The 141,649-nt window shown below is 50.4% G+C and overlaps 1 protein-coding gene across 1 annotated transcript; it reads left to right on the top strand.

Annotated features, from left to right (window-relative positions):
* Nucleotides 1–27,169: 27,169 nt before the first annotated feature.
* IGSF9B (immunoglobulin superfamily member 9B) lies at nt 27,170–130,254 on the top strand. The gene is made up of 20 exons (XM_073320740.2): nt 27,170–27,439; nt 53,145–53,342; nt 56,861–57,007; nt 65,696–65,847; nt 69,265–69,382; nt 73,491–73,632; nt 73,983–74,128; nt 79,203–79,345; nt 84,324–84,464; nt 85,887–86,003; nt 88,911–89,061; nt 90,527–90,638; nt 101,008–101,183; nt 102,134–102,360; nt 102,695–102,779; nt 104,480–104,641; nt 105,978–106,023; nt 108,202–109,839; nt 120,144–120,265; nt 121,099–130,254. The coding sequence occupies exons 1-20, from the start codon at nt 27,361–27,363 to the stop codon at nt 121,320–121,322; spliced, it is 4,326 nt and encodes a 1,441-aa protein (XP_073176841.1). The 5' UTR covers nt 27,170–27,360; the 3' UTR covers nt 121,323–130,254.
* Nucleotides 130,255–141,649: the final 11,395 nt, after the last annotated feature.

The following is a 141,649-nucleotide window of genomic DNA, read 5'->3' as shown; positions in this document are numbered from 1 at the left end:
GGGCTGTGCAGAGGGATTAAGAAAAGATGGAAAGGGGGAGGAGGATCAAGGGCCAAATTCTTACTTGGAGTAAAGGGGGCTGATTGACACCAGGGGAGACCCTGGGAAATGCAACAACTAAATGTATTTTTTTAAAATGTTTTTCCCTGTTGTAGCATGTGCAATGAGCAGGTCTCAAAGCACTTCAGAAACATCTGTGACCTACATCTCCCCCATCTCCCTCCCTCTCTATGTAGAGAACTGGCATTTGCAAGAGATGGGGAAACCGAGGCAGTGAGCTGGGACGTTATTTGCCCAAAGTCACCCAGTGATTCAGCAGCAGGGCTGAGAATAGAACCCTGGAATCCTACTGCCCAGTTCTGCACCTTGATCACATCCTTCCTCCCCCAACCAATGCCATCTTTCTACCCCCTCCTTACACCCTAAACCCCCCCCCCCCAAGAAGTGTACATATTGCCAAATAAAACCACTATTGAAATGACAGCAAAATCCCAGAATTCCAGTGGCACTTAACTCTTGGCAGCATGGGGGGGGGGGAGAACTTTCATTGAAGCACTAAAATAAAGTGAAAGAAACCAACCTGTGTGTTTAAAATCCCATTTCCCCTGCCCTCCCCACAACTGCCTGACAAGTTCCTCCCACGCAGCGAAAGGCAGCTGATTTCCAGAGCTCTGACTTGATAGGTGCTCCGATGAAAAGGCCTTTCTAATGCTCCCCAGCAAGAATTACAGACCATCTGGAATTTGAAAGAGCAGGGAGGCAGACCAGTTAATTGTAAGCTCCTTCTTCTCAATATAAGGAACCCTTCTACCCAAGGGAGAGCTCCTCTTGGGGGGTTGGGGAGGGACACTAGTGAGTGTGGTGGTTGGGCTTGGGGGGTTGGTGGAGAGGGGGGCTCTGGAGCTGTGTGTGTAGGGGAGGAAGAGGGAGTACGTGAGCTCGGCGAAAGGTCATGGAGGCTATAAATGGGATTCGGGGAAGGAAATGTCATTGTGAAGCATGAGTAACATAATGCCTGGGATAGGGAGGGAGAGGAGGCGGCCCACTGGGATGTGCGGGGAGAATCGAGGGGGGTTTATGGGCCAAAACCGGTGTTGATGCACACCAAGGTCGGGGGAGGCACATCTCTTGCTTTAGGGCATAGGCTGATAGCCACAGCCCCCAGGCAGGTGTCTTCACTCCCCCCCAGCCAGCCCGGGATGGACAGAGCTGCAGAACCGGCCCTGGCTGCCTTCCCTCAGAGCATCTGCATCTGGCCAGGCCGGGAGGCTGGATACCAGAGCCAAAAGCCCAGTGGTCTGATCCACTGTGTTGCATGAAACCAGGGACGGAGGGTCCTGGGGGGATCCAGGCTGTAGCCCCTTGTCAGGACCGATGACTCCTCTGACCTTCCTCAGCAAAGGAAGGTGAGGGAAGGGGAACAAAGATGGAGAGGTGGGAGGGGAGAGAAGTCGGGGGATGACTGTCTTTCTAGGAGAGCTAATAAAGACAGATGAGTACCATTCTTGATTAAAGACAAGTATTCAGTCTGCTGTTGCATGATGAGTGCGGTGGACAAGCTGGTCGGGTAATGAATTAATTGACTGGGCATGTGGCTGTCCTATTGCTTGTGGTGTGAAAGGTACCCATAAAGCCAAGTGGGGCAGAAATCTGGTGGCTCTGCCATTGTCCATCACAACCCACCCCAGGCTTCCTTTCCAGAAGGGTGAGAGGGGAGCCTGCTGAGATCTGAAGGGGAAGGGCCAGCTAGAACACAGGTTTCTGCCCAAGGATTTTGCACCCCAGCTAGCGGGGATCTAGCCAGTGTAGCAAGGTGGGAAGTGCTGAGTGTCACCTGCTTGTGATCCCAGAGTTGAGAGCCTGGGATTAGAGCCATGTGCAGGCTGGAGACAAATGGAGCAGCAGACAGGACATTTTTGAACTTTTGCCAAGCACTGGGCTGGACTTACTGCTCTGGTCACAGTATTGCAGTTCTGGGGTACACCCACTCTCCCACCTTGTTCAGTCAGACCGGTGGCAACTTTCCCAAGCAGGAATGTCAGCACGGGACTTGTCCTGGACCTAGGGCTTCAGAATATTGAAGCTAGAATCAGGTCTACAGGAGTTTCCCTGCAGCAGGCTTTCCAAGTCTGGCTCTCCAAGACAAGGGAGTGAGCAGAGGAAATGCTGACAAAATGCTACTGGCTTCAAATTGACATTAAAGGATGGGGTTTGCTGCTTATTTGGTTTGGGCTAGCTCCTAAGGACACCAGCCAAGGCTAAGGGGCCCCATTGTGCAGCCGAAGTAAAAACAGACACATTCTTGTCTTGGTTAGATCAGGAGGTGGGGACCATGCCCTTTGACATGGTCCTATTTCAGTCTGTGCTGAGCGGCATTACTGAAGGGGTGTTGGGTGGCTTCGGGCCAGTCACTTCGGCTTTCTATGCCTCAGGTGTTCAGCTGCAAATGGGGTGATACTCTCTTCCTCCCACGCTTTGGCTGTCTTGTTGATTTAGATGGTTATTGCTTCGGGACAGGGCCTGTCCCTCACTCTGTAGCTACAGCACTGAATATAACAAGGCCTTGATCTTGGCTGGGGCTTGTGTGTGCTATCAAAATACAGAATAGTGAACGGTGCTTGAGAGCAGAACCTGGTGCTCTCGGACGCCGGTGCACACCCGGGGCTTTAGTGGGATGATTCTGGATTGGCACTTCTGTGAGTGAGAGGAGACCGATGGGCTAGAGTTCCCAACCATGTGGGATGTCACAGAAACCTGGGCTTCCTGAACTCAAAGCCTTAGGGCTTGGCCAGCCCTGCTCCATGTAAGGAGAAGGCATATAGGAGGGGGTATGGTGCAATTGTCACTCATGTTGGCAGCGTCAGCAGAGACCAAGGGCTGTGCGGGGGACAATAGAGATGGATCTACCCTCTCTGCCCTAGGGGGTCCCTCTAGCTCAGGGGTTGGTTACGTTGGCAGGGCAACATATCTCCTTTATGGCTAGAGGGCTTCAGACTCCAGGATTCTCAGTACAGCACTAAAATGTACAATGGGGAGGATGACAGGTTTCAGAGTAACAGCCGTGTTAGTCTGTATTCGCAAAAAGAAAAGGAGGACTTGTGGCACCTTAGAGACTCTCTAAGTCTCTAAGGTGCCACAAGTCCTCCTTTTCTTAATGGGGAGGATGGTGGCCTATGATGGGGTGTCTACCCCACTGGACTAGAAGGGGTTAAGGTGGCCAGGTAGGCAGATTAACTCCATAGGCTGCACCTGGAGGTAGAGCCAGGGAGTTGATTGCAAGCAGGCTCAGCTATGCAAGAACAGGTGGGGCCTATAAAGCCAGGAAGATGGCAACAGACAGGGCTTCTAGGAAAGGGCAGTCCCTTTCTGGGAGGAGGGTTGGAGCTGGTACACCTGTGGGGTGGGACAGAGTGGTGAGAAGCAGTCCAGGGAAGGAACAGTGAGGGCTGGGAGAGGAAAGCCCAGAACTAGGGTCCCTGGACTGGAACCCAGAGTAGAGAGTGGGCCCAGATACCCCTACTGGCCACTGAGGGAGTGGAACCATGGGGCAAAGAGTGGGAAGACTGCCTCGGGCTGCTGAAGGAAAGACTTTGATGTGCCCCAGAAGGGGGGGAATGCTGAGTGACCTGGCCAAAGGGCTGGGTCATGAAGAGGATGCTGCTGTTCCTGGAGTGAGAGGGGGCTGCAGACCAAGGGGGGAGAGGATGTGACCATTGGAAGGGGAGTTGACCTCACGAGCTAATCCCCGGAGCGGCCAGGAGGAGACATCAGACTAGCCGTGAGTGGTCACAGCTGCCCTGGGGCGGTGGGGGAGGGCTTCTCCTGGGGGCTGAGGGAGGATAAATAACCCTGTGGGGGGAGGATGGTGCTTTGGAGGAGCTGCCCTTTGGACGGCAGGGCCCCTTCATTTCCCCACTGTACAGACCCTCAAAGTGTTCAGTGGTGGTTCTGTCCGGGGAGTTTCCTGATGCGTTGTCACCCCAGATGGAAGGCCCCTCGCTCTCCTGTACAGCACCTCAGGCTGACTGCACATGGGTGCAATCGCTCCCTGTTTCAGTCCCAGAACCGGCAGGCTGGCTGCCTAAAACCGCCTGCCAGATACCTGAATCCGAGGTTGATTAATGCCCGGGCGGGGGAACTGTATGCTGGGCCGAATCCAGCTATGGTGTAAGCAAGTGAAGTCAGTGCCATTGCCTTTCCATTTACACAGGGCACCCGATTGGTCACTGGGTTATTCCAGTGTGATCCTGCTGTAACTTGAGTGGTTTCCATGGCCTCACTTGGGAAGAATGCACTGGTCACATGGGGCTGGGTTTGGGCCGATATCTCCCGAAAGGGAGGGATCACCCATAGGATGTGTGTGGCAGGAGATGGTCTTGGATAGATGAAAACACTGCCAAGCAGTAGTCTTCTCCCCCTGCCACACCTCTGCAGGCTGGCAGCCCCGTTTCCCAGGCTGTTAAAAACCAGCCCGTGGAGAACAGTCCTGGGCTGCTGGAAGGACCAACAGGTGTCTGCCATGGCTCATTCAGACGGTCCAGACTTGGGGGGTCAGGTGCAGTAACACCGGTGAAACCCCGGCTTGGTGTCTCAGTGCTGCGTCGTGACTCGGCCTCACCGTCATGCATTCGCGTCGCAGTCCCGCCCGGCGCACAAACCTGCAGGGGGAACAAACCCCTTGCTTCATCCTAGCAACCCAAGGAATAGGCCGGGTGGGCTAGTAGGCCTGCGTGTGACTGGGCCACGGCGGGTCACCCCGTGAGAGGAGGGTGCCAGGAGCCGTGCAGCAGGCGCTGGTGATGTGTGCCCAGGGACTGCTGGCTCCATGGTTTGGTGAGGGGTTTGCAGGTCGAGAGCTACCTAGAGCCCTCCTCTCTGGTTAGGGGCTTGAGCGATGCTCCTGGAAACTCAGGCGGCGGGTGTCACGCTTTATGTAATGTCACTCCCTAGGTGTTCTCTCTCTCATGGCTGACGCAGGAGCGACCCGTGCTGCCCCTCAAGGTGACCCTGTTACTTTGGGAGAAGCAGGTCGTGGAGTCTTTTTCCCCTGTGCTGTTTGGGGTCTAACTGCCAGCCACTACCTGTGTACATACAGCTTGTGGGTTTGGCCCCTGGCTGACTTAAACAGCTCTTGGAAGCTTAAACTAATACATTCTCAGCAGCTTCTTGATCTGTCACAGCGTCTCCCAGTGCCAAGTGAATGGTCCCACGGCAGTGTTGCTGGCTGACCTGGGGGGGAAAGGATGAGACCGTGAAGGGCCAAGCTGCGCTCTGAGTTGGCCAGGCTCTGCAGCTTGCTTGCTTGTATTTCTGTGGCACCTGGTTTCTAGGTCACACAAGCCTGTGGGGGGGAAGATGGAAAGAGGCAAATGACAGAGCTGCTCCTAGGGCACGTCGGAGAATTTCTCTGGCGCTCAGCAGCTAGGTGGCAAATCGGGCAGGCCAAAGCCTGAGCACCAGGTCCTGAGCACTCTTCTGGGGCTGTGGTGTGGGTGCAACAGCTCCATGCACAGGAACAGAAGGAAGACTGCAACCTGCAGCCTGCCTGAGAAACGGCGCGGCCCATGGCAATGAGCTGGGAAAGGCTGGCAGGCGTTCTCTGGACCAGTGGACAGGCTGCTAGAATGGGGAGCCCTGCGTCTATTCCTGGCTCAGCCACTGGCCTGCTGTGATCTCGTGCACCTCACGTTACCCCTCTGTTCCTCTGTTTCTCCCCTTCCCCCACACACTTCGTCTCCTTAGATTGAAAGGTCTTGGAGATAGAGACCGCTTCTCACTGTGGGTGTGTACAACACCCAGCACAACAGGGAGCTGTGCAAACACACAGCTCTTGGTGCCACTGACAAACACAACAATTTGTCCATGCAGGATTGGCCGTTATATTATATGAATATTTATTATGCTCTCCTACAACACCATTTACCCGAGGGTCTCAAAGCACTTTGAAAACAATAATTCTTTCAGCTTTGCAGTCCCATGAAGGGGGTGTCATTAGCCTCCATTTACAGATAGTGAAATTGAGGCATAAAGAGAGAGCTTGCCCTTGATTGCACAGCGGGCCAGTGGCAGATCCTGGACCAGAACCCTTCTCTAACTACTAATGTATGCTGCCTTCCCAGCACTTTGGGCTGGACATGCTTTGGGATTGAAGGACCAATCCAACAGGATGCTGAGTGCCCTCGGTTCCTGGTGAACTCAGTGGGAATGGGGGCACTCAGAAATGCTAAGGAGGTGCTCAGCACTTGGCAGGATTGAAAGCTGCTGTATTTGTTAAGCGATAGCTAGGATCTGGAGTGGGTTCAGCCCTCGGCTGGGCCGTGCTTACAAGGAGGCTGGACTCTGGGCCGGCATGTGTCCTGTACGCGGTGGCAGATGAGAACAGAACCGCTGCAGAGCCCGGAATGGATAGATCCAAAACCCGGGGGTACCATTCTCCTTGGGAGAGGGGCAGGCAGCAGTTCCAGGTGGCAAGGAAGAAGGAACCCACCTCCTGGCTCAGCAGCTTGCATGGCTGAGTGGGCAGGAGCTGGCCTAACCTGGCCTCCTGTGGAAGTGGCTCTGGGCAGATCTCTTTTGGGGGATTATATGCTGTAGAGGCGGGGCCCTAGTTGATGCACTGTGAACTGTCCGTGGTCCTGCTGCTCCCAGGGCAAGGAGTGGAGCGGGTGGCTTGGGCTGGCCAGGATCAGGTAGTGGAAAAGGTATAAATAATACACTTGGGCATGGCTGTGTGGTGAGGAGGGGTGGATCAACTACTTTTTCCTAAATCCCTCCTCCACCTGCCTTGTAAAGGGTCCTTTCCCCAGGCTCTCCAGAGAAGGGTCTGGACCTCAGTGTCTGTCTGAAGAGGATTAGAGGCATGCAGAGAGTCCTGATTGCTCACTGGGGTAGAGCGTCACCAGGTTCAGGTTTGAGAAGGAGATTTTTTTTTTCCCCATGTGGGCAGGGACTGGGGGGCTTAAGGCACCTTCTGGAGCACTGAATGCGGATTGGCCAGGTGGGGATATCCCACAGGCTCAATACTAATCCATCCCATTTTCCACTTGTCTGACGCGCACAAATCCAGCTCTGCAAGGAAAAAACTGCAGCTATTGCAATGTTCTTCCTCCTTCCCCCATGCCAAAATGTACAACCACCCTCCCTTCCTGGTATCTTTCCTTTTGTGGGCTGGAGGGGAACCACAGAACGGATGAGTAGGGTGTCTCCCTCCAGGTTCTGGCCGCCTTCTGCAGCCGCTGCCCTGAGCTAGAGATGCAGCCACAGCCTGGAGTGCCTCAGCACAACAGCCCACTCAGTCCTTGGCCTCTTCTGTCCTAGTGAATGTCTGGGATCTGGCCACCTGTGCTGAGATCTACCCAACTCCTCTAACACCCCCCCCCCCGAGCCAGGTCCTTTTCCTGGTGAATGTCGCCCGAACGGTCTGTTGCTTGGCGGCATTTGCAGGGTGACTTTGCCAACCTTTATTTCTCTTTATATTAAGAGCATCAGATCCCACCAGCTGAACAAGCCCAAGGAGGGTGTGAGGGGGTGTGTGTGTGTGTGGGGGGGGGTTAGGGCACGGCACAGAGTGGGGGACGGCCAGGAAAAGCTAGAGACTGGAAAGTGAAAGAAAACAAATCTTTGGGCAGTGAGACAGCTGGCTCTACCTTCATTTCCTGCCCTCCCCCATTCACGTGTCTTGCAGCATCTGGCAGGCGATGGATAAGCAAAGGCTCGTTCAGCTGTGCACATCTAGATCCGGGGAACGGTGCTCTGAGAGTGGCTATTTCCCTCTTGAAAGGGGCAGCCCCCCGGGTCATCCTTTCTCTGTTTGTTTTTCATTTGACTTTCTTCCTGAGTCACTGAGCCCTTTGGCTCTGAAGTCAAGGCCACGCCCCATACGGGGGGGGGGGGGAGGAGGGGACGGGACTCTCCTGCGGGCCAGACAAAACCACCCCCATCCCTGACATGGACTAGCTGGGCCAGCAGGAGTGTCAAGACCGAACAGCTCCCCGCAGCCCTCCCTGCAATATAGAACAGTGGCGCTCAACCTTTCCAGACAACGGTACCCCTTTCAGGAGTCTGATTTGTCTTGTGTACCCCCAAGTTTCACCTTACTTAAAAACCACTTGCTTATGAAATCAGACCTAAGAATACAAAAGTGTGTCAACACGCTATTACTGAACAATTGCTGACTGTCATCTTTACCCCATAATTACAAAATAAATCAATTTGAATATCAATATGGTACTTACGTTTCAGTGTATAGTATACCGTGCAGTATAAAAGTCATTCATTCAGTATGCAATTTTAGTTTGTACTAACTTTGCTAGAGCTTTTTATGTAGCCTGTTGTAAAATTAGGCCAATATCTAGAGGAGTTGATGTACCCCCTGGAAGACGTCTGCATACCCCAGGGTACACATACCCAGTGGTGCTGGAGCAGTTTTCAGATTGGGGGTGCTGAGCTGTGCCCCCCTTACCCTTGTCTGTGCCCCTCACTGACCCCTAGAGCTGGGTCCAGGAGCAGGGCCGTGGCTCCGGAAGGGAGGAACACGGACAGGTGGCTGAGCCCGGGTGCGGAGCCCCTAGGCACGGGGGCTGGCAGCTGGGATTAGGGCTGGCAGTGGAGTCCCTGGGCATGGCGCTGGTAGCCAGAACCCTGCACAAAACCTGGCGGTGCTGCAACACCCCACACACCCGTAGTTTCTGTACCTATGCACATACCCCTGGCTGAGAACCACTGACACAGAAGAGTGAATGTCTGTGCCAGGGGCCAGGTCCTGTCTGGTTTCCCATCCAGAGGGAAAGGCGAGATGCGCACTCCCAGACAGAAGCAGTCTGGCTCTGTGCTCTTTGTCCCAGTATCACCTTCCTTTTGTCCAAGCTGGGATGTCTCTGTGCAGACGCTAAGCTGAGGGAGATCTACAGGGGTCACGTCTCTCTGTCTGCCCTGCAGAGCCATCTCTGTCCTTGGACTCCAGGGCTTTTCATCTCCCCACGCAAACACAGGCTTGTCCTGCTGTGGAGACCTGCAGAGGGAACAAACCCCTTGTTTAGTCCTACCAACCCAAGGGCCTAGAGTAGGCCTGCCCCATCCCTTTCCCGGTCACTCCATCTGCAGAAGCCAGCCTGGCTGAATCTATCCAGAACCTCTTGCTTCAGTCCCCTTCCCCACTAGCTGCATTGCTTCTGGCATGAGGGGTTTCTGCTTCAGTTCACTCCCTCCTGGATCCTCTTTGCCAAGGGTCCCAGCCTGCCCGTAGTCCTTGTGTCTCAGAAATGCATCCTGGCTGAGTGATGGTGGGTGCACGGCCCGGCTGCTTGAGAAATGCGACCACGGGACGATCCTGAAGTGGGAGGGGTGGATAAAAGCCAGCGCCACAGAATCCCTGTGCATGATTTATGGATTTGTTTTTCTCATTATTGCAGCTATTAGCTAGATATGATTCCCGCTGGCGCCACCTGCTGGCCACTGACCTTTGGTGCTGGCAAAGTGCAACACGAGTCCCTGGTGAAAACAAGTGGAAGTCATAGACTACACAGCCAGGGTGACTTTGGGCCAAGATGCTGGGTAAAAATTTGGCATTAAGAAAACCAAGATCTTGAAAGAACATTGAGCACCTGTTGAGTCCCTTACCAGTATACCAATCCTGGAAGATTAGGCTGTGTCTAATCTTCCATCTAGACCCCCTACACACACCCACCCACACACACACAGAGTCTACACTCTTTCTATCTGCACATTTTGATGTAGACTATAATTTTTTAAAAAAATTGTTTCTGAAGAAAATGACTCAGCTAATTAGAGATGCGGCATCTTCTGGAGATGCCGCATGGCAGGTACATTTGGGGGTTGGAAGATAAACATGTAGCCAATGACACTTTAAAACATGGATTTTAGAGAGACTAACGTGATTTCAGTGGCTGGTGCATATAACTGCTGCTGGGAGTTCTATTTCCCACTCTGCCACAGGTTCGCTGGGGAATACCTCACTCTGTGTGCCTCAGTGTCCCCATCTGTGAAATGGGGATAAGCATATGGTTAGGATTCAGTGTTTGCAAAGAACTTTGAAGATGATCAGGGCTGAGCATTATTTCATTTGTAGGGGGCAAGGTGAATATTGTCTAAAGGCTCCCCATTTTGAGAAGATTAGGAAAAACTGTTTTTCTTCCTTCCATGAGCAGATTTTTTCTCTCTTGGGAGCTCTGTTAGCTGTTGCAATTCAATTTTAGGTCTTGTACTGCCCCACATGTTGTGGCATCTGAGCATCTATGATCAAGAATAGACTGTCACTTGAGGTTTCCTCTCCATTCACCACCACCCCCAAAGAGGGAGATGTTTGTGTGTGTCTGGTTTTCCCCCGCTCTTTTTGGTGTAAGTCTATCTTATCTCTCTCTCATGGCTAATAGGCTGAGGCTCGGGTAGTGCAGACAGCTTGGGCATGCTGTGTACTCAGAATAATCCTGTTACAGGTGGATTTCCCGATAGTCAGACAATCATTTAAAAGGGGGAAGATATTGTAATGGAACGTTGCAGTGGGGAGCTGGTTGGCATGTCTCGGTATTGCATCTCTGAGGACGGGGTGGGGTGGAGCAGAAAAGGGACAGTGGGCAAGTGAGGGTCTTTGAAGAGCCCTTTTCTTTAAAAGAAAGAAATGGTGAGGTTGGGTGCATGATGCTGGTGAAAGGCCCTTAGAGACTGATGTACTGTTTGCCTACAGCCTAGGTTCAGTGCGGGGACGGGGCGCATGGCAAGCTGTCGCACCATGGGGCCTCAGCCCTGTCCTAGGTGATCAGTTCCAGCAGTAACAAGGGAGATCAGGCACGGCTTGGCTTCTCTACCACAGCGGCCACAGAGTTAGTGCCCATCGCACTGGAGATTTGTGAAACTTCATATCATGAGACTGAGACCCAGCAAACTCAGCCCACCCAGCCTCTCAGCAGCCGTGCTGGGGACCAGGCTGAGATCCAGCAAACTCAGCCCATACAGCAGCCACATTGGGCTGTTTTCCCATGCTGACCTGAGTGCAATCTGCAGGCACCGCCCAGAGGAGGAGGGCTATTCTACCATCCAGTGTGGATGGGGAGGGGCATGAATAGTGCCCCTGGGCCCTCATCAGTGGCTGTCCCTGAACACCTTAACAAAGGCTCCTCTGAGCTTCCCGAAGTCTCTTGGCCAGTTTCCAGAAGGCCCTTCTGTGCAGCAGCATGAGCCAGCACAGCCTCCCCGCTCAAGCAGAGCAAAGAACTGGTTTGTTGGTTTGGTAGCTGACCCCAACATCCCCCAGTAAAATCTGGGTCCCTTGGAACCAAAACACAGCTTTTGGGGAGTTGCTTACCAAAACGACACAAACCCAACCATGGTGTTTGGGTTGAAACGAACATCGATCCCAGCCCCTCCCTGGGGAATGTGTCTTGAACCATCCCTGTCCCCTGAGTAACCTTGGGTGCGGGCCAGGAAAGGGGGGGTGGGGGGGCTGTTCCCAGCCAGACCATCTCCCGCTCTGCTGGCTCCCTCCCCTCCTTCTGCTGCTACAGGCCGGCCTTCCTGCACCTCAGTGTCTTGCTCTCTGAAGTTCCCAGTCTGGGACCCCAGAAATCGCTTCATCATGGGCAGTGCCTGGCCCAGGCCTTGCGTGGCCATCTCTGGCCCAGGCCAAACGGGACACCTCGTTTGAGGGGCATTGGTACCAGCAGCCCTGAACAGCTTGTCCCTGCTTGCCTGCCCTGACTCTTCCTCTTGTCGGGGGAGGAAACTCTTTTCTCTCAGCTCCCCCATGAGCAGAGGGCACCTCGGGTTCCTAAACACCCTGGAATTTGCAGGGATGCTCAGTGCAAAGGCTTCGGGATGCAGCAGAGAGACGGTGGCACCCATTGCATAGCAGGGTGGGTGCAGGCTGGGCTGCCCAGTTGGCTAACTGTCAGGAGGGAACCAATGGGGAACATCTCCCCCCCTTCCAGCAGATTTATCATTAGCCCCATTTAACGGAGAGGGAGAGTGACCTGCAGGTTGGGAAGTTACTTGCCCAAGGTTCCAGAGCCAGGAGTAGGACCCAGGAGTCCTGGATCCCAGCCCCGTCCCCTGCACTAACCACTAGGCTGCACTTCCTTTGTATGTGCTTTATAGTCCCTGGAAATGCCTAACGGCGGCCAAAGGAAGGAAAGATGAAGGAAGAGTGAGGCAAAAATGTGGCTGCATTGATCCAGAGCCTGCTGTTTATCCCATTTCCCCCTCCATCCCTCAAACCAGGGTGATCCCATCTGTCTGTCTGGCATCCGTCCCCCTGGACTCGTCATCTGCCCCATTTCCTGCCCCCAGGGAGGTGCTCTGAGAGGCTGGGGAGCCCCTTGAATAACTATCAGCTTGGCTGCCTACTTGTCATTCAGGGACACCCTTGTGCTCCTTGTCTGCAGCATGGAGCTGGAGATGCCAAGCGGCGGGTGAACTGGAGGCCAAGCACGGGCCATAAATAACCCCTTCTGCAGCCAGCCCATCTCCAATAGCGGAGCCCTGGGCTTGTGCGTGGGCTCCTCCCAGCTCCATCACACTGTGAGGGGTCTGGATGGAAATGTATGCACGCTCTCCCTGCTTGCTTGTCTCCATTCCCTCACCTCGCTTCCCCTCCCTTCTCCTTGTCTCTCTTCCTCTGTTTCCCCATATCTTCTGCTGCTTCACACTTCCCCTGGGCTTCTCCTTCTCAGTCTTTCTCCCTTGTCTTTTTAGCTTTCCCTCCCCACCCCTTTCTCTTCACTCCATTCACCTGCTCCAACTCATGTGTCTTGTTCCTTTAAACCTTTAGATGGCTTCCTCCTGATGTCATTGGGAATGCAAGAGACAGAGAGTAGGGAGGGTTAGATACACCAGCTCTCACTTCCCCACGGGAATGCCTGGGACACCAGCCCCACTAGAAGGGCTCTTTGAGCAATGCTCTGCTTCTCTCCTCCCTGCAGCTGGGGCATGTGGGCATCAGCTGGAGAGCACATGAGGTCCTCAGGCTGTTTCCCTGCAGTCAGTCTGTCGGCCTCAGAGTGACACAGCAGTGGGAGCTGTGCCTCCTTCCTCTGAGCTGAACTCTCTCTTTAATGAAGCTGCGTGGTGTTGGATCTGGGAGAGACAGCTGTCAAGGGGATCTGCTTCAGGTGCCGTCCGTTCCTCCAGCCCATGCGTCATGAAGGCCAGGGAGGGAAGCAGCTGTGTTTAAAGCTCAGCTGGGCTTCTTTGGTCAGCAAAGGAGAGAGATGATTGCAGAGTGAATCCTAGCTTGTCTTCCCTGAGTCTGATGTGGAGGGGAGAAGAGAACCAGCCAAGGAGATATCAAGGAGCCAGCCTCCAGGAAAATGGGCATGAATGAAAGGAAGAGAAGTTGGCTCGTGGCCTTTCGCTCCCCTGGATTTATCAGCTCAAGATGCAGGTGAAAGCTCCATCCTGCATTTGAGTGCCCATGAGTGGGATTATGGCTCAGTCTATTTGACTCCAGTTCACGGGGCTCGGGCTGCTGGGTTAAAAATTGCCATGCAGACCTTTGGGTTTGGGCTGGGGCTTGGTCTCTGAGACCTACCTCCCACACAGGGTGTCAGAGCCCGAATGTCTACACTGAAATATTTAGCCCCACAGCCGGAGCCCAGGTCAGCCAACCTGGGCCAGCTTTAGCTGTGATGCAGGTCTTTCATTGCAGTGTAGATGTTCCATAAAGGCCCCACTCACGCTTGGGATGATGCTTGCCGCTCCCTAGGCTTGATATGCCTGCTTTCTCTTGAGAAGCATGGTGACTTGCAAAGAGTCAGAATTCTGCGTCTGGGCCCACTTGTCTCACGCTGCCATGCCTGGGCTGCCCTTACACGGGGATGGGGGAGAATTGCCTGCGGGCGTGGAGAGGGTTAATTGAGTCCCTCCCCTGTCTCTTGTTAGATGGAATAAATGGGCTCAGAGTCAAAGGTGTTACAGGATCCACCTGACCCAGCATTAAATAGTTTTAAACAAGGTTCTGGATAGTATACAGAGACCTGAGCTTGCTCTGTCCCATGGCAAACACACCACTAACAATCCTTTTAACCTTTTATTAAAGATACCAGAAAGAAAAGTAGTTAAAGCATCTGAAATGTAAAGCATTAAAGAAGCCTTTCTTTTTAACCATTTCCCTTTAGCTGGAGAGAGTTTTTTAGAAGGGAAACCCCCCTTGTTTCTTAGATGGTGGTAACTGTCTGTTTTGGGGACGGTGAAATTGTGACTTGAAATGGGCTGGAGCTGCTATTGCCACTGTTCAAGTCTGATCTCGTTTCCTAGCAGGCAAAGCCAAACAAACGCATGCAAAAGCGGGAGAGAAACAAACCGAGAAAATGAAGGTTCTGTCTTCGAGGTTGCCTTTGACTTGTAACCTCACCGCTGGAAAACACAGGCCCAGCACGTGGTCTTGTCAGCCGCGCTTCAGACCTGGCACACTTGTACTAGCATCGGGCTGTTTGGGGCACTGCATTTAGCTGCCTTTTTCTGGTCACAGGCTTACAGCAGCGTTGAGAAATATACGCTCTTGGCCAGCTAAGCTAGACTCATTAGACAGAAGGCAAAAGGAGAGAGGTAAGAAATAGAAGGAAAAGGACACAGGGCAGGTGTGTGTGGGGAAGTCTCGCATCCCCGCTGATGGTTGGGATGAGCTGGAGCCAGAAGAGGTGGCGAGGTCATCTGGCTCCCTCCCTCTGGTCTGGTCAAGACCTCTCTGGATTAGGATGAAGGAGGTTTAGGGTCCCAGGAGGCAGTGGGAGTGGCAGCTGTGATGTTGAAGCTAGTTCTTTCCACTTCCTCTCGTCAGCCAGTGTAGCAGTAGCCGCTGTCTGGTGATCCATATTTTCCTCCCAAATCTTATTTTTAACAAACCCAAAAGGGAGTGATGGGAAGAAGAGGCCCCTCCTCTTGTTGTTTTTGTCTACCAATTAGGCCTAATTTCCAAGGCAGCAATTTTGGTTCATTGATTTTCAGTCTCACTGTTTACCAGGCATGATCTTAGCACAGTCCTTGAATCAGTTGGCCTTTTTGTTTGGACTAATTCAGTCTTTGTCTCTCTCTTGCTCATTTTCCCACCAACAGGTTATTGTGATGTCTTACCTTGATTGTGAGCACGAGTGTAAGTTGCTATATCTGTAGGTCCAATTATCATAAGACTCCTCAGCTGGACCTCACTGCTCCCAGCTTTGTCCACAGTGACCATAGAGTTCACACCCACAGAGATCAGCTCTGCTCAGCCCATGGCTTTCATTTTCTGCCAAAGGGGAGGGGAGGTGCACTTGCAACCTCACTGGGTGCTCACGTCTTCAGCTGGCTTTTTCCTTGTTCAGATGCCAGAGAAGAGCTAGCTAGGTAATCAGTCAGAACTAATCTATATAGGAGCAGGTCTCGCTCACTTTTCTCTGCATTGGGGATTGAACCCAGACTCCCTGGTTACTGTCCGGGTCTTCTGCTAACGGGGACTGAACCCACGGCCCTAGTTATTCTCCAGATGTTCTGCCAGCTGGAGATTGAACCTTCAGGAGCTGTTGGCCATGGTGCAGGAATGTGTTGTTTTCCAGGTGTTTCTTGGTCTCTCCCACTCTAGCAGCTGGAATTACAGAGCCCACATGAGTTGGGGAGCAAGACTCCCCATTTGTGTATCCTGCACATCACTGTAGCTCAGGCCCAGAGCCCAGCAGCTCCAAAAGGCAACAGGGGTTCCTCCCTCTGGGTTCATCTGTTAGAAGCATGTCTCAGCTGGAAGCCTGCCACTCACAGTGGGGCTGGTCTCTTCACCTGCGGGGTTTGTGCATGCCTGTGAGGATGGGCTGTGCAGGGAGCAGTCAAAGGGCGGAGGACTCTTGGTGCTAGAGATCCAGGTCTCGTGATTCAGGAACAGCAGTAGTTTGTGTTGTGGTTGATATTTTCTGTGTTAAGGGATCAGGAAAGGAAGCAGGGTCTAGAGATGAGAATGGGGAACTGGGCATCTGGCTCTGAGGCCTACTCCCCGTTCAGCCACTGACTCCCTGGATGACTTGGACAAGTCACTTGCTCTCTCTGGACAAGATTTTCTAAAATACGCAGGGCCAGGTTTTCAAGTGCTCAGCACCCAAAATTGGGGCCAGATTCTCCCAACAGCTCAGCTCCCACTATGCTCAGCACTATGGGAAATGTGGCCATTTTATTTTGGTGCCTAAATGGGATCTGAGGACTTTTGAAAATCTGGACCTTTGTGCCTCAGTTCCCCCAGGTGAGAAAAAAAACGGGAATAATGCTACTTACCTGACAGCCACGGCTGTTGTGAGGCATGATTCGTATGTCTTTTAAAATGTCTTTGAGATCCTCCAATGAGAAGTGCTGGAGATGCGCGAAGTATTATTGTCATCGTCCCAATGAATGAAGTCAACCCAGTCTCAGGGCGGTCTCTAAGCTGTCTAAGAGCACTGTACTCACCCTGTGGCTCCCGTGTCTGATTACATACCGTCCCAGCGAGTAATTACGTAGGTGGCAAATGTAGCTGTGCTGGGGTTGCTGTATGAGCCCATGATCTAGATGATATTACACCACAGTTATGTCTGAGATGAAAGCAGCTACAGTGCAATTAATGTCAGCGAACAGAACACACTTCAGCTCCACCCCTCTGGTTTCAATGGAGCCCCTGGGTTTACTCATCCAATCAGAGATGCTGTACGCGTGGGTTAGCAACTTTCCCGGTACGAGAGTGCTGTGCTGTTGCAAGCTGTAGAGGAAAGGGAGTAGCTGTGCGACCAGATCCTCAGCTGCTGTAGGTGTAACCACATTGTGCCCGATTCTCCACGGCCCTCATCCTTGTGTAGTCCCTCTACACCAGTGCGAGTTGGCATGGTAGAGCATGGCACTGGTGCGGACAGCCACCCAAGTTGGAGGGTAATGGAGAAAGTGGCCCACCGACTTCAGCAGAGCAATGCCAATTTACACCCACAGGCTGTGCCGAGAATGTAGGACCCACGTGCGCTCCAGGATCTCTCACCTCCCCATTTCCTTCTGCTCCGAGGTTGAGCTCTGTGCTGCTTTTACGAAAGGGACATAGGGTGGAGACAAATCAGGGCACCTGATTCTCCACGCTGTGAGCCCAGGGCCAATGAGTCACTTCCGTGAAGAAAGGTGAGCTAGAGCAGTGCAAACCGCTCTAAGTGACAGGAGAGTCAGGCTCTGTATGGGATATCTTGTTCAGCATGTTGCTGCTGATACCCCCACGGGGCAAATTCTGGTTGCCCCGAATGTATACGCTGTGTGGGCCAGGGGGAGAGCCATACAAAGGCACTCACGTCCTAGTGTATTTGTGCATAATGCAGCTGATGGCATGGGCTGAACGCAAGTGCGGCGGCTGCTGCATGGATCAGTGCTGCACCCCCGAAGAGTGTCCTGAGGGCATCCGCTAGTGGTGGGATTGTACAGCTGTGGGAAGGGCATGTTCCCTCTTGGCTACTAGTTCAGCACGTGTCAGCACTTTGTGTGCTGTCCCTGCTGCCCTGTGCAGACATGCTCCCCCTCTGCCACTGCTGCCGTGCTCCCCCGGCTCAGTCTGCCCCTGCCCCTGATGTCTGAGAGTTGTGACTCAGCCCTAAGTTATTAACATGGCAAAGATATTAAAGCTGAATTCCCTTTCCCCGGAGACGCTGTTTGTCGTCTTTCCAGCCCTTCTCTTAGCTCAGTTAGGGAGCAGTTCATTCCTGGCCTGCACAGGGGTGAATCTCAGCCCAGTGATGCTAAACCAGTCTGCTTCACTTCCTGGCAAGGCTGTTGGGTTTGAGCTTCCTTCCCAGAGGAAGGAAGGTTAATGACTCTTTTTTTGATTTTTAAGTTTATTTTTGTGTTTTTTTTTACAGATTGAGGGGGAAAAAACCAGCAAAAAGGAACCGAGATTACAAGTTTTTTTTTTTTTTAAAAAAACCCTTTGAGTAAAGGACCCGAGGCTGTATTCTAACTGTGGCTGAAACCAAACAAAGCGCTTAAGCGTGGTTACCTGCGTCAAGGAATGTTAAGCATGTGTGTCAAGTCAAACACATGCTCAAGTGCTTTGCTTGATCAGGGCCAGTCTCCTAGGCCCCAATCCTGCATTTGGGCCCTTGTCGCAGCGTTAACCCCACAGATGTCAATGGGTCTCTGGGTGGGTCCTGCAGTCCACTTGCGTGGGGGCAGTGAAGGCAAGTCCGGGATTAGACCTGGGGAAGGATCTGACCTACAGTGATTTACTTATTTTCTCTGACGATGAGACGTTTGGATGACATCTAAAGAAATAAAACTGTAAGGTCTGACCCTCCCAGTTGTCTCCATTGGTAATGCAGCCTGTGACCCAAGTGCCGGCAGAGTTGGAAAATTTATGGCCTGATCTTGCATCTTCAGTTTCTTTTGAAGTCGGTGGAGCTGAGCATACTCAGCACCCCATAATCAGAGCTCAGCACCCAGCAGGAACAAACCCATTTTTGTATGACTTCAATGGGCTTTGGATCAGGCCTGTGATATTTTATGTACAATGGGCCGGATCCTGCACCCACTGCAGTTAATGGACGTTTTGCTATTGACTTCAGCGCAGCAAGATCAGGTTAAATGAGTCCAAGCTTACACCCTTTACTCACCCGAGGAGAAGTCCCACTGAAGTGAATGTGAGAAGGGCAGTAAGGATTTATCCTAATGGGACTTTTTGCATCAGTGTATATTACACACGTGAACAAAGCTTGCAGGATCGGGCCCAATGACTGCTTGAATCTTGCTTTTCCTTCTTCCTGAAGTGTTAGGAATTTGCTTCCACTGGAACGCATTCTCTCCACTTCTCTTGGGCCAGGTGGAAATGCAGAGGAGAGGGGAGACTAAGAGAGAGTTTTGTTACAAAATTGACAAGAGAAGACTGCGGGTTTATATTACCAAAGCTGAATCCTTAGATAAGGTTAAGACATGACACACGATTCCTACAGCCTGATACGGTGACTGTTGTACAAGTCAGTCTGCTGGTGGGATTGATGACTAACACCATACGCTGGAAACTGGCTGATGAGAGGGAGAGTTGCAAATCTGATTCAATTGACCCTCCCTGCATGAATTACCACGTCTCTCTTTAAATACCACAGGTGGATTGTTCTGAGACTTGGTGCCAGAGGAGGAGCGGAACGTCAGAAGAGTTGCTTATGTGAGCCAGCTGCTACTATGAGCCAGGAACGAACAGCTGATCACCCAGGGAAAGCGAAAGGAGAAATGCACTTAATAGAAAAGACCCAGCGGAAGCCACATGCAAACTTGAGCCTGTTTGACCATTTGTCCTTCAAAAGCTCAGTCAAGGGGCTGTTTTGTTTTTCAGATCGCAGCTTTGCTATATTCACAGCGACACTTAGGGCTGGCTCAGCATCTCCATTTTAAGTTCTCATTTTCAGGGGGTTTGTGTGTGCTGGGGAAAAGAAAACGCACTCTGCCCTGACCCAATCACTCTCAAGGTTGCAGCATGGACAAGGAGGCTCCCTGCTCCGAGAACTGGGTGTGGGGGGACAGCTGTGAGATAATCAGATCTGATGCATGGGATAGGGAACCCCCTGAAATATGGGATGCTATGGGACCTCCCCCAAACATGGGACACAGATTCCTGACATGTGGGATGCAGATTTCCCTGTGGATCAAGCCTTAAGAGATTCACGTCCTGATCTTGCATACACTTACACGTGTGAGTAATTTTATGCAAGTACAGTGAAATCTCCCCGTTGGCATAGGGCCAGCACATTAAGCCCCCGTTGAAGGCTTAAGTGACACTGACCTCACGCAGGCCCTCCGTGTGGGAGTGGATTTCACCCACTGAGCTGTCCCACTATTTCTGTGCCTAAGTGTTTGCAGGATCAGGGCCTCAGCTTGTTCTTTTGTGATGGAGGCCTGGGGTCCTGCCAGTCCACCATTACCGGGGGATTGGCCCTTTGGCACATGCAAGGCTCAGCGTGCCTCTTCCAGAGTCCCATGAAAGCAGGTGATTTGGGGGACTCCAGATGGAACACATGAATGAATGGGATCACATGACTGCCTCTGCGGATTGCATGAGGCAGAGTTCTGAGCGCCCTCTGGAAGAAGTCCAGTGTGGTGGGGGTTTTAGATAGACAGGCCCCAGGAGCAGGCTTGTGTTGAGTGGAACTTTGTCTGTTAATAAAAACAAACCCCAGAAGGGAAAATATAATTTGGAAGCCCAACGTAGGTACTGTTTGACTTACAGAAAGGAAACAGAGGCCTGGCCAGACCAATGATGGGGAAGGGAGTAAGCTGACTCTGTGGCATCTCTCTCAGCATGTGAGAGGTCGGAATCTGTGCCCAGGTGTTGTCCAAGGATCCTGGCCAGTCATCCTCTACTCTGTAATGCAGAGGAGCATCTCATGAGCTAGCGTAATCAGTGCAGCTCGATTGGTGCACATCCAGCTACGTGTGCTTGCACCAGCTGAGTTGGCTGCTGAATCTATTCTAAGGGTTTTGGTTGTAATCTTTATATTAAAAAAAAAGTGAGGATTTTTTTCTCATTTAAAGATGGTTTAAATTTAACAGTGGCCAGTTGTCAACTGAGTCATCCATAATTAGCATGACATGGTTGTGGTGTATTTTTGGCTGTGGGATAGAAGCAGCAGAGAGAGGCCAAGTTATTGAAGTTTCAATCCTGGTGTTTAGTAACTTTTTCTTTTCTCCCAATGATTTGGAAAATATGGGTTTTACGGCTCCTCAGAGGCAGCCGTCACAACAGATGAGCGGGTAGCAGTTCCAGAGGAGATGGGCTCCACAGGTCAGCGAGGGGAAAAGGAGAGGGATATATATGAGGGCTGGGGATGTCCTCATTTTGCTGCTGAAAGTTCAGTTCTTTAAAAATGGCCTCGATGGAGATTTACACCTGAGTTGCCCCAGCTCGCTGGGCAGGGACATCTCTAGCTTCAGGAATGAGTGCATCTCCCCCCCCCATCAAAGCCATGATACCTTTGTCTGTTCCAACTGGTCATCTGTCCCCAGAGGGGATGGGGGTCGAAGGTTCTATCTTGTGGGACCAGCTGATGGGGCTACCTTGTGGGGGTGGAGTGAAAGCACGTGGCAGGCGTGGGGTTTGGCAGTCTTGGCACGGTGGCTGCTGTGGCGTGAGGTTTGTGGGGGTGGCTGGGTCACAGGGCTAGCATCCTAGACTACTTGCTCCTGTGATGGGAGGGAGACAGACACACACAGTGCCATATGTCAGCTTTGATCAAAGTTAAGGGCTTAGCTAAGCACCAAAGCCCCTCAGCTGGCTCTAGTGATGCTATCACAGGCTTCAGTAGTAATGGCGTCGGGTCTGTGACCCAACCTGCCATGTGCCTGGAAATTCAGAGTTAAGCCTGAAACTCCATTTGCAATGGGTGGGTTTCAACCCTATGCTGACGATCCGCACAAGGCACCATTGTATGGTCTTTGGCAAAAAGAGCATTTTGGTGTGTGTTTGTACAATGCCTAGCATGATGGGGGGCCTGGTCCGTGGGCTACGGTAATATAAATAATGTATGCACCACTGAAGCCCTAGGTAATAGAAAAAGGGTCTCTTAATTCCTAGTTTGAGCACCATGGGATGTAATGAGTGCAAAAGCTACATGTTGGCCTTCTGGACAGGCGAGAACGCCCCTAGCCCCAGTGAAGTAGGTTTGTGCCATCCTGGGGTGGTGAACACTTGCGTCTCCCATTGACTTCAGTGACAGCTGCAAGCGCTCCTCAGCTGGTCTCTGGAATGTGCGTGTGAATTACTTCCAGTCCAGTTAACCATTGGACTGGCTCTTCGACCTAGACCTGGGGCTCATGGCAGTCATGCCCTTCTCGTATGGCTAAATGGGAGGGATCTCCTGGCTTGATCCCAGCAGGTTGTGCAGGAGCTCTGAGGTGTCCTGGTATAGTCCAGATTGAGAACCACTTGCCTAAAACAACTTTCCCTATTGTCCTCATTTGATCCTAGCTTGGTCCCAAAATGAGACGCACAGTGAAGGGACTCTCCCCTCTCTATTGAAATAAATACAGCTACAAATAGAAATGAAGTGTGAAAACAGCAGGGAAAGAATCTCATATAATTAACAAATTAGACTGGAAAAACAAGGGTGTGAACCGACCCCCGTTCTCCAAACTGACGAACATATTTTCCGTCTCTCGATGAATGATGATGGCTCCTTCTTTCTGCTGTTCGGCTCTGAAAGCCACGTACCAGGAGCAAGGTTGATCTGGCTCCATCTATCACAGGCTAATGATACTTCTGATGCCTCCCAGGGCTAGCTTCATTAGTATATGTGTAATTGGGGTGTGTGTGTGTGTGTGTTTCTTAGAAGGGGGGCAAAAACCCAGCTGAAAACACCAGGAGTAGGTGTGTCTGGGCAGGAAGAATATTTTCATTGCTTAAATCTGGAACCTACTATATTGACTCTCTAAAAACATAAGAACGGCCATACTGGGTCAGACCAAAGGTCCATCCAGCCCAGTATCCTGTCTTCCGACAGTGGCCAATGCCAGGTGCCCCAGAGGGAGTGAACCTAACACAGGTAATGATCAAGTGATCTCTCTCCTGCCATCCATCTCCACCCTCTGATAAACAGCGGCTAGGGACACCATTCCTTACCCATCCTGGCTAACGGCCATTAATGGACATAACCTCCATGAATTTATCTAGTTCTCTTTTAAACCCTGTTATAGTCCTAACCTTCACAACCTCCTCAGGCAAGGAGTTCCACAGGTTGACTGTGCGCTGTGTGAAGAACAATGTGTGTAAGTACAAATAAAGCACCTAAACTCCTTTTCTCCCTTCCTGCTCTTTGCTGTTGGTTTTCCATTTTGGAAGTGTATCTTTTAACTCTGTAGCAGGACTGGCTACAAGTTGGTACGAAAGATGCTTGATAAGATAGTTATGTCCAATTTGCTGTTGTAATGTGTGATCCTGTCCAGTGTTCTGTGTGCGTAACTGAAAACCTATGTGCATTCTGGACTCTGCTATGGTGTCTAGAGGGATCACGGGGTCTGTAGGTCTTCTGCCTTAGGAAAAGGAGGCTCTTGGCTTACAAAGTGCAGAGCATTCACGTTGCTGAGTGCCCATCACTTGCACTTCTTGAAAATCAGGCCCATGGTTACTGGGTGCACTGTGCCCACCAAGGGCAGTTACCGCTCCTGTAAAGCAGCGGTTCCAGCCAGTCCTGCCCCCACAGCCGCTGAGCTGACATTAACAGAGGTGGGAGTTAGAAAAAGACAAGAAATCTGGTTGAGGGAGAGTCATGTGAGGCCTGATCCGAGGCCTGATCCAAAGCCTGTTGAAGTCCATGCGAAGAGTTCTATTTCTCACTAGGTTTTGGATCAGTCCCTTGATACCAGAGGCGTGTGTATTGCAAGCTTTCACTTCCTACCTCAGGATGAAGAGCTGAGTCAGACTTTTATAAGGGCTCGGGTTTTGCTGGCAAAGCAAACTGCTTCCAACTTGGGCTACGGTTGGTGGGAACCTCTGCAAGGTCTCTGCTGGCCTCGGTGTCCCTCTCCATCAGGCCCTCTAAAAGCCTGATGCTTAATGAGCATAATTAAGGAAGCTACTGAAATGGTGTGGTGTGGTTTTTTTTTTAATATTCCCCAGTCTTGCACTATCCCCCGTGGCTCTCAAACTGCAGTAACAATCTGCTTCAAGGAACTTTTCTGTCTATTTCCAGGGACCACAAGAGGGAGGAAAATTTAAGCTGAAAGGAAGAACATAAGTAATGCAAAACCACATGTCCAGTAACACACAACCAGCATGGCTATTAAAAACACAGCTTGGGTGGGAAGCCAGGTCTCTGGTTCAGTTTGTAGATGTATTCACAAAGTCACATGCTTCTCCCAATTCATGCCTGGGCTCTCCACTCCCAGCCATGGCCCAGATCCTCTGTCTCCTTACAGCACTCTACTTCCAGGACCCCCAAAGTGCCTCCTAGCTGGGGTTGTCTTCTCGCCAGGAAGCTGGGTGGCCTGTTTAACCCTGTGATGTGTTTTGGGACAGGTGAGTGAAACTCTTCAGGAGAGGGCAGGGGACAAGTGTATCTTCCCCTGTGGGGCATCTTCAGGGACAAAGGGGGAGGGGGGGGAGTGTCTTTCCTCACTGTCTCAAAAAGTCCCTCCCATCTACCCATTAAGATCCCCTCCTCCACCCACGACCTCCTCTGCTGCTCCCTTTACGTCCAGTGAGTGATTTCCTGGTGTTATGGTAGTGCTTGGAGGGCCTCCCGTGCTAGGTGCTGTGCATGTCAATAGTGAGAGACAGTTGCTGCCTGGCAGATCCTACAATCTAAATAGAGAGGGCAGATGAAGGGAAGGAGAAAGAAAGGATGGCTGTCTCCCTTTTCTAGGTAGGTTTGTGTGGGGGGAGACGGGTCAGATTTTCCAAAGGTCTCAGCTCCCTTCTATGAGTCAAAGTTAGTGGCCAGCTGTTCCCAAGAGCTCAGCACCCTGGGAGCTGCTGTGCGGTAAGCACTCTTTTAAACCTGGCTGTGATGCACCCAAGGTCAAGCAGGAAGTCTGTGGCAGAGACAGAAACTGAAGCCCTGGGTCTCAGTCCAGTACCTTAGGTACAAGAACTTCCTCCCTCTTGAATCGGACTGCCCTCTCCTCCCGTAGCCCGGCCTTAGTCCTCTTCTCCAGAGGTATTTCCACCTCCTCTTTAGCTACCCCTGAAGTGGCAGAAATACCCCCATCGTGTCCCTACGGCACTGGCTCACCTCAGTTACTACAGCCCACATATTAAGAGCAGGGAGGTCTTTAATAGCAGATAGCTCTCTCTAGACCTGGCTGCTCTAGAAGGCCCACTATAACTGGAACCTGCCAGCAAGGGAGGAGTTCTCTCAATATTTCCCTATGGATCTGAGAGGGCTGGGGGTGGGACGGGCCTCCCTTTCCTGCTCCCAAGAGAGCAGATGGGATGCAGGCTCCATGGTTACACCATAGGGGGTGTGTGTGTATCTGATTAAGTCAACCATGCCCCCCTCTTATCTGTAAGAGAACAGGAGAGGGGACCATCTCCGGATGACATGGAGGAAGCTGTGGGCTGATGAAGGGGGAGAGGGGGAACAGGGGGCTGAGGTACCGGGGGGGGGGGAGAAACAGGGCTGGGGTACCACAGTAGCACAGGGGGAGGGGGGTGACTCTGTGGTCAGGTTGTCTTCTCTGTTCTCCAGGCCTGGGCCTGATGTGGGGTGGGCAGCCAAGCTGAGATCCAACTGTCCCCTTGGTTGCTTGGGCAGGGCGGGTTTGTTATGGGGAGAAGCTTCCCTTGGGGAGTGATTGGGTCCCTGGGAAAAGGTTTTTAGTGAGAGCACAGATTCCCGGAGGAAGAGATTAACTCAAGGGTGGGGGTGTGGACTGGGGGACAGAGGGGTTTCCCCTTGGTGGGAAGAGCAAGGAGAGGGGGTGGCCACATGCACCTCTTTGGAGGCAGATAAGGAGAGGGAGTGGCAAAGGAGGGGACACCAAGTGGTGATGCACAAAACAAAGAGTGCAGAGGACAGGGCACCACCTCTTCACGCAGAGTGGGGGAGGCAGATGGTGAGGGGTGCAGAGAGAGAGGAGTGTAGGGCTGGGGGTGGCACAGGGGATGGGGCTGGAGGGCAGCAGGTGGCATGCAGGATCCAGGGGAAAGAGTGGCACAGGGGGACAGGCTACTGGGGTGGGGGTGGCACAGGGTGATGAGGTACTGGGGATGGAGAGTGGGAACAGGGGGTGACTGGGGGCGCAGGGGAGGGGGGAAATGGGGCTGGGGTACCAGGGTGGGGGTGACAGTGGGGGTGCAGGGGAGGGGGGAAATGGGGCTGGGGTACCAGGGTGGGGGTGACAGTGGGGGTGCAGGGGAGAGAGGGAAACGGGGGGCTGGGGTGACAGTGTGGGGGTGCAGGGGGGAAACGGGGGGCTGGGTACCGGGGTGGGGGTGACAGTGGGGGTGCAGGGGAGAGGGGGAAATGGGGGGCTGGGGTGACAGAGTGGGGTGACAGTGGGGGTGCAGGGGGGAAACGGGGGCCTGGGGTACCAGGGTGGCACAGGGGGAGGGGGGTGACAGTGGGGCTGCAGAGGAGAGGGTGGCACAGGGGGACAGGCTACTGGGGTGGGGGGTGCAGGGGGATGAGGTACCGGAGATGGAGGGTGGGAACAGGGGCTGACAGTGGGGGTGCAGGGGAGAGGGGGGAACGGGGCTGGGGTACTGGGGTGACAGTGGGGGTGCAGGGGAGAGGGGGAAACGGGGGGCTGGGGTGACAGTGTGGGGTGACAGTGGGGGTGCAGGGGGAAAACGGGGGGCTGGGGTACCAGGGTGGCACAGGGGGAGGGGGGTGACAGTGGAGAGGGTGGCACAGGGGGACAGGCTACTGGGGTGGGGGGTGCAGGGGAGAGGGTGGTACAGGGGGATGAGGTACCAGGGATGGGAACAGGGGCTGACAGTGGGGGTGCAGGGGAGAGGGGGGAAACGGGGGGCTGGGGTACCAGGGTGGCACAGGGGGAGGGGGGTGACAGTGGGGCTGCAGAGGAGAGGGTGGCACAGGGGGACAGGCTACTGGGGTGGGGGGTGCAGGGGAGAGGGTGGTACAGGGGGATGAGGTACCAGGGATGGGAACAGGGGCTGACAGTGGGGGTGCAGGGGAGAGGGGGGAAACGGGGGGCTGGGTGACTGGGGGTGCAGGGGAGAGGGGGGAAACGGGGGCCTGGGGTACCGGGGTGGCACGGGGGGTGCAGGGGAGAGGGTGGCCCCAGGAGGAGCGGTGCAGGCTGGGGGTGGCCCTTCCCCGCCCAGGAGCACCAGCAGGCGAGGGAGAAGCGGGCGAAGTTGCCGGGTCAGTGAGAGGCCCTGCCCGCCCCTCTGCGGGTCTGCGCGGGTGGCAGCCCGGGAGCCCCCCCTGCCCTGCCGGCCCCGGCCATGCAGTGTGAGCAGGCGGGGGGGGGGGGGGGATCCCGACGCCTTCTCCCTGGCAATGCGCATGATTCTGCGGCTCTGTGCACTGCGCGCTCCAACCCACCTTGAAACGGGGCCTGCCTCCCTCCCTCTGCCCACCGCCCCGGCACTGGCAGCGCCCCAAGCCAATCAACGCCCACTCGCTTTCCCTCCGGCCAATAGACGCCAGGCGGGGGCGGACCAGAGCAGCTAAAGAGCCCAGGCTAGGCTACGCCCTGAGACTTCGGCTGAGCTGCGCCCTAGCGCCTAGCGCCGGTGCCTGGTGCGTGTCAGGAGCGAGGGAGCCGGGGGCTGCGCCAGGGAAGGAGGGATGGGGCGCGTGGAGGGGAGGCAGCCGGGTCCAGGGACGAGGGCATGAAAAGGGGCAGCTGGAGGATCCTTTGCACCGGCCAGGGGCTCTGCAATGAATGGGCTCCAGCAAGAAGGGCACTTTTGAGATAGGATGATGCTCCTTATTGATGGTCGGTAGTACTATGATTTGGTATGTGGCCACTTTGATAGCAAGTGTAATCACCACCAGAGGACTTGCAGCTCAAGGTGAGTTGAAGTGCAGCATCTCGCTGCTGTTTCTCCCCCCCCCCTCCATCCCCGTCTCCCAGTCCTCGAGCAAATAGCTTCTCAATCTGCCTTTTCCCCAGCCTCTTTATTTTATTTTTATTTTTTGCCCCCCCCCCCCTGAGTTGCGAGCATCTGAGCCTTTTTGTTGTTGTTGCAAGTTTCACTCCGGGAAGGAGGAACTGCCAGGGGGATTGTGTAAACTTGCAAATCTAAAGCAGCTGATTTGGGTGCCGGGAAGGTAGTTGTGTGAGTATTTCAAGAGGCTGCCTGCAGGGAACCCTTTTGCTCTGACTAGTAGAAGATGCTTAGAAGAGAGAGCAGGCGAGAGAGAAATTTTTCTTTCTCAGACTTTTTTCTGAAGCATCAGAAGAAGCATGAGTTGGTATTTTATTTGTCGCTTGTCGTACCCTTTGCTACAAGAGCATCTTTGAGCTTTTCAGAGCCGTGGTTTCTTTCTTTCTTTTTCTTTTCTTTCTCGTTTTTAAGGTGTGGGGAAAGCTTTCAGAGACCGGAGAGAAATTCCAGGTGGACAAATGTAGAGTTGGCCAATAAATTTTCTTTTATTAAAACGTCATTGTATTAGCCAACAATTTTTTTTAAAGTGAACACTCAATGTTGCTATTTTAATAATGCTACTAGGGAGCCCTTGAGGAGCTTTTAACTTTTTTTAACTTTTTTTTTCATCCTGACGAAAAATATCAAAAAAGGAGGGGGACCCAGTTTAGCAGAGAAGGAATTTTTCTGCTAGTTAACCGTTAACAGCTCACCTTTCGTCTTGGGCAAGAGGTGACTTGAGAGACCTCTTTTGAAGCCCTAAAATTAATAGGGGAAAAAATCCGAAGTCCTTTTTCATGTATTTTTTTTAACTAAAAGCTGAGCAAACTTAATTATATGGCAAATGCCAGGTAGGAAACATTTTTTCCAATCTGTCGTGAACTTGTAGGTGCTTGTGATCAGGTGCAATGACAGGTGCAAACTTCTGATAGGAGGTGTTGAAATCGATTCAGTGGGCTTGTTTGGGAGGTGGTGAAGAGGTGTGGGGAATGTGAAATCTTCTTCAGAGATGTGACTTCAGAGCAAATGTCCTTGCCTTTAGCAACACGCTTGTAAAATGGGCTGGCTGTTCTGCTATATGGCTACCAGTTACAGCATGAGATGCGACTCGTTTAATGTGCATTGCTTATGTATGATGGTTAAGTACTTGAAATGATTCCTAATAGTGCCTGGCAAAACAGGGTTTTTTATTCCTTTTAAGGAAATTTGCAGAAAAAGAGCTAGAAGCGCCCCGAGCATCTTATGAAAATGCTAATCATTTTAAAATGACCTCCCTGAGGGCAGTCAACCAAAACGCATGAAGTTTATGAAACATTAGCTTGCACACAGCACTGTGCATTGTGTTCTCGGGATTGGAGTCATTTGAATGCTGCAAAAATACTCTCGGGGGGGGGGGTTTGGAATTTTCTCTTTCAAGAAGTGAACCACATGAGCCGTGTCTGGGAAGGCAAGGAGGCTATGAGTGACTGATCCCTGTGTGAGGGAAGGAGGGGAAACCAGGATATCTCTTGCCCACTCCAACAGGAGGCACGCTTCCTATAGGTTTTTCTTCAGCTGCTTTTCACTGGGCCAGAGTGGTCCTCACCAGACCTGCCACTCAAGATGGATGGAGCAGAATGAAGTTTCTCCCGATTAAAAGCCCTGCCCTGCTTTAGTGAAGGTGCAAAAGGATGTGGTCAATGCAAAGTGTGTCCTGTATGTATGTATGTAAGCATATCTCATCCCCTCTTTTTCTCCAGGCATAGGGGCTTTGGATCAATGTCAGCCCTGCCCTGTTGGTCGTTAATGGCATTTCTCCAGTGGCTTTCATGCTTGGATCTCCAGGAGCATTATACTTACTAAATAAGCCTCACATGCTGCCTTTGTGAGGTGGGTGGTATCCTCTCCATTTTACAGATCAGTAAACTGAGATGGAGATTTGATCAAGGTCACTAAGGCAGAGCTGAGAATAGAATCCAGGAGTCCTGATTTCCCATCTCCAGCTTCAGCCACTCCTTCCCATCAGCTGCATTGCCTCATTCATTTGGCTGTCACCTGCAAACCCCTTCAGGTTCAGTGTGAGTTACACTCTCTTAGCTCCAACAGCTGTGGATCCCGAGGTGTCTTTAGCCAGCTGACCCTATTACACCTTCTAGCCAGTGGCGACCAATAGGTCTCAAAGGTCACATAGAGCTGAAGGGTCAGATGACTAATTTGATTCCTGCAAATGCCTTAATCCAGGGAGCCCAATGGAAAACTAAATTCTTGACTTCTTGGTGAGCACTTCATGCTTGGAAGTGAGATTGGCATCTCCATGAACGAAGCATAGCAGACCAGTGGGCTACCCCAAGGACATCTATAGTAGCCCTTTGTCACCAGCCCTCCATATAATTTTCCAATTGCCAGTATGCTTACTGGATAGAAAGGGCATTTATCAAGAGTAGTAGCTGACCAGGTTTCCCCTCTCCACTGCCTGATCCCAAAGCTGTAGCCCTGCAGGTACACGGTGGTTACCATTACAAGTGACCCTTTCCTAACAGCCACCACTTTTATTTTCTCCCCTAAGTTTAGGGGAAAGCTAGCCTCTCAGTCCAGTGTTACTGTTTATTGTGGGTAGTGCCTAGGAGTCCCAGTCACAGACCATGGTGCTATGTGCTGCAGAAACACTGAACAAAAAGACCGGATCGTACCTGCCCCAAGGAGCTTACAATCTAAGACAAAACCAGGTGGAGACAGGCAGACAGAGGGGTGCACAAGGAAGAATGATAGCCTCTGTTAGGCCAATGTAGTCTGAGGCCAAATACTGTAATGGACCTCAGATACAACCGGTTGCTTGTCAGGGGGACTCTACTCTCCAAGTTCTCCATCGTTGCGGGGTCTGTTGCGCCCTAGCCTGACGGCAGGTGTTTGCTGAGTAGTGTGATGTCCTCTTCCATGGTTGCTCCCTGTACATTGGTGCTTATCCCTTGCTGGTGGTGGGCTGCGCTTGGCATCTGTAGCTGGTTCTAAGAGTTGGCCAAGCCCTTTCCACCAGCTGAAATGCTGGGGTCTGCTGAGCAGGAGGATAATTTGCAGGGGTGAGTCCAGAATGGCCCTCTGTCTCATGAAGAGGGGAAGTTCTTGTTGCTTAGAAATACCATGAATAGAATCTCTTCTTTGCTGGAGGGTCAGGGTTGGGGGCGGGGCACTCTGCCCTCTTCCTGAGCGGAAAGGGATGCTTAACTCTGAGTGCCATAGGGAGACGGAGAGCTGGGGCAGCTCCTGCATGTTAGACATGGGGAAACAGGAATTCTGGGGCAGAGCATGTGCATTGATGGGGGTCAAGGGAATTGGTGTCTGTGTGTGTGTGTGTGTGCGGGTATGCGCACACGTGTGCTTTGGGGGTGCACGCGCGTGTGTGTGTGTGATCAGTGAGTAGAGTAGACGTGCTGAGTGAGTGTACTATGAATAATGCGTGGGAGCAGACTGTGAGTAGACTGCGTGGGGCGGGCGAGCTGTGTATAGTGAGTCTGCATGTCGATGAGGCTGGAGTGCCGTAATGTGTAGCATCAAGAAGTCTGTTGTGGATGGTAGGGGAGTGTGTGCATGTGCTTTATGTAGTGAGCCTGTGTGATATGAGTGTGCGTCCTGTGTGGTCAGTCGGCTTGTGTGCGTTCGTTCCGTCTACTGTCCCAGCTTTGCTCAGGTAGCTGACCCGTTAGACCTTGATATTACCACAAAGAGTTAAGGCAAGATACCTCGGCATTATAAACTAAACCCAAACTGGAATAAACAATTTACGTCCCACCTTACATGTTTTATAACATTTGTTTTGTCTTTTTTGTTTCTACTGGTTTGAACAACACATCCCTATTTATTTCCTTAAACCATCTTCTCTTGTATTAAATTAAAATGCATTTGTACCAGCTGAAATATATTTACATAAATATTTAGGGCCTAGTATGCTAGCAAGGGCTTTGCCAAGTTTGTGTACTGAACAGTGAACTTGTCAGCATTTGCTTTAATTCCAGGCCTAACTTTGGTTCTCGGCCCTCTGCTTCAGGCCTCAGATCTTGCATCAGTCCCAGTGCTCCAGGCTTTCTCTCTGCATCATGTACAGTGACGGCTATGGGGGTGTGCCCCCTGTCCACAATTGTCCTGTGTGCAAAGGGGGGCTGTAAGCGTGTGTATATGTGTCGTGCGTCATGAGTGAGCATGTGTCAGTGCATTGTGCTGAGTGTTGCCTATGCACAGCAAGGGCCCTGAGTATATGTGTACTATGCTGTGTGTGGAGGAGTAATGCGAGCACAGGAGGTCTGTAAGGATTTTCCCCTTGGGCTCTCGGGCAGGGCAGGCTAACGGGGAGGGCTGCTCTGTGTGATTCCTTAGAGCAGTGGTTTTCAACCTGTGATCCGCAGACCTCTGGGGGTCCAGAGACTATGTCTAAGATTTCTAAACAGGTCTAGGGGTCTGCAAATGAAAAATGGTTGAAAACCACTGTCTTAGAGGAATGACTAGCCTGGCCTCAGAGTCCTGGCTCTGGAGAGCTGTTCTGTATCCCCTTGGGATTCCTCCATATGCATCATCTCTGCTCGTGCAGCTCAGCAAGGTCTTACCCTTAACCTGTGGGTCTGAGGCAGGACAGAGCTGGGCAGCTTTCTGCATGAGCCTGACACGCAATCTTGCGTTTCTGCAGCTCTTCAGCAAATAAATGAATGGCGAGGAGTCTTCTAGTGCCATAGAATTTGGAAACCAGAAGTTGTCCCCACCAGGCTGGTGATGGGTGGGAGGAGACGGCCCAAGGTTCTCCTCTGTCCTTTCGCTGCAGCTACACGCACCCAAAAAACCTTCAGCGCACGAGACGAGCTGGCCAAAGCCAAGGCATTCGGAGCCAAGGCTCCAACTCCGCATGGCCTGCGAGTGACCATGGCAGTGGCAGCCTTGGCTCCCAATGACTTGGCTTTGCTAAGTTCGTGCTGAAATCTGCAGTGTTGGTTCTAGCCTCTGAATGCTCTGGGGGTGGCACTGCACCAGCGTGGGTGATCTGTCAGAATCCCCCCCCCCCCCGGGTGTTCTGCCACCGTGCTCTACAGCGCCCCTGCTGGGAGACGTGGGCGCGACAGCTGTGCGTGCTGGAAGAGTTCTTTCGCTGGTCCCTGTTGCAGTTCCAGCGTGGAGAGGCTGGTACTGCAGCGGCTGCGGGTCTGCTCGCAGCTAGCACCCCGTTCCCTGCAGCCCCTCCTGGCAGGGGAAGCTGGGATGGGAATAATGGTGAGCTGTTCCATCGCCACAACCTTGCCTCGCCCCCTGCCGTGCTGCTGGAACCATGGGCACGTGGGCGCGCTCCTTGTTGCTAAAGCTGCTGACGTCTCGTCACGGCATGCACCGGATACTGCTCTGGAGTCCCCTTCGCATCCCCTTTGATAAGTGTCCGTCCTAAGTCGCTGATTGGAGTTCTTAAGGGCAGCCCTGCGTCGCCTCGGCTGCTGTCTTTGCCTCTTCTCCGCCTGCTTCTGGCCGCCGCAGCCCTCCCCAGGGTCTTGAGGGGTGGCCAGCTGTCAATGAACTGATCCAGCGCAGTCTCAGCCTTCTGCTCACGCCTCCATACCCCGGCTGAGGAAACGGGCGCCGAGGAGTCACGTGGTGACAGCAGGATGCTGTGCTGTGACTACCTTGGCTCTGTGGTCCTGCCCTTGGCCCGGGCTCTGGTGAGCGCTAGCCGGGAGTCTTCACTTTGACTACTTGGGGCATCTGCCCTTCTCTGACCGTCTGTCTCGCTGCAGGGCGGAGGTGGGCGTGTGTGGAGTCTCCCTTGTGTTCTCTGTCGTCTCCTGCGCACAGGAAGAGGAGAGAATCGGCTACAGGAGACAGGGATGTTGGGCTGGGCTCTCCGAAGCCTAACGGCTAATAGCACTTTTGCTTGTTACAGTGCCCTCTGTCTGAGGCTCTCAAAGACCCAACTAGCATGCACGAGGGGAGAAAGCATTATCCCCTTGTTTCAGCTGGGGAAACTGAGGCATGGAGTGGGGACGTGCCTTTCATGAAGTCATGTCGTGAGCCAGTCGCAGAGCTGGGATCAGCACTGACTGACCCTGACTCCTGATCCTGTGCCTTAGTTAATTACAAGATTTGGTGATTATCCCTGTTCTGTAAGGTGACCCTCCCCTGCCTTCCCAGGGAATCCCATCCCTTATCCCCAGCTCAACAAGGAGTAGCGGAGGACCTGTGGCAGTGATGGCATGGCCCTGAGGCAGACTGTCACTTCATCCCTGTGGGACGCACTCAGGAGCTCCCTCTGGCTGGAGAAGTGGCCCCTTGCAGTGCAATCACTCAAGACCTGGGCTGGTAACGTTGGGTGATAAGACTCTGAGCTGCTCCCCTCCCAGTGCGGAGCCCCATGATGTGGCATAGCAGATCTCCACCCGAGAGCTCTCCATCCCTTGTCCTGGATCAGAAGCTCTGATTGCAGGGCTTAGCCAGCAGGGACTGGAAGGATCATTTAAGGCCTTCGCTAAAAGCTGTTGGTTCCTGCCTCCTTCCCTACTGAAAGTGGCTCCTAGTGTCACGCTGCTCCTTCCTTCCTACAACTTGGGGACTCCAGGGGAAGTGAGGGCAGCAAGGACCTCTCTGGCCTGGTGACCCCACCAACCCAGCCCAGCTTTTGGTGTGGGCCTCCTAGCCATTTCTGTTGCTTTAGTAACAGGGTGGACTCCCCAGAATAGGAGAAGGAATAATACAAGGAGTGGGGAGCTCTGTAGGCCTCTGATCTCTCACCAGTTTCACAGAGGTGAGATTCTACTGGGTTCAGTGGTGTTCCTGAAGCTGTCATTGGAATAAGGCCGTATATGTCAGGGACAGGCAAGCGGAGGGCATCTGTAAGGATAATGTTGGGGTGGTTTCTCCATCCTTGAGGATTTGGAGTGAAACACCGATGTTTCTCTAAACAGTCTGCGGGAGCTACTCTGGCTTTGTCCCTAGGTTGCTCCTCTTATGCTCCAGGGATCATCGCCGGTGGGACTGCTTAACTCAGCCGAAAGAGGCTGCAGAAGGTGATGCTGAACTCTGAGCCCAGGAGTCTCTGAAGGTCCCGGCTGCCCCTGCTGCAGCAGCGTCTCTTGCTTTGTCTTCAGTGAGTTAAAGTCCAGGGGGCTGGGAAATGGCATGCCAAGGACTCTGTGTTGTTCCATGCCTTGGATATCAACACCCTGCTGAGTGTTCATGGGAGCGTTGGGACTGGGACCCATCTGCCGGGATTGGGCATCTGGGCCCATGCACCTGGCAGCATGTTGAGTGGGAGGGCTTGGCAGTGGGATTTGCACGGAGTATAAATGGGGGAGTATGCTTTATGGACATGGCTTTCTCCCTTCCCCTAGTGTGTCCCCAGGATCTGAAGGCTCTGAAAGAGAGGGAGGCATGTGGGTGGCTGTCAGACTGGGAATAGGGCAGATTTGTGGTGGTGGTGATTTGGCTTAGATGCCTGTTGTAGGAAAAACCCATCCTGTGAGGTCTGGGTCCTGGGAAACCCCTGTTCCTCTTCTGTGCTGCAGCCATGAAGAGGAAACCTCTGGATGGAACGTGGGGTTTGGGGGAGCTGGAGCAGGTTAGGCTGTTTTCCCACCTATCTCTTAATCTTTGCTCTGGCTGAGACTTGGGGGATCTTTTCCTCCCTCCACCCTTCTGATGTCTAGCACAGGGACAGTGGGAACCAGTAATTCCCCAACCTTGAGGGGTGCGGGGGAGGGGAGCAAAGACTAATCTGATTTATCTTGATTACTTCTCAGCCTCTAATCAAAGAGCAAGTAATCGCCCAACCCCTGTGTCTCTGCTGGAGTCCCAGCCTGGTAGTATCTCCCTGATTGGGGAGGGGCAGCTTGTGCCTCTTGCTGGCTCTGTCATGCCCCTTGTGATCCTCTGTGAAAGAGCTATCACGGAAAGGAAGGCCCCATCTCCTTCCATGGCCCCAGCGCTCGGTTCTGCGCCTGGGGGAGTCCCTCCGGGGAGAGACCAGAGGAGGCAGGGCTCTGACAACTCCAGGGATTGAGGAGGCGGGTGCGTGACTGGGTACGCTGCTCGGCCTGGAGCACCCGTGCTGGCAGAGGTTGGGAGCTGAAGCGGGGGCCGCCAGCAGGTGTCTAAGCTGGCAGAATAGAAAGTGTTTGTGTCAGAGTTATTAGTTTTGGGGTTGTAAAATCACCGTGTCTGGAATGGCTGTAAACATGAGCTGGTTTCATATGTACTAGCAATGGAAGCCACCAGCATCTGGTTACCAGCGTTTGCAGGAGGCGGATGGGCTCTGGCTTGGCAATAGGTTTCATCACACCCCACTTGCACCTGCTATGCTAGGCCTGCTCGTGCCTGCTCCTCTGTTTCCTCAGGTACTGGGGGTTCATTTTCCTAGGATCCTTCTGTGCTGGACGCTAGGGCGACCCCCCTCTCCCTGTGGAGCTGTGGGATGGGGCCTGCTCCGAGTGGGGAGAAGGGTTTGTGTGGGTGCAGCATGCAGACAGCTGGATTCGCTGGGGATGGCTGGGTCTGAAGCAGTCTCTGACCTCGGGGGTTGTTTCCACTCGACTTTCCTGCCGCAGCTGATCAGTGCTGAGTTTAAGGGTGGGGGCAGCTGGTGAATGAGCACGTGCGAGCGACTCTAGGGGCAGCCACCTCGGCAAACGTGCGCGTGCTTCCTTTGTGTCCCACCGCTCTGGAGGCGAATCCCAAGGGATGCTTTTTCTGTACCTGCTTCTCTCTCGTGGGGGTCTCCTGCTCTGTGTGCATGCCAGGTTTGGTTGCCGGACTCCAGCAATCCCCTGGCACTCCTGATTGTAGGGCCGACCTGCGTGCACCCAACTAACTGCTTGGCAGTTGGCACCGTCTCACCAGCAGGGTGGAGCGCTGCCTCCCTTAAAGGCACCGTGCCCATATTCAGAGGGAAGAATGATCATCGCGTGCGTGCTGGAATGTCAGCGCTGCGAGAAGACTGGGACTGATGCTTCAGAGCAGGCAGCTTTGTGCCGTTGTGTTGTGTTGCGCTGTTGTAGCGGGTGGGAGTGTGCTGTGACTTGCGTCAGACAGGAGAGGTCCAGGGTGTGGGTAGCCTGTGGCAGAATAAGAATGCGCTTGTCTGCTGCCCTGGTGAGAGGCACCGGTATGTGGGGATGGACCTTTGCCATCTTGTGCATCTTGAACTAGGAGAGCGGCTGCCACGGGTTGTGGCTGGTGCCAAGTTAGGTCCTAAGGGGAGAGTTGCGTCTGGGACTAATGTATGAGATGGGGGCTGGCGTTCTGGGTTCTACTTCGGCTCTGCCGCTGATCTGCTTTGTGGCCTAGGGCAAGTCACCTCCCTTCTCCGTGCCTCAGTTTCCCCATCTGTGACGTGTGGATAATGCCAACCTCACCAGGTTGCTGTGGCTTAATTCCCAGCTGCAAAGCACTTGAGGACCCTAGCACAAACCAACCCTCAAAGCTAATCCATCTATATTAGCGCAGTGTCTTTGTGAGCATGCTCCCTTTCTGTGTGTTTGAAGGGGAAAGGAAGTCCCCCCTCACCCCCCCATGGAATAAGCAGAGCAGCCCCACAGTAAGCAGTGGGTCTCTGACCACATTCTCTGGGCCAGAAGGTGTGGGGCATGAATCCTGCAGCTGGGCTTGCTGAGGATGTGGAGTCTGTGTTTTGGAGGTATGATGGAGTGCCCACCCCTCACAGGACTGACAGGTGTTAAGGTGGTCAGGTAGGCCAATTAACTCTGCAGGCTGCACCTGGAGGAGGAGCCAGGGAGCTGATTGAAACCAGGCTCAGCTGTGCAGGAGAAGGTGGGGGACCATGAAGCCAGGTGACAGACAAGGGCTGCTGCTGGGAAAGGGCAGTTGCCCTCTGGGAGGAGGGTTTGGAGCTGGTTCACCCAGAGAGAGAGAAGGGGAACCAGAGTGGAGGGAAGGCGCTGTGAGGGCTGGGAGAGGAAAGCACGGAAATGCTGGGTTGAGAGTCCCTGGATTGGAACCCAGAGCAGAGGGAGTGAATGGGAAGACTGCCTAGGACTGCGGATGGAAAGACTTTGATATACCCCAGAAGGGGGGAACGCTGAGTGACCTGGCCGGAGGGCTGAGTCACAAAGATGATGCTGCGGTTCCTGGAGAGAGAGAGAGAGAGGCTGCAGACCAGGGAGAGAGATTTGGAGCAATGGCATGCAAACCACGGAAGGGGGCGTTGGCCTCGAGAGGTAATCCTCAAAGTGACCAGGAGGAGGTGCCAGCTCAGTGGTGAGTGGAGCATCCCATGGCAGGAGGGAAGCGGTTGGAGGCTTTGTCCTTCAGGTGCTAGGTAACCATGGTCTGTTCTTTGGAGGCTGCTCCAGGAAGAACCAAGATACCATGGCTGCTGCTTGAAATGAGGAAAGGAGATGAACCCCGGTGTCCTGGTGGGCACTGTGTCCAGTGGCTTCTGATCTCAAGGCTGTGTGTGTGAGCTATAGGTGAACACCTAAAAACTCCAGCATTTGGCCACGTGGTTTCCGGGGGAATTTTATTTTTAACAACTTCTACATTTAACTCAGCAGAGGCAGCATAGTCTAGTGGGCAGGGCACTACTGGGAGTCAGGAAACCTGGGGTCTGGCCCTGGCTCTGCCACTGACCAGCTGTGTAGCCTTGGTTAAGTCTCCTCTCGTTCCACCCTTTGTCTTGCCTACCTAGATTGCAAGTTTTTGCGGGCAGGGGCTCTTAGTTTGTGTATAATACACACCGCACCTAGTGCAAAGGTTTCCTGATTTCAACTGGCACTTCTGTCCTACTGCAATGATTCCCACTTCCCCAGAATTGATGGTTACAATCTCAACTACAGCTTACCCGAAGTTATTTCTCTAGGAATTGTCTTGATTTTATAGTCCCCTTCTCTCATTCATGTGGCCTGGAGGATGGTGGTGGAGACTCGTAAAACAGCATTTTGGAAAGAGGTGGTGGGTGGAGGATGAATGCTGTCTAGCGCACTGGATGGGAAGACCTAAGGACACTTCCATGATCTTGTAGTCTCTGATGGTGCTGGGGGAACTTAGATCATGTCTCCTCTATGGTTGCATGTATTTTACAGGACCACCAGTGAAAGCCAGGTCCCCTCTGCTGTATGGTTCTCGGCTTCTGAAGAAGGAAAGGGGGGTTGGAACCTGAAGCTTCAGGGAGCCTGGTTACTCTGAACCTGATGCATAGACCATTAATCTGTCACCTCTGGTTACTCCAGGTCTTCCCCTCCTTCCTTCTCCCTTTTCTGTTGTGTGACCTTGAGGCAAGTCACTTGACCTGTGTGTGTCTCAGCCAATCCATCTGGAAAATTGGGTTTAAAAAGCAGGAATCTTGCTGCAAACCCAGATGCTGCTGCTGGGCTGAGGTGGAGAAGTGAGGAGGGAGGGGGAAGGCCTTTGATTATGGGACTAGTGGGGCTGTTATCCAGCCAGAGGGGTGGGTCAGGGAGGCAGGTCCCCTCAGAGCGACACAGATACCCCACCAGCAGTGCAGACAGCCAGCGTTCTGCAGAGTCAGACCGGCTTCCTCAGTAGTTCTTTAGATGACTGAACAGCTAATTGCAGCTTTCTGTCATGTGCAGTTTCCAACGGGCTGAGCAAACCCCCACAGCTCAAGCCGAGCCACTTGCTCCTGTCATGTTCCGCTAGTGATGTGATCTGGGAGGAAGGCGGATGGACTCCAGCTCTCTGCCACCCTCCTAGTTAGCAAGGGTGGGGTCCTTGCCATCTTAGTTTCTCCCTAGAGCAGATCCTCCTGCTTCCCTCCCTGCATTCTCGTGCCTCCCCCTGATGAAATGCCAGTGGCTTGTGTTCCCTGATCCCTGCAATATTCCGCCTTCGATGCTGTGAATGGGATCTGTCAAAGCAGATTTCATCTCTGCACTGCAGATTCTCACACCGCTCTGCGGGGTGAGAAAAGGCCTCTTTGTTACTGGTCTCTGAAAGCTTTGGGTTGGGCTGATCCTGCCACCCCGGGGTGTGTCTCTGGTGGATACATCATCACTGCCTTGGGGATGGGTAGCGGGGCGCAGCTGTGGCTTATGCATCTTTCCTCTCTACTCTCCAGAAACTGGGCTATGATTGGTTGTGGGTGGAGGGGAGGGTCGGGTCCAAATGGGACAGCGGTACCTCTATGCTGATTGGTGGAGGTGCATGCAGGGTCAAGGCTTCCAGGCCTCTGATTGGTGGTGGAATGTGGTGGGGAGGGGGGGGATGACACATCTGTCACTGGTGTCTTGGCCCCTGATTGGCAGGGAGGCACATCTCTCAGGCTTGTTGTCCAAGTCCCAGCTGGCCCTGTGGAGTGGCAGAGTTGGTCATTGAGCTCGTTAATTACTTGTTGATGTCAGGGGGCCCTGAGCACATCACTCTCCGGCGGGATGGTGCTTTCGCGTCCTCTGAGCTTTCCCGTGACCTAAAGTGAACCTTGCGATTGTGCTGGCTGAGTGCGGAGAGATGGCTCCAGCGCACGGGGCGCCCCGGGAGCCTCCTGCTGCACGGCGTCCCGGGGCACCAGCGGGGCATTAAGGGCGCAGGCAGCTCTGCGGGCACTGGTCCCGGGGGATGGAGGGAAGGCTCACGTCGCCGTTCAGGCAGAACTGACTAGGGTCGGGTGTTTGTCTGCTGCCCCTCTCTGGCTTCCCTGGACTGGTGTCTCATCCATTATCTGCCATAGGGCGCTTTCAGGGAGAAAGCTTGGCTGCCCTGGGGCAGGGCCAGGGTTCATTTTACCTGATTGTGTGTCTGTGCCATGCTGGTCCGTAGGCAGCGTGCGTGATGAGTGTACCAGTTTCCTGGTATGGATGTGAAGAGTCCCCCAGCCAAGCCCCTCCAGCCGCTTGAGAATCCCTCAGCTTCGCCTTCTCCCTGGGAGGTTGGGGTTATCTGCATTTTCCTGAGGGACATTGAGCACAAGGAGGGGGCAGGTCAGGGATCTCTGCACTCAGAACCAGGAATGAGACTTGGGGATCTAGACTGTGACCCTGCCCTGCCCTGCTGGAGTCAGGCACAGAACCCAGGTGCCCTGACTCCCAGCCCGCCTGCACTAAATGCCGGACCCCGCTCTCCTGCCAACCTTGCACTCTTGAAGAGGCTCAGAAGGTGCATTCGTATGGAATTAGTAGTGAGAGGATGGCAGGGTTGAAAACAGCACCATGCCCAATGAGCTGCCCTTCCTTTTCTTTCCCCCCACAAGCGGGAGTCCCATGTGCTGCAGTCAGAATCTGGCACCCTAGAAAGATCTGGGGGTTGGAGAATCTGTTGGAAATGTCCATTGAACTCCTGCTGTTGCCCCTTGGTGAAGGGGGAGGGCGCCACGATGGCTCTGACCCATTGGGATAGCCCTGGGAGCGAGATGGCCAAGTGAAGCAGTGAAACCCAGCTCTGAATATCTGAAGCCTTCAGGCATCCAGATGAGCTGACCAGGCTATCTTCTACTTGTCATGAGCTGGGTGGCTCTGCTCGGAAAGGCGCAGCAGCTTGGAGTGCACATGCCTTGCCTTCTGTCAGCTGAAGGGAGTTTACGGGGAGGTGGAGGGACTGCAGGAGATTCCAATGCTCAACATGTCTCTACTGGATCAGGGTGATGGGAGATGTGCCCATATGCTAGGGAGCGTATGGAAATATGGCAGTGGGGCGTCTCCTCTCTGATCTCGCTGGTGAAGCCTTACTCACTGACTCCTATTTGTGAGGCAGGTGTTCTCTCCACTTTAGAGATCGGGGAAACTGAGGCACAGAAGTTGGGTGTGTTGGCCAAAGGAGCAGAATGAGCCTGTGGCAGAGCTAGAAATGGAAATAGTCCTGACTCCCAGTTCCCTCTAACCCATAACCACAAAACAATGTTTCCCCTCAGAGCTTGAAGTAGCCCCCAAGAATCCTGATGCCCAGGTTCTCCTGGAAGGAGCTTGCAGTAGAATCCAAGGGACTGACTACTTGGGCTGCTGTATGCTGCACGTGTTCTCTCTGGACTCAAAGACACTGCCACAACTGCGTGTGCATGGTTATATTGTGTTCTAAAGCTTGTTAGAAGGACTCGACGGAGCATGGGAGGGGCACTCCTCACACATGGACTGAAATAACCCCATGAAATGTTCAGAGACCCTAGTTCTGCCTTTCCCTGTCATCGCTGATTGATGGACCCAGCCACAAATGCAGTACCTGTCACCTTACATTTGCTCTGCTCCACTATTCCATCTGTCGTGTCCCAGCTCAGGGTTTGACACGCTGCAGTCCACAGCTATGGTTCTGTGTTGATCCAGACTGTTGGACATCCCCGCTGGCCACTCTGTGTCCTGGGGATGATCGTGGGGGGGTGTTTGGAGGGCTCATGACGGGACAGCAGAGCCATGAAGATGTGTCCACCAGGATGGTGGGGTCCAAGCTGTCAGAGCTGTAACAAACAAGAGGCCCTTTCTCGCCCTGCCATGCCCCACAGAAGTGAGAGAATCCACAATGCAGGGGTGAAATCAGCTAACCGAGCTATCAGAACGCCTCTGACACCTGAATGGATCCTACAACAGACAGTGTCCGCTTAGAAAGATCCTGCCTCATACGTGATGTGCTTGTCTCCTGCTGCTGGCTTCTATTTCAACCCAATGGGCTGATAGGCTTGCAGAATGGAAGCGAGATGCAGTGAAAGAGGTGGGGGGGAGGAGGGAGAATGGAATATGTCGGGGGGGTGGGGGAGAGAGAGAGGAGTAGAGTTACTTCTATTGCATATACACTGCCCTGCCCAGGAGCAGCCGGGCCTGTTTGTGCGTGGACGTTCCATCAGGGCCACATTTTGAAATGTGATTACCCATGCCCTGCATACGTGCCAGCCCTTCATTTCTCTGCCCCCCCCCCCCCCGTGCAAAGTGGCACTTGCAGAGTGGTACTTGTGCGTGCGATTCGTTGAGTTGCGTGGGGCTTTTTTGTACTGAGATCTCTTCTGTATCTCTCCATATGGCCAATCGTAAGCATTCAAAAATCACGTGTCAGACCACAGAAATTACGAAATGTTTTAAATAATACCTTTGGGATTCTTTTCATTTGCCCTCCTGCTTTTAAATCTTTAGGTCCCACATGGGTCATGCGCTCAAGCTTTTCTTCACAAACGCAAGGGCCGGAAACCTACTTTGTAAATGAAAGCTGAAATTCTCACCTGATCGCATGCCTTCAGGAGCTGGGGCTTTTAAGAAGAACACGCAATATTGCGAAACTTGTAAAACTCTGGGAGCTGGTGACGCTGATCTCTCCAGCACCAGTCACACTCGTATCTATAGTGCTGTGGTGTAAATGGTAAGTTTTTGGAGTGCACCATGGGTGTGCGTGCATATTTTGTAGACTCAACAGGTACCTATAAAATGTGACCCCACCCTGATCTGTCAGAGTTACTGAAGAACCCTCTGCGTTTGAGGATAGTGTCCCATTTCCATGATCTCTTTTGCCAGATCACAGATGCAGTTAAATGCCTGAAGGTATCCTAAATGTGTGTAACTGAATGGGACTGTCACCAAATATACCCCTTGGGTTGGAGGTGCAGTTAGCTTTCCCCTTGTCCCTCTTCCCTGCTGCATGGGTATGGGATGCAGGCATCTTTTGCGAGATTTTGAGCCCTGTGCTCCTCACCCTCCATCAGGGAGGGGAAGTTACTAGACTGGAAGGGTAATTCTGGGCCAAGGCCACTAGTGTGCAGGCAGAATGAAACTTGCTAGAGAGACAAGGGCATCTAGCCAGGTATGTGAACTGAGCAGGAGAGGGAATCCAGAGTGAAGAGCAGGGCTGGGGGGTGAGAGCAGGGATCCCCACAAGAACTGGGTGCTTGTAATTATAATGGATGGCAGACAGCTTTCCTCAGGTGGAGGTGAAGCCGAGCCATGCATGTAGTTACCCCACTGGCTTTTCGATTAGATATTGGCACTGCAAGCTGCCAGAAACTGACCTATTTTCCTTCACTTACATCTCAGCACTTCCATTCCAGAGGCTACTGCAAGACATATGCATGCTGCCCACTTCCTCTGTGCCAAGCCTCTTTAGGTGGTAGTGGGCATGAAGCACGTGGCAACCCGTGAGGGTAAAGTTGCAGGTGTGTGTAGTGGATCCTGCTGATCCATGGGCCCTGGAGGTGGGAGAGGACCCGGCCCATCAGGGTGTGCAGGCGGCTCTGACCTGCCTGGACTTTCCTTTCCAGTCTTGGAAAGAGGGAGAGGGATTTCAAACCGAGCTCGCGATTCATTCGGTTCCAATGCATCCCTGTTTGTTGCAGTCTTTAAGGGATGCATTCAGTTCCTTATCCAGGAAACGGCTTAGAGCTGGGCCCCTTGTCACTTGGTCCTGGCTCCGTTTGAAATGGAGATGTTTTTGAAACACCCGTGTGCACCCATGCACGTCTTTCTCTTGCTCAGGCTCCCTTGTGCATTCCTTTTCTTGTTCATTTGTTCTCTCTCCCCACACTCATCTGTTCCTTCCTTCTCTCTCTCTCTCCATTTGCCCTGTTGGTTCTCCCGTTCCTGTGTGTTCACTCATCCATTCTCAGCTTCGCACTTTGTGTTGCAGTTTCTCCGTTCACATACACACTCCCATTCCCCTCTTGTTAATGAGCTGCTTCTGGGAGCTGAAGTTAACCCCCTCTGCTGCCAGCGGGTGGGCTGTGAATCTTTGTCCAGCTGACATTGGCTTCTCCCTAGCGCTCTCCTGATTGGTCCCTCGCTTTGGCCATGCTGCCGGGAAAGGGCTTATTGCCAGGCCAGTTAGAAGGGAGGGAGGAAAATGGAGCATTTACCTCTGCATGGGAGAGTTCTTGTCTGTTCTGCTCATCTTTCCACACAGAAAAGGGGATGATGCAGTCTGTCCCTTCCAACTTAGCTGCTACCACCTCATGGAAGAATTGCAGGTCCCAGAGTCTTCTGCAGGGATTTGTTCCATCACTTCTTAGCTGTCCACCTGCCTTGTTATGTGGATGACTTTGATTATACCCCTTGGTCTTAGCCCCCTCATGGCCTCATTTCCTGAAAGCCTGAGCACCTGCAGCTCCTGGTGAAGCAGTGTTGCTTCTAGAACTTGGGAAATCAGGCTGAGTCTTTGCCTGGGGCTGAAGGAGGGGACGGTGATCTTCAGAGATGGATTGCCGCCGTGTGGAGGTGGCCGGCAGGGACTTCTGTTGAAGAGAACTCTTCAATCGCCTTAGCTTCTGGGCACAGGTCAATGGCTGATGCTCATGAATCACCTTTCCCCCCAGTGATCCCCCGAACACTTTCCAAATCCCATCGCTGATCAATACAGTGCCCTGGCTCTGCCTAGCCTGTCAGAGAGACCAACACACGTGTCCTGCCTCTGAGTTCGCAGGCTAAGGCAGTTTGAGATGATGATGGGCCAAGCAAGGGGGTTCAAGCAGTGCAGCGTAACATACGGCGCCTTACAGAGAGAGTGAAGCTGATTGAATGCTGGTGGTTTTGAGAAGGGACTGAGGCAAGAGGGGGAATCCAAGGGGTGGGATGGAGTGCTGGGGGAGGGCTTCGGAGGGGTTGCGTGAAGAAGACAGACCCTTCCAGGCGCAGGGAGGTGAGAATGGGAGGGAGGGAGTGAAGTGAGGAGCATTGGGGGCTGGTCTCAAACCCCTCAACTTCACTTGGGTCTCAGTGACAGGGAGCCAGTGGAGAGACTTGAGGAGCAAGGGTTGGGCGGGGACATGGTCAGAGCAGTGGAGGAGGAAGCCTACATTACCTGCTGGGTAGATGGGAGAGGGGAGGGTCCAGAGAGAAAGCTTGGAGATGCCATGCCATCTAGCCCCTGGCATCGGGCCATGAGACACTTGTTGGCTCTGGGGGGGGGGGTGAGCTAGGAAAGAAGGGGAGGATCCTGCCTGTGAGGGGTGAGGAAAGGGAGGGGTCCCAGACAGCTGTGAACCCAGGAGGATGGTGGCGGTGGCAGGGGAAGGGGTGAGGTGGGCAGAGGGGATCTGCGTTTGCTGTGCATGTTTTGAGGAAGCAGCGGGGCACCCCTGAGGAGACATTGGGGAGATGGCCGCAGGCTGGAGAGGGAACTGCAGAACTGCGAGCGTTGCCACCAACAGCCAGAGCATGGGAGGTCACTGGCACAAGTGTAGAGAGAAGGGGGGCGATGAGGGAAGCGTGCAAACAGCTGGGTCGCCAGTACCCTGGGTCTTCCCCAGAGGGCCAGGAGTCCCTTCCTGAGATGTGTACTATGTTCCCTTGCTTCCTTCTCCTCCCCTCCCCGCATGTGCTCAGAGGCCTCCATGCTGCGATGTGCTAGAGAGGATGGTGTTAAAGTGGTGAGGGCTATACATTAAATGGCTCGTTATTCTCCTGGCCATCCTCGGTGCAAAGAAGGGATGCCTGCAGGGCCGGGGGCTCAATGGCTTCCTTCCAGACGTCATTGGACCCTTTGTATCGGGCCTCAAAGATAACGCGCCCTGTACTATTTTTGTGTCTCTTCTGTAAAAGCCTCTTTGAAGCTGCCTCGGAGAATGGGCTGTCCTGTCCCAGCGATTCAGCAGGCCCTGAACGCAAAGATTTGACGCTTCAGGGCTGGCGTTATCCTGAACGCGAGGCTGTGCGTGCCAGTGCAGAGAGCTTCCTGCTCCTGCAGCCCCAAACTCACTCAGCAGGAGGCACTGTAAGGAATAGCGTTAAGGATCACCCAGCCCGTGGCCCCCGTCCTCTCTCGACCAATCCCCTAGGCAGGGCAGTGGGGAAAAGGTGGTACCGTGCTGTCGGGGATCCATCCTGTGGGTAGCTTTTGCCTGTTCTTTCCTCTCCCCCAGGCTGGGCAGGAGCTGCTGCTGCTGCTGCTATTTTTTTCCCCTTTTGTGCTGAGAAGCTTGAAGATTGAATTACCGACTTCCTGGGAGGAAGGGCCGTGAAATACAATCCAGTCGAGAGCAAATTAAAGTTGGTAATCGTGCCCAGAAACCCGGAGGCTGGCTGTGAATGGCCACGGTGGGGATCAATCCGCTGTCTGGCCTGACATGGCACTGGGGATCTGCTTCCAGTCGAGACTTGCTCATTCCCAGCTGGAGCCAGGTGGTGGGCTGGGAGCTCCTCTGCCTTTGGTCCCTTGCCATCAGAGCAGCGTGGGCTGTGCTCTCATCAGATCTCGGCGAAGCAGCATCAGGCCTGGATGGTAGTCAGATGGGAGCCCGCTGGCTGTGGCAGGAAGTAGCACAGGTCATCCTTTACGTGGTGGTCTTCCCTCGAGTCAGCACCGAACCCAGGATCCCAGCGTTAGGTGGGTGGCGGTGGGAGGGGGTTGTGCGCTGTGCTCTTGCTGGGGTGTAAATGGCTGACACAACGTGCTATGCTCTGCACTGACCACAAAGTGGGCTTTGTTGGCTAGCTCAGTTCTTCACAGCCACATTCAAACGTGATTGGCCTTTGAGAGAGTCCCTCCGGGTCTGGATGGGTGGAGCAGAGTGCCTCAGTGTGGAAGAAGCTTGAGCTGCTGCTGCCTGAAGGACGAGGACTTCAGCCGGCGGAGGGCCGTATCGGAAGGGGTCCGAGGGCATGTCAGCCGAGCAAAAGCTGCCTGTGGGCTTGCCTGTTTGAGCGAGCTTGAATCCAGCGAGAGCAGGTAACAATAGGGGTGAAGACAGTGCAGCGTGGGTCTCGGAGGGGGCTAGTATGCCAAGCACCTTCTCAGGGTCCATGCTGGGCTTGTATTCCCCATGCTGAAGCCTGCGCACGGTTGGCTGTGCGTACGTACCCTCGGCTGGGGAGGATGGGAGCGTGGGTCCTGCTGTAGCTTATGACTGAGGTTGCGGCTGTTCTTGGGATCCGCTAACGCTGTGGCAGTCCATGTGAGCTCTGTAGCTGGTGCCTTCCTTTCGCTCCCCTTGAGCGCTGTAGCCCTGTGGGGACCGCATCTGCTGGCGTGGGGTAAGGTACAGTTTGCAGCTGGCTGGTGTTGGTCCCTTCCCCCTGCAGCTGGCCAAAGGTGTGTGAGCTGGTTGGAATCTGGCTCTGAAACAGGTTCAGCAGCCACGGGGAGAGACTCGTTGTGAATGGGACCTGCGCACACACGCCCCGATCCCAAGAAGTGGGAGCAGAATCTTCAGACCTGGAGTGGAGCAGGCGACGCTGTGCTGGGCTACCAAGGGGCTTGCTCTACAGCCAAGCTGGGAGCATTGGCTCAGCAGGGCTCTCCTGGCCCGCACCCAGTGCCAGGCAGTCCCCTGGCCTGGTGATGCCAATGACCAAGCTCCCTAGGATGGGCACCGTCATTGGGTCTGCTTGGCCTTCGCTGAGGAAGGACTGGGCCCTGTGCTACTCTGCAAGGCTGCCTCTCTAACTGCATTGCTCTTCCTCCCCCACCACCATGCCTTTCCTGGTGTCCCTTCCAGGCCAGGCTGGGCCAGCCCAGCTCCTGCCTCTTGCTGGTGGGGTTCAAGGCACTTCCTAGTCTCGCAGCCTTCCCCCCATTGCTCTGTTTCCTCTTGCCATGGGAGCAGCCCTCCAGCATCCCCACGCTGGGTTGGGAGCAGGGGTCTGCTGTCGGCGGAGCCCCGCGAGCTGGGTTTCTCTTCCCCAGGCGTGAGCTACTGGAGGCAGGTGCTGAGAACCGTCACTGCTCCCAGCACACGGTGTCCCTGGCTGAGGGGGCTGTTTGCTTGGCAGCGTGTGTGGGGGCAGAAAACGAGCGTTATTGGACCAGACGGAGATTAAAATTCAGGGCGAGAAGCTGGAGCTGGCGGAGGAAACTGCTGTAATGGGGGGAGAAGGGAGCTGGTGCTGCGTCAGTACCAAGAGCCGCTACTGCTGGGTTTCTGGGGCCCTTGCTGTGCTTTCTCCCTCCAGTGAGGCAGCCTCTGGGTCTCCTGGCCCGATCCTGTGAGGTGCTGAGCACCATCCACTCCCACGGACTGCAGGGGGCTCTTGCACTGAGGCCATGTCTGAGGCGTGTAAGGCAAATATCGAAGCCCTCTTCGGTTGATCTTTCACTCACGCTGCCCAGACCCTTTGGGATGGTATGGCTGAGACCTGGCACGCTCATCCCACCAGCGCTCCTGGGTTGGAGGGCACAGGTGGCAGTACGGGACCAACTGGCGCTGCCAGTGCATATGGTGGTGTGTCGTTCCCTGTTCGCCAGCCAGCCCCTCCCCTTGCCCTTCCACTGCTCTTGCCGGCCGCGTGGAAATCTGAATGCTGCTCAGGTGAATGGAGGGCCTGGTGCTGACTGGAGAGAAGAGAGCTGGGGACTGTGCCAAGGTGCATTAAGTCCTACATGCACTGGCAGGGCTCCAGCTGTGTGTTAGGGAGACACTGCAGCTGCTGAGTACCGGCGAAGGCTTGGATGGGCTCCGAGCTTCTGCACTGCACAAGCTGCTAGTCGGGGAGCACTGGGCTGGCGAGGGCGTGGGAACCTGCTCGCTCCCTGTTGGGCGGGGGGCTGGATGGATGCAAGTCCTCGGTACCCTGAGACTTGGGGGCATGGTAAAGAGGTCTTGCAGATCTTCCTGTGGGGCAGAAGGGCTAACACCCTCTGTCTCCAGACTGGGGTGGCTGTGAAGTCACCCAAATGCTGCAGCCCTTGCTCAGCCAGTCATGCGCCCTCTTCCCTGACTCCCCCCACCCCATCCCCCCAGGAGTTAAAGGAGATTAGCAGGAGTGCGAGATTGGACCCTCATCCAGGAGCGCTGCTGTGACTAGCAGGGGAGCCTGCCCCTCCTTCCTTTGTCCCAACTCAGGCTCCCACAAGGCACCCTCACCAGCATCGGTTTGAATCTGGTGGCTGCGGTCACATTTTGATGGGGGGGGAGATGGTCCTACTGGGGAGCTAGGCAGGTGGTTGGGGGATCTCCGGGCAAACCCCATGATTTCTCCTGCTGGCTCGGACCAGGCTCCTGGGCAGTTTGATCTCAGATGCCGGCTGAGGCCTGAGGAACGGTTTGGCCTTCAAATGCCCTGTGCAGACCCCAGCCCCTCCCTCTCGCTGCTGCGGCGGCTGTGCTGTATCTCCGCTACGCTGTGCGGAGCCTGCTGCGGCATCTGAAAGCAGGAGTCACTCCAGAGCTACGGGGGTGCATCTGGAGCTGGCCTGTGGCTAGCAAGCCATGGCTTTGGTCCCCGTAGCATGGGGTGGTTGCATTGTGGGAGGAGAGGATAGTAGCACACAAGGAAATGGCCCCAGGGCACTGGAGTGGGAGAGGATGGATGCCAGTCCCTCAAAGCATTGCAGATTTCAGGGGTGGGGTGGCAGCTGAAGTCACCCCATCAGCTGACGAGGTGCGAAAGCCTTGGCCTCATTAGAAATGCAGCGATAACGAGGCCCAGCAAGGTGCAAACAAATCCTGTACAGGTGGTGTGAAGGCTGGGGGTGGGATGATGGTGGTGGAGAAGGCTGCAGCTCCTTGCTGCATGGCTCCCCTCTGCTTTTAGACGTGCCCCTGCTTCCTGGTGGGGTGTGCCTGCGTGCATGACCCGAGTGATCAGTTACACTCCCAGGCGAGAGAGAGAGCGCCCCTCCATGCCCACATGCCAGGTGCTCTGTCTACTCCTCTGCACATGCGACCACACCCAGCGTAAACCCTTCTATTGTCCCCAGGTCCCTCCTAATACACCTGCACCCCAACCACCCCTCTGCCACCCTTCTCCCTGTTACACGTCACCCCGGGCACACTCCTCCTCCGGCGACAGACACCATAGCCTTCGCCCATTCCCGTGCCTGGGCCGGGGTGCTCCGCTCCTGGCTGGTGGCCCTGCGCTATCAGGCTGGTGCATGTTTTTTCCCTGCACTGGCGCAGCTGGCAGAGGAGCGAGTCTCTGGCTGCTGCCTACGCGATCCCAGCAGGTGCCAGAGCCACCTGGCTCCTGCGTCCCCAAAGGGACTTTGGTTATCGGCCTGCCCGTGGGGGCCGTTTGCTGGCTTACGTTTGTGTCCGAGCCAAAAATAACCAGGGATCTTACTCTCCTGTTGTGGAAAAACAGTGATGTCACTATTGGCCAATCAAAGCTGGCCCTGAAGAGCAGAGCGAAGGATCTGGGAACATGCCTCCCTGAAGAACGAAGATTCTTCGCTGGTGGAGGTAGCGGCAGCCTGAGCAGCTTCCCGGCTGCGTGCGGAAAGGAGCCTTTTCACGCTATAAAAGCTCCGATACCCGAAGCCGCAGGCCCACGGAGCCGCTTCCCTGATTCCCCAGGCTCTGGCTTCTGCAGGATCCAGGCAGGAGCTGACTGAAAGGAGCTTTTAAAAACCGCTGCTCCCCTGCCCCTGGGAGAATGACGTGGGCTAAGGGGAGTGCACAGCACCTCCAGCCCCCAGCCTCTTCCAGCAGGCGTCTGTGCAGGGAGTGGGGCAGGACGCGGGTGGTGATGTGGCTGACGGCTTTTTAAGCCCCAGCCTTGCTTTGCCAACATCTTTTATAGGAGCGCTAGTTTTGGGGGAGCTCGCAGCATTTCCCTGTAATGGATGCTTTGGCTGCCGCAAGGCGCTCAGAGGAACAGCAAAGCTAGCCGCTCCCGGCAGGGGGTGCTGTGGGGCATGGTGTAGGAGCGGCAGGGGGCTGCTAACAGCTGCTCTGGCCCTGACTTGGTAAGATTGTGCAGAGGCTGGTGGGGTGAAGCTTGTGGGATTTCTGGTTTGCCAAGGGTTTTAACTCTCTCTCCTTGCCGTTGTCACGCTGAGCTGGGCTGGCTGGCAGCAGAGGCTGGCCCTGTGTGCCATGAGTATGGTACCCACAGGCCTTACGGCACAGCTCCTGCTGTGGAGAGACCCCTTGAATGGGCCTGTGCAGGGTGGGACTGCGTGGGCTCCCACCCACCTCCCAGCCCTTGTAGGAGAACAGCTGGTTCGCCTCTTCTCTGAAGCTGGCTCAAAGGATGGAGAAGGGGAGGAGTGGGTATGCCACAGCAAGCTGCTGTGAGCCCTGCACTTTTCTCGCAAATCCTGTACCGACTAATAGCTTGCCATATATACTCCAAGGGGAACCACAAACCACTGCATTACCCCTGAGATTGTGCAAAGCCCGGCGGAGCCATGTAGGGGAGGCAGTGTGTCCTAGTGGATAAAGCACTGGCCTTGGACTCTGGAGATGTGGCTTCTGTTTCGGGCTCTGCCACTGCCTGCTGGGTGACTGCGAGGAAGTCCCGGTGTCGTTCTGTGCCTCAGTTTCCCCATCTGGGAATTGGGGCGAAGGATGCTGATCTTTGTAACACACTGAGCTGTATGAATGAAGAGTGCCAGGGCTTGCTTTTACCTGGCCTTGAAACATAAGCTGCCCTGGGGTGAACATAGCTGTTCAACATTGAAATTGCAGAACCTCCGTGGCACAACGGGCCTTTGGTTGTAGGACTGATCTGAAAGGGTGCGTCGTCAGCAAACTAGCCCCCCCTAGGCTTTGGGGTCAGGGCTGACTCAAAGGAAAGAGCGCCACAGCACCGTTCTCTGCAGCCCGTGGGTCTTTTCTCTCCTGCAGTGACCTGACCTGACGCAACCCTGCTAAGCCTGGGGAGAGTCCTGTGTTCGCAAGGGGAAATGGGCTAGCCGCAGGCTCCCGGTAGCGTGTGGGGAAGGGGCTGGCAGCATGCTTGGGGGGGAGATGGAAGATGCCCGTTTGGACGGTGGGGGCTAGCTCTGGTCTTCGGGAGGGGGTGATACGGCTGGTGCAGGTTAGTGGGGTATGGACATGGGAGGGGGATGTGGAGCTATGGGACAGGTGTCCTGTTCTGGGGAGATGCCTGTGGCAGGCTGGGTGGCCAGAGGCTCGGGGTGAAGGGCAGGGCTGGCCCAGGGTCTGGGGCTGGATGTGTCAGGCATCCAGCTAATTGAGCAGCTGTTTTAATGACGCTGTCACCGCCTGCTGGGCTGAGCCTGGGTGGCGTCGGCTCTTTCCCCTTTCGAAAGGCCCGTTCCAGGGGTTCGTAGCGCCTTGCGATAACTGGCTGGCGGGGCGACTGGATGTCTCCCCTGCCGAAGGGAGGAGAGGCGTCCCTGAAGAGATTATTCAGCAATGCAGAGCGGATCGAAGAGCTGTGCATTTCCTGCCCGCACCTCCCCCTCCTCTTCCTCCAGAAAGGGGAGGCAGGGGCACCCGCATGTGGGAGCTTGAGAGGAACCTCACCTTGGAGGGAGTCTCCACGTGCTGAGGGGACCAGAGTTGTGTGTTGGTTGTGGTAGCTGCTGTTTCCTAGCAGGGTGGAGGAGCTAACTGGGAACATGTTGCCCTTTGGATGCTGTGACTCTCTAGGTTTGTATAGTGTTTCCCGTTCTCAAACTGCTGACGGAGATGCCAGCACGATCCATCCCCGGCGCCATGGCGAGCCGCAACAGAGGCCTGTGGAGTGGGATATCCTCCTTAGTCTGCTGGCTTTCCTCCACGTGGCCCTGCTGTCCTGGTCTGCTCCTAGTCTTTGGCTAACATCAGGGGGCACTGTGCTGCCGGCTTGCTGCCCTTCAGAGCCTGGCCGTGCGCCCTTCGTTAGCATGGCGCTGTGGGCGACTTGCTGCACGGTCGGGGCATGCTCCTTTGCTCAACACCCCAGCGTGGCGGTAGGGAGCTCAGCTGCTAGAGGGAGTGTCTCCATTTCCTAACCAGGCCCAACTGCTGGTACCCAAGCTCTAGTGTGCCCTGTGAAAGAGTCGGCATGTGTACCTGCAGGAGTGAGGAGAGGGGCTGCTTGCAATAAAAGCTACTGACTTTGCCCAGCTCGTTTTTTGTTTTGTTTTCTCCCAGCTGCCCACGGCTCAAGGGAGGAACCCGAGTTTGTGACCGCTCGTGCTGGCGAGAGCGTGATCCTGGGATGCGACGTGATCCATCCGCTGACCGGGCAGCCCCCTCCCTATGTGGTGGAGTGGTTCAAATTCGGAGTCCCCATTCCCATCTTCATCAAGTTTGGGTTTTACCCTCCCCATGTGGACCCAGAGTATGCAGGTGAGTCTCCGAGCCATGGGCTCCTGTGCTGAGAGGGGATGGGGCTTCTGTGGCCCTTCCGCTGGGCTTGGTGCTTCAGCATCTTCACCCGGAGCGACCGACCTGCCGTAGGCTGAGGCAGATGCATGCTGTGTCTTCCGGCCCTGAAGCACATCCTCCACCCCCCCGCCATCCGGGGAGGGCGGCATTCCTCTGCTCTGTTCCCCAGCATGCTGACTGTGTGTGAGGAGCGCAGTGAGAGCTGGCTGCTCAGCACAGGACTGTCTCCTGTCTGCCCCCTTCCAGGAAAGACACTCTCCCCCTCTCCCTTTCATTCCATTCTTTCCATGCGGCTGGCTTTAATTAAGCAGCAGCATCGGGAAGCCAGCTGGGCTGTGTGGGATGAAAGGAGCCAAGGCAGCAAAACTAAGGGCAGGCGTTGCTGCTCCCTGGGAACAGCGGAGAGCCTGGGCTGCTGTTTTTGGGGACAGGGGCCTTGCTTGGTGTCCTCACTGGAGGAAGCTGCTGCCACCCATTTCCTCTCTGCAGCAAGGGGAACTAGTCCTTCCACTGCGTCTTGCCCTGTCCCACTGGTGGTTTGGTTCCAGGGGACACCCCTCGGGGGGGTGGGGGGGGGAGAATGAGAATGAATTGGGTGAGTGGGGCGGGACTGAGTCAGGAGGTACTGGATCCAGAGGTCCCCAAGGTGTAAGGCCAGCGTCCAAGCTGTTGAGAGAGCCGGAGGTTCTCAGACACCAGGCCCCTGCTGCTGGTGTATCTGGGGGCTGGGGGAGCTCAGCACTTCTGTAAAGCGGGTGGGCGGGGGAGAACTGAGTAAGCAGGTTTCAGAGTAGCAGCCGTGTTAGTCTGTATTCGCAAAAAGAAAAGGAGGACTTGTAGAACCTTAGAGACTAACAAATTTAAGCAAGGAGACTGGCCTGACCCTGTGGAGTGACTTCATAGAATATCAGGGTTGGAAGGGACCTCAGGAGATCATCTAGTCCAACCCCCTGCTCCAAGCAGGACCAGTCCCCAATTTTTTTTGCCCCAGATCCCTAAATGGTCCCCTCAAGGATTAAACTCACAACCCTGGGTTTAGCAGGCCCATGCTGAAACCACTGAGCTATCTCCCCCCCCGCCCCCCCACGCCCAGACTTGCCTGAGGGGAAGGGGAAAGGGAGAGCAGGCAGTGAGGGGTCCCCGTGGGTGGTTCCATAGGCCTGCTTCCCATGGGGACCTCTGCCCTGTGCAGCCCCGTTTGCCCATCACTGGCTTCCTAGGGGCTTGTGCTGCATCCCTTCACCATCTCATAGTCCCCTGTAGCCTCCTATGGCTTCTGGGACCTAAGGAGGGTTGGGATCTCACAAGGCAGATCAGGACGGGGAAACGTGTTGGAGATGCAGCAGCAGCTGACTATCCTGGTGGGGGGAGGGGATGAGGCACAGAAGGGGTCGTCCCTGTGCTCTGGTGACTGTGGCAGGTGTGCAAAGCCCTGGGGTGAGAAGCTATTGCATCTCCTTAAATGCCCTACCAATCCCCTCTGGCCGCTGCCAATTGGCCCCTTGAAGCAGCAGGGAGCTGGAGGTGCAGTGTCTGTTTCTTGCATGTGGTGCACGGAGCTGCACGGTGGTGGTAGGGGAGGAGGGATCACTGGGGATGGAGAATAAATGCCGCGCAATCCATGTCCTGAAGTGTTGGATGGGGAGTGGGAGGAGGCAGGGAGCCTATTACCATGTGGGCTTTGATCCCAGGCCTGGGTGGACCCTAAACTAAAACCATGGAGATGCACAGCTGCCCCTGAATGATCCCCCAGTGAGATGGGGAGAGTAACAGGACGCGGGAGAGCAGTCCCTTGGCCAGGAGGCAGGGAGGCACCCTACAGCTGTATGGTTGGCTTGTGCGTGGGACTTGGCAGACAATAGAGGGGTTACTGCCAAGGAGGTATTGACCGGGGATGGGGGGAGGGAAGGGGGTGGCTTCCTCCTGCAGGTAGGTACATCAGTTCCCTGTGGTGCTCTCCAGGAAGGGGAGGAGGGATAAGGGGTGGGTGGGTGTGTGCGCACCCTAGGAGCAAGGGAGAGTCTCAAATACTCCAGCCCTGCCTCCGCTTCCAGCCAGTGCCATCACTCCCAGGTGGGAGTTGGCCAGGAGCCCTGATTCCCAGCAGGCAGTGTGGCTGGGGAGCTGGCAGTCCCTGGAGGGTGTCCAGCAGGGAAACGAGCTGGTGGCTTGCTGTATGCTTCTCTGGCCAGGAAGAAAATGATTCTCTCATGAGGGGCTGGGGTTTTCGTCCTCTCGCTCTGGCCTGCGATTGTGCCCTGGCCTGCCCTATTCCACCTCCCCACCAACCCTGCGCATCAGCCGCAGGTCGCCCCTGGTTTGCCCTTGGCTCTGCTGCGAGTCACTTCAACTTCGAGCCTCCTCGGCTCATGCCTCAAGGCTGCTTTGGATCGTTACCTTGAGTGGAGTTGGCTCTCTGTGCTCTAGCCCGTCCTTGGTCAGCAGGGGGGTGGGTTAGAGCCAGTGGGGCTGGTGGTTTCTGTGGTGGGAGCACTTAAGCACTGGAAGCTGGGTTGTGAGGCTCCCCTGGCATGCCGGCTGCCCCACAGCTGCATGGGGTAGCTCTGAGTCACTGCGAACATGGAAAAGACTGACCTAGAGGTGAAGGGTGCCTGTCTCGTGGTCTGTCCCCTGGATGCAGTGATGTGTGCTAGCCCAGAATGGGGGCATGTTGGAGCGTCCTCCTGCGGGAGGGCTGGGCTGCCTTTCAGAGGGAGCAATTCTGTGGCAGCAGTGGCCGGTGAAAGGGCTACAGGACACACATTGGCTTCAACACGGTGCTGGAGCCAATCTGACGTGTGTCCATGCAGGGCCCCTCTGCTGGCAGCAGAGCAGGTGCTCTTAATCCTAGGCACACTTCCTCGTTGCAGCAGGTCGTCTTCCTTTCTGAGACATGAGATGAAGCCCTGTGTCCCAGATGAGCTCCGAATCCACGAGGCCCTGACCTCCTGCTCTCTCATGGTCTGTTGGCCCTTCCTATGTCCCTGTGGCATAGATCTCAGATTTGCAGTGTGCGTCGCCTCCATCTTCTTTAGCATGGGGCTGATTGTCAGCAGGGATATCCTGGCTGACTGTATGGGCAAGTGAGAACTTTCTAAAGCAGCTTCTAATTCCGGGGGCCTCAGTTCTTGGGTGCCCAACCTGAGACCCCTGTGGGAGGTGAGCGTCCGCAGCTGTCTTTGAAGTCAGCAGGCCTTGCGCTGCCTGGAAAACTGGGCCTGCGATGCATTGTGTAGTGTTGGGCCCCCAAAAAGAGAGAAATCAGTGGCCCCTTTTGAAAAAGCCTAGCCTCAATGTCCAGTGGCGGAGAGCCAGCCTCGGCTGGGAGCAGGGTGGACTCTCCGCAGCCTCTGTAAGTGCCATTTGAGAGGCTGGGTGTCAAGTGGTGGGTTGAGGGGTGAGGCTGATGCTGCATTGCGGCTTCAGGGCCCCCTTTCCCTGCTGAGAGCTGAGTCCCTCTGACCCTGTGTCTCTTCCAGGCCGCGCCAGCCTTCATGACAAGGCGTCCCTGCGCATCGAGCAGATTCGCTCCGAGGACCAGGGCTGGTACGAGTGCAAAGTGCTTATGCTGGATCAGCAGTACGACACCTTCCACAACGGCAGCTGGGTGCACCTCACGGTCAATGGTGAGTCGGAGGTGGGGGGGCTTCCCTTCCGCATGCGTGTCTCTGGGCAAACCTGCTGCTAGCATGTGACTGACCAGAACCCCAAGACACCAAGTCCCAGAGCTCAGCTGCCCTCTTGTCTGGTCTGCGCTGTCCAGTAATGAAGCCCTGTCCCTTCACCCAGGCATCTCCCTTCTCCTTTGTATCTCTGTTGAAACTGCCAGCGAGGGCCTTCCATCATCTCTGGTTTCCCACATCCTGTGTTACGGGGAAAGCAGCCATCTGTCAGGAACGGGCCTCGAGGCCCCATCTGCTGCCATTTCTCAGACCGTGCTCGCAGCAGCCAATACGGTAGCGCCAGGGATCCGGGGATATCCTAGATGGAGATTTCAGGTTGGGGAGAGGAGTGGATGAGAGGGAGGAGGGGAGATAGTGGGAGAGAAGGGATGGAGGAGTAATACCAGGAGGGTCTCTAATCAATCAGCAAAGGGCTTGAAGCCTCACAAAGACACCTGTGGAATAGATGAAAGCTATAAAGTGAAAGAATCCCTATATGCAGCAATGAAATGCAGCCCCCTCTGGAGTGGAACATGGCAGCTGTTTAACAGTAATACTTATACAACTATTTGGGAAGCGAGGCAGTTTTATACCCCCGTCAAAACTGCAGTGGGTGTTGAGGTAATAGGATATAATTCTGTTGGGACACACATGCTAACATCCCTTCAGTTCCCCAAATTTACCAGAGCTCTTTAATGACCACAGCCGGTCAGGACCTAACTTCTATGTGGCCAGCAGTGCTGGCATCAATACGAGGGAATAGCCCCACTTAGTGTCAGCAGTTCCACTTCCCGTGTGTCCTTCCATGTAGCTATTCCTTGGAGGGCTCCCATCCAAGTTGTGGCCTAGCCCATCTCTGATCTGCTCGATACAGGTTGTTACCAGTCTGTCTTGCTGCCCCTCCTCTAGTTTCTGTGTCAGGGCTGTTCCTCCAGGTTTCCTTCGCAGCACTTTTCAGAGTGTCCCGTGCTCGTTGTGTGATGCCTGGGAATCTCTCTGGGAGGGAGAAGGGCCCAGAGCTGCCCTCCTTCTCCTCATGAGAGGCGACGGGGAGAGAGATGGACACGTAGTACTGTCTATTTATCGTGCTTACCTAGCCCCCACCACTGTGGTATCTGAGAACCAGTCTTCAATATCTTCACAACCCCCCTGTGAGGTAAGGGAGCACTACACTCCCACTTGACAGCTGGGGAATGGAGGCCCAGAGAGACTAAGTGACTTGACTATGATTACCTAGGATGTGTGTGATGCTGCAGGAATTGAACCCAGGCCTCCAACAACCCAGGCTTGTGCTCCATTCACTGGACCATCTCTCATGGGTTATTGTGAGGTAGAAGGCCGGTGAGGTGCACTGGGACAGAGGTAGGCAGCTGCTCAGACAGCAGCTAGAATAGGGTAAATCCAGGGAAATTTTAGATAGTGAGCAGTCAGGGACCAATCCGCCAAGTCTGGGAATAACCCAGCTGGGGGCAGGTCTAGCCTTCTGAGCAGGACCCCATGGGGCAGGACCCAGGATTCCGCATTAGCCTAAGGAATGTGGTTCAGGGCTCACTGTGCATTTGGTACACCTGAAAGGTGCAGAGCAGACTGGGATTGCAGGAGGCTCTGTGGGCGTGGGTGGGATGGGAGAGCGGGAGTGTAGCATATATATGCTCTGTATGAGCAAGAGGAAAACCAATGAAGGTAAGAAACACTGGCACATGGCAGCTCCCCTCTCTTCCTTTGTCACCTTTCTTTATAGCGTTCCCTTGGCTGAAACTGCCTGAAATGTGTCTTGGGTGGGTTTGCTTTGTCCTCACAGAGCAGCTGGGGGACCAGTGAGCTGGTCATCTGCGTTCTGCTAGCGAGTTATTTTTTTGTCACTGCTTTTTAACAAGTTGATCAGATGAGCAGGTGGTCATGTCTCGACGAGCCTGAATCCCATCCTGGATGCCTGGCTCCTGACCCTGCAAGCACTCCGCTGGCAGTATGCCTGTCAGGTTCTGTGGGAATATTGCTCGTGGAATATTGCAAGATTGAGCCCCAGGAGTTGGTCCAGGTGAAGGAGAGAGGAACTGCCTGCTGGGAGATTGCACTTGGACCTTGCCAACATGCAAGTGGTACCACTTGTGTTAAAATCAGTTGAGTTGCACCTGTGCCAACCTGTGTGTGGGTGCACGTAAAGCTGTTCACATTGGTTGATATTGGCATAGCTTACTTTGATCTGTTGCAAAGAGAGTTAAGTGTGTCCGCGCAGGAGTTGCACCCATGTAACTGAATTTAACTTAACTGATGATTTTTTTGTTTGTTTAACTGGACCCATTTTTGTAAAGTTGCTCCGAACCTGACAATGGACTACACTTAAATTTCGAGTTTGAAAAGCTTTCTCTTTGGGGTGCGTATGGGTGCTTGGTTTGTTTGCAGAGAACAGCATTGGCAGCCTACAAGTTTGAGCGCACGATACATATTCCATAGGTCCTCCCTTGGGCTTCACGCTTTCAACTGGAATAATAAGCCAACCATTGAGACTGAGAATCTGACTGAAAAGAAAAGAATTTGATAAGGAATGCGCTTCCATTCATTATTGTATTTAATCAGAGCCAGAAGGGTGCCTGGGGAAAGAGGTAAGGAGAAGTGGGAGGATGCGGGGTGACAGATTTTGATCCTTGTACTTATGCTGGATAGCACTTACACTGTGAGTAGTCTCATTGGCTTTCATGTTACTTGGGAAGGAGTAAAATTCAGCATGTGTCAGAGGATCAGAATCTGGCCCTTTTTTGCCCTGGCTTGTTATGTATTCATTCTTATAGTTCCTATTTAAAGATCTCGGTCTCTTTGTGGTCTCTGAACTCGGGTAATGCTGTGAGCAGGATTTTTGAGAACAAAATGTGCTTCCTGATGATGCAAGTGGAGATGGCTCCACCAGACTGTACTCTAGCCTGATGCACGAGCACAGACTGCTGCTGTGCCCCTTTGCGTGTGGATTTCAGGTTGCGTTAGGTAACAAATATAAATGAAACCCATCTCAAGCCGGCAGCTTTTGCCCACAGGCTGCTGCAGGTCAGGTCTAGCAGAGCTGTGCGTGGAGGAGCCCCATCCTGGAATAGTGGGGACAGGATCAAGGTCTATTCCAAGCCGGGTGTGGGAGGCCTGGGACTGAAATAACAGGGAATTGTGTAGGTCAGGATTTACAGGAACGAGCCGATCCGGTGATAGGAGAGGGATAATGGCTAGGGATGCTGCCGATCAGGATAGCTGCATACCAGCAGGTGCAAATGACAAGCTTACGTATCATCTGCCAATTCAGTGACTCTTCGCCCTTCTGTAGCGCTTCCCATCGGAGACTTGCAAATGCTTTATACACGTTAACTAGTTAAGCTTTGCAACACCTTTTGTGAGCTGGCCAGCGGCTGTGTGAGGATTGCTTTTCCTTCCTCTGGAGTGGAGCAGGGCAGCAGTTTAAGAGTGCACAGTGGCACTGTGCAACTATATGAAGGGCAGGAAATAGATGCCTCAGATCAGTGGAAACTGCAGGTTGCCAAGGTACTATTAGGTAGCAAGGACTGGCGTTAACCCCTCCCGTCACACACAACGTCCCCAAGGATCTGAAAGGGACACGTGGTGGGGATTTCAGTTCTACATTTCATCTAGAAGCTGGCATCTCCAGCAGCAATGGGTAGGGAAAAATGCTTGCCTGTGTCTTGCAAAGTTCTTGGCTTTGGTTAAAAGTCCCAGGTGTGAACACCTATGGCAAGTGAGTTCTTCCCATTCAATATCTGGGTGTGCGCTTCCTTGAATGGGAAGAAATGTGCTCTATTCCAGCCGAAGGGCCCCTGAGCAAGGCCCAGTGGAACCCTTCTCTTTACTCACTGCGATTCAGGAAGAATAAATAGCTTCTAGCCGGGGACTACTGTAGCCAATGCTTGAGGTTCATTGGCCAAGCTACATGGAGGGGAGCCCAGGGCTGGAATAGCCTGTCATCGTTGTGTTTTTGTTTTTTTTCCCCCAATGGAAGTAAACTTTTCTAGACAAAGACCCAAGGGAAGGAGAGCAGATGTATTCAGCAACTTGCTGCAATGATAAGTGTAGTATAACTTCTCTTTAATTTCAGACAACGCACAGTCAACTTGTGGCACTTGTTGGCAGGGCATATTGTGAAGGCCAAAACTAAGACGGGATTCCAAAAAATTCGATAAGTTCATCAATGGCTAATACCAAGATGTCAGGGATGCAACCTCGTGCCCTGGGTGTCCCTAGCTGCTGACTGCCAGACGCTGGGAGTGGACGACAGGGAGTGGATCACTCAATGATTGTTGTTTTGATTCCCTCTGAAGCACCTGGCACTGGCCACTAGGATGCTGGGCGAGATGGACCATTGGTCTGACCCAGTATGGCCGATCTTCTGTACTTTTTGATGGACACTGTGCCTCAATTATGCCTTCATCACTTGAAGGAAAACTAAGTCCAGACCTATTTTGAGTAAGAACATTACTTACAAAAGGGACAAACTTGTATTTGTAATTACATGGTTTAATTATGTGGAGCTTTTAAGATAAATTACATTTTGAAATAAATTTGGGAAAAGAATCAAATTTTTTTGTAAATTAATTGGAAAATCAAATCTTTCTTTTTTTGAAACTCAGATTTTCTGAAATGACCTTTCTTTTTTTATTAGTGCTAAATAACGTAGTAACTAGTAATTTGTCACATTAGGATATGTTGTTAGCTTAGAATAAGTAACATTGGGATTGTTTCTGTCTATGTGAAAGCAGGACATCATGACTTAATGATTAGCGCAAAGGACTGGGAGTCAGGACTGCTGGATTCTGTTCTCATCTCTGCAACTGACTTGCCCCATAACACTGCGCAAATGACTCAACCTCCCCAGCTGTAAAATGGGGCTAATAATATTTCCTTACCTCCCAAGGTGAGGCTGAATTTCTTGGTAGGTTGTAAAGAGCTTTCAGACCTTAGAATGGACGGTTCTGGAGAAAGGCAAAGCAGTAGCTTCAATCAACTAAAAGACGCACAGGAAAGTCAGTGGCCTCTTTAAATAGCTCTTGTCTCCCAAGTTAGACATAGGGAGAAAGCATGAGGAGAGTTGTAAGAGAGAGTGCAACTTGCCCTAGTTTGTTAATAAGCCCTTTGCACTTTAGATAACACCTTTCATCCAAATGCCTTAAAGAAGTCCATGGGGCTGCATGGGCATAATAGAGGGTTGCATTTGGCTGTAATTAATTAAGCTTCTCAAGATCCCTGGGGAAAAGGGCACCATTCTTCTTTCCATTTTACAGACCAGGAGACTGAGGCAAGGAGAAGTTAAAGTTAGCATTTCCCAACATGGTCTCGGATTTTCTGACGGCTCAAGTTTTGGGTGCACAACTTGAGAAGACTAGGACTTGCACTTGATTTTTCGGAGCCAGGGTGAGACCGCTCCAGCTGAAGTCAATGAGAACTGTGGGTGCTCAGGTATTCCCTAAAAATGGAGACAGCCAAAGTCAGACGTCACTCTTAGAAAATTCTGGGCAGTGTGACTTGTCCAGGATCATACAAGTAAATCAATGGCAGAATCAGGAATAGATCCCTTGGGCCTGGACTCCCTCTGCTGCACCTTAATCACATCATCATTTGTGTCCATTCATTTGAAAGCTAATATTTTTACCTAATTGCCTTTATTCTCTTCCATTCCCGGTGTATTGGAACTTGAGAGTTGCCGGTAGGAAGTGGCAATCTGATTACAGGGATGTTGGCAGCTTTGTGGAGATCCCAGTCTGAAGTTTGTGGGGTTTTAAATAACTGCACGCATGTTTTCCTACCTTTCAGTGAGAAGAGAATTTGTTTCATTGAACACATCCCTACATTGTTCACAGCTTAAACGCTGCAGCATTGTGGCTGGTGCACTGCAGCATTGTGGTCGGAGAACCAGGAAGTGAAACCGATCAGTCTAGTTTAATTGGCTGAATTTAATGAAATGCAAAAAGTAAACTAACTTGTGGGCTGGCTCTCTTGCCCCAGGGGGTTGGGATTCTGTCTTGTCATATTCAAGAACTAATGAGATAAGGCATTAGCTTGGCTGAGTGCAGATCCAAGAGCACGGATGTAAGGTCCTTTTGCTCAACCCAGAATGTTCAGACTATGGCTGGAGTTTTCCTGTCTCTCTTAAGCCCCCAGTCTAATTTAATTGTACCTTGGCAAAGAGTAATGCCTCCCTCCAGAACAGGGTTACGTGCCCTGTGTGTGTGTAAGTGCCCACGACTGAGCATCGAGAATGGTTCCCCCCCTTTCGTCAGGAGGGATGGGAGGTCCCTTTGGATCTCGGCTAGTCACTGGCACGCTGCATAGATGAGATTATCCTGTCCCGGGCTGATGCAGGATCGCTCCCACCAATCTATTCTCTAGTGCTTTGTCCAATCTGCTTCCCTTGAGGAGTTTGTTCCACAGCCCGATAAATCAGGAAGATCCGATGATACTTAAGCTTACATTTTCCTTCGAGTTATTCCTCCCTTCCCACCCCTGTGTCTTGTGGAGCAGCTCTCCTCCCTCTGCACATCTGCAGGTCGACTGCTTGGGTCAGGTCAGGACGCGGGGTGAGTTTTGGAGATAGGCAGGGATGTGTCCTGGGCCAAATTAGGGAGCAACCCAGGATCCTAGCCGGTTTGAGATTGACTCTGTTATTAATTCAAGCAAGTCAGAGTGAGTCACCGGGAAGCAGATGATCCAAACAGGATGGAGCTTTAATTAAAACAACAGTCTCCTCCCTCCCCTGCCCGCAATACTTAATAATCGGGGGAGTCTTTGGAAGGGCCCATGAGGAGCAGAGGTTGAAAAGTGTGTGTGTCAATGGTAGGGTAGTGGAGCCTGGTGCCCTTTCCCCTGTGTGTAGGGGGCCCTGCAGTGGTTGTGGTTGTAGCCTTGGCGGAGGGAAGGGGGTTTACTTTCTGCACCCCCATGCTTTAGAGACTCTTCCCCTCCCTGCCCCCATGCCCCCCTGGAGGGCTAGGTCGGGGAGTGGAACACAGGTGGTATGTATTGGGGCGGGAGTATGTCTTTGGATGCTGGTGTACCTGCCTGTGGAGACCTGTGTGGGGCAGGGCAGGTGGTATGTGCTTCCCTGAAGGCTTTTGTGTGTACCCATATGTGCTGGGACAGGCGGGGGATGCACCTGAGTGGGGCCCGTACTTCGCCTCAGCTGCGAGTAGCTCATAGACGGTACCTTCCCAAAGCACCTGCCACAGGGTCAGCACAGCAGCTGCTTCCTCTTCCTCGTGACAGGTGCCGATGGTGGCCCGGCATGGAGTGGAGGCTGGTTGCCAGGAATACCTGCCCCTTTCTCATGGCACGGGCTAATTCTTCTTTTCCCCTGGTATGGCTAGTTCCCATGGCACCTTCTCCCTCCCCATTCAGGGGTGAAGTGTGGTGAGCCCTGGAAGGGGACCCATTCCTCTCCTTTGCCGTCTGTTTCCGAGAGATCCTTTGGCCATTATTCCCTCAAGCTTTCCTCAAAGATAGCCCGTCTGAGTGCCCCATGCCCTTATGTTGGCTGCATGCACCCTGTCCCACAGAACGTGTGTTACTCTGTATTTTATACAGTGCTGAGCATGCAGGGTTTAATAACTGAAATTATCATCTTAATCCTCTAGGCCCAGCTGTACAGTATAAGCAGAATTGCTTTTAGAGGGAGGGCTTTAGTGCTTCTGGAGCTCATTAGCTCACTTAGTTTTCTTAGGAAAAAATAATCATTTGGGGGAAACCACATATACTTCTTTTCAGCATAGATTAAATTGCCAACATGTCTCCCTAGAAAGTGGAATTTAACTGTGCCTGATAATTAGGGGTGTGCTGTAATTCTGCCAGCCTCTTGAATCGGAAGGAGACTCTCTCTCTGCAGTGCAGTGTTTTCATGTGTTGTGACAATAACAAGTTAAAGCATAATTGGGGGGGAAAGGAACTTGGAACTGTAAATGGGGAAGCGCCTGGAGTGGGAGGAGGGAGCTGGGGCTCTGGCAATAGCCACGGCTGTGGGACCTGGAGCTGGTCGCGTTACCTCGCTGTGCCTCAGTTGTCTACTTCACAGGAGGGGTTGTGAGGGTTAATCGGTTAGGCCAGCGCTTTCAAGGGTGTCCTCAGTTTCTGGGTGTTCAGTGTCCCACCCCTGGGGTGATGCCCAGAAGGGTTGTTCTCCCTCCCCCCACCCCCACCCCCCGTCCATCCAGCAGGAGGGAGCTGCAGGTCTTCAGCACCTTCGAACACCAGCCCTAACTAAAAATAGAGGCCCCTGAAATCGGTGGCCATTTTTAAAATTAAGTGTTGGCCTTGCTGTTTGCGACTTGTGCTGATCTCCTGTGATGGAGGGAGCTAGGGACCTGCTAAGGGTGGCTGTTGTTTAATGAGGTCAGGCGACTCACGGTTGGCTTTTGGCTTTTGTTCTGAATTTACTTCACCTGGGGTAAATGACTAAAGACGGCGCACGCAACTGTATCGCTGACTGTTCTCTTCCGCTTCAGTCGAATGACTCGTTCCAAGTGTTTGGTAGGTACATGGCTGTTGGCCGCTGCAGGAAGGGTGCATGCAGGTAGAATGTCCCCTGCGGCCCTGCGTGTAGCACGCAGCCAGGATGGATTGATGGTTTTTTTCTGCTGAATGTAGCATTGACTCTCCGTGTCTCCCCTGCAGCTCCCCCCACCTTCACGGAAACGCCCCCCCAGTATGTAGAAGCAAAGGAGGGCAGCAGTATCACCCTGACCTGCATGGCTTTCGGGAACCCCAAACCAATTGTCACCTGGCTGAGAGAAGGGGACCTCTTAGGTGCCAGTGGGAAATACCAGGTAAGTGTTTAGCCTGGTCAGCTGCTGTAAATGCTTAACCCTGACCCCTGTGGCGGGCAAGTCTGGCGTGTCACCACTGTAGTGAGTTGCAGGGTCTCAGTCTTGATGCAGAGGAAGCTCCTTCACACACACACTCAGATTTCTGGCTAGTATCAAACAATAGCCCCTGGGGTCGAGGGAGCAGCTGCCCCTGCTCTCAGGAGAGGTGCTCTCAAGGTCGGATTGGGCTCTAGGTGTACAGAAGACCACAAAAGGTGGCACAATCAAGGTTTCTTAAGGAAGGGTATGGATGTCGTTGAAGCAGCTGGTCTCTCTGGAGCTATTCCTGCTGCCTCAGCACTCCCCCTCCCTCCTCAGCCTGTTTCCTGGCTGCCTTTAGAGATTGTTTCTCCTGTTTCTGAACTGCAGGGAGCATCAACAAGCAAGATTGCCCCCTTGCTGTGATCATCCGCCCTCTGGCCTGCCACGGCCATGAAGGTTGGGGAGCAGCGGTTGTGCCTGGAGCCCACTATGCCTGGTTGCCCTACTGGCAACTGCTTTTCCAATCTTCTTTTCCTACCCTCCTCCCCTATCTCTGTTCTATTCCATCTTCCTTCCGGCTGCACTTAACCCATGCGAAGGTACCAGGCCCCCAGAGAGCTTCCTGTGCCTCTCGGAGAAAAAGGTTTTCTCTGCTGATGAGGTGCCTTCCTGAATGCAGCCTGTGGGAGCTGCTCGGGTTTCCTTCCCCCAGGATGGGATCACAGGAGGTTCTGAGAAGCGGCTTTGAAAGCCCTCAGTCACTAGAAACTCCTGATTCTTCACTTGCTTTCCTCTGGTGTGAATCAGGAGTAACTCCCTGGAATTACAGCCTGGTATGGGAGGGAGGGGAGCCAAGCCCTTCACCCTTACTTTATCTGGACTGGAGGAGCTGGCTGGGACCAGGCAAATGCTTGATCTAGCCATCTATTTGTGCATCTCCACACGTCCATCTGTTCAGTCTCCTCCCCGCCCCTTTTTGTCTTCCAGTTCTCTGTAAAATGTGGGTTTGAAATCCAGAGTGTTTGGAAACGTAGAGTAACAGTCAATGAGTCCTCAGCTTGCCTCCCCCTGCTCATCCGCCCCATGCTGGGGGCACTATTCCTGCCCTGTGGCCTTGACTACATTGCTTCATCCCGTCCCCTCTCTGTACCCATTGGTCCTGCTTGGTGACTTGTCCTTCCTGGGCTTGGAGTGGTCCCTACCTACATGTAGGGATGCACAGGCCTTGCTGGCAGGAGCTGCAGGTCCCATCCGAACCTGCCCCAAGGGAACCTGCCCCAAGCTGTCCTGAACTGCAGCTGTGGACACCACAGCCCCTGCCTGAAACCCAGGCTGTGAGGCGTTGCTCGGCCTGTCCCAGCCCTGGACACCGTTGCTGTGTTACGGTCACGGAGAGAGGCACGGGCCAAGCCCATTGGGTTCAGAGGGAGCAGATCTGGCTCATATAGTCTGTGGACTCTGCATGAGTTTTCTTACTCTCATTGCCAGTGCTGGAAATGGTTCCATTAGGGAGGGATGGGGGTGTGTGTGTGTGTGGGGAGGGGAGTGCTGGCGGGTGCATTCACTTGAGGATTGCTGCACTGGGGTTCCCCTGACTGAACAGGGTCAACAGTGTCAGTCCCAGCCCCTAAGAGATCCTCTGGGTGTCCTTGGAAGCCTCTGATCCTCAGCTCAGCCAGGGATTCCATACAGCTGTAATTGGCAAATCAAGCATTGGAATCAGCGCAGGCACTAATGAGAGTCATTAGGAATAATTTGTTACTAATTGAAATAGAAGGATGAGGCAGAGTGAGTGTTGGGGGGGTGGAGGGGCAGATGGCAGTGGGGTGAGGCTCTTGCTGTACGGCAGGGGGTGTGATCCCTTGGGGTTGCTTCCCACCCATCCTTCTGCATAGCAGAAGCTATATCCTTCATCTGCTGCTTGCCCAGTACCTGGAGTGAGGAGCTGTGCCCTTCCCCCCCCCCCCCCCCTCCAGCCCTTGCTGCCATCAGAGGCAGGAGCCCAGCCATGCTAAGCAGATGATGGGGAAATTGAGCAGGTTTGATAATGGCTCTGTACAACACTGTCAGTTGCAGCACAGCCCCTGTGGGACAGGTTTCTGCTAATCTGCCTGTCTAGAGGAAGAAGGGAGGGGGGAAGGTGAAATGGGGATGGTAGGGGATGACCATTACACATCTCCTCCCCTGCTGAGTGCAGGCAGTTCCTCGCTAGGCAATCTCTCACCTGCCAGTGGTAATGGACATGGGTCGCTGCAGGGGTTGAGCAGCCCCCACTTCTGACAGGGAGGTGAGGAGGAGGAGGAAGAAATGCAGGGAAAGAAGCTGCTGCATAAACCGGGGAGAACGTAGTTGGTGGTGGTGAGCGCCAAGCAGCAGCCGCGAATGACGATGTCTCGGTCTTTTGTCTCAGCCCTGCCAGGGAAGGAGTCTGTGACTCTTCTACACAGGGACTCGAGTTGCTGTAAGCTAAAGTAATGGACTTATTGGTCCAAATTCTCTGCAATGGAGTCAGTGGAGTTACACCTGTGGAGAGCTTGGCCCCTTAAGGACTAGTGAAAGGTACCTCGTTGATGGCCCTGGAGACAGATGTCCTGTTAATCCATGGGGGCAGGACTAGGCAGGCTTTTCCTCAGTTCCGCCCTGCCAACGCAATCCTGCCAATCCTTAAGCCTTGCCTTAAGGAGATCACTTCTGGGAATGAGTGAGAGGCCAGCCTTCCTGGGAGACAGTATGGCCCCCTGGTTAGGGAAGGGGGCTGGGAGTCAGGCCGTGTTCCCAGTTCGGTCTGCATCACTGTGTGACCTTGAGTAAGTCACTGGGCCTCAGTTTCCCTAGCAGTGCCACAGGGGTAATGAGTAGGCCCCCTTTGTGAAGTGCTTTCCGGGTATCCGGATGGAAAGGCCGATGGAAGCGTTCGAGCTGACGATGTCCTCAGCCAGGGGCACCACTTCAGCGCAGGCCTCTAACTCATCGCTGCGACAGCATGACGTTGGCTTGGCAGATGGGAGGGACTCAGTGCCATGGGGTCAGAAAACCTGCTCTGAACATGTGCAAGGCAATGGTGAGATCAGCTCTTCTAATGGCCTAGGGAGAGGGGAGCCTGCCATGCAGATAGCTTTGGTCCCTCCATACTGATCTATCAATGGACCTTAGCCCAGACCTTACTCAGTTCTGGCCTCCTGCAACCTCTCCTCACCTGTGCATTGCTGAAGGCAGGGAAATTCAAAAGAGAGAATTCTGAACAGCCAACAGTGAGTGTGTGCAGGGGCGTGGGTGAACATGTGGATTAGCGCACCGTTGTGAGGCTCTAGGATGGGGGTATGAGGTGGATGCTGTGAGTGGGCTTTAGCATGAGTGCTCATGTGTGCTGACGTGTCTCCCTTGTTCTTGGTCCAGGTGAGCGATGGGAGTCTGACTGTCGTGTCTGTCAGTCGGGAAGACAGAGGCGCGTACACCTGCCGGGCTTACAGCATCCAAGGGGAGGCTGTGCACACCACTCGCCTGCTCGTACAAGGTAATTCCTCTCATGGGAAGCTCCTTGTGGGATTCCCAGCACCGTGCTACAACCATGCTTAGCTTTGCAATGAGGGCATCTCCAGACAGCTGGGCAGAGAATGGAGAGCCCTTAGAATTGGCACTGGAGAGCCTTGTCAGTTACTGACTGGCTGCAGGAATAATGGGAGTTTAAACCAGCCAGTCATATGCTGCCAGGGAAAGCCCATCCATCAGCATTGCTCGTATATGCGGTGGGGGGGAATGATCACGTTCAGCTGCCTGTTGCTGATACAGAGAGAGATTCTGGTGGCAGCACGCGACTTTTTTTTTTTTTCTTTTTCTTCCCCCCTCGAGGCTGAAGAGGACTATAGCAGCCAGCAGGAAAGCAGGGCTTTGTTCTTGGCTTTGCATCAGTCTTTTAGGGGTATTCCACGTGATCCAATGTACAGCAGCATGAGCTAGTGGTTAGAGCAGGGGATTGGGAGTCAGGACTTCTGGGTTTTAGTCCAGGTTCTGTTGCTGACTCACTCACAAGTGCGAGTCGTGCTCTCTCTCAGCTTCGCTATCTATGAAACGGGGAGTTTTTACCTCACTGGGGTTGTGAAGCTTAATGTTGGTAAAGCGCTTAGAGATCCGAAGCTTAAAACTCCATGGAAATGCCAAATGTTTTGAGCTCTACTGGGGAAAAGAGCTATATAAGAGCTTAGGTGGTATTATTATTGATCATCCATCATCCTATGCAATCCACTATATTATTAAGCACTTGTATTCCTCAGACAGCTTGGGCCTCGTTGCACTAGGTGTGGTACATACACCTGATAAATGATAGCCCCTTCTCTGTTGTCTCGGCCTGTATAAAACAAGGCATGTGTCATCCAGCCTGGTGTACTCAGGGAGTAGTGTATGTAGCATCTTCCGCTCAAGGGCTGTGAGGGGAGTATGCAGCTCTGGTGTAGGGACTGACTTGGCCCGTTGTCCGACCCATGCAGCCTCTTGCAAGAGAGACGTGGCCTCCTCCCAACTGTCCATTAAAAATGCCATCAATAAATAAACGAGGAAATTAAGCCCAAACCCCAGATGTTTAAATAACATTACAGGCTGCCAGCTCGACTGACCAAAGCAAGGAATGCGACCTGAGGGCTGTCGCACCATCCTACAATATACACAGGAGAATAGCGGCAGCAGGACCTGTCCTGGGCCTCGAGAGACATGTCTCATGCTGATTGTCTGAGGTTGCATATACCCATGTCTTCCCTCCCTTTGCTCAGCAGACGTCCTCTGAACTATGATGTGCTTAGAGAGGGCGGTTCTGTGGCAGAGCACGATACTGCATCTGCCCCAAACCCTTTTGGGAGGTGGTGTGTTGAAGTGGATAAGGTGCCAGGCTGAGCACCAGGAGACTGTGCTTCTGGTTCTTTCACTGACACCCTGTGTGATCACCCCCTCCCTGTGCCTCAGTTTCCCTGCTTAGAAATGGGGATAACGATACTTGCCTGATTTTCTAAACTGCTTTCAGGCCTATGGCTGAGAAATGTAATGTGGTGGAGGAGGAGATGAGGAAAGAAATGTCCTAAGAAGCGTAGTCAGCATGATCCAAAACTGATTCTACCAGGTTTGATGGTGTCCAAGTCAGGACTCTCCCACAAATATTCATTTTGGTGGCAACTTGTCCAGACATTGCATGACACACCTGCAGCTCTTCATCTGTGATTTGGCTTTATTTAAAGGGGGGAGTTATTTTTTTTGATGGGGAATGTGAAATAGCTCTAATTGTACCATAAAGCATCTAAAACCCCATAGTTTATGGGGGAGCAAGCAGTGCCCACCACTCTCCCTTTAAACCTTTGTGTAACATGCAGAGCCTTATGTTAGGTCAGTCAGGCTTCCAAGCGTGACAGTGGATTCATGCTGCTGTCTGGATTAGCTCTGCTGATAGTGTGGTCTATGGAGCATTTGCTGGGGGTCTGTGATGAGCCAGCTGGTCACGTGGTGCTGGCTTCTCATTCGCAGCTGTTAAAATTGCATTAGAAGAAGCTAAAGATACGTAAATATTTGGTTTCCAGAAGCAATTGCCACAGGGATGCCACGTGATCGCCAGGGAGCGAGATGAGCCACTCCCACATAGAGGCATGGCTCAGACATCCACTAGACAATCTCCCTTAAGCTGTGATCCACAAGATGAAAATGTTTGCGAGCCCCCCGTTTCAGTCTGCGAATCCCTGTCTGTGGGGATGTGGCATTGTGGGACTCCACAGTCATCCCTTCTCTGATGGGTCTACACCCCTTTTTATTAATAAACAGGGTCGGGCTGTCACCCCAGAGGAGCCCAGAGCCCCTTTCAGACTGTACGCATGTGTGAGAATTCAGGACATACATCTGCTGTGTTAGCACCTAATGGTTCTGCATCCCATGTATACTAAAGCAAAATCCGCTTAATTGGGGCACCCCAGGGAATGGCCTGTCTCTTGGATTAAGCGGCTGTTCCGATTAACAGAGAGGCTCTGATGATTTTTTAAGAAGTGTGGGAAGACTTGCAAAACACCAGAAAATGCTGTTCAGAATAAAGATGACGCCTGCTGGGTCTCGTCTTCCTTGCAGCCCTGCTTCCTCTCCCTCTATAAATCTTTTACTTGGTCAATTTCTGCCGCAAGATAAGGGAGCTTAGCATTTCACACCTATTGAAGCACTTAATAGTGCTCTGCACTTTTACGCTCTTTCCCATCGTCAAAGCACTTTGCAGACATTAACTAACTAATCCGCATAGGTTTCAGAGTAACAGCCCTGTTAGTCTGTATTCGCAAAAAGAAGAGGAGGACTTGTGGCACCTTGGAGACTAACCAATTTATTTGAGCATAAGCTTTTGTGAGCTACAGCTCACTTCATCGGATGCATCCGATTAGTCTCCAAGGTTAGTCTCCAAGGTGCCACAAGTCCTCCTTTTTCTTCTTTCTTCTTAATCCACATAGCATTCCTGGCAGGTTGCTCCTGCCCTCCTGTTGTTTTACCCATGGGCCATGTCTACGCTGGGCAAATGCCTCCTGTTAGGAAATGTTAGCTGCCATAGACAGGGACAAGTTTGTGTATCTGGTTGTTTTGTTTCCTTCCAGCATAGACGGAGTGGAGGAAGGAATCTGAGATGAAGTGACTTGCCCAAGGTCAACTAGGAAGCCAGTGGCAAAGCTGGAAATGAACCTAGGAAACTTGACTCCCAGTCTTCCTTGCTTTAACCTCTAAAGAGCACATGCTACCATAGCTGCAAATAAAACCCAGGAGCCCTGATTCCTGGACCTCACTACTGAGTAACCGTCTCTCACCACAGATGGTGTTAAAAACCACTGTGCTGATTCCTGGAAAGAGGGTGAAGGAGAGGAGACAGCTCCGGGGTGAGCTCAGTGAATGGAGAGGTTAACGGAGGGTGCCGTGCGTGTTGTGTTAGTGTGGTTGGCCTGGTGACAGCAGCAGGATGGGTGCCAGCCTGGATGACATTGGCAGAGGGTGCTTTGTTCAGCAGTCCGTATTCCCTGCTGCCCTCCCCCATCCCCTCTCCTTTCTTCCATTCCTTCCCCTCTCCCCTGCCGAGGGGGATCTTAGAGACTGAATATTGAGCGTCTGTTTCATGCACTGAGCTCTCCCTGTGGGACTGATTAAAACTGCCCTTTGTGGGGGGAGTTTGAGGGAAGGACGCTGGAGACTAGCTAGCTGGAAGCTCTGTCTTCCCATCTAGACCAAGGTCGGCGCTTATGCTGCTCTGGAGTCTAACCCTGTTCTGGTCCCCACTACTCCCCTTTTTGCTGCGCCTGCATGATCCTCTTACAGCACTCCCTGTGTGCCTTAAACGGACAGAGCCCTCTGCTAGGGTAGTGCTGGGCACCCATTAATCCCTCTCTCCCAGAGGGCCTTGGCTTATCAGAATTGCCCCAGTGCGAAGAGCTAGTTGTGTTTTGGTAGAGGCTCTGGGTTGAAGGCCAGTCTTGTGGGAGCCAGGCCAACTGAATGCATGGAGATGCTTACAGCACACAAGACCTTGTGTGCTAGGGGGAAGAGATGCTCCCTCTTCCCTGAGAGGCTGTTTATGGCCGGAGCTTTTTGGCGGCTGAGGTAACTGGTTTTCTCGTGCTCTTCCTCAGGACCCCCGTTCATCGTTTCCCCTCCAGAGAACGTCACCGTCAACATCTCCCAGGATGCCCTGTTCACCTGCCAGGCCGAGGCATATCCAGGGAACATGACCTACACCTGGTACTGGGAGGAGGAGAACGTCTACTTCAAGAAGTAAGCTCGGCTCTCGGCCCCATGGTCCATGCTGGGAGGAGCACCTCTCGTCGCAGAGCCGTTCTCTCTGTGTCTCAGTAAAGGAAGGGGTCTGCTGTTCCAGAGATCCCCTCAGTCCCACAGGGAATCGGGATACTCTCCCAGCACTGCGCCTCTGGCCCCCACCCTGGGTTAGTGCACCCATCCAGGCAGCTCTGCTGCCCTTGGGGTTGCCCTGACAGCTCCCTGCGGCCAGCTCGGAGAGCCGCTCCCTTCCCTGGAAGAGGGGAAACTCTGTGCTGACTCCTCATTCCAGTTCTCTCCCCGCCCTTTTACCCATCTTTTCCCTTCTGTTCTCTCACCCCCTGCAGTGACCTGAAACTGAGGGTCCGGATCCTGATTGATGGGACGCTGATCATTTTCCGTGTCAAACCAGACGATGCTGGGAAATACACTTGCATTCCTAGCAACAGCCTTGGCCGCTCACCATCGGCCTCCGCCTACCTGACAGTGCAGTGTGAGTGGAGATGGTGGGGCAGGGAGGCCTGCAGGATCTAAGGACCATACCTGCCATGGGAAGAAGATGGCTTCGATCATGTCATTGTCCCAATCCTGCCTAGAGGCCCAGTGTAACCTTTAGGGTTACTGTGACGTGACAGCAACATATGGAGTGAGGTGGAAGGGAATAAAATCTCACTAGATTATTGGGTCTGATGAGACTAGGCTGGCTGGTGTAGTGTGTGGGTTCATTACTTTGTTTAATGCAATGGTACCTGGCATTTGCCATAATGAATCAGACAGTTGATGCATCAAGTACAGTATGCTGTCAGTAGCTGATATTTCAGAGGAAGATGAATACCCTGCTCCCAGCTAACAGCTTGATGCCATGCAGGGTGGGTAGGATTCTTTCCTTGCCTAGGTGCCCATCGCCTGTTAGCATCCACAATGTGGAAGACGTTTTCAAAACACCCTGTCCCTGCCCGCCCTGAAGCATAACATTTTACCCGTCTTTATTCCAAAGTTTTCGCACCCTAACCAAAGGTAAGGAAATGCTAGCATACGCTCACATAAAAAATACCCCAAACCTTCCATGCAGGGTCCTCGGACCCGGATTCACCACAGCCCTGCCTCTTGTCCCGGCACGTACCGCACTGCAAAGTGCGGGTAAAATAGTATTCGATCAGGAAGTTAGAGATTGCACCCACTCTGTGCTGGCATAAATGATTGCACCTTGTACAGGCTAGCTGTGGTCTGGGATGTTGCTATCTGTGGGCGGGGAGAGAGAGTGTGTAGAACCACTGCGAATGTCTGTCCTGGGCAATGCTGTGTAGATCTAATTCACTGGGGTCAGATATGATGGTGATGGGCCTTACTGAAATGCCTAAGACTGATAGATGGGATTGTGCTCCTTTTTAATGTGTCTGGGTGCAAAGATTACTATTGGTTCCAAACTCTCCAGCCTTTTGAAATGCCAGCCAGAATATCGGACTAGGCGGCTGATGGCTGTCAACGCTAATAATAGTGTGTCTTGATTATCAGTTGTATTCCGTCTTGTTCTGTGTGGGAAGTAGGGCCGTGACTCTGTGTGTGTGTGTGCACACTTATATTTTTATGCATAATTATAAAAACCTGTTAATGCTGCCTTGTCTTCCGGGTGTGTTGGCATCCTGAAAACATTAAATACAAAGCAGTAACTGATCTAAATAAATTGAAGAGAGATGGACTCTGAAAGGAATGTTATTCCCAATTTAGCATGCCTCCCCTCCTACAGCTTTCTGTGGTAAGGGTCCAAATGACTGTTGCTTACAAGAGTGATGCTAGAGGCAGTGTGGCCTAGTGGATGAAGCACTGGCCTGGTACTCAGGAGACCTGCATGCTATTCCCAGTTTGGCCGTGGCATGCTCGGTGATCTTGGGCAAGTCAGTTCTCCACTCTGTACCTCGGTTTCCCCGTTAGTAAAATGGGGCGAGTGATACTGACCTCTTGTGTGAACTGTTTCCAGATGCACTGATGAAAAGTGCTGTAGAAGAGCTAGGTTCTTTTGAGTTGATTTGGCCTATTTCTATAAAAGACTATAGCATTTGATTTTATAAGGGGAGGCAAAAGTCTGAACAAACCAATGGGCCTTAAGTTTTCTCTTGAAGGCCAATAGACTCAGGCTATGGATTGATAATTAGTAAACATGCATTAAGGAGCTGAGAGACCTAAGAAGCCAGTTCCTTCTCTTGTATGAAATCACAGAGAAGCAAAGTCCAGAGCCAGGGAACTGTCCCCAGGAAGTGCCCTGTTCAAAAGGATGCAAGTTTAGGGACTGCTTACAGAGGCATCTGGGTGGACCTCAGCTTTTGGGAAGGTATACTGCTTCACACCATCAAATCTGTCCTGCCACTGATCCAAACCTCACTGCAAGACTCATAACCATCAGAAGCCGCCCTGGAGAGCAGGCATACAAAGGTGGGGTTTGCACACCTTTTTTCTTTCACCTGGGTCCTGGAGATGCGGAGAGAGCTTTTTATACCTTGTCACTTAAAGCTCCAAGGCCTGCTTGGCGTCCCTTCACAATAATCCAGTTCCTTGGTTGGAATAAACACCTGTGCTTTTATCCTTGTTCTGGGATCTTTGCTAATGCTCTGTGAGCTAGAGCGCCTCATTTTCACACGGGTCAACTTTCTTCCACTGAAAGAGAACTATTTTTTGGAAGTAAATTTAGCGCTGGTGAAAGGTGCCAGATCGGTGGCCTTGGAGAATGCAATCCTTTCTCCCTCCTTACCTAGCAGTTCTGGAGCAGTGTCAGCACAAACTTCCCATACGCTGTTCAGTCAGGGAGCTTCATCTCTCATCTGGAAGGATCAACTTTAAGATTGGTGGGGAGAGTAGGTGGGGAATTTGGTCTCCAGGGCCCATTAAGTCCTTAGCCTCTCTGCCAAGATTCCTTAACAAAAGGCGTGGGTGGGCAATTATCCTGGTGGTCACTTCTCTGTTAGACTCTGGACTGAAACCACCGACTTGTTTCACACAAGCCACCGTTGCAGCTGTTCGATGGGAACAGCTTTTGGTTGTTACTGAACCTGGCTGGATTTCAGCCAGTGACCTGGAAGTGAAAGGCTCTGTAGGCCGCTACTGATCCCTGGAGCTGTCCAGTCTTGTTGATTACATTTCCTAAGACATGGTGTTAAACTAGGTGGGAATAAAGCAAGTTGCATATGATGAACTACTTTCTAATCTGGGTTACCATGCTGCTACCACAGTCACGTGACCTTGGTAACTCCTGGCTGGATATTAGCAGTTTGGAGGGAGTGATTGGATTTAAAAATGTCAGATAGTGAGCCTGTGGAATAAAAATCACCTTCAGCAGCCCCATGTTCCCCTGCTTCACATATGTGGACCCAGATTCCTGCAAATATCAGTACCGAATGGCCCCAGGACACAGCCAAAAAGCAATAATGTAAGATTCTTGTATGGATTTTAATAATTCAGTTTCCAGCCTTTAATATCTCTGCAGTTCTCTCATTTTTTGTTTTTCCCCTCTAGCCGGCCATCAAATCTGGAGATGGGGAAGGAAGGAAACTAACAAACCCCGCCCCAAAACCCAACTAGCAAGGATTCATTCTTTCCCATTGACTTGTTCATGTTCCCATCAATCTTAGAATGAAGCTTTCCTGCCTTCCCCCAGTCCCTGACAATGGCAGGGTAGTCCCACCACTTTGTGCTTGTCTTGGGAAATTACTGACACCCTCTCAGACTTTTTTCCTCTCTATGTAATGTTTGGGGGGCAGGGGAGGAACTGGAAATTAAGCAAGTGATTGGATTGCTAGACCAGCAAAAGGAGAAGGGGGGGGGGAGAGGGGAAATGATATTTCCTCTTTTCATATGCATATACTGTGGGTGGGAGTTGCATGTAGCTAAGTAGCACCTGGGGATTGTAATTTGATGTTGGGAAACTGTGTTTGTTCCCTTGGCTATATCACCTTTTCAAGGGGAACGCCTTTTCCTTCCAGGTGCTTTCAATTGAGGAGCTCTCCGATCTTGCCCCTCTCTTTACCCCCTCAAATAGGGGCCTCCTGGCTTTTGCCCTTTTTTCTCTTCCTTCCCCAGTGGTTCACGCTCTTTCAACCCTTGTGTATTTTCTTCACGAGCTATTTCCAAGTTGCATGGGTTTTGTGGATCTGTGAAATGAATGGTGTAAATACCTATCCCTTCAATATGGTGGGCAGAAACGGGGGTTTGACAACCTGTGGCTCCCAGCTTGCCTCACCACCTCTGTTAAAATATTGGAGTCACTAGCTAGCCGTTGGCTTTGAATTAATTGTTGCTGTGATTTGACATGCAGAAGCAAAACAGGGCATAACCCAGGATTGTCTTTGTTTTGTGGTGTTTCCTTTGCATGCCACCTCTAGCTGGATTACCCATGCTGCTACTGTGCTCTGTGTGTGTTTACCTCCCTGTGTTCTCTGGGGACTACCCTTGACGCTAGGGCTTGCTCCGCTTCCTCGATCCAACAGTGTACTGAGTTGCAGAGCCTGAGGGGTTGAGGTTGAGTGAGAAGGAGCTTAGGTTTTGCAGGAGACGGAGTGTTGTAATGGTGCCGTGAGGACACTTGTAATTATGTTGCACGTATATTTTTTTCTTTTAACGATAATTGTACATGGGCCCGCAGCTTCAGGTAGGGAGGTCGAAGTGAAATGCTTTGAGTAGGTAAAGCTTAATAGAAATTCTAAATATTTTTAATGGATTCGGAGAGGATAATGGAACTATAAGGATAATGGTCTTCCAGGGCCAGAGGGTAATGGATGCTGCAGAGTTAGCATTTAGGCTTGGAACTCATAACAATGACCTTGACCCTTCCAAACCAAGGTACAGTGACGAGCATATAGTGGGGTGCCCAAAATTACTGATCCTCTGAGCCGCATACGACAGTCTTCAATAGTTCGAGAACTGGGGTGTGCCTGCTGAGGCTTGGGGTTGCAGCCCTGCGGGAGGTGCACCCTGTGCACCTCCCTCTCTGCTGGGCAGAAGCCAGAGATGATGTGCGGGGGAAGGAAGGAATGCCACTACAGATTTTTGCTGCGGTTTGCTGGCCCTGCTTGGTTACATGGTGCCGCTGGGTCCCCTCCCTGCATGTCAGCTGCTGGGAGCTGCGGCCATGGGGAGAAGCAGTGGCCGACAGCTGGGAGCTGCAGGGAGAGCTGCTCCGTCTCCCTGCAGAGCTAAAGCAGCAGCCTCTCCCAGCTGTTTGCTGCTGCCTCTCCATGGGGAGTGAACACCAGGGAGTTGCAAGGAGGGGCTGCTAAGGGTAAGAAGGAGGGGGGGGGGCGTGACTCAAGCCATTGGGGTGGGCCGAACCTTTACATTGTGTGCCCCACCCCCCAGCAGGCACTAGTCCTCTCTGGCAGAAGCCCCTAGGCCCACCACCCTGTTGGAGGGCAGAAGCCCCGTGCTCCTTCCCACCCCCCAAGTCTGGTAGGCGGAGAATGGGGGGCTCCGCGAGCTTCACTTGAACTGTAAAAGAGCTGCATGCGGCTCGTGAGCAGCGGTTAGGCGGGAAACGAAGGGCAAGAGTATTCAAAATAACTTCCTACTCCTCCACCCAGATCCCGCCCGTGTGGTGAACATGCCACCCATCCTGTATGTTCCCATTGGGATACATGGCTACATCCGCTGTCCGGTGGAGGCAGAACCGCCGGTCACCTTCGTCAAGTGGAACAAAGACGGACGCCCCCTGCGAGTCGAAAAGGTAAAGTTGTGTCTGGGCGAAGACAAACGGGGCTATTGTGGAAGGAGAAATGGGGGACGCATCAAATGGTGACGCCATAGGGCGCGACGGGGAAGGGTCTGGCTGCATGCCGCCATTGGTCTGGAGTCGATGGGGCAGGCAGGCATGTCACTGGGATCTGTGCGGGAAGGCTCAGCCATCGTAGCAGGGGAGAGAAGTCCCCAGTTTGGTCTCTGCTTACCAACTTGACCGGTCCGCTTGAGGACAGGCAAAATTATAACAGCCTGTCAGCCCATGAAATACTCCCTCGTACCCTTCACTACCCCCGCACCTCATGCATACGTGGGGTCAGCCGTTCTCTCTCTCTCTCCCTCTCCTTTCCCTTCCTCCTCCCCCAAGCTGCTGCCACGGTTGCCTCTGCTGTGCTGCAGGGGCAGGAGACCAGAGACGGCTTCTTCCACCTGCCTCTGTAGGGGGCTTTGAGGGCTGCCCGTGGCAGCAGCAGGCTCCCCATGCTGAGAGAGCACTGGAAGGAGGAAAGCGCCAGGGGAACTAGAGAGGACTGAGGGGGACACAACCTGGGCTGGCCTTCAACCTTGTTCCCCTTCTCCAAGCTCTGTGCGGTGGTTGGTTGGCCGACAGGGAGCTGGTCAGGCCAGGGCACCACAGGGACCCAGTGGGAGAGGTTGTGGCACCTGGTTCAGAGTGGGCCAGTCAGGTGGGGATGTTGTTGGGATCAGGGGCCAAGGTGCCAAAAGCATGTGGCAGTGGAAGTCTGCTTGTGGGAGGAGCTGCCTGTTCTTTCGTGGCCCGGAGATAGGGACCGTCGTACAAACGTGCTTAGAGTACGACTGTGTTGCAAAAAAACCCCCCAACCAAAACCCATGGCAGCGAGTCTCGGGGCCTGGGTCAGCTGGCTCAGGTTTGCAGGGCTGTGCTATGGAGCTAAAAATAGCAGTGTTGACATTTTCCCTTGGCCTGCAGCTCTGTAACGTGTGGAGGCGGGTGGGGTCTTGGAGCCTGAGTTCCAGCCTGAGCAGGAGCATCTACACGGCTATTTTTAGCCCTGTAGGTGAGCCCAACTGATTGAACCCAGGCTCTGGGATTTGCTGCCTTTGCAGGTATTTTTTTTGCAGTGTAGAGCGACCCTTTGTGAGTCCTTAACGTTATGGATTCCTGCGGTGGAAAACTTTGTTGAGTTGGAAATGCCCAGATTGCCTATTCCCCTTGTTCGTGGTTATTTTAAAAATCAAGCTGGGTATGAAGGGCTCAATCCAGAAAAGCTCTTAAGAACCTGCTTCACTGGGCTGCTCCATGGGGCTTAAAGGTAAGCAGGTGCTCAAGTGCTTTGCTGGATTGGGGCCACAATGCTCAGCACCTTTCAGGATTGAGCCCTGAGCTGCTGGTATTTAGCACCTCCCAGAGCCCACTTCTTTGTAGATGTCCCAACCTCCTCCCACTGTTGTATTCCCTTCTCAGTTAAACAGAAGGTGCCAGCATCCTGCCCCAGAACAAATCTCCATGCTATGCACTGCAAAAGGCAGACACATGATATTTTTAACAGAGGACCTGAAGGAGAACTCTGCCATTTGTGCTGAGTGCCAGGGCTCTCAACTCTCTGACACGTACAGGGTGATGCCCACAGAGTCATTCTGCCACTTGGCCTTCTTCACCTGGAGGATGATCAGGGCCCATATTTCCTAGAGCCTCCATCCCTAGAAGACTAGGTGTAGTGTAGTGTAGGAGGGAGAAGTGAGGGTGGGAATAAACTTGGCCAGAGAGAGGGAAGAAATGCTGAGTTGAGACGGGGAGGGAAGAGGTGTGGTCTGTCTCAAAGGCTGCAGAGGAAAACTCCTTTTAACCATTACAAAGTGTTTTTTACTTGAAGAAACCCCAGCAAGCTGGAGAAAAAGAAGCAGAATGAAGGAAAGAAGTAGGGGAAAGGAACTTATGTCTGGCTTTCTAGAAGGCATGTGAATTTGACTTAATCGTTTGGTTCTTTTTCGCAGTAACCCCTCTTCCACTGAAAAAGTATACCCTCCTGTGGATGCGGGGATGGGTAATCTTCCTCCGTCTCACTCACCCCCTGTGGGTGTTTATAGCCACCCCCTGCTTTCTTTTGCCAATATTGACAGGCTTGGGGCAGCTCTTTGTAAATCCACCTTTCCCACCAGGAGGGAGGCGGGAAGGGGGAACCCTGGACTTCATGTGCCAGTTAAACTTGTCATAACATGGAGTCTTCGGCCTAGGTTCTCATATGGCTCCTGTTGGTGCAGTATCTAAACCTCACGAACCTAATGCCAGCATTGCTGTTAAAGTGACCACTTTGGCGACTCAGGGTTTTATGGGAGGCTGATGTTAAAAGCCCGTTTAAAGAGTCTCCATCCTGCTATGCTCCTGGTATAATGATCTGAGCAAGGACTTCAGGCCTTTAATATTTTAAACTAAACATTCAATATTTAAAGTTTTGTTTAAATATTAAAGGGTTTAAAGTTTTTGTTCTGACTGTTCAAACCAGGGATCGTAGCGGATCTAGAACATGGCCTGTCATCTCCGGTATCAGCCACCCATGGCATGGGTATCTCAGATGTGATTTTGATAAGATGGCTGCTGTCAGCTGGAGGAAATTCAGAAGTTCCAGTTGTGAATATAAACTTTTGCCCCATTTATTCTTTGGGGAAAGGTCTCCTTTCAATTTCTTTGTCTGAGTTATCTAGACCATATCTAGCTCATACTTTGTCCTGCCATGAGTGCAGGGGACTGGACTAGATGACCTCTTGAGGTCCCTTCCAGTCCTATGATAACTTTTCACCCTCCTTGTCCCCTTTAACCTGGGCACTGCATGCATTTCAAGACCAGAAAAAAGGGGTGGTGGGAGGTGCTGGATCAGTAGCCCTGGAGACAGGCATCCATTGTCCACAGCACAGGAGCTGCCCGTGCCAATACCCACCCCCCATATTGCCTCAACCCTGCCCTGTTGGGTCCACTGCTAGGTTTCAGAGAGGAGTTCAGTTTCTCTGGCGCATTGAGTCCTTGACCTCTCCAAGGAGAATAAAAAAGGCCAAGTTGTGCTGATGACTTTTTTCTAATGGGGATACAAAAGAGAATGGACTGGGACCCCCACCGATTCATCTGCTGATAGTAATGACTTCTGAACACTATTGATCTGGGTAGTGTATTTGAATTAGTGCCCCCGGCTAAGTATTCCATACCCCATTACCAGGGCCCTGTGCCAACGACTTTCCCTATAGCAATAGATTTATACCATTCAGATAGATCCATTATAACTAGCCATCACAGCTGGTAGTCTCAAAATGATTACAAACATTTTTAAAGTTGTATTTAAAACCCACTATGTTCAGAAGAGACTCTTCCCTGTGGATGAAATCACAACAAAAGGAACACTTGTTCTGTGTGTGATTCTAAGTGTCTCTTTAGGTTGTAAATTCCTGGAGGTAGGGACATTGCCACTTTGTTTTCCTTTTAAAACCGTTGTTTCAGATATCTCATGTTTGTAAAACACTTGAGATGCTATGTTACTTCAGGAGATTTTTTTCAAAGTATTTTGGGGGGATTTAGATACTTTACCTTAAACATAATGGAAGGTGTGTATCAAAATCTCAGCCATAGCCTGTACACAGCAAATAGGCAAAAGCAAAATGATGGGATTAACCATTTCAATGCCACTTGACACCAAGCACCTGGCGTAAACCTGGTTATATTCCAGAGAAATGTTAGTTTAGTAAAAAACACATCTGCTTTTGGCTGCAGCATGGTTGACGAAATTGGTTTCAGCAGCTGTCACGTTAAGTTCAAACTCTGTGTCTCTCGCCACTGCTGAGGAGCTGAATCAGCATTTTGTGGAGTGTTGGAAGAATTTCAGAGCAGCAGCAGCAGCAACATGAAGAATGAAAAGAATTTGTTCAAATGACGTCTTGAGTGGGCTTCGTGATGCGGTACAAATCTTGAAATGGCAGCAATGTTGTTTAGGGTGGTGGAGGAGGAAGGACCGGGAGTAACGGCATGAAATTGAGCAAAAGAAAACTCAAGCTGAACATCAGGAGGAAGTAACTTCCTGAGATCAAGATTGGGTAGGGTTTGGAGTACTCTTCCCGGAAGAAGTGCTGACACTTTTATTGCTTGGAACAATAGAAACTAGATTGGATAAAATCTATTCACCAGCGAATTAGACAGCAATCCCGCCTTGGTGCCTGGGATGATGGCCTTGGTGGGCCTGATACAGTACAGGTGTTCTCCATCTCTGAAGAGAGGATGTCACACTGCAAATAAAATTGAACCTCTTCATGAGACCATTTTTGCCTCTGCTTTGTGGAGGTAGGAAGCTATAGAGGGTAAGGAGCTCTGGAATGCTTTGAAGAACAGTGTGCACCATCTGGACGTTCCATTGCTCCTAAAGGTGTGTTTTATGCTCGGAGTAGCCTTGCTTTGTGGCTGACTCGAGAAGGAATGTGTTGATTCATAGATTTTTTTTTTTTTTTTTTGAAGCCCAGAAGGGAGACCATTATACTAATCTAGTCCGAGTGGGCCAGAAGAAACTATTCTAATTATCTGGTTGACATCTTCTTGGGTTTTTCATAATCTAGAGAGATTCAAGGAGTTGAAAAGTTTTGGAGTTTATGGAGTTAGAAACTCTGCAACCAAGGAACGGAGGTTCTAACTCCTGACCATGAAAGTCCCATTTGTCTGGCCTGCAGAGGGGATCCCATCTGTGATATGGAGCTGTCATTAGCAGCTGTGCTGTATTTGAAGGTGTTGCAAGGTGAGAGCAGAAAAGGGAATAAAGGGTCTCAGACAATACACAGGATCTCCAGCCCAGAAATTACAGTGACTCGTTACTACAAATAAACTTGAGAATGGATTAAGATTTGGACATCTCACAGAAGCATTGAAGACCATGTTCAGGGGATATTTTGGGACCATGGATAAGCGATAACTACTCTTGGTCTTGTGGTAACTCCCATCTCTCTTGGCCTTCCAGTATTCTGGCTGGAACCTGCTGGAAGACGGGTCAATCCGAATAGAGGAGGTAACAGAGGAAGCTCTCGGCACTTATACCTGTGTGCCTTATAACGCCCTGGGTACGATGGGCCAGTCCCCTGCTGCCCGACTGGTACTGAAGGTAACATACCCATTTGATTCCTTGCTATCAGAAAACTTTCAGTAGTTTCTTTAATGATGGCATTATCATGCCAAAGAAAAGTTCTCTGGGGCGGTGCTGGGGATTGGAGCACATGCATGTATTTGATAAAAATCAGGATGGATAAAAATTATGATTTAAAAAAAATGAATTTTTTATATTGAAATGATTTTTTTTAAAAAGTACACGTCACTAGTTCTTTCCATTGTACAGTCTTTAATTGCTGCAATGGATGGCTTGTACTTGTTTCTTTAGCTAGCTTTCGAATAGTTAGGAGAAGTTTCAGATTTTTACATAGCCTTTTTTCTACGAGGAAGTTTCATTCTTCACATGCTCATGTGTGCTGAAAGAAGTAAGTGCGGGCCCTCAGTAATGGTCACACTGTGTGGAAAAACACAAGCTCAAAAGCAAAATTGATTAGCAAATAGCCTGTGTTAGATTTGTGACCAACACTACCTTCCTATATATTGAACTTTTGCAAGTTAAGAAAGCTGGAGTGTTTTGAAGTGGGTTATACATCTTCATCAGGGTTTATAGTTTAAAGCCAATGGGACTTGGGCTTCCAAATCACTTAGATGCTTTTGAAAATCCCACATTTAGGTGCATAAATATCGGCGTAGGCTCCTATTTTTGAAAAAAATTGGTTTGTGGTTTTTTTTTTAAATCACAAGAACTTTGTTAACGTATTGAGTCAAAATACGTTACCACTGAAGCAAAGATTTTTGCCGCTAAAAGATTTTATAAAAAAAAATAAACAATTTTAGCCCTCGACGCTGCAAACACTTAAGCGCATGCTTAACTTGAAGTCCATTAGTACTCCCAATGAAGTCCACAAGACTGTTCTTGTGAGGAAAGTTCCTGCATCATCTTTTTTTTTTTTTTTTTAACAAAAAGACAAGCTGAGTGTTGTAATGGTTAATGTTTTATTTTGATGTTTACATGGCAATGATTTGTAAACCTGTTACAGCTTTCAACATAAAGAAAAAGTTACTTACATAGCTGCTGAAGTGTTTGCAAATTCAGGGCCTTAATTTCCAATATTTTTGGTCCTCCCCTCTCTCCCCCACATTTAGTTATGTACAATTCAGAGATGACACCCGGGCAGAGTGGTCCTCTAGAAATTTTCCCAGCGTTTATAACGTGCTATAAGCTTAAATTGCTGCAGCCCACCTTTTCAATTCATTTTACAAAGCCCCAACCTGATTTAAAATCAATGAATTAAAAAAATAAACAAACAAACCAGGTGATTTAAATCCTTCTGCCCTGATGAGAACCCATTAGTTCTTAACTTGATTTGTGAGTAGATCTTCAAGGAGTGAGTGTGTGTGTGTGTGTGTGTGTGTGTGTGTGTGTACACGTGCCAATTGTCTGGTGACAGTTACTTGAGTTTTCCCTTGGCTGCAGGACCCACCCTATTTCACGGTGCTACCAGGCTGGGAGTACAGACAAGAGGCAGGGAGGGAGCTGTTGATCCCTTGTGCTGCTGCGGGAGACCCCTTTCCTGTCATCGCCTGGAGAAAGGTACCCGGCCTGCCAGACAAATCTGCAGTGCCTTTGGCTTTTGATGAATATTGCAGACAGAGAAGCCACACTCTCTGTCCCGGTAAGAACAAACTGCAGGTACAGCTGCTTCGCTTCGGGCTGCACCACTGCCGTCCTGTCCCGCAGGTGGGTGGGGGAAACCCAGCTCCTGACAACCAAGTGTTTAATACCATGAAACCTTCACAGCAGCATCTGCAAAGCTGAGCAGGGCCCCCGCCCCCTCGTCCTCTGGCTGCTCCACACTGCTATCAACTTCAGGAACACCCACCGATGCTTCCCCACCCTTTCTGCCGGGGTCGCCACCTGCAGGACAGAATAACCCTCCTGGGGTGCTAGATTGGGACGATGCAGAGTTGACTGCATCAGCAGGTGAAGCGTTGGCAATGGTAGGGCAGGGGTTCCCCGTGACGGTCCGCGGCTGCACTTTTGGAAGTATCCCCCTCTCGGTGGAAGCTACCAGGCTTTTTTAGTGCAGTCCCGCAGCTGCTTTGGTCTCCTCTTGGAATGTATATTCTGCAGCCTGGGGCATTTGCCCACACATGGGTTCTTCATGGTAAAGAACCAGCCTTTTACTTTAACACCTCCGGAGGGCACATAGAATTGGAATGGAAAGAAATATTTTTACTTTTGTCTCAGTTGTGTCCCCAAGTGCCCCTGTGATGCAGCCTGCATCGGCATGATAATGGCGTCCTGAGATCCTGCTCTAATTCCAGGCCCTTGAACTGGCATGTCATAGGGTAGCTCTATGACAACGGCTATTATAGCCCGGTGGATTTTGGCCTGAGGGGGAGCTTTTTCCCACTTTCTTCTGTACAGTCTGGCAGCTAGGGATGGAGAATTCCCTCCTTTGGACTGGGTCTTCTGCCCAGATACACAAGCTTCTTGTTTTCCAGTAGCACCAATAGTCCTTCCTCAGCGACCAATGTAGTCACTCGCTGTGGGCTTCCCAGGTCTCTGCATGTTAGCCAGCGTGCCCCTCCTCTCAAGTCTCCATTCTCCATATAGAAAAGCAGTCAAACCAGTGGGACCTGCTTAGCCCTTTGTCCCTACTGCAGGACCTTCTTCCCGGGCCTTCCATTCTTTTACTGCTCTTTCTTCTTTATTTGCTGCTGTTTTGTGGCGCTCTCCAGCCTTGCATACACGATGCACAGGGCCGGGATTTCCCAAGTACGCCATATCTAGCTTAGGGGAGAGAGCGGGAGATGGAAAGGCTCCCAACAGGACAAACAAGTAGTTATGTTGGGGCAGTCAGTGCAAGGGTACGCTAGCTCACTGTGGAAGACCATGCACAGCTGGCGTTGCCCTTGATTTTTCTGGGTTCGAGGCAGAAGATAATAAAGTAGCCCAAGGGCAAACCTCCGTGGATGCGGGTAAGAGAATGAGCAATTGAAGTGATTTGCTCACTCCTCTAGAACACTTGCATCTTTCTGTCCATCTTATTTCCTTTCTCCTTCATTTCTTTTAATCCTTTCCTTTATTTTTCCTGCTTTTCAACATCTTCCCTTCTGCCCCATGGTGTTTTCTGTTTCTTCTGCCTTGATTATCCCTGGGCATGTCATCGTCCAGTGTTTTCAGTTAGGACTAGTCTGGACTTACCTGGGTTCCATCAGAAAACATAAAACCAAAGGCCCTCACACACTCTACAGGCTCATGAAAGCTACGGCCACTTCAAACCTGGCTTCTGTGGTGAGGCCACTGAAGGCCTTGGATTCAGCACTGGGAGCCACTTAGGGCGGTTGATCGCGCTGCTCCCCCACCAAAAAAAAAAATCTAGCCATATACAGGTGTTGAAAGATAACATTGCATAGAAGGCCAGTAAATCCTAACAAAGCTATGCACAAGAAATCCACAGAAAAGCTATGCACACGTTGTGGGGAATGAGGGCTTTGAAGCGATTTAGGATTTGTACAACTTCAGTTTATGGGTGTGAATGTCACTGGTTATGGAACCCAGCATCTCAGCCATCAAAAGAGACGGTCACCTTCCCCTCTCCCCCCCCCGCCCCCCCAATTAAAACAAAACGGAGCACCTAGGCTTTTCTTCCTGAATGTTTCCAGCCTTGGTAGCCCTGTTTGTGAAATGTGTCCTTTTGAACCTTTACTGAGGAACACTATGGTGTGGATACAGTTTACTTTCTAAGAGTAAATCGGAGTATTATTTAAGGCATTCGTATACAGGCATATTCTCTACTCGTACCATTGCCACTGAGACAAATTTGACCTCTGGTGTGCAAACTTAGAACCAGGTAAAAGGTAGAGATCACATTTTTAAAATGGGGCAGGTTTGTTCTTAATGGTGCATTTGCAGGCTCCAGTGGACACTAAGTGGTTACTCATTTTAGGTTTTGAAAGTGTGAACTGGAGCAATCAAAGATCCATATCACTCACCCTAACTGACATAAAACTCTGGCTTAGTGCGTGTGATCATATCTCCTTCTAGTGGCTGGCACCAGAGACTACAATAGCCTGCTACTTGCAGCTAAAGGAGTTCTCTTTTATCTCAAGTGCTAGAGAGACTTGTGCTTTGGATGCTGAACGTCCCAGGTTGAATCTCCTCAGAGGTCCGTGGTGTCCGTATGTCTGTGTGTTTATGCTTACGTAGCCAAGTTGTATACACGGCTCTGTTCTGCATGCCTTATGTCTAATTATCCTGCCATTTTTAATTGGCATGGTTAACTGAAAATCCGTAAACGTGCTGCCATCTGCCGATCTTTGTAGCCAGCTCCAAGTGCTGGAGAGCCTGGAGCCTCTTGACCCCCGGCTGGTATTCTGTGGGTCTCGCACGTAGAGCCTCGCTACCAGAGTGTGACCTCATGCTGCTGCTGTGCAATGTGCTTCTGAGTTGTTGTTGTTTTTCTTCCCCTTTGCTCTCTCTTCTTTGCTCAAGGTAGGGAAGCCCAGTAGAAGCAAGCACAACACCCTTCCAGGTGGCACCCTGCAGTTCCGATCCCTCAGCAAGGACGACCATGGGGAGTGGGAGTGCGTCGCTACCAACGTGGTCGCAAGCATTACTGCCAGCACTCACCTTACAGTCATAGGTATGAGAAGGCCAAGGGCTGGTCGGGGGGGGGTGGGGGCTTGGGAGAGCACGGCAAGAGGGGATAACTGAAGGGGAATAGGGAAGGGTGGAGGAGGGGGAAATAGAAGGGAAGGAGCGGGTGTCGTCAAGAAGGTGGGAGAGCAAAGGCCGTGCAAGGGGATAAGCAGACCAAGAGATTGCTGGGAGGAAAGGACTGAGCTGGAATAAAGGAGGTTGGTGATGGAGGGGGGAAACAGAGGAGCAGCTGAGGGGTGGGAAAAGGTGCTGAGTGGGAGGGATGAGGTTAGAGAGAGAGACCACACTAGTCTCTTCAGGTGCCCTCCTCACAGGACATTAGCCCGTAAGTCTGTGTGGGGATGGAGGGTGGGGAAAATGTCTTTGGATTCCCCTCCCAACCTTCCCTACCCTCCTTTGTATTCTGAATTGATCTGAGCCCTGCATCTCCAGCGGCTGGGTACATAGACACTGCAATTGAAGGTGTAATTGTAGTGTGGGTAGGCATACCGGCGCTAGCTTTAATCTAGCTACTGCAGGTAACAATGTGACTGAGGCTGCAGCAGCCTGGACTTGAGGGCTGATGGGCTACCGTCACACCTTAATATGTGGTGTTGATGTACCCTTTGTTTGCTCCTGGAGTCGATTACCTGGGCTTTCAGCTTGTAAATGGATTGGCTGTTGGATAATTTGGAGGCGGGGGTGCGCTTCTCTGTGTCAGGAGAGGTTCATGTTTCCTGTCTGATTGTGCCAAGCTGTGTGTCTGAAAGGTATTACTCAGGGGCGCTTCTCATGAAAAGAAGAGCAACATTTTCCTTTAATTTCACACTCCAGTGGTGCTGTCTTTAAATCTCTGTCCTTTTTATTACGGCCACGTCCTGAGGCAGATTGAAGGGCTCCCCTCCTCGCTGGCCAAGTGTGTCCTCCCCTGCCGCAGCACAGTTAGAAGACAATTTGGTTAAATCTCGAGGGTTTCTTAATCCTGTGAACTCCCAGATACTAAAGTATGTTCCTCTGTGGTTCCTCTAATTAATGGACTTGCTTGCTGAGAAGGCTAGGTGTGCAGTAGTTCTGTGTGCCCAGCACACCTGCATGTTTCCCAGTAATGCTTTCTGCTGGGAGAAGCGGGTGCTTAAAATGGGCCCCTTCTCTGAATTGTCAGACCACCAGTACAGATAGAGGTGGTCGGCACCACTGACCTATCTGGATGCATTCTCCAATGGGACAGATCTTGCTTCCCGAAAGTAAAGTTTTAAGTCCTCTCTGAGTGCACAGAGGCAGGGGAAAATGTCCTTCCACTCCTAAGAAGAAGCTCCCATTCCTCTAGGCTCCTGTTGTCTTTAAACAACCATAAATTCCACAGTCCAAGGGCTGCCATTCTTCTGGGTGCTCTGGTGACTGGCCCTATGTGTGTGTATGTATATTTCTCTCTGTTTTGCCTCTTACACTGAGTTTCTCTCTACTTTCAGGCACAAGCCCTCATGCCCCGTGTAGTGTGCATGTCGTGGTCTCCATGACCTCTGCCAACGTCTCCTGGGAGCCTGGCTATGACGGTGGATACGAGCAGACATTCTCAGTTTGGTATGGCCCTCTGTGAGTCATCCCAGCATGCTTTGCTCTCTGCTTCGTTACCTTTCTCCTCAGCCACAACTTGGAGCCAAGCATAGGCACTGCCATTTCTAAGCTGGGGTGGGTGAGGTGGTGAGGGGAGCTTCCCATGGGCAGGACGGCTGTGAAAAGCATGGGTCAGATTCCAAGCCAGTGTAAATCAGTATAGCTCCATTGACTTGAATGGGGCTACACCCACTTACATCCTCTGATATTTTCTGCTCTGTTGAGCCTTGGTGCCCCAGAAGAGTTGAAGTGTGGGGACCTGCGAGGGGTTCTGATAATTTTTTGCTGAATACTCTGCTGCTGCTTCGTTGAGGGTTTGTTCTGGTGGACTGTCTGTCTCTTTCTCTCTTTTCCCCCTCTTCCTATCCCTGCTGCCAGTGGATCTGAGAGACAGATGTATAAGTCTACATGTACAGTTGTCAACCCCTTGCCCTTGCATGTGTTTCTGTTGTAGAAGGCTCTAGGTCCGCCATGCTTTCATTGGTCCTTTTGTCAGCCCTGAAAACTTACTCTGCTTATGTTAGAGTGGAAATACATTTTTTTTCATTAATTCCCACCTGCATGTTTTATGTTATTCCCACCTATACCTAGTTAAAGATGAACTGAAAATCCTGTTTTGAATGCTTAACAGCCAAATCACTGACAGAAAATATAGAGACTGTAAAGTATACTCTCAAGAAACGTGACTACGTCAAAAGGCCACTGCTTTACTCCACAACTGCCTGTGGGTATTCAGAGTCCTAGAACAAAAGAACGACCACACTGGGTCAGACCAAAGGTCCATCTAGCTCAGTATCCTGTCTTCTGACTGTGGCCAGTGCCAGGTGCTTCATAGGGAGTGAACAGAACAGGTAATCATCAAGCGATCCATCCCCTATTGCCCATTCCAAGCTTTCTAATAATACCACTCGGGACTTACACAGAATACGTCTCCGATTTGCTGACTTCAATGAGACAAGTGAGCGTTTGTTACATTTTTAGTCCTCTTAGCCCTGCTGAGCCACCACAACTGTAAGAAAGCAGGCTGCATCTTACTTCCACTGGCACATCTGCCACATAGGATCCTGCTCCCACTGATGTCAAAGGTGGAATTCCAGCTGACCTCAATGGAGAGGATCAGACCCTACATTCTGAGACGGAACGCACTTCTGCCTGTTGAGATGCCCTAAGGGCGAAGGCCATTTCCTGCTCCCACTGGCTCTGCGAAGAATCGAAGACCTCTAAGGAAGACGACAGTTGCTTAATGGAAACAAATGATACGGCAAAAAGGACTCATATTTTCTACCTATATTGTCGGTGTTCTTCGGTTTTACAGTAATGATTGGCCAAAACCGTTGACAGTTGCTAGATTTAAAAAGCTGTTTAACACCTGTCCAGAGTAAACACCAAATTCTGATAGCTTTTGAGGGTTTCTGGATCCACACATTAAACAGTCGTGCCAAGATTCACACATCCAGCATCCCAGCGCAACGAGGCCCACAGCACGGGGATAAGTGCCAGCATTCAATCTACAGCTTCCCAGCGTGAAAGGACCTGCATGATCGCACCAGGATTCGTGCACCTGGCTGCCAGAGGTGTTGTGACTCACACATAAGTGCCAGAGATTCACATTCCCAACCTGTGACTGAAGTCGCCCCCTTCCTCCCCCCAGTAGCGCTGCTCTTTAAGCCAGCTTTCCTTTTTCCCCACGGGTAGTGGACTGTGGAAATGCTTCTGCAGTTAACCCTTGTCGTGAGAATCGTGGTGGGCTGCAGCACAGACCAGTGTCTCATTTGGATGCTGAGCTTATTTGCATTCTGTTCCTTCTCAGGATCTCTGTCAACTGAAATATGAAACGTAAAGGTGATGACGACCTTCTGTGTTTCAGCTATGGTTTTCTTCTTCCCCTTCCCTCCTCCCCCACACCAGTTGGTTCGTTCGTTCGTTCTTTTCTTAATGTGGCCAGATGGAGTCTTCAGATAGAGTGGAGATTGGATACATGCTTCCCCTGATAAATTCTGCTCTGCTTGAGACAGAGCACCCTACCAGAGCTCGGAAAATGGGGGCTGGGCAGTAGCATGGGGAGACAAAAGAAAGGGAATAAAAAGAGGGAGAAAATGAGAGCGCGAGAGAGAGCGAAAGGAGGGAGGAAAAGAGCTATGAACAAGCAAGAGAATGAGCTTAGAGTGCAGAATTCACACAACTGCCTCTGATTAAAATGTCCTTGAGAAGGAATAATTAAACCTCCTTCCTTTTGAAATGCATCTCACCTTGGAGGAGGATGTCAGCTGCTGCTATTTGCTGCCAGCTTCCTTTAATGATTCTTTGTCTACTTCCTGAGAAGCCAGGATCTCCCATCTACTTTGAGATACCAAACAAAATGAGACTAAAGTAAAAAACGGTGGAAGAGGAATGGGTAGATGGGGGAATATTAGCTCACACCTTGACTAGGGGCTGTACAGTGGTGTTGGACGATAGGTCCAGTGTGGTGTGGGAACCACTTCTGGGTAGAGGAGGAGGAGAGCCCACTTTGCTTGTAGAAAGTCATCCCTCTGAGTATTAGCTGCTCATGGGAAGTGTCAGCCAGGGAGACCCTGTGGGATATGGTGCCGGAGGGATGGGAGAGAGAAAGCCAAAGCAGGCTTGTCTGCTGCAGAGCTACTGCTCATTATTCATGTCCACTTATCAATGCCAGCCCTCCTCTCCTTCACAGATTGGAAATCCGGGCAAAGGTTATGCATTCTTCTCCCTGCTGTATTTATATGACCCTCCTCAGAGACCTTTCCTGCAGGTCAAGTACTTTGGACTCTGCTCTTTCTCGCCTTTGTCCTTATTGGCAGCTGCTGCCATCCTTCTAACTTAACGTTTTCTCCTGCTTTGCTGAGCATCCCATGTTGACAGTGTTGTTCCGTATCTCACCCTTTTGGCTGTGCTGGGACGCTTTGATTATAAATTTCACCCACTCTGTCAAAAATGGCACTTTCTCTTCCAACGAACAAACCAGAATAAAGCTCCGGGGAGCTGAAAAGTTAATTCCGTCCTGCCAAGTGTGCAGTGTTCGGGACTACGTTTAGTGAGACTTTGTGGTCTGTTGTGCCGCTTTAGGGTAGTTTTATGTGGGTCTGAACAGCACCTTCCGTGGGAGCGAGACCTGGCCTGGGGCTTTTGGCTTTTGTAGGCTAATGCAGAGGCCAAGAGTTCACATGTAGTCGTGGATGTTACGATCTACGTGGGTCAGAGGAGAATGGGCCATGACTCTGAGGCTGCTGTTCTTTATAAAAAGATCTAAGCGGCGTTTACTTCTGCCTTTATTCGCTGTCCAGGTGGGTTTGAGAAAGGAGAATGGCATTTATAAAAAAGCACTGTTTATCAATGACTTTCCTTCCGTCTTATAGCGTGCATTTCATCTAAGGACCTTAAAGTGCTTGCAAATATATCTGCCCCTTCAGAATATATCTCTAGTAGGGGGATCACATGCTGGTGGGGACCAACAAGTCCCATGTGTAGCCCAGACTCTGTTTCAGCTCTTTCCCCCTTCTTCTCTAGTTGTTAGGGCGTGCTGTGAATACAAGTCCAGCTCCACAGAGACATTTGGAGAGAGTCCATGCGACAGCAGCTGGGTAGTTCAAGCATGCTGCTTGTGTCTGTGCAGCATCTTTAGGGAAGAGCTTTCCCCATGCTTTGATGGTGATCAGTGCTGGATTTATAACCAACGCCCCTCCTGTGTCATGCTGTTCCAGTTACTTAGCTGCCTTACTGAGATTGACAGCTTAGATGCCTGGGCCAGGCATCAATAACGAGCCAGTGGGAGGGAACGCTTGAAGGCAGCAGCGTTAAATACTGCAGGGAGACCTGAATCAGACAAACATTTTTGAGCGCAGCTTCTTTTCTGACCTCAAACCAACTGATGGTGTGACAGAGGATTCTGGGAGCTGTAGTTTTTAAGGTAGTTTTGTTAAACAGGAAAGACTTCCTATCCACTCTGTTTCTCTGCAGGACTCTTTGCTTCTGGTAAAGGAGTACTTGTGGCACCTTAGAGACTAACCAATTTATTTGAGCATAAGCTTTCATCATCTACAGCTCACTTCATCGGATGCATAAAGCTGTAGCTCATGAAAGCTTATGCTCAGATAAATTGGTAAGTCTCTAAGGTGCCACAAGTACTCCTTTTTTTTTTTTTTTTTGCGAATACAGACTAACACGGCTGCTACTCTGAAACCTTTGCTTATGGTGTATGCAGAGTTCCTCTGTGCATATGGCTTTGTTCCCCCCTTGGCCACTTCCATAGCTTCATGCTTTCTTTCTCCCTCCATTGTGGCAGTATCTGTCTTCTCCCCATCCCTTATCTCCTGCTTTGTAAGCTTGCCCAGATGAATAGCTAGTGGCTTTACATGTGTTGTGTACGCCATAATTCTTTCTCTAAAATATATATATATATATATATATATATATATATATATATATATATATATATATATATATATATATATATATATATATACACTACAGCAATCCCTTGTAAATACTCTACTGACACTATGATAAACTGCAGCTTGTGGAGATTATTACTGCAGTATATATTTCTAATAGGGGCTTAGAGTTCATAGCTGTTGTTTTCCACCCCACTGCAAGTCAGGGATGCCACTTTGAGGCATTTAAGTGACATTATTTGCCATGACTTCACATTGCCGTGACTTGGAGATGTAATCTCACAAGGTCATGAATCTTGGAGTACACCTGGGAACCTTTGGTCCCCCTGTTCACACTGGGTTTGTGGAATGGATTAGTAAAAAGACCTGAGGCTATCCTGTCTGAAAGGTTCCCTTCCCTTCCTATTCTGGTCCTGAATTCTCTGCCAATAGTTCTGGTAGGTGATGTTTTCCTTTGTGTGATTGTCTATGTATACGTTCCACTGTAGGTGTGCACCTAATGCACTCGAGCAAGAGACTTCCCATACCCATTGGTGGCGCACGCATCCCGCTGTCTTCATGTGCCAAGTGATGGCATGAAAGGGGCTTGGGCACTGCCTCCCTCAGTTCCTTCTCACCACCCCGGCAAGAGTTGGAGTACCCTGTCGTTCTCTGAGCTTCAGTTAGCCAGCCATAAAGCAAAAAAAAATTATTCGTGTGTGTGTGGTTGTAGCTTACTGTTAGTTTTAGTGTAGTTACAATTTAGTGGATTTAATATACTGAAATCCCCAGGTTTTGAACAATTTGTCACATTCAGGGCTGTGATTTCTATTAATGACAGACAAAAGCGTTGCTGAAACTGCTTAGGTGAGGTGCATGTGGGGACAAATGTCCTATCTGTACCTCCTTCCCAATGAGAATAAAAAAGCAGAGTGATTTCCGCCTCAAAGTACATCTTCTTGAGAAGGTCACAGGTTACCATTCAGTGCCCAACCCCAAGGCAATGGAGTGTTTGTCCACGAGGAGTGGCATTCCAGCTGCCCCAGTTTCTAAGCTCAAGACAGGTGAGAAACATCATTCATCTTTGTCTCCAGAGGACTCCTCGAAGTGCTCAAAACCCTTCTCAGTCTCTGAGATGGATAAATGTTAAGTCTCATTCTTCCCCTCACAAAAAGGCTCTGAAAAGTCCTCCAGGGCCAAGTCAAGAGCTGGCTGGAAGCATCGACACTCAGTTACCATCAGAGGTGACACCATTATCCCCAGCACCAGAGGGGCTGTTGAGACTGGTGCCTTCACCCCTACCTGCAAGACAGCTGTCTCAGACCTTACCAGCTTTAGCAGCCGAGCACTTAGTTCTGCTGTTGGTGTCTTCGCTGCCCCAGGCATTCTTCACAGTAAAAGACCTTTGGTGTGTCCCTCTCCTGGGCTCTCCTCTGTTGCATCGTCCAGTCCCCATCTCAGTGGCCTCCATTTCAGTGGCACTACTGACACCATTGTCTACAGTCGCCGTGGTCCTGCCAATTCCGTCCGCTTCATGGGTGTGTGTACTGCATCAGCGCTGCGGGAGCTGTCAATGTTCGCTCTTTTATCTGCATTCCGACCACCTCCGTCCACCAGCACGGTCAGATACGTCGTCAACATCAGTTCCTCTGGGATAACACCAGGTGCCAAGACTTGCTCCAACGCCTCCTGAGACTGCTGTTCCTTTTACTGAAGAGGGGTGCATCTCCCCTTCTTTAGACTTTGAACATGATAGACAGTCACCTGGACCCATATTTCTGTCATGATGGTCTCCAGACTGTCAGTGTTCTAAAGATTTCCCAAACTCTAGAGCAAGATCTTTATTATAAGGCTGCTCCAGTTCGGTGTTCCTCCATGGTGGTCTGTTAAAAGACTGGACTGTCCACCCTGGCTTTCTTGGGGCCCCTTGGCCTGCTCCTAAAATATCTAGAAACCTTGTCGGCTACTCAATCCAGAAGAATGTCACCTTCTCCTGTTCCTCTAGTGCCTAGGGTTGACACTTCTCTAAGCCTACAAATTCTCTCTAATGGAACCCACAGAAGAAGAGGAGACTGGAAAGGAGCTTTTAGCTGTCCCCTATCTATATCTCTTCCTCTTCTCCAGATGAGGCCACCACACCAAAGTCAACATCACCTTCTCCTGAGGACTTCAAAGTTTTTCAAGATCTAGTTAGGAGCGTGGCTGTCTCTCTTTGGGAACACAAGCAGAGCTTGTGCAAGACAATCCTCACACACTATTAGACGTTTTGCAAACTCCCACTCCTGAAAGGGTTAACCTTTCCAATAATGAAGCTTTACTGGAACCTACGAAGACCCTTTGGCAGATACCTGTCTCTGTCCTATCCCCTGAGAAATGGGCGGACAGATACGCCTAGGTTCCTCAGCAAGAATTTGATTATATCTTTACCCATTCCATTTTAGACTCATTAGTGCTCACGGTGGTTAATGAGCATTCCAGGCAGCCTCATGCTAAGGCTACCTCGAAGATTATAAAAGGCTGGATCTGTGTGGTAGAAAGGCATATACCATTGAGAACCTTCAGATAAGGGTCTCAAATTATCTGGCATTGTTGTCCAAATATACTTTTAGTAACTGGCCAGCGATTTCCAAATTCATGGACAAACTGCCTGAGGAATACAGGGATCGGTTCTTGGCCATTTGTTTTTGAAGAGCCTGTCGCTGCTCATACTTCCCTCTAAGCACCAATCGACATGTCGGATGCTGCCTTAAGCTTGATGGCTGCAGCAGGCTTCTGGCATTCCAAGAGAGATGCAAAATGCAGCAGAAGTTCTGCCGTTTGAAGGTGCTCAACTGTTCTCTCAGAAGACCGGTGACGTAATGTGCATGTTAAGACACTCTTGTGTGAGCCTTAGTTTGTTGTGTGTCCACCCTCAGTTACAAAAGAGGAAGCAAGTTAAGCCCCAAACAAAGTACAGGCCCTAACAGCAGCAGAGACCTGTAGAAGGAGGTCTAAGACTTCTAGGTATCACCCACCACATCGTCTGTAACAGGCGCTTCTCACCAGATTTAAGTGACTTTGAAACAAGCGTTTTGATACACCTGTCTAGGATAACGTACCAACTGTGTGTCATCTCATGCATTCAGACCCCCGTTTGGGAAGAACCCATCTCTCTCTTGGTTTTTTTTTTTTGTTTGTTTTACAGTGAAGAGACCAAGATCATATTGGACAAGTGGGTGCTCGGCCTTGTAAAGTAGGGATGTGTTACCCAATTTACCACCCTCCCCTTCCCCAACTCATCCTCTGTGCTCTTGTTCAGGGATCAATCTCATGAGATTGTTTTTTAGACCGAGAAGTACATTGATTAACACGGGAAACAATAGAGGAAGTTCCTTATCATGGAGGGAAAGGTTTCTATTCCTGCTACTTCCTAATTCCCTAGGAAAAGAGGCAGTCTTTGGCCATTATGGACTTAAGAAAGCCAAACAGATGTATCAAGAAAATCAAGTTCTTCCCAAAGCTTCATTATTCCAAAACTAAAGAGAAGCTCCATTTCTTGTGTATTGTGTCATTTTACCTGGACCACGCATTCTTTCAGCTCCTCTCGCAGACTATTTGTAGTCTATGCTGTGATGATGAAAGAGCAATCTGTTACAGCCCAGCGTATTTCACGCTGGATTTCACACTGTCAAGCGTTGCTATGATCTGGCAAAAGTCTCTCCTCAAATTTGAGGATAACAGCCCACTCCACTAGGGCTCATTCCACTTTGTCAGCCTTCTTGAGCTACATCCCTATAGCGGGCATTTGTAAAGCTGGAACGTGGTCATCTGTGTGTGCATTCTCCAGGCACTTGGCTATTACTCAAGCTTCTCCGGATGGCGCCAGATTCGACAGGTGGATGTTGCAGGTTCTCTTCAAGTAGTCTGAAGTTCTTCCACCTGTGTTGGAATTGTTGGTGGGTCTCCTACCGTGAAATGTATGTTCACAATCACTCGAAGGACAAAAAATGGTTACTTACCTGTACAGTAACTGTTGCTTTTCAAAATGTGTTGCGCACAAATACTCTACAACCCTCCCCTATTCCCCGCTACTTTGGTTTTTCAACTTACTGGTGGTATGAAGAAACAGAAAGGGAGGCAGAAACCGCACCCCTTTTATGCCCTTGGCTTGGTGCAAGGGGTGAACGGGGTGCATATGCCACCTATGATTATGGCTGGCAAAAGTCTGAGTCAAACGCATTGGTTGTGTACATACACCTACACTGGAACGTATATGTGGACAGTACATCTCAAGGAACAATAGTTACTGTACAAGTAAGTTCCCATTTTTTCTGGATGGTACCATCCACTAGCAGAAGCTTTCCTTTGTGGAGACATGCTAGGATGCCTGCTACCAGTTAGCTGTGAGGAAAGAGGAGATGGAGTAGTGGTGGTTGGAAGAGGCAGGTGCAGACTGAGAAACAAGAGGCACCTATCTTCCCAGGCTGAATGAGCTTTGTCATTCTTGCCGTCTCCCTAGATACATTAAAATCACCCCTTTTCTTTGCTCTTCTTGCTGGATTCCTGGATCCTATATTGCGTGGATATGGCAGTCGGGTGTTCACAGTTTGAAAAGCCATGTGTTTGGAGTCAGAGGAAGTCTCTGTGAGGATTGCAACTGCAATCTCTGCCTGCTGGCTGGCCAGGGTAGCCACCATCAGAAGGCAAAAAAGGAGATCAAGGGAAAGAAATATGGGACACAGACCTTTGCCCAAATCCTCTGCTGATGCAACTCCATTTACTTTGGAGAATTTGCCCTCTATGGTCTTAAAGTGCAGCTAGTCTTATTAAATGACATGTCACCGAAAGCGTGCTGTTCTGTCTGAAAAATGACTTAAAAATTGCATCCAGGAATTCCTTATTTGTCTCAAACACGTTTACTCAGTTTCAAAGTGAAAAGATGTAGGGTTTTGTTTTTATTTTTGCAGGGGAGAGTGAAGGGTTCCCCCTAACTACTATTGCTAGCCCTGTAATCCTGGGATCAGATCTCAACTTGACTGATTTCCCCACCCCCCCCGCCCCAATCTGACACGTGCTTAATCACCAGTTATGAAGATTATCGAGGACTGTTTCTGTCCTCGTAATGCCTGCGTAAACTCATTAGGATGGATTCTAATTTGTGATAAGGCTCCTTTACACTGCTCAGAAATGTAAATAAAATTCACTCTCGCTTTTAAACCCTTTTACGTTGCCCCGGGCCTTGGTTTAAGTGAGAATCTGGCCAATTGTCTTTAAAATTCTCCTCTTCTTTGCCCCAGCATAAACACCATTGGTTTCATTGGAGTGACTTCTGGTTTGCTCATATGTACTGGTTATTAAAATTTGGCTCCATGTCTCCAGTGGGGTTGCATTGGGGCGGGGGGTGTGTGTGGGAGGAATTGCTCTGTATTGGGAACTTAGTTAATTTTGCTGATGAAGTGTGAGGCCGAATAGACTCTGCCTCTCTCTGCCATAGCTGCGGCAGTGACACCAGGAATAAAAAGTAACAATGACCTTTTGTCAGGATCAGTAATCAGGATCTGCCTCTGGATACCCACTGAGAGCAGGGAGAGAAGTTTGTGGCCATTGTCAGACTGAAAGGGCTTTTTGTTAAGGGCCTGGTGTAATGAGGGAGGGCTGGCAGGAGTGTCCCTGTAAATCAAGGTGTGTTTCTGACTGGGCGTACCGTGGGAAGGAGTAGAGAGCCTTTGGCCCAGCAAACATTTTTCGTCTCAATCTCTTTCCTCTGACCCAGTTTCAAGGCAACTCACTTCTGAAGGTGGCAGAATCTCAGCACCTTGTCCTCACATATTGCTGGTGTATGAAACCCAGTCACTCAGGGTAGTTCCATTATTGCTTAAGGGATTGGCTCTCTGTCTGTCCTCTTTCATTCATTCATGCTTTCTCTCAAAAGCACCTCCTCTTGAGTTGTTTGTCTCCTCTCTTGCCAGGACGAAGAGAGCACAGTTTGGACCCCATGACTGGCTGTCTCTTCCGGTACCAATTGGTCCTAGTTGGCTGCTGGTGGACACTCTGGAACCAGAGACCGCCTACCAGTTCAGTGTCTTGGCTCAAAACAAACTGGGTACGAGCGCCTTCAGTGAGGTGGTCACTGTGAACACGCTCGGTGAGTTGGGACATCATGGAGCTAGTAAAGGAAATCAGAGAGTCCCTGGATATGAAGAGAATAGAGATGGGTGGTGAGATGAGGCAGGGTACTTTGGTCACGTTCCGTAGACCCGCTCTCATGTTAATGGTGCCAGTGACATTGCCCATGCAAGAACCAATATGCCCAATGGCTTAGTCATCAAGCACCACAGGATTCACCAGATCACAGAGATAAATGTTGAAATCTTGTCTTGAGTGGAGACTTGTTGGCTCAGGAGTTCCATACCCCAATACCATTCACCTTCAGGTCTCTGTTTCACAGGCAGCCCAGGCTGATAGTAACCAAAACTCATTGGCCCTAACTGGTTGTAATGTACACCCTATCTCAGTCCAGGTCACAGCACGGCCATTCCTGATGGTTCTCTTGTGGGTGGTCTCAAAAAGATCCAGGAATGAGTGGACTTTCTGAGACCGTATCCCTCTTTCTTCTTCACCTCCTTGTATCTGTGGCTGTTCCTTTTTCTCATAAAGACTTGTTGATGCTACCTGTGTGGCTGCATGTCTTAAACCTACAGTTGCAGAGCAGTAGGAACTGCCGTAGTGGATCAGAGCAGAGTCCCTCTAGTCCGTTATCCAGTCTCAGATAGCAGCCAATGGCCAGTGCTTATGAGAAAGTAATATGCTACCTTTAGTGCTCCTCCACTGTGTCGTCCTTTCCTGTGAAACTTGCAGCTGGTTGGTGTATGCCTTGAGACCTGTGGAGTCGCAGCTCTGGAGGCTTAAATCCTAACCAGCACAGCTGCAGGTGGTGTTGGATCTGCAGAGGAAGGATGACCGAAGAGAAGGGCGCATGTGCACATTGAAAGGAAGTGGAGAAAGTCGCCAGTTGTAGAGCATACGGCTCTTTTTTTCTTGACTCCACTAAAAGCATTCTCTGCCCCATCCCCTCCCTGTCCTGTGTGTCTTCAGCATTCCCTGTAACAACTCCAGAACCCCTGGTGCTGGTTACCCCACCGAGGTGCCTAACAGCCAATCGGACGCAGCAAGGAGTCCTGTTGTCGTGGCTTCCTCCAGCCAATCACAGCTTTCCAATTGACCATTACATCATGGAGTTCCGCGTAGGGGAGAGGTGGGAGATCTTGGACGATGCTATCTTGGGGAGTGACAGTGACTTTTTTGCCAAGGATTTGTCTCAGGTAAGAGGCGGTCTGAGTGCCCTTTGGTTTTTATAATGGGTTGGCCCTTTGCCTGGGTTACTGATTGTGCACCATCTGTATTGCAGCACTGGGAGAGCATTCGGGGAATACTTTCAGGATGTCGGTTGCTTATTTCCACAGTAGGGGCTAATTTGGTGTCCCGAAGCATAGACCCAGTGAAGAACCAATTCCCTTATCATCCCAGGGGAAAAAGGGCAGTCCCTCTAGAACAATGTTGAGGATTCGTTCTCTAGTCTGGAGAAGGCATTTTGGTGTGCTAAATTGTTGAAGGAAGCTTCTGACTAGTGGCTTTTGTTGTTGTTTGGTGCTGTAGGACACCTGGTATGAGTTCCGAGTTCTGGCTGTCATGCAGGACCTCATCAGTGAGCCTAGTAACATTGCAGGTGTCTCCAGTACAGGTAAGTGTCCTTCCATCCTTCCAGCCCCAAACAACTTAAGCACAGAGCTCAACGTGGAAAGGCAGTATTGCAGTGTGGTGAGATGCAGGGTCTGATCCTGAATTGAGAGCCCTCTGACTTCACTAGAAACTGAGTATTCTGCAACTCCCATGATTACATTCACAAAAAACTGCTGGGCTATGCAGAATGGAACAGCTTGCGATCGGAAAGAACAAATCGGCGCAACACAGTAGCACAATAGGCCAGCAGCAAAACACGGTGTTCTATACTGTAACAGAGTACAATATGGAACCGAATAACGGAGCATAGCCCGAAGCAGGGAGTCGCAGTGCATCACAGTTCTGCCACGTGCACTGAGAACAGTGCCCCAACCCAGGGAATACGCCGCATTGACATGAAAATGAAAGCTGCATGAAGGGCAGTGCGATACTGCACCATGGAATAAAAACAAAAACATTGTAGCTCCACGAAAGGGACTGTAACACACAGCAGCAGAAGAAAGCACAATGCAGCCCTGCATACACCGTAGCGCACAGGAATATTTCTCAGTCTTCAGGAGAACCCACCATATCAAAAATAGCAAGTTGTGGTGGAAGGCAATATAATCCAGGGAAGGAGAGCTGGAAATAAGAACTATGGGAACCTAAATTATACCAGCTCACAATATGAGACCAATGATTCTTCAATTATGCTGTGTATAGGACAGATCCAGTCTAGCACTGCCCTCAAGTGGTGTTATGCAGAAGCACTTGGCTGGATGCAAGTTGCACACTGGACTTTTGTTTTTTTAAGATTAGATTCCTCTATTGTAGTTTGTCTGCCTGAATTTGCTAGCTCTTGGGTGTGTAGCTGACCTCAGTTTATGGCCAGGTGTAATTACACAAAGTCAGTTACTACTGTCTCAGCCCAAAAAGTTCTGCAAGCTGGTGCTAGTGACAGGTTTCCAGGGACAGCTAAGTGGATAGGTTAAGTAGTTAGCATAAACCATGTAAAATCACTTCCCAGTAATTGTGTACACACACTTGAATAAGCTACTGTCAAATTTGCTGATTCAAATCCTGCCAGATCAGCCAACACTGAGAGTTGTTGGATAACTGTTCAGTGGCCTGTGAGTACTAATAGGGAGCGTCTCAGTGAATGTCCAGTCGGCAGGTGTCCACGTTAACTCTGGGTCGCTTGCATACCGCAGTGATATGCACGATGTAAGAACACAGGAAAAAAACCAAAACTACCAGCACATTTGGCCTCCCTGTTGGTCGTCTCCTCAGAAAGACAAAAGACTGAATGGGGCCACAGTGGCTGAATTCCCCTTTCACTCCTAGAGGTGACCCCTGCAGAGCTTCCACTGCTACTTCCAGTGCTGACTGCTCTCCAGTTAAGTGGATTGCCAATAGCGATGACGCTTCTTTGTCATGTGGACAGGTCTTTGTTCGGCTCTGGGCGGAGACCCAAAAGTATCTCATAGACCACTTCCCAGGCATCTGAGAGTAACAACATTGACTCACTACCGCTCTGGGCTGGATTTAAACCAGTAACCTAGTTGGGAAAGGCTCTGAACCTGAGCACCAATCTCCTGAACCGTCCAATGCTGCTACTCATTTACACACCCTGTGTAAGCCTCACTTTCCAGGCAATGATCAGGACCCTGGTTGTGGAGAACAGTTTCTTTTAGAACTCAGAGGGTTCTCCTTTTTCTGCAGACATCTTCCCCCCGCCCGACCTGACGGACGATGGTTTGGCCCGACCCGTGCTGGCGGGCATTGTTGCCACCATCTGCTTTCTGGCTGCTGCCATCCTCTTCAGCACACTAACTGCCTGCTTTGTCAACAAACAACGCAAACGCAAGCTCAAGCGCAAGAAAGGTGAGGCCTGCTACTTTGTATTTTTTCTCCTGTGGCATTTTGTGGTCATCTTCCCTGTCTGTCTCTCCCGAGCGTATTCCGGTGAAGCTTGCCCTAACTTTATCCATCAGCTGTGACTGTTTGGATCCTGGCCCTTCCTCCCCCACATTCCTCGGCTCTAATCTGAACAGATGGGTAAAAAAATTAACAACTGATGAAAAATGTGTCCTGAGGTCTGGAGGCTTGCTTTGAGGATCCCCTGACATCTCACTGTTGTGAGAGGAGAAGAGTGGTTATGCGCTAGAGCAGCGTAAGGGAAGAGATGCATTCTGGCTATATTGGAACCTCTGCTGCTGTCTGAAACATCTTGTGATCAGAAATGGTAGAGGCAAGGTGGGGATGAAGATGAAATTGAGAGGTATCTAGGCTGACATGGCAGGGGACCCTTCCTAATGGTGATATCGGTTAGGCCAGTGGGTTTTAGGTTTGGGGATTTTTCATTCTTGGGGTGAGAACCTCCTTGCAGAGTCTTTCCCTTCCCATAGCTCTCCAGTGGTTGGTTCTTAAGTCACTTCCTTCTGAGGGCCACCAAGACCAGCTGCTCGTATCACTGGTGTTTCATGGATCATATAGTGTGAGAACTGTTGCATTTTAGAGCAGGCGTGGCCAAGTTATGGCTCTTTTACAGTTAAGGTGCAGCTTGCAGAGCTCTCTGTGCTCCTCCCCGGGCATTCTCCACTGACCAGACTGGGGAAGAGAGCTCAGGGCTTCCACCCTTGTGCAGGGTGGTGGGGCCAAGGGCTTCTGCCTTGCAGGGAGGGGTGGTCTCATGGCTTGAGCCCCCAATGGGGGGGAGGTGTCAGGGCTTCAGCCAGGTGTGCCTCCCCAGCAGTTGCCACTCCACGGGGCAGGTTGAGAGTGTTTTGCGGCTCTCAAACTTCTGAAGATTTATTGTATGTGCTCCAAGGGTCAGTAAATTTGGCCACCCCGGCTGTAGAGAATCACCCAGAGAAAGCGGTGGAAGCCCCATCACTTAAGTTATATAAACTGGGATAGGAATGCCCTGCAGGGAAATTCACATGAGCTGGGGATGCAGGGGGTGGACTCTTAAATTAAAAAAAAAAAAAAAAATCTCTAGTGTGTGTGATTTGGTGACAATAGGATTGATAGGAAACTGTGTGGAGTTGTTTGTTTGTGTGCGACTATTAAAGCACAAATCAACCAAAATTTGGCCTCTTTTTGTCAAGTCTTTTTTTTTTCTTTCTTTCTTGCTGTTGATTGTAAGATTTTTGATGCCTTTTTCTGCCTAGTTGTGCCTCTTTAGAGTTCTCTCTTTACTCCCCCTTTTCTTTTCCAGACCCTCCTCTCTCGATAACCCACTGCAGAAAGAGTCTGGAGTCTCCGTAAGTATTTCTGCCTTAGAGGTGCCACTCAGGCTGTGTTCTATCTGGTAGTTTTGGAGACCCCTCTTTATAGGGATGCTGCTCACAGGAAATGGAAATATCTAATGTTGTTGAGTATCTCAAATCTGCTGATCGTGGGGTCTGATGCTTTTGGTGTTCCCTAAGTCTGTGGAAAAAAATAGCCTGCAAGAGACTGCCTGGCTTTAGAGCAGAAGCAGAGGAGGTAGTTACCAATGAAGCCTGTTGTAGGAGATTTCCCAAGGGAGTAGTGCTGGACTTTTTATTTTGAGGTGGAATTCATAAAAGATTAGAGTGGGACGAGACCTCAGGAGGTCATCTAGTCTAATCCCCTGCTCAAAGCAGGACCATTCCCCAACTAAATCATCCCAGCCAGGGCTTCGTCAAGCCTGACCTTAAAAACCTCTAAGGATGGAGATTCCACCACCACCCTAGGTAACCCATTCCAGTGCTTCACCACCCTCCTAGTGAAATAGTGTTTCCTAATACCCAACCTAGACCTCCCGCACTGCAACTTGAGACCACTGCTCCTTGTTCTGTCATCTGCCACCACTGAGCACAGCTGTGCTCCATCCTCTTTGGAACTCCCCTTCAGGTAGTTGAAGGCTGCTATCCAATCCTGCCTCGCTCTTCTCTTCTGCAGACTAAATAAGCCCAGTTCCCTCAGCCTCTCCTCGTAAATCATGTGCCCCAGCCCCTTGATCATTTTCGTTGCCCTCTGCTGGACTCTTTTTCCAATTTGTCCACATCCCTTCTGTAGTAGGAAGCCCAAAACTGGACACAATACTCCAGGTATGGCCTCACCAATGCCAAATAGAGGGGAATAATCACTTCCCTCAGTCTGCAGGCAATGCTCCTGCTAACGCAGCCCAATATGCCGTTAGCCTTATACTGGCAATTTTTAAGTGGCTGCTTTAAAAGAAGTTGTGGATCCTTAATGCAAGTTTCACTGTATCTAAGAATATTTCACCTTTGTTTTTTCTTCAACTGGGAAATTTAGAGTTCTACGAGCAACTCTTTTTGCCTTGAAGATTCCCCCATTTTATCTTTCTCCCCACACTCTATTAAAGACCCTGGATCGTTGTGTCCCACTAGTCTCAACTCCTTCCAGAGCCCATCAGCAGTACTCAGTGCGTCCACCAGCAAGGGTAGATAGAGACAGGGGGTGTCTTTGGTGAGAGTGTAGTAGTCTGGCCTCTGATCACCTCATGTGGTAGCTTCAGGAGCATCATGCAAGAGACCTGTGCTGACCCTGAGACTTGGTATTTTTTATCTTGTTCTACTGTTGTTGTCATTTTTTTTCCTCCTGTGGGCTCTCCCATTTCAATGAGAAGACCACACTTTTAAATTTCCTTGCCCCCATTGTCTCAATTGGATTTGCTGAGTCTGTGTCTCTAATCCTGTTTGTCCCAAGACTTGTGTGTGGTCGGCGGGGGACGGGGGGGACTCTTCAGAACAGCTGCCCCCTTCTTCCCTTTTCAAGCCTTAATCCTTACCCTCCTGGCTTGGAGGAAAATCATAAGTATTTTTTCTTCTCATGGTGTGAGCTGGGATCGGAAGTTGCCAAATACTGCAAGAGGGGATGTTCTTGTGCTGTTCTTCCCCAACTGCAATCTGAAGCACGAGAAATGAAATCACATGAGGGAGAAGATCTTATGGAGAGGTTTCCCAGCCTAGTTTTGCAAGAGGCTCAGATAATTCAAATGAACATACAAACCTTTGGGTACTTAGCCAAACTGAAGCCAAGCCCTGGACGTGTTTTCATTCAGTCTTATGGGTCTGTGGAGCTAATTTCAAGAAATTGCAGTGGATTGTCTGCTTGAGGGAGGGATGAGAGAATAAGGAACATTTCTCTGTTTGGCAGTCAAGGGGGGAGAAGTAGTGGCTACCTGTTTTGTCTTCTGTCTTACACATGCCCCTGCCCAGCACACTGCTGGGGCCTATGTTAGAACCACATGAGCTTCTGCCATCTTAATAATGCCCACACTAAATTCTTCCAGGCCTCCCTCTTCTGGGACCAATTAAGGCTTTTTCATTTTGTGCCCTCCTGGCCTGTGATCCCACTGCGCAAGCCCCAGATTTGTCTCCTTTCCCCATGACCGTCCCCCACCCTTTTTTCTTTTTTTTTTTTTTTTTTGGTTTCTCTCCTCTTTGGTCCAGGTTGTCTTCTGGTAAAGTGAGTCCCGAGAGCATCCGCACGCTCCGCCCCCCCTCGGAGTCCTCTGATGACCAAGGCCAACAAGGCAAGCGTATGCTGAGCCCCAGCAAGGAGAAGGAGTTGTCCCTTTACAAGAAGACCAAGAGGGCCATTAGCAGCAAGAAGTACAGTGTCTCCAAGGCTGAGGCTGAAGCCGAGGCTACTACCCCCATTGAGCTCATCAGCCGTGGGCCTGATGGCCGCTTTGTCATGGACCCCTCAGAGATGGAGCCCTCACTCAAGACCCGCCGGATAGAGGGCTTCCCCTTTGTGGAGGAGACAGACATGTACCCTGAGTTTCGCCAGTCAGATGAAGAGAATGACGACCCCATTGTGCCCTCCTCTGTGACAGCCCTCAAATCTCAGCTGACCCCTCTCTCTTCCAGCCAGGAATCCTACCTTCAGCCACCAGCATACAGCCCCAGATTCCACAGGGGCTTAGAGGGCACAGGTGCTCTGGAGAGCCGCCTGCAGGCCACTGGTCAGGCCAGACCTCCAGCTCCAAGGCCTTTCCACCACAGCCAATTTTATGGTTACCTCAGCAGCAGCAGTCCTGGAGAGATGGACCCTCCGCCCTTCTACATGCCAGAGGTCAGCCCTCTCAGCTCTGTCATGTCCTCCCCTCCTCTGCACCCTGAGGGGCCCTTTGGACACCCTACCATCCCAGAGGAGAATGGAGAAAATGCTTCCAACAGCACGTTGCCCCTGACCCAGACGCCAACAGGGGGCCGGTCTCCTGAGCCATGGGGCAGGGCTGAGTTCCCTTTCAGCAGCCTGGAGGCTTCTCCCATGATATTTCCTCAACAGCTCCACCAGTGCGAGGTGACAGAGTGTGTGCAGCTGACGGCCTGTCTTCCTAGGGGCCCGCCCCCTTCCTCCCTCCAGGTCCCTGCATCCTACCCTGGCATTCTGCCCCTGGAGGCACCAAAGAGTTGGACTGGCAAGCCACCTGGCAGAAGCCAACCCTCTGTGCCCACCACCACCAAATGGCAGGACAAACCTATGCAACCTATGGCGAGTCAAGGGCAGCTAAGACATACCAGTCAAGGTATGGGCATACCCGTGTTGCCTTACCATGAACCGTCCGAGTCAGTCAGCCACAGTGGCACAAGCACATTTGGCCTGGACACCAGGTGGTATGAGCCCCAACCCAGACCTCGGCCTAGCCCTCGGCAAGTCAGGAGGGCTGAGCCCAGTTTACATCAGGTGGTGCTACAACCTTCGAGGCTTTCCCCTCTGACCCAAAGCCCCCTCAGCTCCCGCAACAGCTCCCCGGAGCTGACTGCACGTGCCAGACCGCGACCGGGTCTCATCCAGCAAGCGGAGATGTCGGAGATCACCCTGCAGCCCCCCGCAGCAGTCAGCTTCTCTTGCAAGTCCACCCCGTCGACCGGCTCCCCGGCTCAAAGCAGCAGGGGGGAAAGCCCCAGCTACCGACCTGCCGTGGCCTTCACCTCTTTGGCCACTGGCTACCCCTCCTCTCAGTGCCCCTCCCTTCCCGGGGACAGTATGGATGTCTTTGGACAAATTCCCTCTCCAAGGAGGGCTGGAGAGGAGATTCTCAGACCTGAGCCAACACCAACAACATTATCCACTTCGGGGTAAGTGTGTATGAATCCTTTTAGCTGCCCTTTATCTGCCTTTCCTTCCCCACCCCACCTCACCCACTGCCCCCAACTCCCTCCTCCTCCTCCCCCCATCATCATCATCATCATCATCTGAAATCATAGAGGTTGTTTGGACACGCTGCAGCATCCCTTTTGGAGGTGACTTCCAGTTGGCATTGGTAGGACCCTGCTCTGAAGAGGCTCTTGCTACTGGCACGGTTAGGACACGGCTCACGATAGTGGGTTAAATAGGCAGAGGAACAGTCGGTCATTCAACAGCTGCTCTTCTCCTCGCAAGTCTCTTGGGGATTGGGAATCTGTGTCTTCGGATGTGCGGAGAAGGGCCTTTCCATGTAAGGAACTAGATTAGGGGTCTCGTTACCTGTGCTTGTTGGGTAAGTGACCAAGGGTCACCGGCAGTTTCCTTTCTTGTTTCCTGGCTCTTGACTTTCCTGGAACATTAGTGTGTGCCTGGCTCCCTGGCTTCTTTCTGCCCTTTCCCACAAAGTCTAGTGACTATAACGAACGACAGAGATGGCCGCAAAGGTCACCTTGCCTCTCCATCTCCAAAAGCGATGCTGCAGCCCCAAGACTCGGGCGGGGAGAGGGTGCAAGGATTTAGTCCTATGAACAGCATGTCAGGAGAAGAAATTCACCCGAGCGGAAATCAGGAAGCTGCTGGTATTCAGAGATCCTGCCCCAAAGAGCGAGGCTGCTGCGCTAAACTCCAGTGGCTGGTTTTCCAGGTACCAGGGTTGCGCCAGGCAAAGCGTCTTTCTGTTTTTCTTCTCTTTTCTCTGCCTCTTCTTTCCCTCGTCTTTTTCACAGCACCTTAGATCCTGTAGATGTTCTTTCCTTCCATCCTCTGTCTTTTGTTTTAAATTCTATTTTTCAAGTAATGGGGTTTAATCTCTTGATCCCTCAACTCGTGGAGCTCAGGGAATTAATGGCTTGAAGTAAACTATAAGCTCAGTGCAGTTAAACTCAGTGGAGAGAGGACCTTGGGGCAGGCAAGGAGGAAGGGCGATGTTCAAGCTTGCATAGCCAGCATTGGCTAAGGTGTAGGAGGTTAGTGTCATGTCAGGAAAACCGCATGGTTTGCAGGTGGGAGCCTGGCTTTTCACCCTGTGGTGCCCCTTGCATTTCATTTACTCTCTCTGGTACCTGGAAGCTTTAAATCCTTAGAAACCCAATTAGCCCATTCAGCACTGTTGTTGGTTGCTGACTTCTGGAGACTGGATGAATGGGTCAGAGAGGGGTGCTTATATTGGAGGGGCGTCTGTAGTAACAAAATCAACCCCAAATCAATTCTGTTGTGGCTTTTAAAAATATATATGTATATATCATCTCGTGTGAGTGTGTGTGTGTGTATATATATATATGTATATTTGTATATGTCTCCAACCAATCTAATATAGCCAGGATACCTTGATGAGCTATAGGGAAGTCACAGGACAATTCTGTGTTAGAGCACTGTTGTCTGCGCTTTTATGCAGTGTTTTCATCTGCTTTGTTTTTTTCTTTTGTTTCTTCCCCCATTCGTTTCCAGCCACGTTTGGTTTTGGGTTTTTTGTTTGTTTGTTTGTTTCCCCACTTCTTCTCCTTTGGCATTTTTGACGTGCTGATGTGTTGCGGAGCTCGGCTCCTTGCGGGTGTTGTTAACTGCTTTGTTTTTGATTAATCTCAGCTATCTGGGCAGTGTTGTCGAGACAAGCTTCTCCTCAGCTCAATAGGTAAGGGTGATCCATGTCCGAAAGGATGGCGTGGGGGCTGTCGGAGGGTGGTGGGGAGCGGGGCGTGGAAGGGGCTTTTCCAATCCCATCTCGTCCTTTAAAGGGGAATAAGGAATTGTAAAATACTAGGACAAAACCTTTGCACACATGGTCTCTGTGGCTTTTGGATTTCCCCACTCACCAGTGCCTCAGGGCTATCATGGGTTCAGAGAGGCCTACCTATGGTCGGGATACAGGTAGAAAGACTTGGTATGGCTGTGACTTTTGTGGGGGCAAGCCTAGTGAGGAGGGGAGACCGCTCCTCATTCTGTATTGTGTAGGGAGGTGCATGGTCTAGTGGATTGAATGGGGTTGGGAGCCAGGAACATGTAGGTTCTAATCGCAGCTCTGCCACTGACTCGCATGACCTTGGGCAAGTCGCTTCACCTGTCTATGCCTCCAGTTTCCTCCTCTGGCAGTGGGGATAGTAATATGAGTGGCAAGAAATGGTCTGTGAAAGTGTTATATAAATGTTCAGTGCTATTTGAAAATGAAATCTTAAAATACTGGATTTATCATACGGATACAAATAAGGGACTAAGAATACAAAACGGGCACATGCTCAGCAGCACCTAATAGTAGCTCTCTGTTTGACATCAGCTAGCAAACAGTTAGTTATTTGGGACCATGATCTCATTCCATGAATTCAGTGAAGGGAATCCAATTTCAAAATACTTCTCCAATTTTATTTTAATAGCCGAGGGTTCCCCCCTCGCCTTCATTCCCAAAATTCCTAAATTGTATTAAACTGGAGGAGTTCTGGGGTTTTTCCTTTTGCAGATTGCAGCAGTACGCCGCGTAGCTTCAGCTCATCAGTGTTAAAGCTTTGTTTTGAACTGTAATAATTCAATTACAATAGAAGTCTCATCTCTCTGAAATTTTCCTCAATGAAACCTTGCAAGTTGGCTTCAAACCTAACCAGGATTACAGTGACTTAAGCAAATCTTGCAAGATTTTTCCAGGAAAATACCTCTTGGAGACTTTCTGGGGGCAGTTTCACAGATGTAGCAAGGTCCTGGAACTGAAACTGAAGACAGAAATAGGAACTTGTTTCCAGACTCCTTTGTAGTGTTTGAGCTTCCTCCTCGTCTTCTGTCCACTGAGTTCTTCAGTGCACTAAGCTTGATTTTACCCCTTACTAACTCTGAAGACCAGAAGAGAAGGTCAACTGAAGTGACATGCTGGGCCAATACCAACTGTGATGGCTACCAGGGATGCAGTGTCCCAGGTCTGCTTTTATTTCCACGATCGGAGAGCCTGCATGCACCCACGGAGCAGCAGATTCACAGACACTCTCAGCTGCTGATCAAAGGGTGAGATATCCAGCTCCTAGCCCCAGCGTGGGCCTGCGTGGCGGGATAAGAGACCCACCGAGTGTTGCGTCACAGCTTAGTGAAAGCAGCAAGTGACACTCGAAGGGATACAACCCTCCTAGCTCTCGCCGAGAAGTGTGATGAGGGAGACAGATGGGGATGTCAGGAGGGTGTGTTGCGGGGGGGTGGGAGGGCAATACAGAGTTGGACGTTCAACCAGGGGAGAGAATTAGGTGTCGGAATGGTGGGTCTATCGCACTGAGGCCCATCTGGCTGGCGGGGAGTGCAGAGGGCGACTGACAGAGGGAGCAGGGACTTCTTTACCACTGTGTCCTTTTGGAGCATTGCCCTCATAGCTGCCAACCAAACCGCTTCAGTCCTTTCTGCAGAGCTTCAGAAGCCACTGAGAGAGAGGCCCTCCTTTCGGGGTGTTCTGTTTAGCCCTGGCAGCCTTGGAAACTTTCTGCCCCACACCCCACTCCAGGTACCCATGGCAGCCCTGAAGCCTTTTCAATCCTCTTCTTGCACCGATTCCAGGCCGAGATATTCATGCGTGCCTATAAAAGTTTTCCGCAGCAGCCAAGCCACAAAAATGTCCACCGGCAAAGGCCAGGGACTGAAATGCATCTTACTCTGGGACTTGGGTGCAGAACCCATTGTAATCGAACCTGGGTTCACTGACAGTCTCTCCCTCAGCTAGAGGAGGGAGAGAGCCATTATCTCGAATGGGGAAGGCAGAGGGATAATAAATCCTGCACGCTAATAAGAAAGGAATCCCATAAACAGCACAGCCAAGTAATTTCTTTCTGATTTAGGGTTGTAAAATTGTCAGTGGATCAGAGCACTGGAGCTATATACCAGACTAGCCAGGTTTTATGCCGCAGTAATGAAAGCGGGGAGGGGAGACGTGGTTTACCAGCTCTGTGGTGGCTTACCCATCAGCAGCGGGGCACTGCTAGCAGGTGAATGGGATCTCCTCTGTGGGGATGCATGCAGATCAGGCAGATGGGGGCAAATAGAGGGATACAAGTGACTCTCTGCATGCGGTGTTCATTTATAATCCCCTGACATGGCTGGAGTGGGAAGGCTTTTGCAATATCTCTTGCTGTGCGAAGGGCAGGCAGGTTTTATTTAAGGGTGTGGGTAATTTTATGCCATGATCCAATTAACTTTCCCCTTTCTTTTAATTGAACCCAACGTGGCCTGAACGTCTCCTAACGGGGAAGAGTTGGTTCTGTCCTCTCGCTGCGGTAGGAAACCCAAAACCCACAGGGAAGGCAGGCGAGCACCTGTGTTACCTCGGCATCCCAGGCTGTCCAGTGCTGGCAACCCCAGCTCCGCTCCTCCCGTGGGACAGCACAGTCAGCAGCTGGCGTGCAAAGCTTCTGGTGCCTCCTAGGAGCAAGTGGCAAAGCCATGTCCATCCCATGGGGGAGGGAGCTGCCCCACCCCCAGCGTGGGGGGGACGACGACTCCTCACGTTGAGTCGGAAACGAGTAGGTTCCCCTTTAAAGACCGTCTGTGTGCTGATCCTCTACATGTGTTTCATAGCCACTCTCGCTTGGAGAAGTTGAGTCCTCTTGTCTGAGTGGTTTTTTTTTTTTTTTTTTGTTCGTTGGTTTTATTTTCTCACTCCTGATTTCATTTATCTTTTTTCCCCCGCTGTGATCTTTTTTTCTTCCTGTCCTCTCCTCTCCTCTCCCACCCCTCTTTTCCTCTCCTTTCTCCCTTGTTCCTCTCCTGTCAGCATGGTGAAGTCCGTTGTGTAGATGAGTTGTGCTGTCTGCAGACCTGTAGACGGGATGCCCGCTGTTATCCGCTCCTTTTTATCTCATTGCGGTGGGGGTGGCTTGGTAGCAGCTCTGTGGAAAGGGAGTGACTTCTGTGTTTTTCTAGCATCTTTGATTTTGAAGGATCCTAAGCCGATCCCAAGTGATATACCCACAGCAGCCTCTGGGTTGGAGGCAGCAATCAATTCCGCACAAGACTGGAGGGGAAGAGGGAACTCCTACTCCTAAGAAAAGTCTCATGGGATCTTTAGTGTCCATGCAGCACACAACGGATCTTAGCTTGTAATATTTCCTTGCATGAAAGAACCCATGTATATCAATGGAGTTTATAATCTTGGAAGGGTGAAGGATGGAGTAAACCTAGCCAGGATTTGAACCTGTGGGATATAGGCTGTCTAGATGGTTTCTCAGACTGGACCTTTACATGCCAAGCAGTTGCCTAAATTCTCTGCCTGTTTGCTCAAGGGAAGAGAGGCAGGGAAGATGTGTGGGGAGGGAAAACTTTTTTTAAATTGCACCCTGGGGTCTTCCTGCCTCTTCTTATGACTTGGCTTCCCATTCTGGTGGAGGTGGGTTGCAGTTCTGTCCTGGGCTTTGTCTGCTACTCTTCTAACCTCCGACACGTAAAGGCATTTGAAGAAGAGCAACAGAGATTCTTTGCTGGGTTGGACTAGTGGAGCTGCTCTCTTAGCCTAGGGATAAAGCCCTTCTTGCTATGGATACTGGAGACTCTTGTTTCAGCTCCACTGAGGAGGAGTGGTGAGGCGTGCAAGCTTTGTTAACTCGCTCTTCTAGATATTGTCCTTTGCACACTCAGGAGCTGGCTGCTTTGTGCACTCCCTCAATAACGGTGAGGCACCTTCAGTAACTTTCTGTCCATATGGTTCTGACTCATGCTCATCGGGAAGTGTGGTAAATTGAAGACCAGGAGAATGTCTCCATTAGTTCTTCTGACCCAAACCTGATGCTTTGCAGAGTCTGGGATCTGAGTTCACTTCGGAACCTTGTAGAAAGTACCTGCTGCATTTTTAAAGCTACCTTCAGTGCTTCAGAGTGAATAAGTACAGGGGCAGGTTCCTTTGCATCACACATGGTGTATTCTAGATGGTCTTTTTGCATAGGCTGCTGCCCAAAACACTACAGAAGGGGCAGGAGGCATGAGAGGTCTTTTGCCAGTCTTGGAAACAACCACAACAGGAGAGTTGGAGTTGACTGCAGAAATAAAGGGTGGCAGAGAGGCTCTAAATCTGTTGGCGAGTAGCTGTCCTTTCCTCTGCTATTGTCCACTCTTTACATCTACGACGCCTGAGGTCAAACTCTATTTATGGTGAAATATGGGTTTAGTGTGCTCGTGATGTGTGGCTGGAAATGGAGGAGTGGGGAGTCCTATTTTAGAGAACAAATGGAAATGAGTTTGATGGCGTTTCATGCTAATGTCTAGTGGGCATTTTTCTAGCATCGTAAATGTCACAGTTGCTGATATCTTCTTTGAAGAGGCACATGGAGAAATGGCAGGGGCTGCTACAGGTCAAGGCCGAGCGATATCGCTATAATTGTGTGGCAGTGGGGACCAGCAGCAGATTAGGTGCTGCAGGTTAGAACTGTTTCTCGGTTCAGGACTGAAAGCGCAGGAGCTGTTGGGCTGGAGTAACAGGGGTCAGTCTTGGTCAGGACTGAGTTCCATTGTCAGAACCATTTGGAGAAGTTCACTCCGTACCTGCCTGCATATAGCAGCCACACACTTGCTTGTATCCCGTTGATCTAAAACTGAAAACTCTCTCAGTAAAATAAGGCATGGAGTAATGTGTGCGCAAGCTGGGTGCAGAGGAGGGCAACCGCTAGCCTTGTCGGTACCAGTTGTTGTTCAGCAGCACAACATAATGTGCGGCTCATCAGAGAACACCAAATAGAGAAATGTTACGGGAGCACGAGCTTCTAAAATGAAGCTATAACCCTGCGTTCACCATTGGAGGCAAACGTTGGCTTACTGAAAGGAATTGAACTGTCGTCCCTTCGCTCTTACGCATCCTAATTCTAGTCCATCCGAGGAGGGTGAAATTCTCACTTGGCTCCAACAGGAGGGAATTGTGGCTTGTCTAAAAAGGGGTTTTGTCCTCTGCTGAAGTTAATGCCGCCTGCTTTGTGGGGAGTTCCAGCTATTCCATCAGAGATGGTCCTGGGGATCTGTCTCTTGGCACATTAGTCAAATCTTGATGTCTCTGCTTGAGCGGTGAACATGAAAGGGGCTGTTCTATACCCTAAATCTTATGGCTTTAGTTGCATCTGCTGGTGCCCAGCTGCTCAGTCAAATTGCTCATTATGTTCCATATGCTTCTCAGTGCTGTTAGCAAAATCAAGAAACTTTGCCAGTCATATCAGTGTCTTTAAACACGTTGGAAGTCACCAGCCTGCAGTATTCGAGCAAAGCACCAACTGCTACAAAAGTCCGTTCCCATGTCAGCTCGTCTTGTCCCAGCGTAAAGTCTCACCATGCCACTGTGGCCTTAACACCAAAATGCAATGAGGGACGTAGCATTGAGTTATGGGAAGCCCGGTTCTGTATATATTAAATACTCAGGGAGTTCCCTCCTAGAACAAATCTCAACTACAGTGAGATGCTACCAGCTGAACAGGATGAAAATAAAGAATAATCTCCACATCCAGATTTTTCATAGCTAAATGGATGGAATACCCTGAATTCGGCCCACAGATACCTAACTCCTCTGTGATGTCTTTTTTCATGGAATATTGCAATACTTTAAGCCTCACAAACCCCATGTGCGGTGGGTATTCTCTTTATTTTGCAGATGGGGAAATGGAGACACATTGAGGGATAAGTTACTTGGCCAAGCTCTTGCAGTGACTGAGCAGAGAACAGAATCCAAGTATCTACTCCAACACCCCCCCCCTTCTTTCAGTGCTCCCCAGACCCATTCAGCACCAGACTGATGTGATTGCAACCAGGGATTGGGTTTCATGTGTCTTGCAAGTTCTTGTGTTTTGCAAGGACCCATGCAATTTCCGGCGTCTTAAATTCAGGGTTAAAGCCTAAGCCTTAACCTAACTGAGAGTGTGTGTGTGTTTTTTGTAGTTTGCTTTTCTCTTTGAGCATTGAAAGGAAGGACAAATCCTCCTCTTCCTGACCTGCTGTTGGGTCAGAGGCTGGCTTCTTGATTAATACTCCACATTGTACAGAAAGAGCCTTCTACGTATTGGATTTATCTCTGGGAAGGCTCCAAATGACCGGATGGCCGCTAGAGTATCTGACAGTGGCATCTAACAGTGAAAGAGAGCTGCTTTGGTTTATGGCCATTTACAGTGCGGATTCCCCACAGACAATCAGGCAAACCTTTCATATTTTCTCCATAGATGGCACTTTTATCTGTGGGAAAAGCACTGGCTAATGTAATCGTTGTCTTTGTCCAAATCTTCTGCTGCTCCAGCCTGCCCTATTGGCTCTCTCCATCTCTTTGTATGGGAAAACTAGAATTCTTCCACTTCTTTACCGTAGGCTGCCCTGCAGCAGGCATGTAAATGTGAGTTTTGCCTCTGAACATGTCGTCTTCCATCAACCCCACACTTATCGGTTCCATCTTGGTTTCTTCTGCTGCCTTGAAGATGAGCACAGGAGAGTCAATGGGAGTGAATGAGAATCCCAGTGTGCTGGACTGCTCTTGGTTAATCTCAAATGCAGTGAACTGTGAACAGAAGACCAGCTCCGATTTGGGTTCAGATTAACCCATGCAGGGGAGTGTTACTGAAATGTACATGAGCTGACACATAGACACCCCATTCTTGCTCCCATTGCCCAGTTTCTCTTTCTTTGAACCCTCAAGTTGATGGGTGAAAGGTGTAAGTGCAGTATTCCTTGCTGGTGCTAACTCTTTGAAACTGCCACCCGGCAAAGAATTGTTGCCTTTATTTTCCTCTTTCTCTCAGGAAACGTTACGAGCTACCCCTCTCTTAGCAGGTGTTTTGAGACGATTTGATCAGTGGTCTCCAGTGAGTGAGTAATGATACCAAAAGAACATCTCCTCTGACTTGGAAAGGTGTGACAGAGGGAGGGGGAATGTACTGGAGGCTCGGTGGATTAAATCTGTCCTTTCATCTCAGGAGAGCTGGGTTTGAGTATTGGCTTGATCTCACAGCGAAAACTACTTTGTGGACCTGGCCTACTCACTTTTATGTGAAAACTTGAGAATATATAGTAGGACAGACTTCATCCTGAGGGAATGCTTTTCCTATACTCACCTGGCCCCAGTATCCTGTCTTCCAATAGCTAGTCAGGGAAGGACTGGCAGCCTGGAAAGAAATGCACAAAAAAACCTTTATGCAAAGAGCCCATTTCCCATGCACCAAACTCTAGAGAAAACATTGACCTTGTAACAGGCTTTGGTGGAAGAATAAACCAGACGGAGAATAAATCCGTGAAATGAGCTGGGGAAACTTGCACTACTGAACCCCTGAATGAAAATCCCGTTGTAGGAAATAGAGATCTGCCCCCTGCCGCCCCTCCCCCCCCAGTGATAAAATCTTGTAACTACTTTAATTTCAAAGTCATGGTATGTCTTATTCTACTGGGGAAGAAAATCAGAACCCTGGCATCTATCCTCAGTTCTTACTTTATGGTGTGTGTTGTGGCCCAGAGCTGTGATCCTGGAAGGGGGTACCAACTTGCCAGCCCCAGAAATGCTGGCTTGTAAACTCTGTGTGTTTCTGTTTGCCATTTGGTCCCTGTTTTTGCTGTGGGGCTGGGGAAGGGAAGGGTCACTGCTTGTAGTCTGTCTGGGCCACTGTTGCCGTAGCCGGCGGCGCACACAGCGGTAACATGAGTGCCGCTGTCCTGTTACCATACGCCTTTTGCTTTCTCTTTCTTTAAAGGGGTTTGACGCGGGTTCCCAGAAGTGCCTTGCCGGACATAGGATCTGCCCATCGCTACCTACTTTAATGGTTTTGAAATTACAGAAACAAATGCATTTTTAAGACGTGAGCCTCGGTACCGGTTGTCTTACAGCATGGCTCTTCCAATTCCTCCACAGCATAGCCATCAGCAGGCATTTGATTCTGTCCACAGGAACAGCCAGGGCTGGAGCCTAACACCTCTCTCTAAACTTTGCCAGTTTCTGCCTGACCTACGCTCATCCATGGTATGAGAGGGAGGGAAACAGTGGACAGGGAAGTGTGTGTGTGTGGTGGGATGGGGAACTACAGCTGTCCCAAAGGCAGTGAGTAGATGGTGTCATGTTTCCACCAGCATCGTATTTAGCTCCAGTGCAGCCGGCTGACCTTATTCCATTGGCCCAGGGTTTCTCACATTTTCCTTTCCATGGCAGAGGATGACCGGTCCCTCTCCACCCGAGATCTCTTCTGGCTGGAGTGTGACAGGGGGCCACTGATGGCACGTGTCTGCTTTTCCTTTCTAGAGAACGTCCATCTCCATCCCGGAACGCTGCTGCACCTGAGAGGCTCGAAGCTCTGAAATACCAGCGGATAAAGAAGCCCAAAAAGTCATCCAAGGGCTCCTCAAAATCCAGAAAACAATCCAGTGAGTGTGAGGATCACAAGACTCCCCACTAGTCTCCCTGTCCATCCTCCGTTTGAGGCCTGGTGCAACGCTCATTAAAGTCTCTGACTCTAATGGGAGTTGACTCAGGCCGGTGGACTGTAGGTCTCTATTTGAGCTACTATAAAACCTGTGTTTTATTCTCTTGCTCAACTATTCCTTATAAAGGAAGCCGGCTCTTTTTCCACGAGGCCACCAGGGCTTCCTAGTTCCTTTCAGCTGTAAAACGGAAGGCCCCATCTCCTGGTTTTTGGTTTTTTTTTTTTTATTTTCCTTGGGATGTTACTCCAGATCTTAGTCCAGAAGAGGAAGGGGATAACTTCCCTTTGTAGTCCTGAAACTAGCTGGAGAGCCCTGGAATGACCCTTCTTCCAATGCCTTTAGTGGCTCTCTATCCATTTAAATTCAAGATCCTCCTACATCTCTCCACCTACATCTCTGCTGTCATTTCCTCCTGCTCCTTCTCCAGCCCCCATCTTCTCCTCAGGTCCTCTTCCCTTTGTCTCCTCCTCCCCCGCCAAGCTATGTGCCTTCCCTCGCACTGTCCCCTACACTTAGAACAACCTTCCTCTTCCTATCCTATATCAAATCCCTCCAAAAATCCTCCTCACTCAGCTGAGCATCCTGTGTTAACCTTCTCCCCAGCCAAACCACCGAGGCTGGTACGTTGTCCTGACTTAGACTGTGAGCTTCCCAGGGCCGGGCCCAGGCATTTGTTTCACACGCGCTGTAAAGCACCACATCAGCTCGTGGCATTGTTATAGGTAACTAATCCTCTTTATCTCTTGTCCTCCTCCTTCTCTCTCCCTCTTCAGATGGTTCTGCCTCCCAGGTTCAGCACCTTCCCAACTCTCAGGTACTGTCGCCTGACGAAGCGGTCTCCCTCCGCAAAAAGAAGAGACACTCTCGTCAGGATCCCTTCGCTCGCCTCTCCGCATTGAAGGATGACCTTTGCCACCGGCAGCTCCCTGAGGACCAGACAGCTATTCTCAACAGCGTGGACCACGATGATTCTGGCGGGCATGCCACCTTACTTTAGCGTAGCACCAGCCAGCGAAGGTTCAAAGGTGGGGGGGAGGAGGGAGAGGAGATCTCATGAGCTACAGACGCGTGTGGGGAGAGATGGGGTGTGAGCGTCAGCCTGGGTTCTCATACCAACAAGCTGAATGTGCAAAAGCGATCGTATTTCACTGGGTGCACACAGTCTGTTTGGTATCACATCCAGGAAACCCAGCATCCAGTCTTTGCCCACTGGGAGAGGCTCTCCCTTTCATAGGACACCTTCCATTTAGTGCGGATCGTGGGGTGGGGTGGGAGGGAGGAATATCCTAAATTAGAGGGATGGAGGGAAAAATACCCTAGCCTCACCCACCCCCTGCCATTTGGAACAGGAAAAGGTGAGATTGGGGCTTGCAGGGCTCAGAGTGAGAGGGATTCAAACTTAGTGTTGTCATAAGAGTCTGTTGTTCCTCGAATCCCCCTCTCTCTGCTACGGCTTCAATTTTATGAGTGCTGGAAGAAGGATGAGATTTTACATCTTGGTTTCCAAAAGTTATGTATAGATTTAAAAAAAAAATCATAGATGCAGTTTGCAGTGTATATTTATACAGTGTGTATTTAGGTAGGAACATGGAAGTAAGCAAATGGCCTGAACTCACAGGAATCATTTGGATTCCACAGAAAACAATGAAATGACACACAACAATCCAGATTGGAACCGATGACCCAGTTAATCTGATTATTTTAGAATAATGCATTACAAAATTATCCCAGAAAAATTTACCCGTGCAAAATCTCATTGCCTCTCCAACTTTTGGCCCAAGGATGATGGATAACAAAAACACAAATTATATTTTACTTCCATCCAAAACCCTCCCCCAAAACTCCAGGATAAGTAGATGTGTGAAATCTTGCAAGGTCACACACAAGCGCACTCTCAAAACTTGTTAATTTTAAGGTAACATCTCTTTGCAAACCTGCAAGGATGGGGGTGGAGGGCGGAATTTAAATCCGAGGATCTTCAGTCTCAAACGAGGCTTTTGTCAATGTTGAGGAGGGGGTTTAGATTGTCAATTTATTGTTAGTGATGTTCCGTAGTTCACTTTGTAAGATTAATGAAGTCTTCGAATACAAGAGCTCACGACAGGAGTGTTTACAGTCTTTAAGCTTTGCTGCCGAGTGAGGAGAGAGCTCGGACTTTTTTTCTGCGTGGAATGTGAATGGAAATGGTTCTGCTGGTGCACCCCACCAAAAAGCCCTGGCTGGGATGATTTAGTTGGGGATTGGTCCTGCTTTGAGCAGGGGATTGGACTAGATGACCTCCTGAGGTCCCTTCCAACCCTGATATTCTATGATTCTATGAACTTCAGTCTGCATCTTCCAATCTGTTGCCCCACTGATGGATGTGAACCAGGCAAACACCACAACGCCTGAGAAAAGGCTTTTGGAAGGTAACTTTTGGTCCCCGGAGCTGAATAATTGCTTCTAGCTGCAAGCAGTAGAAACAAATTCCGTCACCTTGCATCAGTTCTAAATATGTTGCTGATATGTCCCCTCCCCTGTTCCACCTCCGCCCCAGTTTTAGAATGAATGTGATGCATTGGGTTTTAACACTCCCAGGATTCAGTCTGAGGAGTTACGTTGTCATCCTTTTACCAATGCCATTCCAGCTCTTCGCCAGAGTGTATTTTTGATTCAGATTAGTTGAAGACCGATTCACATGTCCATCAGTTTCTCTCTGGATCGCATAGGTCTATATACGAGCGGCAGCTCTGGTGTAGTGAATGGAATGGGAGGCTAGGAGTCAGGATCCCTGGGGTGTCTTCCTGGTTCTGCCACTGACTCATTGTGTGGCCTTGGGCAAGTCACTTAACCACCCTGTGCCTCAGGTTCCTCATCTGTAAAATGGAGATAATGATACTTAAGCTCCTTTGTAAAGCACCTAGAACTCTACAGATGGAAAGTGCTATATAAATGCTAGGTATTATTATATTCCAATATTGAAAAATATTTAGATACTTTCTAAGTGGCAAGATCAAACAGTGCATCCAGGTCTTTGTGTATTTCATCCCTTGTGCTGGAGTGTGAAGATGGTAGCCTGCCTGGGAATAAAACAGTTACGCTTTTTAAAGTATTTCATGTGGGTGTTTTTTTGCTTTAAGTGAATTCAGGATGTAGAAACAGTCTCAGGTGAATCCTGGGAGGACCTAGGTACTTCTTTGCACAGAATCTCCACAGCCCAGGCCTTTCACTTGCGTACTTCCCAAGGTGGGTGGGGGTGTGTGTGTGTGTCTGTGTTTGGTTTTTTAAGTGGGATGGCCACAACACTTTCACCAGTCTTGCTGTGGTGAACACGTGCTTTGACTATTATACTTGCTAATGGTTGAACCTCAAAGGGCTCAGTGGCTGGACGAGGCATCCAAGAGTTTCAGATGCTTTGTAAAAATGAACAGTTTAGATCAAGCAATATCAGTGAGTCAAGTGGCTGGGTGAAATTTAAAAATTTCACCAAGTAGTATCCCAGGAAGACTTTTATGAAGGTTTTTGTTTCCAGTCGCATCAGATATTCAGAAACCACAATAATAATAAAAATGGGTAAAATTTTTCAAACATCAAAATCCTGATTAGGCTCCAACCACATCAGAGAGAGCTCTGTGATAAACAGTGGTATTTTTTTCCAACTTAAAGAATTCCATCCAACAGGAGACAGATTTGCTCACAAGGGAGAGGAGGATACTCTGTGTAAAATCTGAATCTCGAGCAGGGATTGGGGCATTTTGGCAAGCATACCGTTCATGGCCCTGGCTAGGTGAGAAACCAACTTTGCCTGTGGCCCGAATGAGTATTTCTTTCTGTACTTTTAAGGATTGCCCTAGGCTCTACTAGGACCTGGATTGGATTTCATGTCACTTGCACACTAGGTGTAAAAACTGAGCCCATATGACATCAGCTCACTGACGTTAGTGCCAGATTGAATAACAGAAACTGATTTCTAGCCCTGGTCCAACAGGCCAGCTGTTTTTTTTAAAAAAGACGTTTTCTCAACGGGGAAGGAAGCAGTTAGCAGTAGGTACCGTCTCAAAATTTTCCAGGAACTTCTGCCTTCAGGGTTCCCAATCTGTGGGTGTGTCCTCACGTATGCTAATGTCACAAGACTCTGGACCCCCTCCCGTCTGTGGCACAGAGGTAGGCTGTTTTACTACTGCTTCCAATCTCTAGGTGAAATTGGTCCCTGTGCAGAGGGGGTAGCACAATGTCTATGCACTACTTAAGTCTCTCTGAAGCTCTATTTTGATGAGGTGCATAGGCCTTCTGCTGACTCTCTGTACAGGGCAAACTTCACTTCACTTTCAAAGACCCTTCTTTCTTCTGCTCTTGCTTTGTAACCGTCCATGCAGGATGTTTACTTTTTGAGCATTTTCTGGGCTATTCGTGATAGCTCTTCATATTAACAGGGCAGTATCTTGGGTCTCTTGGGATGACGGTCTCCTCAAGGCCCTCTCACTGTCCTGATGTACGTAGCCCTAGAGGACTTAGATGCAGGGCCGACTGGCAGAATATGTCAGCTCACTTGGTCCGTCTTCTACAGGTTTGTTTCTTTTGCAGACACTTTGAGCAGAGAGCCCCCTGCTTTCCAGGGCCTTCAACCGTTAGCGACTGGAGCTGCTGCCCTCTGTCTCTTTCAGCTCTGTGAGCCATATAGAACCCAGGAAAGGGAAATCCAGCCAGTGAGCCTCTTAGAAGCATCTTTCCTTTTTCAAACTATTCTTCAGCCTTTACAGCTGCCTCCTCCCCATCTCCTTTACCTTAGTTACTGTTGTGGTTCATGTTTGGGGAAGAGGGAGATGCCGGGCACGACGGGAGAAAATATTGGCTCCCTTCAACCATAGCAAATGTGGCCTGTGCTCCGGCAAACGGCCTCTCCCCTCATTGTGGAAACTGCTTTCACAACCGTCTGGCTTTGATGGCCTTCACAAGCGGGTTTTCTTTTCACCTTGGCAACCTGGGACATTTGAGCTGTGCCAAAGGATGCCAAGCCTTCTCCCGTTTCCGCCCTGTTGAAAACCTTTTGCCTTTTTCTTGGTCAGCTGCAAACACAGCTTTTTATTTAACCTGGCAGAAAAATTCCTGGGTCGAATCCCCTTTCTGTAAAGCTGTCCTGGCTGGAAATTTTTGCTGTTTCATTAGCAAAATTATGGCCACTCCCCATGGAAATACAGCCCTTTTTATTGGTTTCCCTGGAAATCCCAGGCAACACCAAAAAACCCACTTTCACGGGACCTGTGGGACACCACCAACAGCAGGAATGTTTTTCATCTGGCTCCACCGAGCGCTCCTGCTTTGTCAAGCATGTAAATACCACAAGATCATAACATCAAATCCATCGATGCTTGCACCTTTTTGGGAAGTTGGTTTTCCTGCTGTGTAGAATATTTCTGTGTAAGAATTCTCCCCATCGCAATCCTTCAGCTCCTTTTCCACATAATCTCAGTTGCCAGATGTTTTTACAAGACAACTTTTCCTGTTGCAGCTAGGTGTGGTGGTTTGAGGACATGGGCAGCAATGTGGGGGGGGTGGGAGTGCAGGTGCATTGCTATAATTTCTGCAGCTCAACAGTGAAGCGGTACCTCAGATGTATACTGTATCAGCCGTGTAAGTACAAAATCAACTGACTGAAGCAGAAAAAGTTTGATTGACTTGAATAGTAGTATTTAAATCTGACTATACCCTAGACTTCCTTTTAAAACTGAGGGAGGGAGGAGCCAAGCAGAACTTCCTCTCTCACTATATTTTGTTAAGCAAATGTATATTGTCTCCCAGGATTGCCCCTGGATGCCCTGATGTAAAAGTTTTCTCTGCAAAGGGCTAGTTGTTGCACTCTGAGAAAAGAGGAGAACTGACTAAACTGCACTGTCAAAGTTTGGAGGGTTCCCCTGACCTCATCAGAGCGCAGGCTTTGTATGGCATTCCAGCTAGCCCTGCAGATTTGTTTTGAAAAAATTAGGCCCAACTCTTTGAAACTCAGATTTGCCTTGCAAATCTATTCTTTGTTCAGAACGTCTTATGTTTATAAGCAACGTGTACTGGTGTGAGGAGGGAGACTTAGTAAGTAGATTTGGGTGTTAATACCTGCATGTAAAGTAGGCACTTGAAGAAAAATGATTTTGCAGTTAAGGTACCGGACTGGAATTTGAGAGACCTGGCTTCTGTTCCCAGCTCTGCCATCGACTGTGAGAGCTTGAGTGAGTGACTTAATGTCTTTGTGCCTCAGTTTCCCTGCCTGTAAAATAAAGTAGGATTGTTTATCCCAATCTCAAGGAGGAGCAATGAGGCTTAGTTATTAATGTTTGTTTTTTATGATTTGAGACCTTCAGATGGAAAAGGCTATGACCTGTGTGGTCATGTTATGTATAGATACCATGGTATCTGGAGGCTATTATAAATTCACAGGATAGAAGTGCAGTGTATTTCTTCTCAGATGTCTAAATATGCTTTGTGAGTGCTGACCTATACCAGTCAGATGCTGCCCCCAGATGCAGAATTGAGCACCTTGTCTTTAACTCCCAGATTTCTTGGCTCTTCTTTTCACTAATCCAGGAAGTCCTGGTGGTGGGAATCCATGATAACTTTTCCAGTGTATGGAGTTTGCTACCTGAACAGCAACTGGAATACCTCCTTGGTCACTTACTTCCATTCTCCTGTTGTGAGTTTTGAAGGCTGTTCTCAGTATGTTGAAGGTGCTATGTCTGCTTGTGGTGTCTCAGTTTATCTCCACGGCACTGGACTGTGATTCAGCCGTACTTTCAGGGAGAATTGGAGACGACGATCCTGTTTCTCGTTTGGTGTGGAGGAAAAGCTGAGTCAGACATGCATGCAAATCGCAGGGAGTTGTGTGGTGATAGCTACTGAACTGCATATGTAATGTAGGCTTGGTAAGTGAAGTTATCCCCTTATTAAATGGAACTGAAAGGCCTGGTTTGAGCATGCGACTGGGTGCCAAGAGTTCTATTCCCATCTCTGCCACTGGCTCAGTCCGTGGCCTTGGGCAGGTCACTTCACTTCTCTGCTTCAGTTTCTCCATCTGTAAAGTGGGGACAATAATATTAATTTACCTACCTCACAGGAGTGTCGTGAGGATTCATTAGTTACTATTAGTAAATCCCTTTGAGGATAAGATGCACTAAAAATGCATATTTGATGGGGCTGGCCAGGGAGGGCTGAAGGACAGTCCACCAGTGCCGCTCCTAAGTCTGCCAGAGGGTCATTCTCTCCTCCTCCTCCTGTTCCAGCCGCTATCAGCTTGGCAGAGAGGCCAAACTGTAGTCCCAAATGCAAACTTCCTCCAAACACTTGGTCCAAACCTGCTTCTTAGTGGTTAATATCATTTGTGATGGGGACAGCATTTCTGATATCTTACTGCTTTAATCCTTTTTTTTTTTTTTAAACGAGAAGTTTCACTCATGGGTTTTAGGTGAAAAGCTAGACGTTTGGATGGACACTGAAATATTCCAGGTTTGTTGGATTTATTGTTTTGGAACAATTAGCTAGGCCTTGTCCACATGAGAGAGTTGGCACAGCTATAACTTGAGTCGGATTTTAAAATGATGTAGTTGAAATAGTGCAAAAGTTGGACACTCATATTTTGGGTTAAGAGTGGCTTATTTTCATTTAGTTAAACCTGCTTCTAATGGTTTTAAACAAAACTAAAATAAGTCTCCGGTTTAACTAGATCACTTTGAATTCTCACCTAAAATTATACCAATGTAACTTTCTCATGTAGACAAAGCTTTAAGACGCTCTTAAACTGAAATAAGTGTGTTCACACAAGGGGAGTTGCATCCATTTAACTGAATAGGTTGGTACAAGTTTCTTGTGTAAATTTGGCCCTAGATTTATTTATGTGCATTTTTATCTCTCCTGTTCATTTGTATTACAGACGTGGAGCAGGATTTTTCCAACTTAGTACAACATATTAAGAAGGTGCAGGATTCTCTGGGCAATAAGCAAAAATCATGGCATTTGTTCAGGGACACTCGTGTGGATGCAAAATTCTTAAAGAAATTGGATTTCAGAGGCCGTAAAGTGTGAGATTCTGGTCCCTGATGCACTGGTGTAAATTTGGAGACCCTCCATTAACTTCAGTAAACAATCTAACTAAAAACAAACTTATCCTAAAAAAGGTACATTTGGGAAACGATCCCTGTTGGTTGAGGTCTAATGACAGTCTCATAAAAGCAGAAGCTGGATTTTAATAAATAGTGCCAAAGAGTTAATTGATGGATATCTAATGAATATGTAGTGCACAGCTTAATGTCTTGTCTGAGCTGTCCTGAGCCGCACCACTGTAGCAGCTGTGGTGTTAGTGTGAGGGATTAGTGAACACGCCTACGCGGGGACGTGGCATCTCCTAAAGAGGTTCACATTAGTCCCCGCAGTAAATATATGTGGGGACATCCATCTCTTCTGTAAATCCGCTGCAGTCAGTGCTGTTACCCCAGGGGTAAATATGGCCTGTTCTCCAGACTTGGGTGAATTTTATGCCCGGTGACTTTGCTTTCATTCTGAACTCTCTCTTTATTTGAGAGACAAACCATTTTTAGAATTGCTGCTTATTGTTGAGGAAGGAGGAGAGAGAGAAGTCCCTCTTGGGCTTTAAGGGGTCAAAAAGGCTAAGGAGGGGCTTGGATGGAGAGAGCATGGACGTGGTTAGTTTTCTCCAGCACAGGTTTGTCCTTGTCCAATGGCTTCTGGACAAGATGACTTCATTTGAGTCCGATGCTGCTGCTGTTTTAAAATCCCTCCTTGGACAGCAGCCGCCTGAGTGGATTGTTTGGGGTTTTAGAAAACTAATTTTTGTTACAATTGCTAGAATTTTTGTATTTCTTCAACTTTTTTGTCCTATGTCCCCACGAGGTAGCTGAGATCCCCCCCCGGATCGCTGGCTGTCCCAGCATTCAGGGACAGGACCTCCAGTGGCCCAGCTTAGTATTCCCTCCTCATGAATGGTTATTGGAGTCCCTCCATAATGAGTTTTCAGGCATTACTATATTAGCTGGGTCAGTTTTTTGGTGATCGTTTCATTTGTTTTTCCATTTGCCCTTCCGTTTGGGTGGTGGAAGCTTTCACTGAGCAATGTAGGGCCGGCAGCCAGGCCGATTATCCCAATTTAGGATGATTAAGTTTGGAATTAATTTTTCCTGGTGATCACTAGTGCAGAAATCCAACGCTTCTGGCCTGACAGTCCAGATAGGAGAGGCAAAAACTAGTAAAACTTTCTGGCTCATATTTAGCAGATGCTCTCTGTAGCAGGTTGGGTGGCTCCCTCTATCTGCCCTTTTATCAAAATGCTGAAGGCTCGTAAGCACTACAGTGATGTAAATAATAATAAGCTCTTTGATTTGGCAGCTGCTGTTGGTGCAGTGGATTTTAATGGTCAATGTTAGCTGCTGGGAAACGTAACTAACCCCAGCCCAGATCGATGGCTGTCCATTGCTTTTGGATAGGAGTCCTCAGCAAAATGAGGCAGTATCACCCTCTTTGCAATACGAAGTCTGTCAGTATACAGTGCACAGGCTAAGGATGAAGATGCACATAGGTGACTTTTCCCTTTTTGTTTTAGTGGTAGGCTAGAACCAAATCCATGGATCTAAACACGTCTGAACTTCGAGAAGTTTGGATCCAAGTCCAAACTCGATGGCTCAGGCCCGTCTCTACTTGGATTTGGAGGCTGCAGAAATAGTTTTCCAGTGAGGATGGACCATCAACTCCAACTTCCTCTATCTCCTCACTTTCTGTGAACCTCTTGGGGTTCACCAGTCACTCCAGCCTGGAGCTGGCAGTTGATCCTTCTATAGAAAGGAACATTTCTGAAGAACTGAAAGAGATGTACATAAGCGCTATATAAATAGGTAGAGAAACATAGGAGAAGAGGTAGATGTAGACGCACAGAATTCTGATATATTTGCATGTAAAGGGGATGTTGAGGGTGATGGGTATGAGGTGGGGTTGGGGGGAAAGTGAGGGAGGGAGAGAAGGGGATAGAAGCAATCAGACTCTAGGCAGGATATAGGAACAGAGACAGGCATGGAGCACCCCTCCCAGCTACTCCCCATTACGAGGGCCTGACCTTCATTTTGTTCCTCTGTCCCCACATCAGGACCTGCTTCTTTTTTCCTCTCTAACCATTGCAAATAATTTAAATCACCGAATCATGGAACCAAGATGGCAGCAATGGGATGCATTCAAGCTAGCCGGCCCAAGGAGAGGGGAGCTGCGTGAAAAAGGTGTTTAGCCCAGGCCCTGTCTGGACTGGGAAGGAACTGAGGCTTAGCAGAGAGGAGCAGCCTCTTGTACTGGAGCTAAAAGTCAGTGGGCCCTGGGCCCCATGAGGCACCAGTTTCTATGTGGTCCACAGAGACCTACATCTTCACTTGCTGTTTTGGGTCTTGGCCTTGTGTATGGACTCAGGCGGGGGAGAGGGCCACTGAACGGTGAGCTGGGGAGTGAGCGGGACAAGTCTGTGGCTGCTCAGGCAGTGTCGGTTTCCTCACAGACACATGATAGTTTTGAGGCCCATGAAGTGATCCCAGCAGGACAGAGTCCCAGGGACATTGGGCTGAGATGTGGGCTGAAAGGGTTCTCGCTTGTTTGCTACCTAGCATCTGAACTGAGAGCGATTTTGAAGCACAGAACACCCACAGCATTTACTGTGCAATCCTCAGAGACCTCATAACTACATCTCAGCGTGACCAGGAACAATATGTGCAAGAAACTGATTACTTGTGCCACCAGTCTCTCCGTGTGGCTGCTGGACAGTCGACTGTCAGCACGGTTTCTCACTTGGCAATACAAAATGGCAGCTTATTTCAGTATCGGCTCTTAGCAGAGGAGTTGGGTTGGCTTTGCTTCCTGTAGGCTGGCAAGGGCTACACTCTTCCAGCAGGGCTGTGAACTGCCACTGGTGGCCAAGCCAATGCCCCAGGAGGCCTCAGGATATCTTTGAAAGCAGCCTGTCCTGCTTTGTGGTGCATGCATGCATGTATGCAGATGAACATGGTGCGCATGGTCAGGATCCGTGTGCTTGCGTGAAAATGGATGCATGTCTGTATGACTAACCCCAGTGTGTGCATGTGTGGGGGTGATGTTTGCAGTGTTAGATATACTTACACAGTACAAGGAGAATTGAGACTATCTTGCTGCCAGCCACACACTAAGATCTGAGTTTGCTCCCTGTGATGTGCATTGGAGTCATTTGTCAGGAAGTGTGTTGTGGTGGGGAAGGGGTAATGAATAATAGTGCTGTTGTCACTGTTTTGATGTCCATTTAATGGAGAACAAGAGCCGAATTCTGATCTTGGTCTGCGTTTACACTAGTGTAACTCCATTGACTTGACTGAAGTTACTCCAGTCTGTGTGAGAGCAGGTTTCCAGGGGTTCAGTAACCAGGTGCAACTCCCATTGACTTCAGTGAACTTACACTTGCTTATACCACATTTCCACATCTCTGCTTATGTGGTCTACTGACTATCTTACATCCTTGGGTGGAGGGCCTGCATCTGAGCAGCTCTCAAACTGGACTGCCAACATTGCCTGGCACAGGGAGTGCTGTAGACGGGAAGCATGTAGATGCCTGGGGAGGATTAGGAAAGGCATGTATATAAAAATCCTCTCTACAAAAAAAGCTTTGCTATGTAGTATTTAATGGCACCTCATTTGTTCTCTGACTTTGTTTTTAAAAACAAACACACAAAAGCCCTCTAATATAAAATCCATATTGATTTTACTCTCTGGTCACTTATGAGGTGAAGTGGAACCTGCTCTTTTCAGAAACACTTGCTTCTGAGGAGACCGATGAAAACCTATTGCTTTTATTCCTCAATTTGAGAAATGTAGCATTTTCCATGCCAGATTGTACCACTGGTCAATTGAAACTAGTTCCCTCCCATAGTCATTTATGCCAGAAACTTCAGGGAAAGATGAAAACCCCTATAAAATGGCCTGTTGTCAAGGGTTTTTATTTGGGGTGGTGGGGAGGGCGGGGAGTTTGTGTGGCTTTAGATTAAAAGGCTCGTTACAGCTGAGAAAGCAGCGATGGCATTGGTGTGTAAGGCTATGTGCCCTCAAACTAAACTGGTTTGGCAAGATTGACACACGCGAGAGATTTGTGTAAATTGGAGAGTTAAATTTAATTTGCACTAGTTTATATATACACACTATTTCACTTTTGTGGTAGGAAAACAGATCGCTGTATGGAATTACGAGTGTCCACCAGGGAATGCTCATAAAGCTTTATTCTGCTCTCCGAGAAAGGGGCTTGAGGCAGTTAAATTTGGATGAGAGCTGGGGAAGCTCGGAAGTGAGTTCAGTTCTTCCCTGCCCTCTCCACAGGATACACTCCATGCGGAGAATGTTCTTAGTCAGTTTGTTGTTCTGTCCCTATCAGCTATTCTTTGAGATGGGGTCCCCCCCGCCCTCTTGTGTGTTAACCTAATAGACTCCTCAATGCCTGAGTGACTGTTCCTTGTCTTTTGTATGGCAATATGTATCTCACCCAGTTTTGCTGGGTAACCTCAGGACATGTGCAATCGAGAGGTCGTGCCCAACCCAAATGCTAATGGCTCTGGGAGTTTGATAAATTCATGGCTTAGGACTTTAAATAGGGAGAGGGAGGTGGGTTGGCCTGGGTCTTGGGGATTCAGATGTTGCAAGCATGCTTTTTGGTGATATGTAAGGATTTTTACATTTAAAAAAAAAAAAAAAAGGGTGGAGTATTCTTGTAATTCCCAAGTAATGAGGGGTGGTTCTTCCAGCTTCTTTGCTTCAGGACAGAGTGTAAGAGCTGATGAACCACTGGCAACCTCTTCTGAGATCAGGTGGCCTTCAGCTCTCAGGGTCTGGTCCATTAGCTGCCAGTGCATTGCACAATGCATTGAAATACCTCCTGAATGGCTGGAAGCTCTGGGGAGGTATGGAATGAGGGACAGGATGTCACATAGCTACCACTGTGTATAGGCAAGCCTGTTTGTGTGAAGGAGCTGGGAAGCCAGGCCCCTTCCGCTTGCTGGTGGGGACCAGGAATCTCCTTGATCCTCCTTTCATTGCAGGCAGAGCGAGATTTGGAGCTAAAATCTGCCTTCCCAATGCCCCCGTGCAACCCAATTTACCTCTGGATGTAACCAAGGGGAGGAGAGTTTGGCCCAAGGTTTTGAGTGACCAAAACCAAGGTCTCTCTCAACAAAGCAGGAGGGCTTCTTTTCCGTTCCTCTTGAGGGTACAGGATAAAGCTCCCTTGAGAAGCCAACAGACCTATAGGGGCTATACATCTCCCTTGGAAAAGTTGATCCTGGGGCTTGAAACTGCAAGTATATGTCCCCTGTTGTTTCTGAAACACCAGGCAACAATGAAACCGACTTGACGGGTCACAGTGTCTGTATGACCCCATAAATACATGATCTTTGTGCATTGAAAATGGCATTGTATATACAACGATATAAATAAATATTTACTTTCTGTTTTAAAGGGGAAGGGAAATAAATAAGAAGTATTTAAAAGAAAGTACTTTATTAATATGCATCCAAAATGTCCAGGAGGCTAGAGAGAGAGGCTGTCAGAAGTGGAGAGACTCTAACAGCTGGAGCAAAGGTAGTATTTTTGAATTGTGTTGCATTTAGAGTCCTCCACTTCTTCATCCATATATAAATATAGACGTGTGTGTGTGTGTGTGTATATATATATATATATTTATATATAGTAAATCACATAGTTTGCTTTATTTTTTGTACCCATGCTTAGCTCCGTTTTGAGCAACACAGTGTCTTAAGGTGATCGTGGGCTTTGTGATACAACAGATCTTCTGCGTGGCCCAAACAAAATGTCCCAGCTGAAGGTGTCCTCTGGATCAGGTGGGTCCATTAGGAATTCATGTGATCTTTTACCCTGGCTGGAAGCACAGGGGGTGTTTGGGCAACACAGCCGGTTTGGGTGGCTTCCTGTATGAGCTTCAAATCGTTCTGTTCCACATTAGTTCTTGCCATTCATGCCTGTGGTGCAGCATATCTGTTCTGTGAAGTGCATTTAAGTTGTCGCTGTAGTATACTATCACTTCGGAATAAAAGGAAAAATAACGGGGGTGGGGGGGCATGTTTAAAAACCATAAACCAGAGGAGGTGGAATGGCTGATGCACAGACGCACCGGGCCACTATAAACTGGGTGCACAGACCTTGTGGAGTATTACAGCATTCGTTTTTGCCATGTGCGCCTTTTGAATGGATATGCAGGCTTATGGAGGCCTATTCTAGGAGGTGTCTTGTGAGAGGAAAGGGAATCTGCTGCTAATGTGAATTAGGACCGACTGCAATGAGGAGAAGGTGCTTGTAGCTGTATTTCTGCTTTAGGCAGCGTTTGACGTTTGTTTTTCAGAGAAGTGAATTTGTACTTTATTTTTAAAGCTGTTTATTGGAAAACAAATGAGCCTTTTTGATTTAGATTAAGAAATCCAAGTCCTTAACACCTCCTGCAATTACCATCAGAGTGGGATGACTGTGTTTTCACCACACAGCCGGGCAGCCTCTGCATTGGATGAGCTGGCTCTGGAATGACCTGAGAGGGAAGGTTGGATTTGGCAATGTTGAAGATGATACTGTTCCATAGATCTGTTGTGGGCCCCTTCTGAGCTTCTCCAGATGTAGTAGGTCTTAGAAAGGGTGTGCCATTACCTCGTTATGGTTTCCATTGGTTACCAAGCCTTGTAGGCCCTCTGTCTTCTAAGAATGTTCGTTGCCTTTCCAAAACCTGCAGAGAACTCAGCATCTAATAACAGCAGATTGGGGCTGGGGGCAGCTGTAGCTGACATTTAAAGAGCTATTTTGTTCAGCACATTGGAGTGGAACAGCTCTCAGCAGCTACAGACTTTGTCCACTGGAGGCCTCCAGCTTTCAGGGGATCCTCAGTGGAAGCAAGGCTTTAAGTGGATTTAATTTTTGTAAGCTTGGGAATGCCATGGAGACTTTTGATGTTTGCAGGGAGTCCCTCGTGTGACCTCTAGACAGACTCAGTTGGGGGCATATTGTCTGTAGGTTTCACCCGTATCGTGGAATTCAGTTGCCCACTGTAGCAGGGCATCATCTCTCTAGGTACTTTATATACCTGTTCTAAAAGGATCGTAGACTTTGAAGCCTCATTAGGTATCCTCTGGGACTGCCGTTTCCTGTCCCTCTCACCAGGCTGTCCAAAGCCAAGGTGTCCTGTCTATGGCACAAGCAGAGATCATTTCAGAGGTGTAGTTTTTAGCTCACCACAATTCCTCTTGGCCAGCAGGGTGAATTCCATGAAATAACATGCAGTTCCTGAATGAAAACAAAACCCCACTCCCTTCCTACTGGAGTTTTAAAGGGGCAGGACTGATAACTGCGCTGCAGGTACAATAGAGTCGACTACTGAAGTTTTTTCAATTTTTCTTCAAAGCAATATTGAACCAAACAAAAAAAACATGACTCAGAATTTGGGTGAGAGAGAAGGCATGTCAAGGCTGAAGGTAATTTCTGAATGATGTGAAAGACTGTTTTTTAAACTTAAGGCAAGGATCCTTACTCTGGGTTTCCATTGCATGTTCCCACTGCTGCCTCATCCCAGTCGCATGCACATAGATTCCACAGGCAGAAAAGAGTAGAAGATGGAACTGAGATCTACAGTGCAGTTCAGAAAGACGAGTTTTCACAATGCTGAAAGAGGGATTATCTGTTTGCCAGGTGAGCCAAACAAACTGTGGCTCCATTGAGGCTAGCAGCAACAGTCCTGTGGTCTTCTCTAAGACCAAGGATTGGCACCAGACCTTCAGAAATGTGTGGCCAGGAATGAGCAGTAGGAAGTCCTGAGTTCTAATCCTGACTCTGACACTAGTTTCCCAGAGTGCCTTTGGGCTTGTACAGTGGGAACCAACCTTACCTGCTTACCTTGTAAGGTTGAGGATTAATGAGCTAATGTTTGTGCAGAGCTTTGGAGCTGGAATCTTGGCTTTGAGTAAGTTCTAAGTATTATTATTGTGGACTTGAGGCTTCTAGCGTTTGGCTCATTCTACCTCTTATTCTCTTCCTGTCTTTGGGCATCTGACTCTGTGGGAGTCAGTGGGAGTTTTGCCTTTGACTTCAGTGGGAACAGGCCCTAAATGAATAATGGGGAGACATTTGTTCCCATTAAGCTCTGAGGTCGGAGGCTTGGTCAGAACCCGCAACAGGTCCAGTCTGCGTTTTCTTGGGAATTGTCTGACTTTGATAAAGAGAGGCTGAGCAGGTGGCCAGATATGGGGCAAAGGGCCTTGCCCTTCACTTGGAACCAGCAGAAATGTGGCTCCGAGAAGTGGAAGCATGGACAAGAATTCTGGGCCTACCTAGCCTGGGCTCTGGCTGTGCTCCTCCCATCGTTGGCCCCGTAGCCTGACTCACTCACTGAGAGCTGTTCCGACTCCCTTTGATGTGGCCATGTAATTCCCACAGCTGAGTCCACGTAGAACTTTAAATGTTTGGTCTCTTCCTATTGGATTTTGGTCCAAGTGTGTGTTCTTTGTGGGTGACTTTCTCCCCACTCTGCAGAGAAACCAGGCCGGCCATGAGTTCACGAGCATGATCTAAAACCTGAAAGAGGCCATGTAAATGCCCATCCTCTCTCAGGCTGGGTCACTTCACGGAAACGGCTCTGCCAGGGCCACCAGTGGGACAGGCGAGTTGCCTAGGGCAGTGGAATTTGTATGTATTCTTTGTGATGTTGACCCTGTGGCTATGAGAGGCATGCAAGCTCCAGATGTCACACTGATCCGTGCTCACGCAGGTTAGGGAGCCTGTTCTGCCCACATTCCTTCAGTTACTTGTCATGGGGCATTCTGGCCTCCAGCTTTGAGAGCCCAGCCAGCAATAGTCTGGCTGACCTGAAAAGCAATGGATTGTGGTCAGAGAAGCCCTTTTGTGTCCTCCCCGACCCCAGATCATGCCTGGCTTCAGAGGAGCTGCCACTGTTGATGGGGCAGGGAGGGATGCGTACTTGAGGGAAACATAATCACCCTTCTCCTCCATACTAAAAACTGCTTGCAGTCTTCTCTTTTATGTATGGCTTCCCAGCTAGGGGAAGGGAACAATCAGGAGGAAAAAGCAATGGTGTAAACTGCAAAATAGACCTCAAAACTTTTCCATCCCCTTCCTTACCCCAAAGGGGCTGTACGTCAAGCAAGTAGGTAACCGAGCAAACAGTAAGAAACCCACTGGAGGTGGCCTAAGGGCAATCTCCATATAGAGCAGGCTCCAGTCCCTTTCTCAATATCTTACCTTGGGAAATTTCTTTAGTCCCCAAGAAGGCACTGCGGCATGGTGGGGCGGTATTGTGAACCAGCCCAGTAAGCTATACTGCGCTGCTATCACCGACTTGTCCAAAATGCGCCCAGCACACCAAGCTCTGTGCCAGGGTGACCCCAACCGGCGAAAGCATGAATGTAACCCGTTCAGGAGGGATAGGGACACTAGGAATTCAAGCCCTTCGAAACGGTGCAATTTCTTTCTTCAGTGTCACCTGTTAGGTTTCTTGATCTTCTATTCTTTTTTTTATAAGGGAGTGTTTCCAGTTACAAGTCAAGATTTGTTCAGCACCAATTGCTAAGAGAGCAAAGAAATACATGTTAGATGGCACTGATAGATTGCATTGATTAGCAGAAAATATGTGAAACACTAACCAGTAAGGACAAGGACTTCCCCAGTCACCTTGTTCTCGGGCTGGGTGGTTTACCATGCACTTTGAGTGTGGGACACTCAAATTGCGGTGTTGTTTGTTGGGGGCAGGGGTGTTAGCAGCTTTCTTGTTCCCCCCCCCCCATTCCCCTCTATCCCAGAAATCACTTACAGAAAAAATAATGGCAAAAAGACATTTACAAAGCACACTTTCTACAGTAATATTATTAACCCTCTTGATGCCAAATGCAAACCAACGGCGCCTCGTTTCCAACCTGATGCGCTAGGGTTCAGGGAATAATCTCGGAGACGAGTGCCTGTCCGCTTTCTTTTTTACACCCAAGCCCCGGTGCCCATCTGTTGTACCCACTTCAGACGTCGTGCACGTTTTTGTCGCGCTTCTTGCAGCATGAAGCGTTTGGGGGATTTGCTTTAAATGGATGTTCTGGGAACTTGAGGATTTTTTAAAACCTTAAAAGGACAAATAAGAGGGAGGGGGAGCGAACACAGTCGAAAAGGTGTTTCAGTAAGGGCCCCGCTTCTGGTGCCCACAGTGAGCCTACATCTAAGCCCCCTATAGGATCAGAAGTAAGGGAGGGTGAGTTTACAGCTTTTCCTGAGCTCTCCTTTGGCTTCCATCTACCATGTGGCTGCTTGTTTGGAGTGCTCCATCCATCCTCCTGCCCAGAAGCACTTAAAGGGCCAATCTTACTTTTCAGGTCCCAGTCCCACTCCTGCTTCTGCCCAGTGTTGTTCACAAAGGCCAGTGCAAGGCATGAGGGCTGCCGACTGCAGAATGGATCTGGACGGGCTAATGATCTTGGGGATGCCTTTTTCCCCTTCAGTTTGTTCCCTCTATGGGCTTCACATACACGTCCTCCCTTCTCCCCCATGGTCAATAACTACGTAGGCTTCTTTTTAGAATGATCCTGCTCTGGGGCAAGGAAGGAGTGCCTAGCATTCTTAGTCTCAAAATTTAAAAATAGCCAACTTAGGACTTTCTGTGTAACTGTGGACTTTCTGTTTGGATTTCTCTTGTGGGAAAGCCCTACAGAATTTTAATAACAAATGATCACCTTTCTATTGGTCTCTTGAGTCATCATATGGAGTTTAATAGAAAATTATATCCTTATAGAATTCTGTAGGATAGTTTTGAAACTCCTATATAAAGCTTATCATTTTTCTATTCAATGTGATAAGTTTTTAGAGTCTGTGGAACCCTGTTAAATTTCCATAGGCCCCTATTGGTTTAATTCCCTGTTAAACCGGTGGGATTTTCTTTAGAACGCCAAGTGATCTTCTGTTGTGTAGGGTCTTTTTTTATTTCCTTTTTTTTTAAACTTGCCTATATTTACAAATGACTTTAACCCTTGAAGAGACCATTCAACCTAGTTTCCATTTCTTGAATGTCGAGTATTACAATGTATAACACACATTAGGGTGCTCTTTGGTGCTGTTTTAAATGGTAGCCAGTGGGACTGGCTTTTTTAATAACAATAGTAATAAAAGAAACATTAGTCCCACTGGTTCCTTAATGTTTGTTGTTGTGGTTTTCTTTCTTTTTTAATAACAGTTAGTGATCTGAACTGAACTTCTGTGCTATTGGTTACTGACATGTGCACGTCAAACGCTTAGCCGCTCTGTCGGTGTGGTGACCGTGCTGGTGGCGATTGCGAGTTGGGGTGGCTGTGTAATAATTTAACAATCGTTGGACTTTGTTTTCCTTGTGTTTTTAAATTGCACAGATGCACACAGCAAAAATATTCGACCTGAGCCCGAATGGCAACTAGAGGGTTAATTTTTAACTTCAGGTATGATTTTCAAGAGAATAAAATTAAAAAAAAACAAAACAAAAAAAAAAAACCAGAACACTATTTTTTCAGTAAGCTTTTTTTTTCCTGTAAACAATTTAGAAATAAATCCAAGACATGATGGTGCTGTACCAAAGCCTTATACAAAACTTATTCTGCGCTCTATATAATCTCTCTATAGCTGTATAGTTGCTCTCGGCCTCTGTTTTTGTGAAGGTCTGTAAAATACCAGCAGGGAGCAGTAAAGACTGGGACTTGGCCCTGGAAGTTTAGCCAGCAATGGTGTTTTGTCACTTGGGAGCCAAGGGCAGGGGGCCTCATTTCTGCTGTGGGAAGAGATTGGTCAAATTTTATTCAGTCCCTGACTTTGTAACGAGGGGAGGAAATGGGGATGCTCTCCCCAACTGGGTGCTAATCTGTTCTTGGCAGGTAAATGTAATCTCCTGGGGGATCCGGACGACAACTCTTTTTTTTTTTTTCCCCTCTCCCAGGAAACTGACTATGCAGAGAACCCCCAGGAAGCTGAGTGTTTCCCTTTTAAGAGTCTTGAGGGCCCAATTCATTTCTCTCACATTGATGCATCCTGCTTTTGATGTCAGTGGATGTGCCCAGGTGTTACGGAGAAGGGAATTTGGCACTAGTGGGAATACAACCAGCTGGTACTGAGAAATCTTCCAACTCAGCCATTCTGGCACTATACCTCATTTGGCTAAAGCAAACACAGACCTTCCATGGTTCTCTCTGTCAAACAATGTCTAGCCCCCCAACACTTCCTTTCTTGCCCTATCCCAAATGAAGAGCTAACCTGTTTGGCATTCACTGGAGGCAACTCCTAGTTGCTTCTAGTTTGGTGGCTCTAAGCAATAAACCCGCTCTGTCTGCCAAGGATGTTGGCCCCTTAGGTACCTGGACTACTGCCACTTTAAAAACATAGTCTAATAAACATTGGAGGAAAATTAATTTGAAGCCCTACCTTAATGTGACTGGCTTGTCCCTAGACCTTCACTTGCTGGTATTTTAAGGCCTGCTGAATACTAAACAACTCATCACCAGTAACATTGCATGTCCATAGATGGATTTTTTTAAAATATACCCAGTTAAGAAATTATGGCAGTGTTGCAATGTTAAATAAAACTAGCCATTCTGTAGGAGAATGATGGATTTTGGAATTGATAAAGTTTAACATTTAATTGCTCCTCATGTAACATTACTTTGCTTCAGAAATGTTTTGTATTTTGATATAAATAAATATTTGCTTAAAAAATGCTGGCATGTGGGGTCATGTGCTCTTGTGAAATCCCTTCCATCCTCTAGTGACCTCTCCCCAGTCCATGTTCCCGCTGATGAGACTTCGGGAATATTCCATCAGTGTCCTGTAGGTCATGTTGAGTGAATCTTCCCTCGTTCATGTGTTGTTGCTACCATTGGGGTAAGTGACTGGAGAATTCTGTTTTGGCAGCATCTTATAGTCACGTTACCCTCGTGCGGCAAAAGTGTAAATGATGAGACCGGGCTCAAGAGAAGAAACTGAACTGAAGTTCTGTGCCTGCTGTCCCCTCCCTCTCCTTTGCTCCCGCTGCCTCTCCACAGCCTTAAACAAAGAGAGAAGGTTCTTGGTGTCCCAGGTGTTGACATAGCTGGGACACCGCTGGCTATTACCCAGTGCTGCCAGATCAGTCATGGCAGCAGTCTGACCTTTCAGAGGAGCCCTGGGAAGTGTATGGGAATGGACACCTGGAACTGAACTAAACTATTGGTTCCAACCTTCCTTTTCTTGGAATCCCCCTTCCGATAGACTGGTGGGCGTACCCGCCTTCTGCGTCTCCTCAGGTAATGCCCTGGCACA

Source organism: Lepidochelys kempii, chromosome 22 (genome assembly GCF_965140285.1).
Source record: "Lepidochelys kempii isolate rLepKem1 chromosome 22, rLepKem1.hap1, whole genome shotgun sequence".
Taxonomy (NCBI): Eukaryota; Metazoa; Chordata; order Testudines; family Cheloniidae; genus Lepidochelys; species Lepidochelys kempii.
Note: the sequence above shows the minus strand (reverse complement) of the source record. Positions and strands in the feature narration are given on the sequence as shown.

Excerpts from the sequence above, each read along its gene's own strand:
- IGSF9B (XM_073320740.2), top strand. The coding sequence starts at position 27,361 with ATGGTCGGTAGTACTATGATTTGGTATGTGGCCACTTTGATAGCAAGT. Across the intron at positions 57,008-65,695 it reads GGTGCACCTCACGGTCAATG|CTCCCCCCACCTTCACGGAA; the intron begins GTGAGTCGGAGG and ends TCTCCCCTGCAG. Across the intron at positions 86,004-88,910 it reads CTGTCATCGCCTGGAGAAAG|GTAGGGAAGCCCAGTAGAAG; the intron begins GTACCCGGCCTG and ends TCTTTGCTCAAG.